At 42.2% G+C, this 144,179-nt stretch overlaps 2 protein-coding genes across 10 annotated transcripts in view; both read right to left on the minus strand.

The window, feature by feature from the left end:
* Window positions 1-4,415: 4,415 nt before the first annotated feature.
* On the minus strand, window positions 4,416-118,610 carry LOC147029520 (uncharacterized). Of its 9 annotated transcripts, XM_085872604.1 has the most exons (22): window positions 117,836-117,868; window positions 117,527-117,694; window positions 105,254-105,463; window positions 98,756-98,869; window positions 97,946-98,045; window positions 84,249-84,316; window positions 77,835-77,905; window positions 76,965-77,044; window positions 73,298-73,406; window positions 72,579-72,719; window positions 71,975-72,075; window positions 66,696-66,771; window positions 66,201-66,380; window positions 62,447-62,597; window positions 53,974-54,017; window positions 52,259-52,394; window positions 49,971-50,111; window positions 24,945-25,193; window positions 19,990-20,226; window positions 15,092-16,142; window positions 10,971-11,124; window positions 4,416-7,500 (listed from the first exon to the last, which is right to left on the minus strand). In XM_085872604.1, the coding sequence occupies exons 3-20, from the start codon at window positions 105,429-105,431 to the stop codon at window positions 15,154-15,156; spliced, it is 3,165 nt and encodes a 1,054-aa protein (XP_085728730.1). In that variant the 5' UTR covers window positions 105,432-105,463; window positions 117,527-117,694; window positions 117,836-117,868; the 3' UTR covers window positions 4,416-7,500; window positions 10,971-11,124; window positions 15,092-15,153. The 9 variants fall into 9 exon arrangements, with proteins under 9 accessions (XP_085728730.1, XP_085728733.1, XP_085728734.1 ...); XM_085872607.1 differs by lacking the exons at window positions 117,527-117,694; window positions 117,836-117,868 and adding an exon at window positions 118,482-118,610; XM_085872608.1 differs by lacking the exon at window positions 117,527-117,694 and having other exon boundaries at window positions 117,836-117,926.
* A 4,483-nt stretch (window positions 118,611-123,093) lies between these two features.
* DNAJB11 (DnaJ heat shock protein family (Hsp40) member B11) overlaps window positions 123,094-144,179 on the minus strand; it is a 30,257-nt gene continuing 9,171 nt past the window's right edge. Inside the window, exons 4-10 of the mRNA XM_085872617.1 lie at window positions 143,527-143,659; window positions 142,738-142,880; window positions 134,044-134,126; window positions 133,103-133,160; window positions 130,084-130,195; window positions 129,053-129,212; window positions 123,094-123,819 (exon numbers count right to left, since the gene is read on the minus strand). Coding sequence (XP_085728743.1) covers window positions 123,755-123,819; window positions 129,053-129,212; window positions 130,084-130,195; window positions 133,103-133,160; window positions 134,044-134,126; window positions 142,738-142,880; window positions 143,527-143,659 — 754 coding nt within the window. The 3' untranslated portion in view covers window positions 123,094-123,754. The remainder of the gene's footprint in view (window positions 123,820-129,052; window positions 129,213-130,083; window positions 130,196-133,102; window positions 133,161-134,043; window positions 134,127-142,737; window positions 142,881-143,526; window positions 143,660-144,179) is intronic.

A 144,179-nucleotide genomic window follows, 5' to 3' on the forward strand; every position in this document is an offset into this window, starting at 1 on the left:
TATGGCGTCCCCTCTCTCCACCTCCACTCAGCCCCTCAACTCAACTGGTTAACAACGACCTTCTTGTACGACTCTCTTCCAACCATTCTCTACAACAACTCCCCTCGGCGTCAACCCGCGCTTCCTTTTTATAGCCACGGAGCCTCGCTCATCCCTTCCCGGCGCATGGGGGAAAATTCCAGCAGAGCTCGGCTAGGCTCAGTTGTTGCCCCCAAGGGGAGGGGTCGCAATGGGCTCTTTCCACCCAAAATGAGCGCCCTCCCCTACTTCACCTTTGAACCTCGGCTCGATCCGCCCCTCCTCCCTCCCAGTGCGCGGGGGGGGGGGAATGGGGAGGGGAAATCCCAGGCATTATCTGGATTTCTCTCTTCGGATCACCTTGTTGTTTTAACCGTTGGTTGGCGTGGTGTTATTCGTTGGGGAGGCCGTTGTGGTTGTTGAATTAGTGGTGTGGTTGGCGTTGTGGTGGGGATGGCGTGGTTGTTGAAGTAGTGGTTGTTCCAAAATAAAGATAGCAAAAGAATAATGGCTGACTCAAAGATCACAGCCCGGGTACACGAATAAATCCCTAAGAACATCGGTGGGGAAATCTAGTCTGAACACTCACTTATCGGCATAACTCATCTCTGGGAAGCCTGAATGGTGTTCTGTGAATTTCCACAACCGTAACAATATATATATATATATATATATATATATATATATATATATATATATATATATATATATATATATATATATATATATATATATATATATATATATATATATATATATACACACACACAGTGAGGAGAACAAGTATTTGATACACTGCCGATTTTGCAGGTTTTCCCACTTACAAAGCACGTAGAGGTCTGTAATTTTTTATCAGAGGTACACTTCAACTGTGAAAGACGGAATCTAAAACAAAAATTCTGAAAATCACATTGTATGATTTTTAAATAATTAATTTTCATTTTATTGCATGAAATAAGTATTTGATCACCTACCAACCAGTAAGAATTCCGGCTCTCACAGACCTGTTAGTTTTGTCTTTAAGAAGCCCTCCCATTCTCCACTCATTACCTGCATTAACTGCACCAGTTTGAACTCGTTATCTGCATAAAAGACAGCTGTCCGTACTCAATCAGACTCCAACCTCTCCACAATGGGCAAGACCAGAGAGCTGTCTAAGGACATCAGGGATAAAATTGTAGACTTGCACAAGGCTGGGATGGGCTACAGGACAATAGGCAAGCAGCTTCGTGAGAAGGCAACAACTGTTGGCGCAATTATTAGAAAATGAAAGAAGTTCAAGATAACAGTCAATCTCCCTCGGTCTGGGGCTCCATGCAAGATCTCACCTCGTGGAGCCTCAATGATCATGAGAGGTGAGGGATCAGCCCAGAACTACATGGCAGGACCTGGTCAATGACCTGAAGAGAGCTGGGACCACAGTATCAAAGAAAACCATAATTAACGCACGACGCCGTCATGGATTAAAATCCTGCAGCGCACGCAAGGTCCCTCTGCTCAAGCCAGCGCATGTCCAGGCCTGTCTGAAGTTTGCCAATGACCATCTGGATGATCCAGAGGAGGAATGGGAGAAGGTCATGCGGTCTGATGAGACCAAAATAGAGCTTTTTGGTTTAAACTCCACTCGCCGTGTTTGGAGGATGAAGAAGGATGAGTACAACCCCAAGAACACCATCCCAACCGTGAAGCATGGTGGTGGAAGTATCATTCTTTGGGGATGCTTTTCTGCAAAGGGGACAGGATGACTGCACCGTATTGAGGGGAGGATGGATGGGGCCATGTATCGCGAGATCTTGGCCAACAACCTCCTTCCCTCAACAAGAGCATTGAAGATGGGGCGTGGCTGGGTCTTCCAGCATGACAACGACCCGAAACACACAGCCAGGGCAACTAAGGAGTGGCTCCGTAAGAAGCATCTCAAGGTCCTGGAGTGGCCGAGCCACTCTCCAGACCTGAACCCAATGGAAAATCTTTGGAGGGAGCTGAAAGTCTGTGTTGCCCAGCGACAGCCCCGAAACCTGAAGGATCTGGAGAAGATCTGTATGGAAGAGTGGGCCAAAATCCCTGCTGCAGTCTGTGCAAACGTGGTTATGAACTACAGGAAACGTCTGATCTCTGTAATTGCAAACAAAGGTTTCTGTACCAAATATTAAGTTCTGTTTTTCTGATGTATCAAATACTTATTTCATGCAATAAAATGCAAATTAATTATTTAAAAATCATACAATGTGATTTTCAGGATTTTTGTTTTAGATTCCGTCTTTCACAGTTGAAGTGTACCTATGATGAAAACTACAGACCTCTACGTGCTTTGTAAGTGGGAAAACCTGCAAAATCGGCAGTGTATCAAATACTTGTTCTCCCCACTGTATATATATATACACACACACACACACACACACACACACACACACACACACACACACACACACACACACACACACACACACACACACACACACACACACACACACACACACACACACACACACACACACACACACACACACACACACTAGGTGAATGCACCCGGCGTTGCCCGGGTTATTTTTGAATGAATTTAATCTTCTGTATGTAGGTGTGACACAAGCCCAGTATCAGTTCCCTCTTGGGCCATGACATCCATAGCCTAAGAAGGTTGGTGATGGGGGAAAGACCCCCACCCCCCCCCCCCCCCCCGTGGACGAGGGGCCCCACCACCGAGCCAATAACTTTCCCGGGGGCCGTCCTGACATTTCTTGTTACAGAAGTTTCCTCATATCTTTCACCGTTCAGGAGATTAGCACGTGCAGACAAACAAACAAAGAAAAACTTTAAATTATATATTAGATATGTCTCTGTCTCTATCTCTGTCTCTGTCTCACACTCAAAGGACCATACCACAAATCCTCCCATCTCCTTTCTCAACATGAAACAAGTCCAGTCACTGAAACTCTTGGGTCTCACTGTCAGCCATGATCTTTTTTCAGCAAGCCACATTTCAAAGTTAGCCTGCAAAGCCAGTTGCTGACTGGGCATCCTCCGTCTTACAAAGTCCTTCCTTGGCCCACCTGAACTGCGATCCACCGACAAGGTTTTCATCCACAGTTTGATGGAATACTGCTCTCCCCTTTGGGCTGGCACTCATGCCTCACATCTTGCTCAGCTTGATGCCAAGGAAACTAAGACATTCAAGGTCATTGGAACTCCTGTGATGAAGCTGAGTATGTGGGCCCATCACTTCACTTGCGCTCACAGGTCAGTGGTCTCTCTGTCTTCTTCCACCTCCTTTATGGTCTTGCACCCTCTGCCCTCTCCGCATTTTCTCCCCCCCCCCCACCCCCAAGTATCTACAGGGTGCAATCCATCCACCAGCAATCCTATTCTAGTAAAACTCCCAAAATCCAGAATTACTGCTCACCTCCACTCATATATTCCTCATTTTCCTGCCCGTGTAACCAACTTCCAAATTGTCTTCAATCTATTTTTCCCCCCAGGTCTTCAAGACAGCTGATCACAACCATCTCAGATCAATCACCATCCAAAATCATGATCTTTTCTGCACCCATTGAACTACACCCCCTCCTCATCCCCAATTTTACCTCTGTTTCCATATTATCCACACTTGCATTTTCCCCAAGCCCTAGCCCCAGGCAAGGGTCATATTGGTCGCTCGCTCTCCATATGTTCAACTTTTGAACACATCATGAGCGAGTCGCAAGGGCAGGCAGTGGCTCTCGTCACATATCCAAACTGTCCACCAAGTGTTGTCTGAATATGTCCATAACATTTTGAAAGAACATGCTGTATATTGTCGTGGATCCAGGGTTCGAGGCTTGCCACAAGGGGAAGCAATTGGGTCCCTCCCGAACGTCCGGTCCTGAGGCCCCCAGGCACAGATACTCTGCGTGCTAAGTGGGTTGCTGGGTGACCATAAACGCCGATTGGTACTGCCAATCCTAAAGGGTTACACTACCTCACGTGATACCTTTCATGTAGACGGCCGCAGCAAAAAGGGGGGGGGGGCGGATCTCGTGCCCTTGATGCATACTCTAATGACTCACCGGATGAGGTGCAGCTGAGCGGAGCTGTGAGTGCGCACCAGCTTATAAGAGCAACTTTGTGGGGCAGATCTTCCTGGATAACCGGTGTGCGGACTGTGCTGGATCAATAGGGAAACGACAGAACGAGCTGGGTGATTCCGGCGATACCTCACCTACTCTTCACAAAGTACACCGTGGGATATTTACCCTCCACATACTCGTGCCAGCAGATGTAACGTCCATTTAACATTCATCCGAGGGATAGCACACATTTATGAATCACTTTGCCTGCTTAACATCAGGATGACAGTTTATAGCTGAGCTGAGACTAATGAAATGTCAATAATCTTACTTCATATGACAAGGAGAGTCATGGAATACATAATCACTCTGTTTTTATCCAAGGTACAACAGCAAGAAGTTACAAACTTCACACAAAAGAAAAAATTCTGTCTTACCATGCTGTTTAACCCCCCGGGAATCTTTGCCTGGCTGAGGGTTAACAATTAGCCATCACCGCCGCGCCTTAGCACAAAGTCTCATTTCCTGTGTGTTTTGTTTTTTAACGGCGATGGACCCGCTTCACACAGGAGAGACAAAGGCTTCATTGGCTTTTACTACTTAATCGAGCCTGCTGTTTTAAATCAAGTTGATGCCGCCAAAATATTGGGGGAGGGGTGGATGTGGAGGAATCAAGTGATTTGAACAAATGAATTGGACCGATGCACAAACTGTGTGTATTGTGATGGACATCGCCTCTCGATAACTCCGAGAGGATGGCATGTTTTTAAGAGACCACAATCACCAATCACCCCATAGCTTCCTGCGGGATCCCACGCCCAGAGTCATGTTACCATACGCAAAATACCGAGTGCGAGCGGGTACAGTGAGGCGGTCACGCAACAAATCCGAGTCAGTCGGCTGAGCGGACCCAACATTGCATAAACGCATCTAAGATCTAACTGCGATTACAAACTGGAGAGTTCATAGAACACAATACTCTGCGGAGTATTATCATTTTGTTTGCAGCCTGTAGGTACGAGATGCATCATTGCGGGGAACATGGTTGTGCTGTCTTATGCCGCCATGAGAGCAAAGCCCGTTGTTGGCTTTGTGGTTGAGGTGGCTGGCTTGAGATCTTAAGGTCCTGAGTTGGAGCTCCATTGGCCACTGAATTAACACCAGGTGGGGTTGATTCAGCTTGTCATCCTTCAGAGGTCGGTCGGCAAAATTAGTACCAGTGTACTGTTGCAGGGGAACAGCATCAGCGGCATCGTCATGCCCCACAAAACGATAGCTGCCACACGCAGGAAGATGAAAAAGAAGAAGAAGGAGAGGCATAGACAGAACTGGAAGTGCACTCGGCAGAGTGAATACCTCCGCCACGCAATACCTCATCCAGTAAAACATAGCGTACACAATGTATATTTGAAATATCAGGCAATATATATCATCTTAAAGTGAAGAATCACTTTCAAAATTAAAAATTCTCCTATCGGGATCCAGATCCGAATCTTCACAAAAACCTCATCCATTTGTCCTCGTCACACACCAAACCTGCCGCCAAATTTCATCCAAATCTGTTCACAACGTTTTGAGATATCTTGCATACAAACAGACAGACAGGGGTGAAAACATAACCTCCTGCCACCTTTGGTGGTGGAGGAAATAAGTCAGGACAGTTTTTTGAGGTTATGGCTGTTAGTCACAGAAATCGAAATGCAAGTATTTACAAGGAGAGCAAACAATGAAATGACATTTGTGTAAAACAATGAATCACAGCATGTACACTTGCACGGAGAAGTAGAAGGAGAAGTATAAGTATAAGAAGAAGTAGAAGAAGAAGAATATATCATGATGAAGAAAAATGTGGTGTGTTTGTGCTGAAGAAATGAGGGAATTAAAGCATGTTAATACATTTCCAAAGCTTTTAAAGGAAGAAGCGTTTTCTTCAATGAAATACTGTTTTGAGAAAATGATAGAGGAAAAAGAGGTGCATAGGAAGTCCAAGTAGAAGGCAGAATAAGATTGTGTTTTAGAGTGAAAGAGTTTTTTGGGTTTTATGATAGCATTGAAAAGGCAGAAAGGCCAAAATTTTGTCGGGGTGGGGGGGGGGAGAAACAAGAAACAAAACAACCTCAAAACCAAGGGGATTTGTTCCTGGTTATCCGAGTCAGCGGAGGCAAAATGAAAACACGATTTTAAACAATATCAAAAACAAGGTATGACAAGTCTGAAGACGACAATGGTTCACGAGCGGTATTTGACGATGTAGATTGTTTCAGAAGTCAAGGATGAGACAATGTGATAATGTTTGACCAAGTTATAAAAATGATCAACATGATGTGGTACGAGTGACAGGTTATTCGCTGCAAAATGTCGAAAACCCGGTTTCGTTCAACAACTTAAAAAATTTGACCTTCGCATAACCTTAAAAGGTCACAAAACAATGTTGTGGATATTAAAATAAGGAAACAGAATACGTGCTGGAGCTTATTGGAGTTAGTTCGTCGAAGAAGGTCGAAAACCTGGTTCGATTCCCACAACTTTGAAAATTTGACTATTGTGAACTTTAAAGGTCAAAGGTCAAGGATTATGACCTTTGGTGCAAAATTTCCTCTGGAACATTCCAGGAACAATGTAATGTCATATAGGCTATATGGCATTCCGCACTCCTCGGATTATCCATACTTTGATGAAATCAGCGTAAAAACAAATTTGAAGGGGGCGCCACGGGCAAGGTGTTCGAGATAGAACAAAATGGTTTGAAGACTTTAGGTGGGAAATGACCTCCAGATTATGCATAAAAAATATTGTCATCCTAGCTCTCAAAGTTTGGGCGGTCGTATGATTTTTATGTCAAAATTCGCACTTTTCTTAGTTCGTGACCTTGTGACCTTGACCTTGGGACGAAAATGAAAAATCGAGCTCCGTGGGGCTATGCAGGTGCCATTGGGCTAACCAAATACTGAAAACCCCTGCCAGATTCGACAAACCCCTCGGAGAAGATGCAAATTGAAATCGGCTACCCCCTAAAAACACGTTTTTTGGGCGTGGCTCCGCCCATAATGGGCGCACCACGCCCATTCTCAGGAAAACACAACTAGATCATGATATAAACCTCCCACAAAAATTTTATCAGGATCAGATCAAAACCCACGGAGCTATGCTCAGGACAGACAGACAGACAGACACACAACAATAACGAATATAGTGGTCACTTATTTTTTTCATGAACCAATATATATCATGAAATTTTTTTGAAGAAAACACAAACATCACACAGGGACTAAAACATAACAGAAAAACACGATGGGTCCGGTTCGGAAAACTTAACTTTGATTCAGGTGGAAGGAGTAGATCTGATCTGCACGTGAAGCAACCCCGAACCAGAAGATTGATGTTTGCAGATTGAATCAGTCCCATGTAGTCACAGAAGTCCTTTGCTGAAGTGACATGTCTGGTGGGAGAGGTACCAACACGCATCCAATTGGCATGGTGACAATTGAAAGCGCCACATATGATAAGGAAGAGAGTTGGGATGGGTGCTTAAAAGTTGGTCCATGTTGGCTGAGAGAGATGATGATCAAGTCGTCACTGTTTGGAGGATGGTACAACACACAGATAAACAAGAAGAGGAGGCGGAGCGGAAGTCACAGCCAAAGGTACTCCTGGGGGTTGCGAGGTGAAAGATCAGTACATGGACAGTGAGAAATTGAGTTATTGATGCGAAGTGCAATTCCGCCGCCAAGGCGGGGTTCAGGCCAATCAAATTGGAGGAGGCAGCAGCCAGCGAGAGACACTAAGAAGTCATGGACTACCTGTGGGAGGAAGGATTCCATCAAACAGATGGATGTCCATCCAGTTTATCAGCAGTGGCCTGAATTGAGAGATGTCAGGTTGGAGTGAAGGTTGTTATTTTAGGTCCAGACAGTTAGGAACAGGGAAGGAGGCATTAAGAGAGTGCAAGATGGGGAGGTTGGTGGGTTTTAGGATGGGGGGCAGGGTGGGGAGAGTGCAGGATGAGGAGGGAAGCTGGGAGAGCTTGGGTGGAGTGAGGGGGAAGCATTAATTTTATATTAATTTAAGACAATAGCTTGTCATGAATTGGAGATGATATTTCATTTCTTTGTTTTATGCAATTGGTGTGCCACACTCCTTATTTTCCTCCAAGATCTCTGCTGCATGGAAAGAAAATTTGGATGTTTTTGCTGGTAGTGGGGTTGGAGGAGTGGTTGGGATTTTTGGCTGCATGATGGTCTTCCTCCATATTGAATTTAATGCTTGTATGAAATCTAGCAAACCAGAATTTCGAAATGTTAATGCAATATCGATCAATGTATGTATTTTGAAACATTCCTGTCATTACTCACCGGAATGTGATTTGGATTTTATGCAACTCGAATCTCATTAAAAAGGGGTAAATGGTTGGTTTGGGAATTGTGGCCTGAATGCCCAACATAATTACGACATTGAAGTTTTCAAAAATGGAAGGTATCTGTGTCTTTTATGTACAGGACTCTGATACGATATTTCTGCAGACATACAAGATCTCTGCAGACGATGATAGAACCAGAAGCTGGTGCAACACTTGGAATATGTCTTACAACCTTGGCAAATCTCACACTCTCACTCAGTTTCTGTGAAAGGTTCATCTGATGAACCCTCCAATTGACTTCCTTGACAAACCACTTGAAGTTCAGTCTCTCAACCCTTCCAGCCTCGTCACCAACCAGAAAAAGTCGACAAATCCACACAGAACTATGGTTTGATATAATGGAACAATCATGAGCTTGTTCCTTTTGAGATGAAGGCCAACAGGGTCAACAACACCGCATCAAAATTTCAAACAGGTAGCGGAGGCATAATTAATGCATCACTGAAAAGCAGTAATCATTCATTGCAATTGTTCAATCCTCAGAAACAGATCCTGAATGAGCCTCAAAAGGAAGGCCTTGAATCCCTCAAAAGTAACAACCACAAGAGCAAGAATAGCTTTGCAATACATATCCCCTACCAATCCCAATGAATGTTCAGGATGTAAATATTTCTTTGCACAGGAACCAAAATGAAGAAGAGGGTCGATTGAATAAAATAAAAGGAAAAACCATTTTCATTTCTTGATATCTTTTGTGGATAAGATATTAATAAAGACAACTAGGACAAGAAACCGGAGATAGAAATTAATTTGCTTGAACGCACACTCAAGCAGATATCGGACACAAAATGAATAAGAAGAAACTCTTTCACCCACTGTGTTTCATTTGTTTTGAAGCTTTGCCTATTTCATGTTATAAAAAATAGGAGCACTGGACCTGTGGCTTATCTGGGCCCTGGCCTTATGTTGTAACCCAAATTTAGCAGCATTCTGATTGTTGGGTCTGGAGGCAGATTCAATCACGCAGCAGCATTCTATCATGGCATTAAGGCAATTTTCCCAAAAGTTGACCAAGTCGGCCATTCTGACACACTTCTGGTCAAGTGATTGGCATGACCACCAAAATTTAACATCAGGACCCTGTCATAATGTTGCAACCGAAATTTGGGAGCATTCTGACAGGTGGGTGTGGAGAAGAGGATATTTGAAGAAATTTACGAAGTCCGCCATTTTGACGTACTTAAAGTTACATACCGGAATGAGCTTTGCAATCCCCGTTACCAGTCAAGAGCAGAACATTGCTGCCAATTTTCAGCCGGATCGCCCAGCAGTTTGGTCAGAGAAGTCGAAATGGGAGACGGACGGACGGACAGATGGATGGATGGACAGTGCTCCATGACAATGCCTTCTCTGGAATTCCAATTCCAGATAAGCTAAAAACCCGATGTACATACATGAAGCAAAAACATGCACACGACTTGTGTGCATAGTATATAATACATTGTGGTGATATACCTGGGATCATTCCAATTGCACTAGGCCATTGAGTGACACACGGAAGTGAGGCCTGAGGCATGCTAATCTGTGCTACTTCATAACCTGATGTGCATAACATGAAGTAAAAACATGTGTACAGATTATAGGCATATTTAATACATTGTGGTTATATACCTGGGATCATTGCAATTGCACTGGGCCATGGACTAACACCCAGGCATTAGGCCTGCCGATCTGTGCTGCTTCATGCAATGGTGGCACATGATTTTATTGGGGTGGAGTTAGGCCAGCTGTCCAAGCAATGGGTGTAACACAGTTGGGTGGAAGCAACTGAACACTGACCCGTGTACAATATGTGATTTTTTCTCAGTCTAAAAAAGCATTAACTGTGAAAAATACTTGAAACGTCCTGAAACTTGAACAAATTCTGTAACTTATCATAATAAAGGCACATACCAAGTTTCAGTGGAATATATTAAAGGGTATGAGAAAAAAGTCGGAAAAATCTCAGGTGGGATGGACAGTCGGACAGACGGACGGATGGACAGATGGAGAGCAAATCTATAGCCCCCTCCAGTGAAACCGGTTGGGGACGAAAAGTATTTCATTGACATTCAAATCTGTTTACATTCCAACTGAAACAAAAATGGTCAAAATATCAGTAAGCTATATCAATAAACAGCTGCTTACAGAAGTGAATTCTTTCAGGAAGCACGGCCCCTGCACCTTCCAAAATAAATAAATAAATAAATAAATAAAAAGAAGCCAAATTCTGCGTCTGAGTGGTGACCCTTTCGGGGATTGTAACCCCAGCCAATAATAAAGTGCTTCAGCAGTAACAATGCTCTGCATAGAGCATGTTACATGATGAATTAATAACCTTTTCCAATCAAGTGTAATATCCATTACCTCTGAAAAGCTATCTGAATTAACGTCAAACAATTCCCGTTGATCTTGTAAAGGATGCACTCCTTTTTCTGCAGTCTTTTATGTATTTTACAGACACCATCTGCAACCTGCAATTCGTCACATTCTAATGCTGCAAAATCACTGACCTCTTTGCTCTTGGTTCCATCTTTTTTGCGACACTCATCCTATTTATGCTTTTCTGGTCCTTGTTTCTCTTGATTTTCATTCTCCATTCGGTGTTCCATATTTTTTCCACTTCTCTCTTCTCTTCTCTTCTTGAATGTTAAGAGGGACTTTTGACTTGAAGAAGAAATGCTCAAATTAGCCAAAGCAATTATCAGCATTTCATAGAAAATAAGAACAGTACTCGGTCGAGCTGCCAAATCGCATACCTAAACTTAACACTGTTTCATCCGATTCCATAACTTTTTGAAAATTAAGTAATTAATCAATCAATAGATGAATCAACAAATTAAATATGCTGTTTATAGCCAAATCACTTGATGACTGTCCTGGCCAAATATCAGCTTCCTAGCTCAAAAGGTGCTTGAGAAATTGCCAGGATGAGAAAAAAATAAAGTAATTAATAAATCGAAAATAATTGAGTAATTAATCAATTAATTGATGAATCAAAAAATAAAAATAACGATTTTGGAGAAGCACATCTTCACTTTTGCCCCCAAATTTCAGCTTCCTCGCTCAAAGGATGGCCGAGATATCGCCCGGACAAACAAACAAGAATAATTTTTCTGGTGTGGATACACCCTGCCATAATAAATAATGACTGGGTGTGGGTACCTCTCTCACCGACCATGACACTTCAGCAAAATACTTCTGCGACTCATTTGGACTGATACAATCTGTAAACTTCCCGACCTGGATCTCAACCAACGTTACTCCATCCCCCCATCGGCTGTTGAATTAATACCAGGTGGGGTTGACTCTGCCTCTCATCCTTCCGAGGTCGGCAAAATGAGTTCCAGCTTGCTGGTATCCTGTGTCGGAGTGCAACCCATCCAGGAATGTACCCAAATAGTCAAGGAGACTGCTTCGGCAGCACCAACGCTCTCCACAGAGTATGGTCCCAATAGATGGATGGGTGGTATTCCATCTCTTCTGGATCTGATTTTGAACAATTTCCCTGAAAATATCTGCTGTTCTCCTCTGCCCCAATCGGTTCATCTGACGGTGTGGCATACTGCCCTGCTCAGAAAACTCTCTTCCTATGATAACCAAGGCCATGCTTGTCAAAGTAGTCATCTCTGGCTGTTATTACAGAACCACCTCAACGCCGTTGAGTCTGGCATTTCACTCAGGCCGACTGGCAGGGACTTCAAGCAGCCATCAAACTTCGAGACTGGTCTTCCATCAACTCATCCTGGGAATTCTTTCAAAGAAACTTGCTCTCTCTCATGCACAGATTTATCCCATCTCATCTTCAGTTGGCCTCTCCTTCCTCTCACCCATGGTACACTGAAGCTTGTGGTGAGGCAGTTGTCCTGAAACAACTTGCCTTTGCCTCCAGTTGGATTAGCCTTCCATGAGGCGATCTCAATTCCTTCCACAAAGATTGGAACAAGTGTGTGTCTCCCCTTAGGAGAGACAGAAAACAACATATTTATAATCTCAAGTCTGAACACTTAAACCGGTCTCCCTCCTCAAAATCCTGCTGGCATCTAGTTAAGTCTGTTTCTGGTGGATATTCCCCCTCCACCCCCTCCCTTACCTCAAATAGCCACACAGCTGACACTGCAAGTGAAAAGGCTGAATGCCTAAACTCCATGTTTGCTTCTAAATATTGTGTCCCAAACTCATCGCTTTCTGTACCCACCTCAGGCAATCGCACCCAGTTGTTCCTGGACTCCGTGTCCTTTTCTCCTCACAAGGTGGAGAGCTTGCTGTCAAACCTCGACTCAGATTCTGCAACCGGTCCAGACGGCATCAGCCGACATGTCCGAAAAATCTGCTCTGATGCTCGTGCTCACCCTCTCTCTGCTTTATTCACCCTCTCATTTGCTCAAGGTCATCTGCCGTCTGCTTGGAAATCAGCAAACATGACCTCTCCGAATAAAAAATGTGCAAAAACAGATCCCTGGACCTCTGTACCAATCAGCCTTCTCCCAATCCTCAGCAATGTTGTGGAATCCATCATCGCTTCAGCCATTACATCCTTTGTCTTCTCCAATGGCTTGATTTCCGATCATCAATTTGGTTTCAGACCAGGTCACTCGACCCTGATTATGCTGCTTCTGATCTCCCAACAATGAATGGAGGTCCCCAATGCCAGACATGTAATCAGAGTCCTCTCCCTGGACAAATCACGTGCTTTTAATACGGTCTGGCACACTGCCCTGCTCAGCAAACTCTCTTCCGATGGTAACCAAGGCCATCTGCACTCAAGGCTCGCAGACTTCCTTGTCTGTCGCAGCCAACGTGTGGCCCTTAATGGAGTTCTTTCATCCCCTTTTCCTGTCCAGGCTGGAGTTCCTCAAGGCAGCATTCTGGACCCTGTTCTTCTTCTGGTTTTTATGAATGATCTCTGACAATGGAAAATCATCTTTATCTCTTTGCTGATGACTACACCCTCTATCATACCATCTGTCATTCCTCAGATCGGCAAGCAGCAGCCTCTTCACTCTCTGCAGATCTGGATAAAATCACAGGCTTGTCAAACACGTGGAACATGTCTTTCAATCCTGACAAATCTCACACTCTCACTTGGTCTCTCCAAAAGGAGCATCTGGAAAACTTCCCCTTCTACTTTCTCAACAATCCTCTTGAAGAAGTCCTTTCATTCAAGCTTTTGGGTCTCACAATCTGCCATGATCGTTCCTGGGAAAGTCACATTTCAAAACTGGCCTCCAAAGCCAGTCGCCGATTGGGCATCCTCCGTCATGCAAAGTCCTTCTTTGGCACACCTAAGCACCTGACCACGTACAAATCTTTTTTTCACAGCCTGATGGAGTACTACTCTCCCCTCTGAGCTGGTGCTCCCACCTCTCACCATTCTCAGCTTCACGCTGTGGAAACCAAGGCATTTCGGATCATTGGAATTTCCCATGATGAGGCTGAGTCTTTGGGTCTCTCACTCTCTCACCGCAAGCAGGTCAGTGGTCTTTCTGTCTTCTACCATCTCCTCTCTGGCCTCACCCCCTCCTCTGTCTGCGATATGTCCCACCATATTTACGCAGGGTGCTCAAGGTCCAACAGTAACACCCTTCTGGTAAAACTACCAATATCAAGAATCACTGCTCACCTCCACTCTTTCATTCCTCTTTTTTCCCCAACTTTGTAACAAACTGCCACACTCTCTTCAATCCCACTCTTCCCTCCAGGTCTTCAAAACAGCTGTTCACCACCATCTCTTATCTTCCCCCCTCCAAAACCACAATCTCTTCTACCCCCATTAATCCACCCCAAAGCCACCTCCTTCAAATTCCCTGCCTTCCTTCCCAAAAGTTCCCTGTCGTATGAGGATCTGAAAGTCCCTGTGTACCATCACCCCATCCCTCTCCCTTCCACAGATCTCCTCATGTCTCTGTTCCCCATTGTTTTGTCCTTCCCTCTCCAACCCCTCTTATTTCCTGCTCCCCTTGTACGTTCTGTGTGTTTGCTTTCAATAAGAGCCGCGACATTGAATGCAAAAAAAAGAAGAAAACAAACAAGAAAACAAACAAACGGAGTGAAAACTGAGTACTCCTTTCTTTCGGGGTCTGGCGATGACGTCATGCATTGCCTGCATATGGCATTGGGAAGGAGCGGTGTACAATAGGATGGGATCACATCTGGATTAACAATTTTCAAAACTTCTGACGTTTGTTCGATACCATGCAGAATGGCAAATTTCCCTTCCATCACACAGACTTGGTTTTGGAAAAACAACAAACATCTGGTCCATCAACAATATTTTATATTGCCTTTTCACAATCATAATGTTCAGAGCATATGAGCTGTATTACTCGCCTTACCTCATTCTCTGAGAGCTGCCATTCGCCATGTTTTGGGAAACTTTTGGAAAATCAGTTACCATGTTGAAAATACTTCCAAAATATTTATGAATGCAAACATAAATCCAATTCCTTCAAACATTACTCCAATGAAAAAAAGAAAATGATTTGACATGTGATACAAATCGATGCTCAAAGTTGACCTATTTTATGACACGTACACTTTGAACATGCGTATCACAAAGAAAATCCCTAAAAAGGAAAGATAATCAGTGTTAACCCTCCAATAGTCCATCATTATTACAAGCAACCTTATGTACCTTGGAATCCTTGAGGTTCCCAGCAATCATGGAGATGTGTGCTCTTCTGCGCATCTTCTCTCTTACTTTGGAATGAGGACATGCCTTATGGATAGCAATTGTTTTAAGAAAGTCTCTGCAATCTGCAAACAATCTTTTGTTGAATGCAGATAAACTTTTTCTGAACAAATGATGTGAGCAGTGATGGAATTTTCTTCAAACCTCTCATTAATAGCTTGCTGTATTTCAGCATTTTGAAGGAACTGTATGACTTCACTTGTCAGTGAGATTTTCTTTTGGGTGAATGTACGTATCGACTTTTTCACCTTGTTTCGCACACCTTTAAAATATTTCTTCATTCCTTCAAATGAGAGGCTATTCGTTTCACCCCGAAGTTCCAAAACTACAAAAGGGAAATCTTTTTTCATGTTCACCTCGACTTTTAACTTCTTCAGAAGTTCAAACTCTGAAAATTTCAGAGTTATGATTTTGTTGATGAAACGAGGATCAGCATTAATGTCTTTGTGAGCTTTTGCAACTGCCTTTTCTATTGTCTTGCCGGTAATCTTTAAATCCTTCACTTCAGCAAACAAATGTATGTTCAATGAAGAATTATCAAAATTGATAATTCTTGCATTCGTCGTAAGCTGTGTCATTTCATTCTGCACTCTTTTCCACACCTCAGGATGAGTGACAGCAAATGTTTTTCCACCAAAGTTGTTCATTGTTTCTTCAAACATTTTATGGACAGCAATCTTCCAATGCTGAGCCAGATTTAAAGAGGACATTGCTTCAATCTTAAATCTTGGTATCACCACAACTGATGATGTGGACTGGTGAAATTGCAACTCTGCAGAAATGCTTTTAAATTTACTTTGAATGTACTTTGTAAAGAAAGGGTTCTTTACAATCAACTTCAAGATGTTGTGGTCAATGTGGCATGTCACTTTCTTTGGCATCTCTGCTGCAACTGTATGTCCCCGAACTACAATGTCGTCTTCTTTGTTGTATTCAAACATCTGTGTGGATGTCTGCTGAAGGCAACGTTGCTTTGCCAAAACTTGTTTTGCCACTGCAAGGTAAATATAAATCAGGGTCAGTGATAAATATTGCAAGTTACACAAGTGGAGAGCAGAACAAATGCAAACTTTTAAAAGACTGTAGTGCAAACCATTATCGACATATTTCCACACACTGAAAAAAAAAATTAACTTGCTTTCATGCCTTTTGAAATGAATTTTATCGTTCATGTTATGAACAAAGTCACATGGCCTTGTCCATTTGACTGTGTGCTCGTGTCTGAGCGATCCTGCCCTTGGTCAATTTATCCAAGAATAAGACGCAAAACTGCTTGTTGTTTTGTACGCAGCCTGTGGTTGCGTACAAAACTGTACGAATACAGAATGGGATTGCATCATTTTCTGGTTGTGCGGCTGTGCCGCTGATGCAGTAACCCTGTTATTAGGAAGCTGGTACTCATTTTGCTGATCACAGAAGGATGACAGGCTAAGTCAACCACCTGGTGTTATTTCAACAGAATTACAGAGGCTCAAACTCAGGACCCAAAGATCTTCAGCCAGCCACCTTATTCATGAAGCCAACACCAGGCTTTGTGAAACTGCTGTTGGTTACGGTGTTAGTTTGAGCACCAAATTATCAAGCCTGACATTCTTTGGTAAAATGTTAAGCTGGCTATCTCATGTACAATGACGATGATAAAGATACCACGATAACTTTTGGGATATGCACCCAAAGCAACTTTCAAATTTGCTGTCAGGATAATGTGGATCTTCTTCTCCTCCAACTCTTCCCTTTATCAGGGTTGAGGTCCGATGGCCCCAAGCGTCTGCCCTGCCTTGACGACAATACTCCTCCACCTCCATCTGTCCTCAATCAACTCTCTCCACTCTCCAACCACCCATACCTTACAGATATCGCTCCTCACACAAACCTCCCATGTCAACCACGGTCAACCACTTTTCCTCCAACCTTTATCCCCCAACCCATCTGCTCTGATTGCCATTGTCTCTTCCCCCATCCGCACCACGTGTTCAGCCCATTTCAGCCGGCATTTCATCGAACTCCCTGTCAAACTCATCCAAACACCAATCTCCTTCCTCAGTTCTTTCATCCTCCTTCCATCCACCCTCTTCACTCCTGCAATCCTCCTGACCCAGTTCTCGCAAACCTGCAGCCCCTGTTGTCTCTATGTCAGTGCCAACGTCTCCAGACCGTAAAGGTTGACCGGCGTTACACATGACGATATCAGAACCTTCCCTTTCAATTTTCTTGATATCTTTCTGTCTGCCATTACTCCCTCCACCCTCCTCCATGCATTCACCCCCACCTGAATCCTCCTCAGCACCTCTGCCTCGGACTTACCATCCCCGGTCAATGTTCCTCTAAAATACTCAAAACGTATTTCCCCGTCTGATCTCCTTCCCCTCCAGCCTGATATTCATTCTTTTTTTCTCTGCTGACTGACCCACATCACCTCAGTCTTCTTCATGCTCATCTTCAGTCCATGCTTCGCAAATGCCTCCTTCCACTCCCCCAGTACTTCCTGCATCTCCTGTCCACTCTCCACCACAAGTCAGATTGTCCACATGCAGCATCCTCCCCATACTACCCTCTCAAGCTCACCATCCAGCTTTCCAGCTACATCACTATGATAAACATGAGTGGGCTGAAATGAAATGTTCTCTGCCTCAAACTAATGTTCATGCTGAACTTCTCAGACATCCCAGGACCAACCAAGACTCTTCCCTTCATTCCCTTGTACATTCCCTCCACCACCCTAACTTCTGCTTCTGGCGCTCCCATCCACCTCAGTGTCACCATGACCATCTCTCTCGGGACAGTGTCACAGGTCTTCTCCGGGTCCACAAATCACAATGCCATCTCACCTTGCACCTCCAACCTATTCTCCACCAGCTGTCTCAGTGTGAACATCCCATCTGTCATCCTCCACCCTTTCTAAACCCTTGCTGCTCTTCTCCAATCTCCATTTCCACACTCTTCCTTATCCTCCCATCCAGAATCCTCTCCAGCATCTTCATGACATGACTTAGGAGCATAACGCCACTGTACTTCCCCAGATCTTGAACATCACCCTTCCCCTTCCATATCGGCACAATTAACCCTGTTCTCCAATCCAATGGAATTTAACCCTCTCTCATGCAGACATATGTTCAACAGCCTCTTTGTCCAAATGACTCCGACTCCTTCCGCTGCAATTATCATCTCTGTACACAACTCATCAATGCCTGGCCATCTTCCCTTCTTCATCCTCTTCAATATCGTCCACACTTCCTCCTCTGTGAGCTCTACCAACTCCACTTTCCCCTCGACAGAACACATTAGCTCCAGCTTGTCACTGCTTCCTTTCCGGTTCAACAGCTGTTTAACATATCCTTCGCATATCTTTGATGCAACTCCACTTTAATCGGACACCTGACCCTGACCCACGCCGTTTATTATTATTATTATTCCATTGAATTCAGAATGGGATTTAAATCAATTCAATTCAGATCAGATGGAAGACCAAATAGGTCCAGTCCTGCAATGGAGTCATCAGAAGGAACCCAAACAAGCAAAAAGAAAAGATGAAGTCATCAGGAGGAACCTGGATAGGATTCACATTTCAGCTGTTACTCCTCTCCCCTCAAACTCATCCAGACACAGCTAATTGAGCCTTGTGAATAAATAAATAAAAACACATCAAAGAAAAAATAATAATTCTATCTGCCAGACTGTGTGTCCGATCAAGTTGAATTTTAAAACAAGTATTCCCATCACTACTGGATCACAATTGTAAAGTTTCATGACAATTGCCAAAGTGGTTTCAGAGGAAACATTAAATAACATTTTTCTTAAATCTAATATCACTGCTAAGCCATGTAACATCAATTATTCCTTAACAACAATGTACATGCATACCTTGGGGAACATTCATTTGAAGTTTCGCCTTGAGCTGTTCAGCCATTTCAGAGAAGATTTTTGAAAGTTTTTTTTTTAAACAAAATGGCTGCCAAATCACATGACCAATGACAATCAAAAAAAAAAAATTGTGCACTATTTTATTCCGAGATGACCCTCAAAAATGTTCATACTGATCGGATGTAGCGTTCTACATATGCAATTCTGATGTCACAACAAAGGCACCGATGACGTCATGCAAAAAAAAAAAAAAAATCGCACTCATTCGCCACGAGGAGTACTTGCGATGTACCAAGTTTCAATTTTTCCCTTGGTACGGTTTCAGAGGTACAGAAGTCAAAACATTTTCCATTTTTCCAATATGGCTGCCACACCACGTGACCAATGACATCATAATCATCATTAAAGCATTCTACATAGGTAGTTGCACCAATGGTGAAAATTTCCTCTGAATCCCAAAAGAAGTTGCAGAGAAAAACATGAAAGTTCTGTGTGGACAAACAGACAGACAAACAAACGGACCCAAATGCAATACCCTCTCCTTTGGCAAGGGTAATAAAGCCAAGAAGATGATTACAAAGATTAAAAGGAGGAGGAGGAGATTGGGACCATACTCTGGGCAGAGCGTTGGTGCTGCCAAAGCAGTCCCCTTGACTTAGTGGCCACAATTCTGGATGGGTCGCCACTCTGACACAGGATACCAGCAAGCTGGCACTCATTTTGCTGACCTCGGAAGGATGACAGGCCGAGTTAACCCCACCTGGTATTAATTCAACAGCTGAGTGGGATTTGAACTCAGGACACTCGGATCCAAATCCCGCCACCCTAACCATGAAGCCAACACCAGGCATAAAGATTGAAAGCAAAACACTTTCCAAAACAACAAAATGTTTCTTTCATTGAGTTTTGTGGAAGTTTTCAATTCACGTTTGAACATCTACTGAACAAAATATTAATAACATTCTGAGATTTCAATTTACCTTCAGAGCTGTCAAATTGCAGATATGCCATTTGTTTGTGCTCTTCCATTGACATCCTGTTTATATTCCCACCACAGATTTCTGCTTCCTTTTGAAAATATTGATGGAGAGTGAACATGTTGGTGCTGCTTGGAAATCCTTCCACACAAAGCCACTTTGTCATTTGTAGTGGAGTCGCCAATATAGCTCGACCATAGAGCTTACAAATTGAGCAGGTCTTTTGAAAAACTTTCCATGCTGAGAAGACAAGCACAAGTACGGATGAACAAAACATCAATTCTCCATCAGAATGCCAATCATCTTCACAGGAAATGTTACTCAAACAGGCAATCTCGTGTCTCAAATGTGTGAACCAATTATTATAGTTGCTTTCATCTTCCCCCTGCCCCCTCAAATAAAGTTATTCTTCAACTTTTGTCACCTCACATCACTCCACCCCAGTCCATTATAAATGAAATATAATATTTTATTGAATACAATGGAAGAGGCTCATGAAAGAGGTAACACTGGCGAGAGGGTCGACAAACTAGGAACGGGGAGGAGGGAAGCGAGTAGATAAAGGACAGACAAACAGGAGAGGGACCTGATGAGGCACCACAAAGACCAGGGGCATGGTTAGTGAGAATGAAAAGCTCGTGGATCGTGTTTCGGACCAGTCTATACTTTTTTATAAGATTTAATTGTGATTGGTTAAGGTTACATTTTCTCTCAAGTTTCCGGACTCCGACAAAGGGAGTCACGCCAACAACAATAACAACAGTGGAAAAACAACATTTTGGAAAGGGAAAAAGGGAGGAAAGGACAACGGAGAGCAACAAGGCATAAGGGTGTGTTCCTTTGGGACTTATCTTAAGCAGCTACGCTTTGTTTCCAGTGGTGCATTCCATTTAATTCCGACTTCCACAGTAAAGAAGAGATAAGAGATTTTGGTTGTGCAAACCTGTTAATGTTTAATGACTCATCGATTCCTTTGCTACAACGACTCAACTTTAACCCACTGTGTAAAGTCCATGAAGGAGATTCAACTCATCTTCCTACATCTACCCTTTTGAGGTATTCTTCTTCGGTGAACTCCCTCGACTATTCATTGGATCTGCCTGTCGGAAATTGCATTTCTGTTATCTCGGCAACGACATCATCGCTGCTCCTTGTGTTACCTCGGTGGCACCATTTTGGTGATTCACGCCCCGTTTCGAGAAGGTTATCGGCGTGTTATCCGGTGCTTAATTTTAGACCTTATTGTCCATCAAACCTCTCCTGTTGTTCAATCAAATCGTCTTTTTCAGCTTGGAGTTTCCTTCATTATCTGTGGTGCAGCTGGATTTACTGAATCGGGATCTCCTCGATGCTTCGACGATTCAGGAATACACCCTCGAAGGACTTATTGAATGTGACTGCCTGTGTCAGCTTCACCATTTGTGGGCACCCTCCGCACTTTGACCAAAACAACGGGGCTTGCCACCCGACGTTTCACCCATTTCTGGCCCTCTGGGTTTAATGTGTGAACTGCTTGATTAAGCTGAGTTTGTACATCGAGAGAAGTGAGTTAACATTTAGCTGAATTGCTGTAACGTTTGTACTTACGACCTCTGCCACCGAAGGTGGAAGGAGGTTGTTTTCACCCCTATCTGTCTGTCTGCAGGATATTTAGAAAAATATCTAAATATTAGAAATTAGATATTAGAAAAAAAATAAAAATAAAAAATAAAGACAGAAAAAATATGGATGGATTCGGACAAATTTTTGTGGACAGGTTGGGTGTGTGACAAGGACGAATGGGTTCGATTTTGGTGAAGATCTGGATCTGGACCGGTGCACTAACTCACAATGCCCTGAGGTCAACATGTAACAATAGGTGTGGGAGAAATGGCAATTGGCTGCAATCTTGAAGGAAAGGAGTTAAAAGTACCAATTGATACACAGGTGCACAGTTCCACATGAGAGAAAACGGGACAAGAGTATCAATTTTATATGAGCATGCAGGGAAACAACAAATTAGTTGCAAGATGAAAGTGTGTGATTTGACAGGGTGAAAGGAACATTCTCTTCAATCGTAAGTCCAAACCAGATCAAGCTAACCACTGTGGGATATCATCTCAATGTGCTGAATTTGAAAGTGATGCATGTAAAGGCATGAAGAGAAGTACAACAAAGAAAAATGAGAGGTAAGGGGAAGGAGTAGGAAGCAACACACAAAAACTTGGCTTTTCTGTAATATCAGTTGATGAGATCTCTTTCAATTGTCGTATTGTCATTCACAGCACAATATGAGGCAATTTTTACCTTGTTGGCGGTTTCATTTAAAAATGTGAAGCCAGTGTTTCAAATGAACCAGGCCCAGCTTGTAATACACCAAAATAAAATCTATGGATTTTTATTTATTTATTTTTCTTTGAAAGACCAAAAATAATGTACAAAGCCATGGTGACATCTTAACTCATGACAGTGGGTAGTTGGTTGATTCCTTAAGAACCTGGAGTTGGCTTAGCAGCTCGGGTGGCTGGCTTGGGGTCTTAGGGTCCTGAGTCCGCGCAATTGAGGCTGAATTAACACGAGGTGGGGTTGATTCAGCCAATCATCCTTCCCAAGTCGGTGAAATGAGTACCAATGTACTGGTGTCAGGGCACAGCATCAGCAGCACAGCTGCGCCCCAACAAAATGAAAGCTCCTGGCAGCCAAGCTGCCATACACGAGAAGAAAAAGAAGGGTAATTCGCTGTTCTTGCTTCAGTACATATGCCCATGGAATTACCTTATTTCTAGTACATACTTATCGTGTCCACAAAAACAGCAGTTACAGTACACATGGCTAGATGTGGTTCAGCCAAAGCTGAGCACATTGCTGACCCTAAAAATTAAACTCTGCCAAATCCGATGTTGTGCAGGGCTGTTCCAGCAGGGGGAATGTCAGGAGATGCTGCATGGTTTGTGGTTCAGTGCCACAGTTACACACAGCATCCCTGTCATTTAAGTATCCCCATTTGGAGAGAGTGACTTTTGTTCGTCCAACACCAGATGTTAGTCTGTTCAGGCATTTCCACATTGCATAGCTTGAATCTGCTCCAGGGGGGAGTGCCTTACTCACATTTAGCTCCATTGTTGTTGTTAATGTAAGGTTGCTCAGTCTTTCTTCCCATTGAATAACTCTTTCCCTGCTTATGCTTGATGTTTCAAGGGGATGACATACCTTAGGAAGCTCTTTCTAGACTTCAGACGGCTTTGGGCTGGCATATGGCCAAAGAGAGGATGTCTTTCATCTGTCACCTGTTGTTGACGCTCTTTCTTACTTGCTGCACTTCGTCGTATCTCTGGTGGGGCTATGCCTGCCAGGATATACAGACGATCCGTAGGTGTTGGTTTAAGGCAGCCTGTAATGAGGCAGCAGCTAACATTGAGAACGGGATCTAGCTTATTTGCATGTGTAGCTCGTTCCCATACAGGGCAGGCATATTCGGCCGTTGAGTAGCAAAGAGCTAGTGCAGTTGACTTCAATGTCTGTGGGCTCGCACCCCAAGTTGAACCAGTGAGCTTACTGATGATGTTGTTCCTCGCACTCACTTTGCACTTGGTCTTCTCAATATGAGTCTTAAAAGAGAGACATCTATCTCGGGTTACCCCTAGGTAGATTGGGTATTCACAGTGTTCAAGAGAGATTCCTGACCAGTCGACCTGCAGTTGGCGCTTGGCTTCGCGATTTCGCAGGTGGAAGGCACACACCTGTTTCTTGGATGGATTTGCACGGAGGTGGTTCTCTTCATAGTAGGGTGTTAGAGCGTTGGAAAGTCTCTCTTCAACAACTTTGAAATCGGCATCTTGTGCACCTATGCCAAGGTCGTCTGCATAGATGAAACGGCTGGTGTCTACACTGTTTGGTTGGTCGTTGGTGTAGATGTTAAAGAGGAGTGGTGCGAGCACACTCCCCTGTGGGAGGCCATTCTTGAGTCCTCACCATCTGCTTTTCTTACCTCCTAGTTCAACAAAGAAGTGTCTGTTCTTGAGCATGCTTTCAATCAACTCTGTCAGGCGAGTGTCTTTTGTGGTCTTCAGGATCTTGTGAAGAAGACGTCTGTGGTTGACTGTGTCATAGGCAGCTGAGAGGTCGACGAACACTACACCGGTTACCATCCCTTCCTCATAACCATCTTCGATGTACTGGGTAAGGTTGAGTACTTGGCTAGTTGTGGACTTTCCGGGACGGGAACCTGCTTGTTCAGTGATGAGGTGTCCATCGACAGCAGGACCAATTTTGTTAAGGATCAGGCGTTCGAAAAGCTTAAAGGTGTGACTCAGGAGTGAGATTGGTCGGAAATTCTTAGGAGCGGATGGGTCTTTCCCAGGTTTCAGCAGTGCATAATGTGGGCTTTCTTCCAGATCTTAGGGAGCTTGTGTGTTACTAATCATTCATTAAAGAGCTGTTGAAGCCACTTCTTTGCCTCATGACCAAAGTTCTTAATCTGCTCAGTTGCAATCTTATCCAGCCCTGTTGCCTTTCCCGGTTTGAGGGTAGAGATTCCTGCTTCCAGCTCTCCCATAGTAAGACTTAGAAACCATATTGTCACACCACACATGTCCCAGGAAGTTTTTATGATTGGATTTTCCCTTCTTCACCAAATCCCAGATTTTTCTTGGTTATACTCAATCAAAAATTTCCATTTCATTATTAGAGTGACTGTGTGTTGAAAAGTTTCACCCATTGTGGCCCAATGTCTATCAGAAGACACAATGAAAAGAAAACAGTTGGAAACTGTCATTCCCCCCAAAAACTTGCAAAGCTAGCTGAAGGAACACGTTGTCATCTCTTTGCATTTGCATTTCAGTAAACTGTGCCAATAAGTTTTAAAAATAATGAAATAAGGAAAGGAACAGTGAAGCATTTCATCAGTTTCAAAACAAACATCACATGCCAAGTATGTTGCAAAGTTTAAACAAAGCATTGTGTTGTTCAATAGTTCTTACCAATAGGTTTACAAAAAGTAACGATAGCTTCTCTCCCATCTATTGCGTAATCCACATCAAAGTCGAGGTGACGGCGTCCACTGTTCAGTTCTATGAACAATGAAACCAATTTGAATGGTGTGTTTTCATCCAGTCCTTCCAGCTTCATATGATAGGCATCAACCTCAAAGCTGGACTCATTCCAAGCCTCAACGTGAAGCTCTTTTCCATCAATCTTGAACTCGCCAGTTGCGAGAATTCTGTCAACTTCTGAAACAAAGTCAATAAAATGGGAAATAAAACAAGAATATACAACACTATCTTAAAGGTGTTCGAGTTTTTCATCATTTAAAAAGCCCGAATGATACTCCTATTCAAAGATCAGTGAACCTGCTGTATTGTGAATGGTAAAGTACGGTGTTGGATCAATAATAGTTTCTGGATATTTTAGCAGTCACTATGTTGGGAAAATACACTTTAAAGAGGATCATATGAATGCTCCTATACTTCAGGATATTTTGCAGGAACACATGCTTCCTTCAGGAAAACGATTGTGGATAGAGCGTCCACTCTGAGTCTGAAAGGTTGGTGGTTAGATTTCGACCCTGACTGAGTCAAACCAAAGACTTTAACGAGAAAACAGAATTTGACACGGATGCATTGATATGAATGCCTCCACCCACGTTAGATGTCAACATCAACTCACTGTAACGTTTGATCTCAATTGTCACATGACGAGAGAGGGAGAGAAAGACAGAGCACAAGGAGTCTCTCCCATCCTGTCTCTGCTTCCCCCTCGCCCCACCCCTACTCAGTCTCTGCCTCTTCCCGCCCCCTCTCAATTCTCCTATTCCCCTCCTCCTCCTGGCTTCACCTCACTCCCTCACTCCTTCGTATCTCTCCTTGGCTATTGTCTTCTCTGGTTTGATTGACCTGAACCTTCCCAAACAAAAATGATTTCGTTATAACAATAGTATATGAGAGTTGTACTCTCATTCCCCTCCATCTTAATTAGAGATTAGTGACTGTAAGGTGGTGGCAGGGGAGAGTGTAGCTCGACAGCATCGATTGGTAGTTTGTAGGATGACTTTAGAGGTGAGGTTGAGGAAGAGAGTGAGGGCTGAACCAAGGACCAGATGGTGGAAGCTGAAGGAGGAAGACTGCTGCGTGAAATTTAGGGAGGAGGTGAGACAGGCGTTGGATGGTGGTAAAGATGGGTGGGATGATTGGGCAACGACAGCAGAAGTTGTGAGGGAGATAGCTAGGAAGGTACTTGGTGTGACATCTGGACAGAGGAAGGAAGATAAGGAGACTTGGTGGTGGAATGAGGAAGTACAGGAAAATATAAGGAAGAAGGGGTTGGCGAAAAAGAAGTGGGATAGTCAGAGAGATGAAGAAAGTAGGAAGGAGTACAAGGAGTGGCGGCGAAAGGCAAAAAGAGAGGTGGCAAAGGCCAAGGAAAAGGCATATGACGAGCTGTATGAGAAGTTGGATACAAAAGAAGGGGAAAAGGATTTATACCGATTGGCAAGACAGAGGGACCGAGTTGGGAAGGATGTGCTGCAGGTTAGGGTGATAAAGGACGCAAATGGGAATGTGCTGACAAGCAAGGAGAGTGTGTTGAGAAGGTGGATGGAGTACTTTGAGGAGCTGATGAAAGAAGAAAATGAGAGAGAGAGAAGGTTGGAAGAGGTGGAGATAGTGAATCTGGAAGTGGGGTGGATCAGTAAGGATGAAGTGAGGACTGCTATGAAGAGGATGAAAAGTGGAAAGGCGGTTGGCCCAGATGGTATACCAGTGGAGGCATGGAAGTGCTTAGGAGAGATGGCAGTGGGGTTGTTAACCAGATTGTTTAATAAAGTCTTGGAAAGTGAGAGGATGCTGGAGGAGTGGAGATTAAGTATACTGGTTGCGATTTTCAAGAATAAGGGTGATGTGCAGAGCTGTGGAAGTTACAGAGGGATAAAGTTGTTAAGCCACACCATGAAGTTGTGGGAAAGAGTAGTGGAAGCTAGGTTGAGAGGACAGGTGACGATCTGTGAGCAGCAATATGGGTTTATGCCAGGAAAGAGCACCACTGATACAATGTTTGCTTTGAGAATGTTGATGGAGAAGTATAGGGAAGGCCAGAAGGAGTTACATTGTGTGTTTGTGGATTTAGAGAAAGCTTATGATAGGGTGCCAAGAGAGGAGTTATGGCATTGTATGAGGAAGTCGGGAGTGGTGGAGAAGTATGTGAGGATCGTGCAGGATATGTATGAGGACAGTGTGACAGCGGTGAGGTGTGCGGTAGGAATGACGGACCGGTTTAAGGTAAAAGTGGGATTGCACCAAGGATCGACTCTGAGCCCTTTCCTGTTTGCAATGGTGATGGACAGGTTGACAGACGAGATCAGACTGGAGTCCCCATGGACTATGATGTTCGCGGTGACATCATGATCTGTAGGGAGAAGAGGGAGCAGGCTGAAGCGAGCCTCGAGTGGTGGAGGTACGCACTGGAGAGAAGGGGAATGATAGTCAGTCGGAGTAAGACGGAGTACATGTGCGTAAATGAGAGGGAGGGTGGTGGTATGGTGCGGTTGCAAGGAGTTGAGGTGGGAAGGTGGATTGGTTTAAATACTTGGGATCAACTGTCCAAAGTAACGGAGAGTGTGGGAGAGAAGTGAAAAAGAGAGTGCAGGCAGGATGGAGTGGGTGGAGAAGAGTTGCAGGAGTGATTTGTGACAGAAGGGTAGCTGCAAGAGTGAAGGGGAAAGTATATAAGACGGTAGTGAGACCAGCTGTGTTGTATGGTTTGGAGGCGGTGGCACTAACAAAAAGACAGGAAGCCTAGCTGGAGGTGGCAGAGTTAAAGATGCTGCGATTCTCGTTGGGAGTGACGAGGATGGATAGGATAATAAATGAGTATATTAGAGGGACAGCGCAGGTAGGACGGTTTGGAGACAAAGTGAGAGAGGCGAGATTGAGATAGTTTGGACATGTGCACAGGAGGGAAGCGGAGTATATCGGGAGAAGGATGTTGAAGATGGAGCCGCCAGGCAGGAGGAGAAGAGGAAGGCCAAATAAGAGGTTCATGGATACGGTGAGGGCGGACATGCGGGTGGTTGGAGTGTAAATGTAAGATGTGGAGGATAGAGTGAAATGGAGACGGTTGATCCGCTGTGGTGACCCCTAACGGGAGCAAGCCGAAAGAGGAAGAAGATATGAGAGTTGTACTCTCATATATGATAGTTGGTAACAGTCCTACTGCAGTTGTCTGCAGACAAGTAGTACAGAAAAGGAATGCTATTTTTGCCAGGGGTGCATGAATTTGCAGAGGTTAACATCTCTCAGGCCAGCAAGTCTGGCAGTTCACTCAGGCAAACTGTCAAGGACTGCGAGCAACCATCACACTTCAGGTCTCGTCTTCTTTATCTTCCACCCCTGCTATTGTTACGAATCTGGAAACCAATGCGCACTCAACATTCAGGTCCCAAAGTTAGTTAAGTTGATAAGTATGTGTACAGTTAGAATCCATCCCCTTCTGTCTAATGGGAATTACATGTGCGCTACGGGTTATTTTTTTGTGAGGTTTTTCTAATACATCCACAACAATTACAACAAGATCGATAACAACACCAACACCATTGCCCACGTGTGTTCGACTACGTATGTGGGCGGAGATTTTCATCGCCTCAGCTCCGGCTCCACCCCTTGTCCAATCGCGCACGGGGGGCGACTTTCCCATGACACCCCAGCCAATCGAGTGATGCGAGCGAGGTTGCCGTCCTTCGACCAATGGGACTCCTCCACTGTGTGAGGGGCGGTCCGCGTGATGTCACCACGCCTCCCGGAACAATCAACGGACTCGGCACCCGTTTTGGCCAGTAAAAAGGCGACGAGCGCATTTGCGTACCAAACCGTCCAGTGAGGGAGAGCGGGTTGGAGGAGGCGGCTCCTCCCCTCTGGAGAAGGAGGGGATAATTGTCGGCATGATCGGACGAGAGTAAAAGTGTCGGAGCTGGTGTCGGGGCTCGTGTTGGTGGTGCTCGTGGTTGGTCGAAGTGTCGGAGTTCGTGGTTCCTGAGGTGGTGGTCGTGTTGTTGGTAGACCACCCGCTCCCCGGTGTTCTGGCCTGCTGGGCACTCCTTGGTGGTCGCCGGTCTTCGCCCCTGGTCTTTTCCTCGGCGCTTGGTGTGAAGCTGAACTTGGGTTCGGGTCCCACCACGTGGTTCACAAAGGAGCTCACAGGCCCTTCAACGACCCGAGCTCTGAAAGTGCGATAGACCAACCACGCGCTCGCGGCCAGGTAGCCAACCATTCTGACTCCCAGCCGAACTATCCTCTGCTGGAGAGCCGAATGAAGACCCGGCGGGTCCATTTCTTTTTTGGGTGTGCATGTCTGTGTGTGGGCCTGTCTTGTCAAGTAGAATCGTGTAAGTACTTTTCATTGTACATTACATTTCTTATTCGGATAACTCTGCTCTGTGTCCCCCTCCCCGATTATTGTTAATAAACATCCCTTTTGTTGAATGTACCAGCTCGTTCTTTGTCATTTCTGCTATTGGTTTACCACGGTGTGAATTGGGGATTAGGAAGGCCGTTGTTGCCGTAATCATGCAATTGGCTGGCAGGGTTCTGGTACTCTCCGCTCGGGGAATGACTCGGTAACGGCCCGGATCGCGCAGATCCTGCCGAGGGTGAATTTACCTGGTAGTTTGGACGACGTGGGTATTTAGGTATATTGAAATTGGCAATTGACCCTATCTCACATGGTCGAACTATTGGCGATCTTCGGTCTGATAACAGACCCGTAACCTTTTGGATTTATCTGAAAGGTACGACCTAAATTCCGGTGTGTTCAGTGGAGCCGACTCTACTGCTTCCCCTAGTGGTCGTGCTCGCCACCGAGACCCGGCCCCACAACACTATTACCTCAGCTTGGGAATTCTTCCACAAAACCTGCTCTCCCTTTTGCACAGACTGATTCATCCAATCTCGTATTCAGTTATCGTCACCCATCCTCCCGCCCATGGTACACTGAATCCTGTGGTGAGGCAGATGCCTTGAAAGAAATTGAATTTTCTTCCTGGACGGCAAATCCGACTCAAGGCAATGCCACATCATTCCACGAAGCCCCCAACGAGTGTGTGTCCACTCTCAAGAGAGTCAGAAAACATCTGTCCCACCTCAACATTGAACTTTCAAAGTTGTCTCCCGTCTATAAAACCTGGTGGTACCTTGTTAAGTCTATCTCTGATGTATGTTCTCCTTCCATCCCTTCCCTCTACTCAAATGGCATGACAGCCGACTCTGCTCATGAGATGGCTGAATGCCTCAATTCTGTTTGCTTCAAAATTTTGTGTCCCCAACCTGTGTCTGTCTGTCTGTCTCTGTCTGTCTCTGTCTGTCTCTCTACGCACCCCCTTTCCAGTCGCACCCAACTGCTCTTAGACTCTGTGTCTTTTGCATCTGAGAAGGTGGAGAAGGTTTTAACAACCCTCAACTCCGATTCTGAAATTGTACTGGATGGCATCAGCTCATTTGTCATGAAAACCTGCTCTTGCCCTTCCTCTCTTTGCCCTTTTCACAACGGAAGCAGTTGCAAGCATTACTTTGTGTTGCCACAAAACAATGAGCCCAATTAATCCACAACAGTAGGGAAAGAATACTGGTTCTGGCTCACTTTTCCCCATGTAAATGAATGGGGGATTTTCAGCCATGAAATTTTTCTTTTTTTTCCCCTAAAAAATAAATCCCCTTTTTAGCCCAAGGTATATTTATTTGTCTCCCCTTTTAACCTGGAGCCTGGTGTTGGCTTAGTTGTTAGGGTGGCGGCTTGGGATCCCAGGGTCCTGAGTTCAAATCCCGTTGGCTGCTGAATTAACACCAGGGGGTTGACTCAGCCTGCCATCCTTCCGAGGTCGGCGAAATGAGTGCCAGTGTACTGGTCCCGGTGTATGCCCCGGTTAGAATAGGTGTACCATATCCCTGTGTGTCGTAAGAGGCGACCAGGGTTGGTGTCAGGAAGGGCATCCGGCCATAAAACATTGCCTCAAGAAAAGCCAAACCCCTGCACAGCAGGGAAAAATGGCTGTAAAAACGGTCATTTTTTTATTTCCCCTTTTAACCTAGGGGCTCTCTATTCAAATAACCCATACAACAAGATAAAGATTTGTTAAAGGTGATTCGAAAGAAATATCTGAAACGCCTAAGCCCCGGGACACTCTTTATCAAATAACCAATGCATATTGTTTAGCTCACTCATTGAACCTATAAACATTTGTTCATTCTCAAATTCCTTCAATAGTTTAATTTTCTTTGCACAATAATCCCCATCTAAAATATTGAAAAACAAAACATTTGAATCTTTATATTTTTTAAGATACCCCTTTTGTGCCATTACGAAATGATAAACTTCTCTTAATGATCTCATCTGGCCACCGCCCGAGTTGCAAATCATTTTTGTACATAAACCATGCCAGAAAAAAGTTTTGTTTCAAATGTTTTCAGTTCATGCCGTGAAAATGAGGAAGTGTTTTTTTGACACGGCCGTGCTGTGTGAATGAGGAAGTGGTTTTGGACTGTCATGCTGTGAAAAAATAGGAACTATTCTGTGAGACAAGGTCTCGTGTTTATATTTTATCTCAGAACACGAACTGAAAACATTTGAATCAAAACTTTTATGGCGTGGTTTATGTCCAAAAACGATTTGCAACTCGGGCGGTGGCCAGATGAGATCATTAAGAGAAGCTTGTCATTTCCTGTGCCCACACCCAATGATTAAGCAATTTCCTCATCGTTGCTTTATAAGCGGTTCGCCAGACAAAGTTTCTGCCAGACGGGATTTTCATTTTTACAACTGAGGCATGGACGATATTTCTTCCGATGAAGCCAACAGCCCACTACAGAGTTGGTAAGTTTGTGTATGCTTTTCTCTTTGAACGATGAAGCAAATGATTATTAATTAAATCATGATAATTCTGATATATATATATTTTTTCCCTGACAGGGCATTGGAAGAAATTGAGTTCACATATCACGACGTGGTTCATGAAATTAATACTCTTATTGAAGAGATCAATGATTTTAGAAGAGAATTGAAAGACATTTTCAATGAGTGGCATGAAGTCTTATCACGTCCTCTCATCTCGAAGGAATTAAACCAATGGTGAGACACGTGTGTGTGCCTCTCTCTCTGTCTGTCTTTCTACCTACCTCTCTCTGCTCTTATTGAAGAGGCCAATGATTTATAATGACTGGTCTCTGATCTCGAATGAATTAAACCAATGGTGAGGCACGTGTGTGTGTGTCTATGTGTGTGTGTATGTGTGTGTGTGTGCGTGTGTGTGTGTGTGTTGCTTTCCCTGTCTGTCTCTTCATCTATACCCTTGACTTATTTTTTTTTTTTTCAGCACTATCGCACAACATCAGCTGTTGAAGCAATCTTGTACAACACATGATTTTCTGGAGGTAAATATTTCTGAATTATTATTAATATCACTCGTACAACACATGATTTTCTGGAGGTAAATATTTCTGAATTATTATTAATATCACTCTCTCTTTAGAATGTCGCCTTATGTTGGTTGCATCATTAGTTTGGACGTGGTTTTGTCAGTACACTGGAATTCATTTTATTGACCTTGAAAGGATGACAGGCTCCTGGTGTGTTAATTCAGTGGTCAATGAGGCTTATTCATATTACCATGTAATTATCTTTATAGAACCTAATTATTATCCACTTTTTGTTTCAAAACAGAATATGGTGTCTGAGTTTCGAAATCACAAGGCATCTGAAGAAGATTGCTGGGAAAGATTGTACATTCTCGCAAATGAATATTTAATATTTTCAATATTAATAAATTATATTTGTTTTGTTTACAATTACTTGATTCTGAATTACAAGAAAAGAATAAAAGAGATGTAAAGGGGGGGTTGGGGGGAGGGGGGTAGGTGCGCTCCCCCAATGACCCATCACCCCCTCATCCCATCCCTCCCCTCCCTATGTGTGTGTGTGGGGAAGGGTGGGGGTGGGATGAGGGAGGTGGTGGGTCAAAGGTGGGGGCGCACAGGGGGATGAGGGGGTGGGGCTTGTGTGGGCGGGGCTTGTGTGGGCGGGGCTTCGGTGGGGGCTTGTGTGGGTGGGGTGTGTGTGGGAGGGGCTTGTGTGGGCGGGGTGTGTGTGTGGGTGGGGCTTGTGTGGGTGGGGCTTGTGTGGGCGGGGGTTTATGTGGGTGGAGCTTGTGTGGGAGGGGTTTATGTGTGTAGAGTTTTTGTGTGGAGCTTGTGTAGGCAGGGCTTATGTGGGAGGGGTTTATGTGGGCAGGGTTTATATGGGCAGGGGTTTATGTGGGTGGAGCTTGTGTGGGAGGGGTGAATGTGGATGAGGCTTCTGTGGATGAGGTTTGTGTGGATAAATGGATGGGTGGAGAGATGGGGGGATGGGTGGATGAGTGGAGCTTGTGTGGATGGGTGGATAATTTTTTAATTAAATAAACATGTTGTGTGTGTGGGGAACTAATTAACTAATCACTAATTATGTGAATATGATGAATATGGGTGGAGCTTGTGTGGGGTTTGTGTGTGTGGAGCTTGTGTGGAGTTTTTGTGTGGAGGTTGTGTGGAGCTTGTGTGGGGTTTGTGTGGGGTTTGTGTGGGCGGGGCTTCGGTGGGAGGGGCGTGTGTGGGCGGAGTCAAAAAGGGCGGAGTCAAAAATTTCAATTTATTGGAGCTTGTGGGGGTGTGTGGTGGGGTTTGTGTGGGGTTTGTGTGGGCGGGGCTTGTGTGGGCGGGGGCTTGTGTGGGTGGAGCCAAAAAGGGGCGGAGTCAAAAATTTCAATTTATCTTTGTCTTTTGTAATTCCTGTGAATAAAATGAACCTAAAATCTCTTCCCCTTCCAAATCATATATCTTATAAGTCCAAGGAACCGTATCTATTACATCAACAATTTTAAAAAGCTCGTTGGTCCATCTTTTCGTATAACCTTTTTCAAAATGAGATTTCCACCTATATATTCTTACGATATCACCAACTTTGAACTTAGGTTTTCTGACATTAATCTCTTTTTCATATTTTAATTTTGTAAATGTTTCTGATGGCTTCATATTTGTTGACGTGTGAATCGTGTCATTGTACTTATCCACAATATCTTGAATAAAAGATGACCATTGTTGTGAACCGAGTTGTGTGAATTTTTTATATAGTCTCTCTTTTAAGGTACGATTAAAACGTTCAACAACAACTGCCTTCCCTTCATTAAAGGTACTGTATAATGTAATACTGTTATTTTTTAGAAAATTCATAAATGTCTTGTTATAAAACTCCCTACCCTCATCAGTCCACAATTTTTTAGGTTTTCTCTTACTTTTATTAAATATCTGTTGGAAGGCTAACATAAGAGTATTACCTGTTTTGTTTTTTAATGGTACAACCCACGCATATCTACTCCTCAAATCAATAACGGTTAAAGCATACTTGTACCCCTTATCATTATTGAGTTCAATCAAATCAGCAGACCAGATATAATCTACTTCCTTGGAATAAACTTTCCTTCTCTGAAACTTTGTGAATATTGGTTTATGTAATTCATCAGCTAATTGCTCTTCAGTCTTAATGGCATCATTAGAGCCTATAAGTTTTTGAATTTCCAAGTCCAAGTTTCAATTTAGCACTGATCATCTTCTTCACAATGAACCGATCAACTTTTTCTCTCAAGGTTGGATTTTGTATCAGAGACAAATTATACAACATTTCTCTATCGGCTTCATGCTTTTCTTCCAACGTTGTGGTATTCCCATAATCAATATCGTGTCTCATGCACACTTCATCAACTCTATTGATAGGCCGACTCCAGGATTTAGGATTGTCTGCCTCATCTAATCTTTTATCCAAGTTTGTGCCTGGGCCACAGAAAGAATACCCTGGAAGATGTAATTCCCCTGGTATTCCAGTAGTTGTAAATTTACTTCCTGATAAAAACTTTTGGATATCTCCTCCTAGTTTGTGTTGGGAGATAAATTGATTTTTTTGAACCACACACCGAACATATACCTTTTTGTATAACCCTGTTATTTTTACTTTTAATATATGAAATATTTTTAGTATTAGTTTTCTTTTTACATTTGAGACAATAACTCATTTATTTATGAGAAAAATTCCTGCAGAGTGCAAAAACCTTTTTAGTTTCCAACATGCACATTTGAATCTTGATTTTTAAAACATAAAGAATCCTTAGAAATGCCTTCACTCTCTCCCCCATTTATTTAAGAAAAAAAAATGAAAAACTTGAATTAAAATCCATATCTTGTCGATGTCAATAGTCTTGTCGAAAGTATTGCAAATAGACTTACCAATTCTTTGTTTTCCTCCTCGGTGGGTTGAGTTATTTTCTGTAATACCCTTAATCTTTTTTTTAATCTCACTGGTTTCCATATTTTGATATTTATTTTGTCTCGCTCTTTCCTCCCTCTCCTCCTTCTCTCTCTTCTCTTTTTCCTCCTTCTCTTTCTTCTCCCTCTCCTCCCTCTCCTTCTCTTTCTTCTCCCTCTCCTCCCTCTCTCTCTCTCTCTCTCTCTCTCTCTCTCTCTCTCTCTTTCCTCCCTCTCCTCCTTCTCTCTCTTCTCTTTTTCCTCCTTCTCTTTCTTCTCCCTCTTCTCCTTTTCCTCCTCTTCCCTCTCTTCTTCAACTCCTTCCTCATCCTTTACTATCCTTGAATCGCTTACACCCCATAGAATATTATACATATATTCATCAGGATTTCTTGTTATTCCTGTATCCAAAATAATTTTTTTTACAACAGGAAACCAATAAAATTTCTTTTGAATTTCTAAAAGAGCCTTACCTTTTCTTAACTTTATAATTTTTTCATTCTTTAACATTCTAATTAAATCTAAAGTTGTCGGTTTATCAACATCAGCATAATGCCAATCTTTTATTGAAAATACCTCATTCTTATGTTGTAGAACATATTTATTAAAATACCGAATACCCTTTTCTTGAAGGTATGCTTGGACACAGAAATGATAATTTTCTTGAAGCCTTCTTGCTGTCATTTATGTATTAGAAATATATGTTAGAATAATATTATGGCACGAAACACCTCCCCATCTTCCCATAGTTAAATCATTTTGTATTTCCTTACTTATTATATATAATCCTGTTTTTTCTGTTTTCATGAGATAAACAAGGGCAAAACCATTATTATATTTACCCTTATTAAATTCTTTTTATTTGTTGTTTACTAATCGTAGCCCCACAAAACTCATGCTCGATACCAAGTGGATAATATTCTTCCTTACGAGACTGATTTAATTGTTCCAGGTCTTCGAGGTTAATTTTAAATGACCAATTATACCCTAAATCATTCATATCATATCCCCATTGTTCTATTCTCATACAAACGATACGCCCTTCTTTATAAAAATTTATTTTAATTCGAACTGTGAATTCTGTATGACCTGGAGATAATATCAACACTTCTGTATCTTTGGAATACACAGCCGTTTTATTTAAGGATATATATTGTGATAAATCGCTTAATCTCACCAAGTCATTCGCGTCAGTCGGGCTTGGATAATTTTTTAATTTATAAGCATTTTTCATGTTAATATTTTTGGTTATATTATATTTATGTCGTTCAGCCTGTGCCTTTGTGTAATAATTTGAGAAATCAATATCCAGTTCTTGAGATAAACCAAAGATAGAACCATCTTTACCAACATAAGTCATTTATATTAGATTAAAAATAATATCATAAATTTTTTTATTTTTGTTGAGTTGAAATAACACATATAGGCATAATTGGCCACAACACTTGGAATTTAATTCTTGGACTTGAAATGTTTGATAAACACCATTCTGTAAGAATTTTATGACTTCAACAGGTGGTGGAAGACCAAAACTATCAAAATAATATTTGTCTTGACTATTAAAAATACAAACCCAATGAGAACCGTTCCCATTATTATCTTCTAAGTTCATAATAATATTCTTTGTATGTTTCGGCACATTTGTTAATTCATCTCTCATACAAATAACCACATTATGAATTTTTAATTTCTTACAATATTTGACAAGTTGTAAATTTGATGTTGTATTCTTTCCAAATTTTTTCAACCACTCATCAATGCTCATTTATTTATTAGAAAGATATAATCCATTACCTCTTTTCGTTAATTTTACACCTGCTTGTGCTATAGAAGAAAGCATATCTCCAACTAACAATCTCGCTTTATCAGGCAGACCTTCAAGTTTTTCAGCAAAATCTACAATTACACCACTTCCACTAATTTGTTTCTCCAACTCTTTGTTATGTCTTTCCAATTCTTTTTGAGCCTGGAGTTGAGCCTTCCTTTCGTTGGCAGTTTTCACCGCTGTTGAAATACCACCCGTCAATGCTCCAACCGCACTTAAACCAGCAAATAAAGGAATTAGAAATGGGAGAAATCCTCCACTCGTCTCTCTTATTGAATATTTTTTCAACATTGGTTTTGTCATTTTAATTTTAAGTGAGCCAGTGTCATTCAAGATTTTAACCTGTTCTCTTGTGAGAAAAACATCAATTCTTACTGCTCCTTTTCTCTGAATTGTATTAACGTTAATCGTACAAGGCTTTTGATTTTGAACACAAGATGATAGTTTATGAAGATTGATTTGATTAACATATACCCCAGTTGGTACTTTGCCACTCATTTATTTAACAAAAAATTATGTGAGACTAATCATCACACCATTATCTGTATTAATCTGCAATTCTGTTTCTTCCAAAAGCAAACAATATGTATCAACTTCTTCACTCTCTCCTCTTTCAATGTATAGGGAAGTATCCACTCGATTAGACTTTATAGTTTCCTTTTGAGCGCTCAGGTCAAATGCATAGATTGTATACAAACTTTTAAATGCTGTCATATCCAAAATAGGTTCTTTATTTCCATTACTTTCACACACCTTTTGGTAAGACTTGTATGCTTCAGCAAAATCATTTTTTTCCCAATTAATTTCCAATCTATCTCGTGGGTAAAATGTTCCATCTAGAGAAACGCGAAGTTGTTTCACCTTAGCATTATCACTCAATGCATTATTCTTATCAGTCGCAGTATCACCATCTGGCTTTTTAAAAATGATCCACAGATATCGTGGCTTTCCTTCCAGAACACCCAAATTCCACGTGTAAGTTGTTTGATTGAGTTTAACGTGTTGACATCTTCTTTTGAGGTATGATACACTGAGTGGTTTCTTTGAGTTAAGTCTTCGATTCAACATCTCTTCTGTTTTAAGATTAGGAGTATATTCACTGATATACCAACTCATTTCCTCAATTACAAATTTATTCTGATCACCAAAAGCACTACCAACACCAAAAAGCAATCGATTTTCATTATCATTCCTTTGTAGTTGAAATCTAATTTTAAGGCCATACAGAACTTTATCATGATCACAAAATCCAAATATACCTTTAAGAGGAACTGCCACAGTAAAACTATTTTCTGCTTTTGTATCATCATTATACATTCCTTTCCTTTGAGTATACCCAGGGTCTGTGTTTGTTCCCGTTGACATATCAGGAATAAAACCTTCGACAGACCCCTTTCCCATTCTATCACTGAATGTATAGAGTGTAAATTTTATCATTTCAGATACAGCAGAGACATAATCAACCGCTTCAACTTCTTGTGTTCCAATATACAAACGCACACTATCAAACATTTTCCAGAAGAAATCATTTACAAGTGTAGCGTTTGTGTTATTCCCAGCCTTAGTGAATTTAAATTTACACAACAAGAAACTTTCGGAGAGATTCAAATAGGTTTGTTGATTATTTATTTCAAAACTTTTTGTACCATTCGTATTCCAGTCTGTTCCAGTTATTGCATTTACCTTGAAGTAATCTTCTTTTTTAGTGGCGTTTGAGATAATAATAGTATCATCCAAATCATAAATACTCTCAATTGCTTCCATACTTGTATTTATTTAGGAAAAAAAGATGTTAAAACTTTTGAAACCCTGATCCAAGTCTTTGAATTATTTTCTGTCGTTCTTGGGGGGACAACTGAGTTTTGCCTTTCTTAATTTCTTTTATTGCTTGTAATTTATGAGATTCCTTCTGAGCATCTTTTATACTCTTTACGGCACCTGCTACATTTCCCACAGCAGAAGCAGTTGAACCAATTAGATCTTTATGTTTAAGAATAGTTGAACCAATACCCATGAGAGTATCAATTATCCCATCTCCTCTAAATTGATGTCCAACACCCCTTTGTCTCTTAGGTTTATAGTATCCTCTACCAAGATACATACCTTCACCCTTGTAGTATGGGGAAAGGAACATCCCATCCCCTGTAATTATTTTATATTTTCCCAACTCGTGTTTCCTCAAAATAACCATCGTATTTATTTATTGGAAAACTTCACGTAGGTGAATTCTGATGGATATAACTTCTCCATTAAAAGAAATCACACGATTATCTTGGTCGGTTATCCTAAAATTTACTCTGTGTATGGTTTTTCCTGACACAGGTAGATAAACCAAATTTTTGGGTTCCATATTGAATTTATAACCAATTGGGGTTGAGTATGCGCTGAATGAAAATATTGTATTTGTTTTTTTCCCATCATTATAAGCACCATCAATCAAATCACAGTGAATTAACACCGAATTTATTCCTGAGGATATTTGAATGACATTATCACTGTAAAACGTCCCATTAGTTTCAATCTTTTTGAGGAGAAACCCAATAACTCTCTAAATGAATTATCAATTGTGAAATCAACCTTGTAGTTATTTTTAACTTTAATCGTTGATTTTGAAGTATGTTTTTGAATGTTTATAACAATATTTTTTGGTTCATCACCCTGTTCTTTCATAAGACGAGCAATTTCGGAAGATATTTGAGAAATCTCATATGCTCCGGGTGAGACTGTTATCGTTTTGTATCCACTTCCTGGATTATAACTAAACTTGTCATTTTTCTCGGTTATATTAAATAAGGTATTATAAGTTTCCATGGACAATAAAGATGCCTCATATTCTTTTGTTGTGTCAAGTTGTAGTGGGTATGGGAATGAAGATGTGTGGTCGCTTGTTGTGAAATTGAAACTAAGGATTGTGCTTCTCATCTTATTTAATATGAGATAAAATGTCTTTATATTGATATTTATTAATTATTTTCATGTTCATCAACTGGTCTAAAATGGCTGATGCTTCATTAAAACAATTGTTATTTCCAGCCTTCTTACTGCCTAACAACAATAACAGTCTATTAACTAATTGCGATGGGTCATTTGGAAGAAAACTAACACCTGAACCAAGGATACTTAAAGCCTGAATAATGTGTTTCTCCTTCTCATTCTTCCTACTTTTACCAGAAAGAATAACCTTATAATTTAGAGTGTTCAGCAGATCAATATATACTCTATCATCATTATTTTCCATATCCAATGGTTTATCAATATACTTTGATTCATCCCTCACAGTTGAACCTTGTCTTCCATCTTTTGTGAGAAGAAACATTAATCTCGGAGTTAGTTTAACAGGGGGTTGAGCAGAACCCAAGAACCTTAATTCATCATTAAATATCAATACCTTTTCTTGAACAAGATGAAATATTGCTGATTGTTCTGTTGGAATGAGTCCTGCTTTGGTTTTTGAATCCGCTGAATATTCATTGTTTTGAAGAGCATTCACAATATAATCAGGGGGTCGATTAATCTCTTCCAGTTGTTGAAATAAACCTTCATCATCATATTCTAATTCTCCTAAATGCTCTAATTCTTCCTCCGTCATTTGACTGAAATCTTTTAACATTTGAAATATTTTAGGAGTATATTCTACCGTGGGAACTGTGGAAACATCTTTCATTTTTCCTTGGGAAGTTTTTAAAAGTGGTTTAAAAAATTTCTCTTGTTTTCTTTCAAATGCTTCTTCGCCCGTTAGTTTCTGTCTGCGTTTCTTCTTTATGTCTTCCTGCTGTTTTACAACTTTTGAAACCAACTCTTGATGTTCCCTAAATCTTCTTGCTCTTTCTTTCGCATCCATTTATTTATTGAAAAATATCATTTAATATCTCATCTTGTTTCACAACAATATATTTATATTTTTCAGTCGTGTGTTTCATGTAATCCCCAAATTCCTTTTTACTACATAATGTAGAACAATTGTCTCTCCAAAAATTGTTTATATCTATTGAATTTAACTTGAATAAAATAAAAGTATTAGCATTGTTTCTGATGGAACGACGAGGAAGCTGAAAGTACGATTGACTAAGATAAATACAATTACAAGAAGAATGTCTCCCTCTTGTGTAGTAGCTGTCCATTACCGTTTGGTTTCTCTCATTAACACAATCATCAAAGATAACGAGGTTCTTTTTGGATTTATCCAAATCTTGGGGAGACGGTATATCATCCGTATTATCACTCAGAATACAAGTTATCGGTTTTGATTTCTTTTTACATCTCTGTGTATCACAAAATAGTTGTATTATATCTTCAATGTTAAAATCATTTAGGTTTTTTTGAAGTTTAAATAAACCGATTATATCTTCTTTTTGAAGACCAGCATTAAAACCTTGTGAGAGTAGTTGATACTCTGGTTGAAAACTCGACTTTGTGAAAATTATTAAATTATCATAATCTAAAAAGTTGGGAGTGAGGAGCATCTTTAAAAGTAAGCAGGTTTTTCCACATCCACTTGAACCAACTATGAGGCATCTTAATGAATTTGGGAGATTTTTATGGTTGTCAAATTTTATCTTATTTTCCCAAATAGGTAAAAAATCATTCATTTATATATTTGGAAAACAGGTTATTTAATTTATTCTTGGCTTTTTTCGAAATTCTATATTTTATCCTAAGTTCAGGTTTAATTTCAAGATAATCCATTATTTTATTTATGCAATATCTTGTGTTGATATTTCCCTGAAAATCACATCCATGAATAAGATATAACAACAATCCTTTGAACATTTCTCTAATACGTTCAGTTTCTTCCCTTGTAAGGAAAGGTGTGTTCTCACCCTCGTTCTTTACATTCATTTCTCGAATCAATCTTGTAAAGTAATTCATTTTTGGTGTAAATCTAAAAGAATTATTTTCCTTTTTATATTTTTGATTATCATTAATTAGAAGATAATCACAGAATATACATTGTTTATAGGCTTTTGACTCTGTCTTTAAGTCCCGTCTTTCACACGCAGGACAATTCTCAAATTTGTCATATGGAGAATCATGGAATTCAAGAGGCTCAAAATCGAGTAAACTATTCATATTTATAAAGTAAAACTTTACTTAAACTGAAATTCATCTTCGATATCATCTTCGATACTTTCAGAATCATCTATACTTTCATAACTATCATTTGAACACAAACTCTCGGTGCCATAACTATCGTTTGAATGCAAACTCTCGGTATCATAATCACTCTCATAATCTTCAAAATCTTCAGTTGAATATTGGCTCATTTAATTAGTAGAAAAAACATTACCATCGATATCGATATACATTTTTTCATTAACAGATTCAACTGCTACATTTTTTATATTAAAGGTAATTTTAAAATGATCCTTAACTACAATTGAACGAAATGTCATTTCACCTGATATATTAACATCCTTTATTTCATCAGGATTTATATCTTTAGGGTTGTTGAAAAAAATACAAATTTCTCCTTGCATATTACAGATGGTCTTATCTTTTCTTTCTAAAGCTTCATCCATAAGGTTTTTATTTTTTGATACCTTTTCTTGTTTCATTGCTTTTTCTAGTTTTGAATATATTGCCAGAAGGAGAGGAGAAACTTTTGTTAGAGATACCTTAATTGATGTTCTTCCAGGTATACTAAAAGCCCTTCCACTGAAGTAAATTGAAGAACTCATCATATCCACCATAATTGTTTTTATCCAATAGTTGTTATATTTATCTTTGTTCAATTTTACATCCTTGACATATTTCTCAGCATCTTTAACAAATGAAGAGATTGATTGAAACTTGTCTTTTGTGTCTTGAAACATTGTATTTATTAAGTGAAAAAGTTGGAGGATAAAATGGTTTTAAGCACAGATTCACCTGTAAAATAAACGAAATTTTCATCAAGAAAATTTTAGTTTAAGCACAGATTCACCTGTAAAATAAACGAAATTTTCATCAAGAAAATTTTAGTTTAAGCACAGATTCACCTGTAAAATAAACGAAAATTTCACCAAGAAAATTTTAGTTTAAGCACAGATTCACCTGGAAAATAAACGAAATTTTCATCAAGAAAATTTTAGTTTAAGCACAGACACACCTGTAAAATAAACGAAATTTTCATCAAGGAAATTTTAGTTTAAGCAAAGTTTTATTATATAAATATGGTGAATACAACATACTGCGATGTTTGTAATCACGAATATAAACATTATAGAAAACACCTCCGAACCAACAAACACACATTTAATCTATTTCACAAAATATCCCCTCTTGAGTTGGAAAGAAAACATTGTGATACCTGCTCAAAGGATGTTTTGAAGAGTAGTTATAATAGGCATCTTCAATCACAAAAACACAAGAAAAATGAGTTTAAAGTAAAGGGAGACTATTATATTGAAAACACTGATGGGGCATTTAAAGGGCATATAAAAATAAGGATTTTTCAATTTGGAGAACCCGGTCCATCATCAATAGCTGAATCAATTGAAATAGTGAAACCCGATGTTGAAAAATTTATTAAAAAGACATTAAAAGAAATGAAAACTTTAAAGTTTTATATGGGAGTGAAAATGAATATGAAAAGACAAGATGAAGAACAAACTCCTTATATGAGGACAGATCTTCATTTTATAACATCATTTCAAGATTTTTTGAATAGTGGGGTTTATGAAGAACTATCAAGACAAGAGGAGGATGTTGATAATACAGTGGTAGGAAGTGGATTCAATATTAAAAAATCATCTTTTTAGATATACACATTCTAAAATCAAACCCTCTTAAAGCTTCTTCTTATATTGAATTACCAAAAGAAATAAAACGAAAGAAGGCAGTTGTTAATATTAAGAATAATGATAATAAATGTTTTCTCTGGTCTGTTCTTGCTCACTTACATCCACCAAAATGTAATTCAGAAAGAGTAAAACAATATATGAAATATGAGAATACCTTGGACATTAAAGATTTTAATTTCCCAATGCCACTAACAGATATTCCTAAATTTGAGAAAAAGAATAATCTTTCTATTAATGTATATGGATTAACGGATACAAACAAAGTTCAAATATTAAAAATTTCAAACAACTATAAAAATGAAGAAACACACATTGATCTTTTATATTTTAGTGTTGGAAAGAATTCACATTACACATACATCAATAATTTATCAAGATTAATCTCTTCTCAGGTATTCAGAACAGCAAACAAAATATATCCTTGTAAGCGATGTCTTAATTCATTTCATACAAAAGAACGATTAGAACAACATTCAAAATATTGTAGTAATCATAAATCAGCTGTAATTACAATGCCTAAACCTGGTGAAAAGATTTCTTTTGAAGATTATAATAAATCTATCATGCACCCATTTGTGATATACGCTGATTTTGAATGTATCCTTAAAAAGATAAATACTGCTTCTCCTAATCCAAAAGAACCATATACAAATAAATATCAAAAACATATTCCTTGTGGTTTCTGTTATTATATCAAATCATCTGTTGGAGAAAAGTATAATAAACTTGAACAGTATAGTGGAAAAAATGCTTCACAAGAGTTTGTAAAACGATTAGAAAAGGATTGTATAAGACTAACTAAATTAATGAAAGAAACAAATGAACCGATGAAATTAACCATAGAAGAAAAATTAGAATTTAGAAAGAACAATATCTGTCATATTTGTGAGGAGGAAATTGAGGAGTCTAAAGTTAGGGATCATTGTCATCTTACTGGTAAATATAGAGGTCCCGCTCATTCCTGTTGTAATCTTAATTATAAATTACCTTCTTTTATTCCAGTCTTTCTTCACAACAGCGCCAACTATGATACACATCTATTTATAAATGAACTTTCAAAAACACCAGGGAATATTTCTGCCATAACAAACACAAGTCAAAAGTATATTTCATTTACAAAAATGATATTCACAAAACCTTTAACTCGTATTAGGTTTCTAGATTCTTACAAGTTTATGGGAACACCACTAGCCTACCTCGCATCAACTCTAAGCTCCACGGGCTCTTTTCCAAATCTTAATTCATTCTTTCCAAAAGAGGAAATTCTAACTAAAGAGGAAATTCAGATTAAAGAGAGAATTCAAAGTAAAGAGGAAATTCTAATTAATGAGGAAATGAATGAAGAAATTCTAACTGAAGATGAAATTCTAATTATACAGAAAATTCGAACAAAGAATGAAATTCTAACTAAAGAGGAAATTCTGATTATAGATGAAATTCTGATTAAAGAGGGAATTCTAACTAGAGAGGAAATTGAAACAAGGAATGAAATTCAAAGTAAAGAGAAAATTCTTACAAGTAAGGGAATTTATCCTTATGGTTATATGGATTCATTTATGAGATTTAAAGAAACACAACTTCCTTCAAAAGAAAGTTTCTATAATAACCTTTATGAAGAAGAGATAAGTGATAAGGAATATAAACACGCACAAGAAATTTGGAAATTATTTAAGATAAAGAACCTTGGAGAATATCATGATTTGTATCTAAAAACAGATGTTTTATTGTTAGCTGATGTGTTTGAAGCTTTTAGATCACTCTGTCATAATAAAAATTGTTATGGATTAGATCCTGCCCACTATTTCACAGCTCCTGGTTTAGCTTGGAGTGCAATGTTGAAAATGACAAAACAAGATATAGATTTAGTCAGTGATGTAGATATGCTTTTGATGATTGAGAAGTCTAAGAGAGGTGGAATATCACAAGTATGTTCAAAAAGATATGCTAAAGCAAATAATAAATATCTTCCAAATTATGAGAGTGAAAAAGATAGTAATTATTTGATGTACTTTGATGCTAATAATTTGTATGGATGGGCAATGTCTCAATCCCTGCCTTATGGTAAATTAGAGTGGGTGGAAGAAAAGGATTATGAAAAGGCTTTGATGAATATTGTTATTTCTTCTCAAGAGAAATTGAATGACAAAGAAGAAGGTTATTATTTTGAAGTTGATTTGAAGTACCCGAGTGATCTTCATAATAAGCATAAAGACCTTCCTTTTGCATGTGAGAAAGAAACCCCAAAGAAAGAATGGTTCAGTGATTATCATAAAAGTTTTAATATTAAAGGCAAATCAACAGAAAAGTTATTAACAACATTCTATGATAAAGAGGGATATGTTTTGCATCAAAGGAACTTGAGACAATATTTATCTGCTGGGTTGAGAGTAGCTAAAATTCATAGAGTTTTAAAATTTAAACAAAGTCCTTGGATGAAAAAGTATATTAAATTCAATACAGATATGAGAACAAATACAAAAGTAAAATTTGAAGGGGAATTCTATAAATTGATGAATAATGCTGTCTTTGGAAAGACAATGGAGAATGTTAGAAACAGGCAAAACATTAGATTTGCAACATCTTGGAAAGAAGCTTCTCGATTGATAAATAAACCAAGTTTTGAGAGAGAAGAGGTTTTTTCAGAGAACTTTTCTGCGATTCATATGAAAAAGGAAAGTATTGTCATGGATAAACCAATTTATATTGGAACAGCAGTTCTTGATTTATCAAAGATATTGATGTATGATTATTTGTATAATGATTTAAAGAAAGAGTATGGTGAAAATGCTTCATTGTTGTATATGGACACTGATAGTTTTATTCTAGATATAAAAACTGACGATGTTTATAAAGATATGAAGAAAAACATTGGGGTATATGATACAAGTAATTTTAGTAAGAAGAGTGAGTTATTTTCAAAAAAGAATGAAAAGGTTATTGGCAAGTTTAAGGATGAGTTGGGTGGAAAAGTAATGAGTGAGTTTATTGGATTGAGAGCAAAGGCATATGCTTATAAGTATGGTGATCAGATTGATAAAAGGTTAAAGGGAATAAAGAAATATGTAATAAAGAAATCAATAACTTTTAGAAATTATTATAATTGTTTGATGAATAAGAAAGAAGAATATAGGAAAATGAATACAATAAGAAGTTATAAACATAAGATATATAGTGAAGAAGTAAATAAAAAGGCATTAGGAGCCTTTGATGATAAGAGATTTATTTTAGATAATGGAATAGATTGTGTTCCATATGGATATTGTATGATAGAGTGTATAAAATAGATTGTGTTCCATATGGGTATTGTATGATAGAGTGAATAGAATAGATTGTGTTCCATATGGACACAAGTTTTAACGATGGGAAGATGGGTTAGGGTTTTTAAGGGCTACCGCCGCGTTTTTCACAATATATAAATGGTCGAACCAAGTATTAGTCAAACTAAAGAGTGGAGAAAATCTCAGTCTTGGTATATAAATGGAAAACATAATGAATGTGAAAAATATCAAATAAGTCTTATTGAAAAAAATATCTAAAACAAAGGTAAATAAAACAAATATGCGAATCAATTTAAAAACCAATAAGTTAGAGGATGTAAAGAAAATAATAAATATGTTTGAATGGACTGAAAAATTTGATGGTTATCAATTGAATAATGGAAAAATAATTTACTACAATATCAAAATGATATGCAACTCAGGAGGTGGTCAGATGAGATCATTAAGAGAAGTTTATCATTTCGTAATGGCACAAAAGGGGTATCTTAAAAAATATAAAGATTCAAATGTTTTGTTTTTCAATATTTTAGATGGGGATTATTGTGCAAAGAAAATTAAACTATTGAAGGAATTTGAGAATGAACAAATGTTTATAGGTTCAATGAGTGAGCTAAACAATATGCATTGGTTATTTGATAAAGAGTGCCCCGAGGCTTCGACGTTTCAGATATTTCTTTCGAATCACCTTTAACAAATCTTTATCTTGTTGTATGGGTTATTTGAATAGAGAGTGCCCCGGGGCTTAGGCGTTTCAGATATTTCTTTCGAATCACCTTTAACAAATCTTTATCTTGTTGTATGGGCTATTTGAATAGAGAGCCCCTAGGTTAAAAGGGGAAATAAAAAAATGACCGTTTTTACAGCCATTTTTCCCTGCTGTGCAGGGGTTTGGCTTTTTCTTGAGGCAATGTTTTATGGCCGGATGCCCTTCCTGACACCAACCCTGGTCGCCTCTTACGACACACAGGGATATGGTACACCTATTCTAACCGGGGCATACACCGGGACCAGTACACTGGCACTCATTTCGCCGACCTCGGAAGGATGGCAGGCTGAGTCAACCCCCTGGTGTTAATTCAGCAGCCAACGGGATTTGAACTCAGGACCCTGGGATCCCAAGCCGCCACCCTAACAACTAAGCCAACACCAGGCTCCAGGTTAAAAGGGGAGACAAATAAATATACCTTGGGCTAAAAAGGGGATTTATTTTTTAGGGGAAAAAAAAGAAAAATTTCATGGCTGAAAATCCCCCATTCATTTACATGGGGAAAAGTGAGCCAGAACCAGTATTCTTACCCTACTCACAACCAATAAATGACATCGTGTTTCACAAAATTAGTCGAGTCGTTCAGAGATATTCGATGAATTTGTAATTTTGGATGGATCTATCCAGGCCAATGCAAAACATATTTAAGTCTGACACTTACACCTGCTCCCATCCCTCTCCCAACTATTTCCCTTTGGCCAAACCACTTCTGAGGGGGCCTGGTGACACCCTCACAAAATTTTCTCATATAATCTGATAATAGTTTCATCAGATTGCCATCAAATCTCAAAATAAACGGGAATGGCACTTGGTATCATGCGAAACTCCACCAGGCCGAAGAGTTTGTTTTGTATCCCACTGATAGGCTGGATCTGCATCTGGACCTTCACCAAAATCGAATCGCCTTGTTCGTGGTACTTTCCCAACCAACTCATCCACCAAGTTTTATCAGAACCCATCCACAACTTTTGGAAACATTTTGCTGTATATTGTTTTTGGCCCCATCTCTCAATAGTGAAGAATCACTTCAATAATCAAAAAGTTCTCGTATCCGCATCTGGATCTTCACCAAAATCAAATCAATTTGTCCTTGTCAAACACCCAACCTCTCCAAATAAATTTCGTCCAAATCCGTCCACAACAATGAGATGGCCTGCTCACAGATAGACAAACAGGGGTGAGGTGGCCAAGGTCATCAAAAATAATTTTTTATTGATGCACACAGGTGTCATGTCATCATGCACTGGAATGTTTGGGGGAATTGAGAAAGCTTTGGTTGGACTCTTATTCCAAGCAAAAGAAGGCAAATAATTTTGGACAGCTGATAATTAAAAATGATGCTTGATAACAACTGCTTGCTTTGCAAATTATTACTTCTGTAGTTTGGAGAACATGTTAAAACTGCCTTATTTGCATCTTGGGTGTGGAGACAAAATGGCGCAGAGGCAGCGCACATACATTTGAGCTGTCTATCCTGGGTTGGTATGCCACCTGATTATAAAATGATGGATCTGATACTTTGCAGGCATAGAATTGCATCAAAAAGTGCGCCGTCCCTTAAATGGACGTTGAGCTGGGGATCTGTCTGCTTGAATTAGTTGGTGAATGATAAACATCCGACGTCTTTCGGCAACGAGTTATCGCCTGTACCCTGGCCAAAATGGAATTCCTGCACTGACCTCTATGGGGCATCAGTGGCAGAACCACAGAAATGAGAGAATGGTTTACATCTGCACACCAAACTCATCACCCACTCAAGGTTCAATATGCGTCGGAATTAACAAATTAGTCACAAGTGTTTTGCTGATGTTTATCATTTACAATGAATGTACAAAAGTTTTAAAAAACGTTATCAGGGGACATTTATGCACATTAAGGTTGAAACATAAAATGCCAAATTTAGACAAAAATGTTTCAGATATAAATCATTAAGAATACAGCTGCCGTTGTTTTCTTTTGAGCAGTATTTTATAGTACTTACAAATTAAAATTTACAAAATATTTCAAAAAACATTTGACAAAACCTATTTGGGGTGGAACACCTACCTTCAGCACTCTGGCAAGTCAGTAACATAGTGTTCCGTTTGAGGGTAAACAACTCGACACTATGCTGCAAAATACCCTCAAAGAGGAGTTTCTGCTTTTCTCCATCAATGCCATCACAATGAATCACAATATCATTTGCATCTGTGAATGAAGACAATATAAATTTACCAAAAATAATCTCCTTGATTTGACACACAATCTTGGTCATAAGCAGAGTGAAGCATCATGTGCATTATACTATCTTTGGGATGGAGGAAAGTGAAAAACATTTGTTAGAAAGCAAAACATTTCTGGGTGGAAAGAAATAAGCAGTTGAAAGCACATCTTCGTTAAAATCGTCAAAATTACTATCCTGCAAACCCAAGACTAAACTCTTGTAACACTAATATGATAAGTTATAAGGTTATGTGCAGCGTCACATCATTTGCACAGTGCAGCAAATATAGAACTAGAAAGCATTTCCAAGCCCTCGTCTGCTTTGTACTAAAACTAAACTTGACGAAAACGACAGTAAAAATAAATTGTACATCCCATTAATTTGTGTTCTCCATATTCTCATCGTAAAGGTTTGTTGAAGATTTGATGACAAAAGCTCAATTGGTAAAAATGTTATGGTCTGGACAGACACACGAAGCTGAATGGTAAATACGGAAAGAAACATGGAAGCAATTACAAAAACTGGCCGTCTTGTGCTTGATGTGCAGCGGTGGGAATAGTAAGGCCTATTTATCGTCCCTTTGACTTTGCTCTTTCAGATTTTAACCCAATTATTCACTATTTTCTCCATATTGTCATCATAAAGGTTTGTTGAAAATTTGATGACAAAAGCTCAAATGGTAAAGTTATGGCTTGGAAAAACACACACACACACACACACACACACACACACACACACACACACACACACACACACACACACACACACACACACACACACCAGTCTCCCGCTGCACAGGGGGATGGACGATAATTGTTAAATGTACCAAGATGTACAGGAGTCAGACAGGGATGCATGCTGTCTCCGCTACTATTTATACTTGTGTTGGACTGTGTATTAAGGACGACAACACAGCATGCCAGATATGGCAAAGATTGGGCTCAATGTGACCATATGGAGGAGCTCCTGGTCCCTGTCGCTGAAACTCATCCCTATAGCATGATGCTGCCACCACCATACTACACGGTCAGGATGGTGTTGGATGGGTGATGAGCTCTGCTTGGTTTCCGCCAGACGTAGCACTTTGCATTCAAGCCAGCGAGTTCAATTTTCATCTCATCAGACGACAGAATCATTTGCCTCATGCTCAGTCTTTCACGTGCCTTTTTGCAAACTTCAGGTGTGCTGTCAAGTGCTTTTTGGAAACTTCAGGTGTGCTGTCATGTGCCTTTTTGCAAACTTCAGGTGTGCTGTCATGTGCCTTTTTGCAAACTTCAGGTGTGCTGTCATGTGCCTTTTTCTCAGAAGTGGCTTCCACCTGGCCACTCTGCCATAAACTGTAGATTTGTGAAGTGCTGCAGAGATTGTTGTCCTTCCGGCAGGTTCTCCCATCTCAGCCAAGGAACTCTAGTTCTGTCAGAGTAGTCAATGGGTATTGGTCACCTCCCTGACCAATGTCCTTCTTTCCAGTTTGCTCAGTTTGGTCAGATGGCCAGCTCTAGGAAGAGTCTGGGTAGTTCCATATTATATCCATTTCCTAACGATGGAGTTCACGGTACTTTTGAGACCTTTTAACACTCTAGAAATTGTTTTATACCCTTCCCCAGATCGATGCCTCCTCATAATTTTATCTCGGAGTTCTATGGACAGTTCCTTGGTTGTCGTGGTGGAGTTTCTGCTCTGACATGCACTGTCAACTGTGGGACCTCATATAGAAAGGTGTGTTTCTAAGTCATATCCAGTTCATTGAATTGGCCACAGATGGACTCCAATCAAGTTGTTGAGGAATCTCAAGGATAATCAAAGGAAATTGGATGTACCTCAGCTCAATTTGGAGTGTCATTGCAAAGGAGCTGAATACTTATTGACTCAACACATTTCAGCTTTGCATTTCAAATTAGTTTGTAAAAGTTTCTCAAAACATGTTTTCACTTTGTCATTATGGGGTCGGTTGTGTAGATCAGTGACACAAAAGTAAATTTCATTCAATTAAAATTCAGGCTGCAACACAACAAAATGTGACAAAAGTCGAAGGGTGTGAATCCTTTCTGAAGGCACGAAACACATTGTGTTGTTCACTTATGAGTTTGAGAGAATGAATGAGGGTGAAGTGATGGGAAGAATAGCTTACCTTTTGTTGCAGAGGGCTCGTCTTGCTCTTCAAGCCTCGGATCATATCCCGCAATTATTTTTTCCCTTTCTAAGTCGTGTGCTTGAAAATCCTTCACTAAAGCTGACATTGCAATATTCTCACTCTTCTCCAGCTTCTGCAAAGAAAGCATTTTCTCAATGATTATGTCACTTTTCAAATGGGATAAAATGCATTTCATTATGAACAAGTTCGTTAATTAAAAAAATTATAAACAAAGTCCCACAAGTATGAAGTTGGCAGTTCATAGCATGTGAAAGATTGGCCCGGGTCTTTCACTAAGCAGCTGTTCAGGGCAAACGTTAAAATGGACCTGCTCAGAGCATACATTTCAAATTTCACCAGGGTCTCATTCTGATGTGTCGCATGACCAGGAAAATCTTTGTGGTGCCATGTTAGTGTTTTCTTTGGACAAATTGATGTGACAGTGACCCTCTCATCTCTGGACCAGTTATGGCAACATTTTGGAATTGTGATCAAGGTGCTGGCACCAATCACCCCCTCATGATTAAAAGTCCCCATGGAATATTTAAATGCTGGTATGGCTTCAGTTGGTGCTTCATTTATCAAACATGGTGCTTCGCTTCGTGCACGACCTCACTTGGTGCTTCACTTGGAGTGAAATCCCAACACTTCCCTTTGTGAATCTTTCAATGAAAGAGATGCAGTTAAAAAAGGAACTAGCCGACAATTTTCCCAGTGTGACATGCGATTATGAACAAGGTTTGGTGTCTCGGCCATGCTTATGAGCAGACAAGCAAGACAAATGCATCTGACTTTCACATTTTCAAGATGAATGCAAACAATTCTTGCTTAAAAATGAGCCAAAGTCATCGATTTGGATGTATGACTATTGATTGAAGGAATTTGTCTTTTTGTGTTCAAACCAAAATCATGCATTTTGTGCCTTTGGCGGGAAGAAAATATGGAGGGAAGGAAGAACGAATAATTATGAAAGTTTTGGAAATGAAAACATGAAACGTGTTTAAATTTAAATTTATGTGCAATTAAATTTACACAGTGTGGTGATAATTGCCTTCCAAGTGCAAGGGATATCAGTGTTTAAAAGCCCTTTGGGGATTGGAGGATTTTGAAGAACAAGGTGCCAAACAATGATGGATAGAGTCAACAGAATGTTGATCAACGGATGCTCACCGCCACGAGAAGCAAGCAGAAGCTGATGCTTGGAGCATTAACCCTTCGTTGGAGCAAAACAATCCTTTTGTGAGTGTTCCATCAACCCTTTTCGGTCCTTTTGCTCCGACGAAGAGTTATCATCCGAAATGTCAGCTTCTCCTTGCTTCCAATGGTGGTTAGCAAAGCACAATCAACGTTATGTTGACACCATCCATTTCTCTTCCTGTTCACTGATAGATTAACACGAGCATCAATAAGCAAGACTAGTTCTTCATTCTATGTAGAGTGATACCCTGCACTGCTTATGTACATGTCCGAAAGAATCTCAACCTGAAGGCATATGAAAGCCTCTACTCCAATGGGACAAAATGGACACCACCTAAGAGATCCTTGTACAGCACTCCTGTTGATTGTGGAAAAAAAAAAAACACAATTCCATCAAGTAAGTGTGAGGAAGAACAAGTATGTAGGGAATAAGACAATGAGAACAGCTACACAAAACTATAGTAACTATTAATTATAAGTTAAAACAGTCCAGTGCATAGATGCATATGACAAACCTCATTGACAGCTGTGGCCTTTGAGAGAGGTTGCAGCAAGGGATCTGAAAAAGAATAAAGCATGTGAAAAAACACAGAAGAATATGAAGCACTAAAGAAACACAAGCGGCAAAAGTCTGATTCTTGTTTGAAAATGCCACCACACACAAACAAGCACAAGTCAACAATGGCTTCAGATAAATTATAAATAAGGAGACAAAGTTGGATTTTTTAGGGAAATGAAGTTGTCGTGGTGTGTAATTACTCTGTCAATGATGCTCAGCCTCGGTCAGTAATTTTTCATTTGCCATGTTAACTTTCTTTCAAAATGCCAAAAAATGTCATGGTCTGTGACATGACTGTGACATCAGTCAGAATTTAAAGTCTGTTATCTTTAACGAAGTGTTTGTGGTTTTATGTTCTTCCGAGGGGAAGACTACAAGAATGGCAGCTCCGGCCGGACACCCCATTGTCTAATGGAGACTAGAACACTGCCTTGAGGCACTCCAGCCTTGACAGGGAGAGGAGGTGAAAGGAATCCATTTAGAGCCACACATTGGCTGTAAGAATGGAGGAAGTCAGAAACCCAAGAGTGGATTTGGCTTTTGACGTTTTAGGCAAAGAGTTTGGAGAGCAAGACAGGATGCCAGAATGTATCAAAAGCTCGAGATATATCTATAGAGACAGCCCTGATCTCATGTCTGACATTGAGAGCCTCCATCCATCATTGGGAGAGTTGAAGCAACATGTTCATGTTAGAGTGACCTGGTCAGAATCCAAATTGATAATCTGAGATGATGCAGTTGGAGAAAAGGAAGGATGTCAAAAGCAATGATGGATTCCATGACCTTGTTGATGATTGGAAACAAGCTGATAGGTCTATCATTAAGAAGATCAGTTTTTTCTCTGGGCAAATGTAATGCATGATGTTCGCTGATTTCCAAGTAGATGGAAGATGACCTGAAGCAATTAATAGGGTGAAAAGAGCAGAGAGAGGATGTGAAATAGCAACAGAACAGGTTTTTAGGGCATGTGAGCTGATGCCATCCAGTCCAGTGACAGAATCAGAATTGAGGTCAGGTCAGGTCAGGTATGGGAGCATGTGCCAGAACAGCGCGTCGCTGCGTCCACTTTCCGCTGGTACTCCAGGGGCCTCCGTCTGGCCTTCCCCCAGGTAGATGCCAGGCCCATCCCCATCTCCTTGAGATGGTGGTCAACCTGCTGCAACCACAAGGCACGTGGTCGGCCGATTGGCCTCCTCCACTCACGAGACTCCCTCGCTGAGAGAATCTGGTAAGCAGGATCAGCGTCAGGAAAATGAGCCACATGTCCATACAGCCGCAACTGATGCTCACTGACTATGCAGGTAACAAATTTCATCTGAGTCTCTCTCAGCAACCGCTCGTTGGACAGAAAATCTGACCAGCGAGAGCCAAGGATTCTCCAAAGAGACCTGGTACCAAAGGAATTAAGTCTCCATCTCAGATCCTTGGTCAGAGTCCAAGTCTCGCATCCATAGAGCAAGAGTGGAAGCACCAAGGACCTGAAGACTCGGACTTTCGTTATCCTGCACAGGTACCGGCAGCGCCACACCCCATGATCCAGTGAATCCATGACTCCCCAGGTCCGACCCAGACGTCTATTGACCTCTGACTCACAGCCAGCAGAGACATGAATATCACTGCCAAGGTAAGTGAATCTCTCCATGACCTCAACATCCTCACCATAAACAGACACAGACAGGACAGCAGCATCCAAGATGTCATTGAAAGCCTGGATCTTAGTTTTGACACAAGAAACCTGTAATCCCAGGGGCTCCGACTCCTCATTCAGCACCTCGAGGGCCCCCAAAAGGATATGTAAAGTCTCCGCAAAGATGACTGCATCATCTGCGAAATCAAGGTCCGAGATCTTGACATTCCCAGACGACGCACTGCAGCTTGATCTTTCTGACATCCTCCCTAAAATCCAGTCCATACAAGTGCTGAATAGTGTGGGGGCCAGTACACACCCCTGACGAACTCCAGTAACAACTGGAAATAATTCAGAGATGGTACCACCACACTTCACAGCACTCTCAGTGCAAGAGGAGAGTTCAGACATCAGATCAATCAGTTTTGGTGGCACCCCACGAAGACCAAGAATCCTCCAGAGGGCATCCCAATTCACTGAATCAAACGCTTTACAGAGATCAACATAGGCTGCAAGCAGCCCCTGCTGAAACTCTCGTCTGCGTTCGGTGAGGACCCGAAGAGCAAGGATACGGTCAATCGTTGACCTATTTGGTGTAAAGCCTGACTGCTCTGGAAGCTGGTGCTCAAGCAGATGGTGGCGAACCCTATCAAGAATTATCCGAGCAAATACCTTGCCTGGCACTGAGAGCAGCGTTACCCCTCTGTAGTTGTTACAGTCTTGGCGATCACCCTTCCCTTTCCAGAGAGGGACAACAAGGCCCCTCTTGCAGTCAGTTGGGATGATGCCTGCATTCCAGGCAGAGCACAAAACTGCATGCGATGACACGAGTACAGCATTCCCACCAGCTTTGAGAAGTTCAGCATGGATGCCACAGATCCTTGGAGCTTTACCCCATTTCAACCGGTTCACCACAGCTCGTGTTTCCACAAGCGAAGGTGGACCACAGTTGATTGGAGGGTCAGCAACAGGGATTGTAACACCCTTGACGTCCAACTCGACAGCTGGGGGATCGGCCTGGAACAACCGGTCAAAGTAACCAGCCCAGCGGGCCTTCACTTCAGACTCCTCTGTCAAGAGCGTACCACTCTCTGCTCTAACTGCAGTGCTCCGAGGGATGGGCTTGGATGAAAGCAATGCGCGAATTCCCCTCTAAGCGGGACGACAATCACCTGTCCACAAGTGATGCTCTACCCCCTCACAGATTCCTCGCCCATAGGCCTCCTTGTCCACCCTAAGTGCACGTACAGTTTTACGCCTCAGCTCCCTGAACAGCTCAGCTCTGCCATTCAGCCTGGCCCTGCGACTCTGGTCAATGGTATCCAGTGTCCCTTGAGAGACAAAATTCTTCTTTGCCCTGCGGTGAGTTCCAAGACATCCACCGGCAACATCAAGGACGGTGGTCTGGAAGGCACTCCACAACTCTTCAGGACCCCCCAAAGCACCCAGACACCCCAAATGTCCACTCAGCCAGTTTGCAAACTCCTCAGCTACTCTCTCATTCTTGAGCTTGCCAACATCCAGCCTAGGCTGGGATGGTACCATTCTCCAGGATTTAAGGTGCAGCTTTAGAGTTGCTACAACAAGCCGGTGGTCAGTATTGAGGAACTGAGCACTCCGGTAGACCTTGCAGTTCTGGATCATCCTCCAGCGACCGTCAACGAGGACATAGTCAATCTCCTTTGCCACACCGCCAGCGTTGGAATACCAAGTAAAGCGATGAGCTTGTGGGCACTGAAACCATGAACCAGCCACCCTAAGTCCATGACTTCTTGCAAAGTCAAGGAACTTAGTGCGATTCTGGTTCATAGTTCCTGACCCATGGGGACCAACACATGTGTCATAACCAACCCTATCAGTTCCAGTCAATGCATTGAAATCCCCCAAGACTAGAAGTGTATCTCGTCTGGGGCACTGATCAACCACAGACTCGAGCGTGGCGTAGAATGTGTCCTTCACGGTGAGGTCACTCGCCTCAGTCGGAGCATAGACAGAGACCAGGGAAATGACACCTAAGGAGTGACAAATGCTCAGTATCATAATACGCTCGTTGACCGATGTTACCTCAATTATCATTGGGGTCAGCTTATTGGACACAGCTACAACTCCTTGAGTATGGTAACCATCAGAGCGACCAGACCAATAGTAGGTGTAACCACCGACCATTATCTCTCCGCAATCCGGTCTCCGAACCTCAGAGAGTGCTGCAATACCGATAGCCAAACGCTTGAGCTCAGATGATAACAGAGATAGGTGATCATCCTCTCTTAAGGCCCGGTCACACCTTGACGTTTTAGCCAACGTATGCCGATTTTTGATTTTTTTTTCTAAAACGCTGGCACACGTTGAATACGTTATGGGTAAGTTTTGATAACATTGAGAGCACGCTGAAAAACACTGCCATACGTCGTTGTACGCTGGCTTTAAACGTTGTACTTTTCGGTTGTCAAATTTTTTCATGCTTGAAATTTCACGATGTATGCCGGCGTATGACTCACACGTTCCGCTACGCTGGCCACAAGTTGTATGCACGGTCTGCGATCGTTGGCAGACGTCAACACATGCTACTTGTAAGTTAATCATAAGTTGAGACACGCCGAGGTAATGTTTAGCGTACCCGAAACTTATTTCTAACCTATGATTAACGTGTTGTTGGCACGTTACGCGATCGTTGCCACACATCGACAGACGTTACTTTTAAGTTACTCATAGGCTGAAAGACGTTGGTATAATGGATCATCCTTGTGTCAGCGTCCACGGCCACGGCCAGGACACTTATTTGCAGCATTCTTCAAACTTTTCTTCGGCATGACGAGGATGTTCACACTTCGATGTCTAGCTTGGCTATGATTCCAATTGTCCATCGGCAGCGTCTATTTAAAATAGTCGAGTTTGAGCGTTTTAACACGTTTAGAAGAAACGCTTCAAATTTCCAAACTCCAGCGTCAAAAAACAAAGGCGAGTGACAGCAATTTAAATCGTTCATTGTAAACAATGAAAATAGTTGAGTGGTACCGTTTAAAAGTCGTTGAGTGTAAAAAAAAAAATCCAATTGTTGAGCGCAAGTGTCTACTTTCAATAGTGGAGATGCAGCCATTTAAATCGTTGAGTGGCAGCCTATGAACCTACCCGTGGACACGCGGACGCAAGGAGGATCCATCATAACCCACACCCTCCCCCTCACACTCACCTACTACTGCCAACATTAACAAACTACTACTAATACTAATACTAATACTGTTACTGCTGACATGGACATCGACTCAAAAAGGACTCGAAAACACTGTTCGGTTCCCCTTTTATGAGCAGCATTTTTATATACCAATTCCCAAAACCGCTGGGAACACGTCTTGATATGGCAGTTGTAACCTAGAAACACGTTCATTTTTTTTTTTTTTTGTCGACCGGAAGAGGTCATTGGAATACGTCTACATACGTCGATGTGTGTTGGGACTACGTAAATAATTGGTTCAAAGCACGTCAAACATAAGTTAGAAATAAGTTTCGCGTAAAAAAGACATTACCGCGACGTGTTTCGACTTATGAGTAGCTTATAAGTAGCCTTTGTGGACGTGTGTAAGCGTCCACATATCGTGTGTAAAACTTATCCCCATCGCATGCGGAACGTGTGTCATACGCAGAGTACGTCGTAAAATTTTGAACATGTTTAAAATTTCTTGACGTACTCTACTTACTACGACATATGATAGCGTACTTTAGCGTTCTACTCACGTATACCAAACTTACTCATACCGTATTTGACGTGCCCCAACGTTTTAGACACATTTTTCTTAGGTCGGCATACGCTGGCAAGATCGCCAAGGTGTGACCGCAATGTTGACACTTCCATTTCTACGGCAGTTATGATTCGAATCGTTGTGCGTCAGCCTTTTAATAGGCTACGTCACGACATCGTCGGCGATGCGTGCAACGCGCTATGCCTAAGTTAGACTATTGTTGGGCATCGGTTGTGTAGGCCGACAACAGGTTCAGCATTCGTTGGTATAAGTTATCTATAACACAACGAAACGTTCTGTGTCCATTACTAATGTGTTATGCATACGACCAACTCGTTATGAATACGTCCGAATCTTAAAAAAAAAACATCAAAAGTTCAACGTCAGCCAGCGTTTTACATACATTTTAATACGTTGCCATCGCTGGCTAAAACGTCAAGGTGTGACCGGGCCTTTAGGGATAGGACATTCCAGGCACCCACCCGAAGGGACCGCCTCAGGTTAACCCAAGGAGACCGCCGTCTGGTGGACGACACCTCAGCACCACTCCGCCACACTCTCCCGCAATCTGACCCAGGGATGTTACCCCGTGGTTTCCCTCCTCTCATCAAAGATTGGGGGTCCCGAAGGCTTTGCCCCAATCCCGTCATCCGGTGAGCTGCCCTGCGAAGGGAAGCTGCACAGGAGGTACTCCCACGGAGTGGGTTTTCAGATTTTTTTGCGTTTTTGTGTTTTGCGGAATGAAGGGTTTAACGGTGGCCGGAGTGCAAATCCTGCCACCAACCTCCTAATAAAAAGTAACCCAACTGCATGAGGACATCCGCAGACAAAGTTTGGCACTAGATATGGATGGCCGTTGGCTCACAAGGAGCTCCTCCGCCCTTTGACAGGTTTTGTTTTTAATCCTGCTGGGTGTCCATATCCAAACATCCTCCTCACCAGAAAACCTGGTGGGGGAGACGGTTTAGTCGCCGACAACCCGACCATGGAACAGGTTAGTACAGGTTTACATGGTACCTGTAGCAGGTCACAGATCTAACCTGACCTGACAAAAGGTCAAACCTAACCTGACCTGACACTTGGAAGGCAACCTGACAATTCTACCTCAACTCGGTAGAATTGAGGGATGCCAGAAAATCTCCACCTTTTCAGGTGCAAAAGATGCAGAGTCTAGGACCAGTAGGGTGTGACTGGGTTGGGAGAGTACAAATATACCCATCAGCGATGGGGAATCCCCCGCCATTGAAACATTTTTTTCAAGATGGCCGCCCCAGTCGGCCATCTTGGATCCGGCCAAGCCCAAAATCAATAGGGTTCTTCCTTTTCAGATGGTACATGTGTGACCCAAATTTCAAATCGATATGGCGAACAGTTTATCAGTTATCGCACTCACAGCTATAAATGTTGACGCCCAGCCAACCGGCCGGACTGACGGACGACCCGGGTGATAACAATATCCCCCTTCCGCCACGCGGCGGGGATTAAAAAGTAATGGGCCGAGCACACAGTATTTGGAAGCAAACACAGAATTGAAGAATTCATTCCTCTCATCGTGGAGTTGACTGTGGTGCCATTTGAAGTCAGGGCAGGAATAGAGGGGGAGCATCCACCAGAGACAGATTTAGCAATGTTTCACCTGGTTTTAGAGAGCCTGGCATTGGCTTAGTGGTTAGAGTGGTGGCTTCGGATCCTAGGGTCCTGAGTTTGAGCCCCGTTGTCTGCTGAATTAACACCAGGGGGTTGATCTCAGCCTGTCATCCTTCTGAGGTTGGCGAAATGAGCACCAGTGTGCACTGTTCATCGGGGCACTGCATAAGTGGCACAGCCATGCCCCTAACCAATGATGCAACCAGCAGCCAAAAAGGCTGCACACGAAGGGACCTGATTTTAGAGGAGGGAGACAAGTTTGAAAGTTTAGTTTTGAGGTCAGACAGATGCAGTTTTCTGGCTCTCCTGAGAGTGGATCTGAAGTTGCCTTTGGTCGGATTTGCCTTTCAGGAAGAGAAGGCATGTTGTTCAAGGTCAAGGTAACTGCCTCACAACAGAATTCAGTGTACCATGGTTGGGAGGAAGGGTATGATAACTGAAGACAAGATTGGATGAATCTATGCAGAAGGGAGAGCAGGTTTCTGTGGAAGAATTCCTCAGCTGAGTTAATATCAGCGATGGTAGATACAGAACAGTACTGAAGTGCAAATGGCTGTTTGCAGTCCCTGCCGGTTTGCTTGAGTGAACTCCAAGACTCACCGGTGCTGAGGATGTTCTATGAGAATAGCTCAATAGATGTTGACCTTCACAAACACATGATCAGATAAACCAATTGGAGTAGAGGAAGAGCAGGAGACATTTGCGGGGAAGTTTGTCACGACCAAGTCCAGAAGGGAGGATTTGCCACTGTGAGAAATCCGGGTGGGAAAGTTTTCTGATTGAGTCACAGAAGTCTATTGCTGAAGTGCCATGGCTGGTGCGAGAGGTAACAACACCGAGCCAAGCTGGCATGGTGACAACTGAAATCACCACATACGAGGATGAGAGAGTTGGTATCAGAGGTTAAAACTTAGTCCATGTCATTTGAGAGATAGAGATATAGATGGAGTTAGCACGATTTGGAGGATGGCAGAACATACAGAAAATAAGATGCGGGAACAGAGGCGAAGTTGCCAATATTTTTGCAACTTCCCAATGCAATCATTTTTCACGACTTCACGTCGGAAGTCACAATCAAGGGAGATTTGTCAAGTGAAAAACCTTTCCCAAAACTTTGAAGGACATTTAATGCATTTAAAGCACATTTAACAATTGGTGTATTTGCTGAGCATGATTGGTGCAAAGCCCAAACCTTGTGTGTATGTCACATTCAATGGAAGATCTCCCACAAACACATCACAAATCAGATGGCATGCTCAAATCATAAAAACATTCTTCATGCAATTTATTTTCTTGCCTTCACCAACACAGCCACCAGAATTGTAAAGCAATGACTTAGAAAGTCCACAGAATCCTGTGACCTGCCTGCAGCAATATGAACGAGAGTTCTTGAAAACTCACTCATCAATAGGATTCACCTTTCAAATACACAGTAATTCGGGGAATTTTGCACATGGTATGGCAAAGGTAGGTGTCCTTAAAAACCACGAGCAGACGGGTCGTGTCCGAAGTGGCGATCATCTGTCCCACGTCTTCAATGCTCTTTCCCTTAGTATTTATTCCATTGACCTGAAAGACAACAGGAGAATAAAAGTGTGAAAGAAGTTCAAAGACATATTTGAAAGCAAAATACAAAATTATGAGCTGTCAGACATGTCATTTTGTGTATGGTAGAGACATAGTGTCAGGTCAGGTATGGGAGCATGTGCCAGAACAGTGCGTCGCTGCGTCCACTTTCCACCGGTACTCCAGGGGCCTCCTTCTGGCCATCCCCCAGGCAGATGTCAGGCCCATCCCCATCTCCTTGAGATGCTGATCAACCTGCTGCAACCACGAGGCACGTGGTCGGCTCATTGGCCTCCTCCACTCACGAGCATCGCTCGCTCAGAGAATCTGGTGAGCAGGATCAGCGTCAGGAAAACGAGCCACATGTCCAAACAGCCGCAACTGACGCTCACGGACTATGCAGATAACAAATCTCATCCGAGTCTCTCTCAGCAACCGCTCGTTGGACACAAAATCCGACCAGCGATAGCCAAGGATTCTCCGAAGAGACCTGGTACCAAAGGAATTAAGTCTCCGCCTCAGATCCTTGGTCAGAGTCCAAGTTTCGCATCCATAGAGCAAGACTGGAAGCACCAAGAACCTGACGACTCAGACTTTCGTCCCCCGCACAGGTACCGGCAGTGCCACACCCCATGATCCAGTGAATCCATGACTCCCCAGGCCCGACCCAGATGTCTATTGATCTCTGACTCACAGCCAGCAGAGACATGAATATCACTGCCAAGGTAAGTGAATCTCTCCACGACCTCAACATCCTCACCACAAACAGACACAGACAGGACAGCAGCATCCAAGATGTCATTGATAGCCTGCATCTTAGTTTTGACCCAAGAAACCAGTAATCCCAGTGTCTCAGACTCCTCATTCAGCAATTTGAGGGCCCCCAAAAGGATATCTAAAGTTTCTGCAAAGATGACTGCATCATCTGCGAAATCAAGGACCGAGATCTTGACATTACCAAACGATGCACCGCAGCTTGATCTCTCTGACATCCTCCCAAGAATTCAGTCCATATAAGTGCTGAAAAGTGTGGGGGGCAGTTCACACCCCTAACGAACTCCAGTAACAACTGGAAATAAGTCAGAGATAGTACCACCACATTTCACCGCACTCTCAGTACCAGAGTAGAGTTCAAACATCAGATCGATCAGTTTTGGTGGCACCCCACGAAGACCAAGAATCCTCCAGAGGGCAGCGCGATTCACTGAATCGAACACTTTACAGAGATCAACATAGGCTGCAAGCAGCCCCTGCTGAAACTCTTGTCTGCGTTCGGTGAGGACACGAAGAGCAAGGATACGGTCAATCATTGACCTCTTTGGTGTAAAGCCTGACTGCTCTTGACGCTGGTGCTCAAGCAGATGGTGGCGAACCCTATCAAGAATTATCTGAGCAAAGACCTTGCCCGGCACTGAGAGCAGCGTCACCCCTCGGTTGTTGTTGCAGTCTTGGCGATCACCCTTCCCTTTCCAGAGAGGAACAACAAGGCCCCTCTTCCAATCAGTTGGGATGATGCCTGTGTTTCAGGCAGAGCACAAAACTGCATGCAACGACCTGAGTGCAGCATTTCCACCAGCCTTGAGAAGTTCAGCATGGATGCCAAAGATCCCTGGAGCTTAACCACGTTTCAACCGGTTCACCGCAGCCCGTGTTTCCACAAGCAAAGGTAGATCAGAGTTGATTGGAGGGTCAGCAACAGGGATTGTAACACCCTTGACGTCCAACTGGACAGCTGGGGGATCAGCCTGGTACAATGGCTCAAAGTAACCGGCCCAGCGGACCTTCACTTCAGACTCCTCTGTCAAGAGCCTACCACTCTCTGCTCTAACTGCAGTGCTCCAAGGGATGGGCTTGGATGAAGGCAATGCGCGAATTCTCCTGTAAGCGGGACGAGAATCACCTGTCCACAGGTGATGCTCTACCCCCTCACAGATTGCTCGCACATAGGCCTCCTTGTACCCCCTTAGTGCACATACAGTTTTACGCCTCAGCTCCCTGAACAGCTCAGCTCTGCCATTCAGCCTGGCCCTGCTACTCTGGTCAATGGTATCCAGTGTCCCTTGAGAGACAAAATTCTTCTTTGCCCTGCGGTGAGTTCTAAGACATCCACCGGCAACATCAAGGACGGTGGTCTTGAAGGCACTCCACAACTCTTCAGGACCCCCCCCCCAAAGCACCCAGACCCCCCAAATGTCCACTCAGCCTGTTTGCAAACTCCTCAGCTACCCTCTCGTCCTTGAGCTTGCCAACATCCAGCCTCGGCTGGGATGGTACCGTTCTCCCGAATTTAAGGTGCAGCTTTAGAGTTGCGACAACAAGCTGGTGGTCAGTATTGAGGAACTGAGCACTCCTGTAGACCTTGCAGTTCTGGATCATCCTCCAGCAACCATCAACGAGGACATGGTCAATCTCCTTTGTTACACCGCCAGCGTTGGAATACCAAGTCCAGCGATGAGCTTGTGGGCACTGAAACCATGAACCAGCCACCCTAAGTCCATGACTTCTTGCAAAGTCAAGGAACTTTGTGCTATTCTGGTTCATAGTTCCTGACCCATGGGGACCAACACATGTGTCATAACCAACCCTATCAGTTCCAATCGATGCATTGAAATCCCCCAAGACTAGAAGTGTATCTCGTCTTGGGCACTGATCAACCACAGACTGGAGCGTGGCGTAGAATGCATCCTTCACGGTGAGATCACTCACCTCAGTTGGAGCATAAACAGAGACCAGGGAAATGACACCTAAGGAGTGACGAATCCTTCGTCTCATAATACGCTCGTTGACCGGTGTTACCTCAATTATCATTGGCGTTAGCTTATTGGACACAGCTACAGCAACTCCTTGAGTATGGTAACCATCAGAGTGACCAGACCAATAGTACGTGTAACCACCCACCATTATCTCGCCGCAATCCGGTCTCCGAACCTCAAAGAGTGCTGCAATACCGATGTCTAAACGCTTGAGCTCAGATGATAACAGAGACAGGTGATCATCCTCTCTTAGGGATAGGACATTCCACGCACCCACCCGAAGAGACCACCTCAGGTTCACCCAAGGAGACCGCCGTCTGGTGGACAACACCTCAGCACCACTCCGACACACTCTCCCGCAATCTGACCCAGGAATGTCACCCCGTGGTTTCCCTCCTATCATCAAAGATTGGGGGTCCTGAAGGTGTGGTACCCGTGGTGGACAATGCAAAGTTGCGCTTGGCTCTTATTGCAGGTCAACATATTACATGAATCAACAAGGAATGTGTGGGGCAAAGGTGGCTCACAATTAACTCATTAATGGCTCAAGACCAGTCAGGTCATCATTTCAATATCAGACCACAATTAGTTCACAATTAAATCGAACGCAAATGTCATGCCATGTTTTCTTGGTGGACATTAAAGATCCCATGGTGTCCTTCATGAAGAACACTGAAAGGTTCAACCTGTCATCCGAATGAAAAAACTATGTAAAGCCACCATCACAGTACCAGTCAATCCTGATTAAGGTAATTAAAAAAACATAGATCAATCGGCTTCATTGACAACAGTTTCATTGCACAATAAAATGTCACAACATAATAAGTAAATCATGCTGTCGTGAGCATTTCACCTCCATTATGTAAGCTCCATTCCACAAGCCAGCCTTTTCAGCCGGCAGTCCTTTCTTCACCTTAATTACATAAAGTCCTGGTTTGTCTCGATTTTTGCACAAGGTGAAGCCGTAGCCTTTAGGTCCTTTAGTCAAGCAGCAAAGATATTGATGGCAGGTTGGAGGAGACCATTGATATACCTGATTGAGGGGAAAAAAGGAAAAGCATCCATGACATGAAAAAGAATGTGCTCAATCTCTTTTTAATGCAAAGGTCGATGTTCTCAAATCTCCGGTAAATCAAAATCACAAAGAGAATCCCTCTTTGCTTCGGCAGGTTACTCTGCTGTTTCTCATGTTTTTGTTTCAAACTCAACAGCTTGGTTAGTTCTTTTGGATGCATTAAATTGTGAACTTAGAAACCATATAGCACGAAACAGTATGGTGGAAAACATGAAAAGAAAATCAAGAAAGTCAAAGTATTGGAATGAAAGCACATTGGAATAAAGAATTTACCTTGTGGGACACATTGCTCTCAGAGGATGCGACTTCCATGAGCCGAAAAATTTTCAGATTTGAAGATTTGTGACACCTTTGAAAAAACACATGGAAAAAAACACGTGAAAAAAAAACAAAACACACACACACACACAGTTTTAGACCATGCTTTAAGGCCCGGTCACACCTTGACGTTTTAGCCAACGTATGCCGATTTTTGAATTTTTTTTCTAAAACGCTGGCTGAATATTTCTGAATACGTTATGGGTAAGTTTTGATAACATTGAGAGCACGCTGGCATACGTCGTAGTACGTTGCCATACGTCGTTGTACGTTGGCTTTAAACGTTGTACTTTTCGGTTGTCCTCAAATTTTTTCATGCTTGAAATTTCACGACGTATGCCGGCGTATGACTCACACGTTCCGCTACGCTGGCCACAAGTTGTAGGCACGGTCTGCGATCGTTGAGAGACGTCAACACATGCTACTTGTAAGTTAATCATAAGTTGAGACACGCCGAGGTAATGTTTAGAGTACCCGAAACTTATTTCCTACCTATGATTAACGTGTTGTTGGCACGTTACGCGATCGTTGCCACACGTCGACAGACGTTACTTTTAAGTTACTCATAGGCTGAAAGACGTCGGTATAATGGATCGTCCTTGCTTCAGCGTCCACGGCCACGGCCAGGACACTTATTTGCAGCATTCTTCAAACTTTTCTTCGGCATGACGAGGATGTTCACACTTCGATGTCTAGCTTGGCTATGATTCCAATTGTCCATCGGCAGCATCTATTTAAAATAGTCGAGTTTGAGCGTTTTAACACGTTCAGAAGAAACGTTTCAAATTTCCAAACCCCAGCGTCAAAAAAACAAACAAAAAAAAAAAAAACAAAGGCGAGTGACAGCAATTTAAATCGTTCATTGTAAACAATGAAACTAGCTGAGTGGTACCGTTTAAAAGTCGTTGAGTGTAAAAAAAATCCAATTGTTGAGCGCAAGCGTCTACTTTCAATAGTGGAGATGCAGCCATTTAAATCGTTGAGTGGCAGCCTATGAACCTACCCGTGGACACGCGGACGCAAGGACGATCCATCATAACCCACACCCTCCCCCTCACACCCACCTACTACTGCCAACATGAACAAACTACGACTAATACTAATACTAATACTAATACTGATACTAATACTAATACTGATACTGATACTGATACTGTTACTGTTACTGCTGACATGGACATCGACTCAAAAAGGACTCGAAAACACTGTTGGGTTCCCCTTTTATGAACACCATTTTTATATACCAATTCCCAAAACCGCTGGGAACACGTCTTTATATGGCAGTTGTAAGCGAGAAACACATTCATTTTTTTTTTTTTTTTTGTCGACCGGAAGACGTCATTGGAATACGTCTACATACGTCGATGTGTGTTGGGACTACATAAAGAATTGGTTCAAAGCACGTCAAACATAAGTTAGAAATAAGTTTCGCGTAAAAAAGACATTACCGCGACGTGTTTCGACTTATGAGTAGCTTATAAGTAGCCTTTGTGGACGTGTGTAAGCGTCCACACTTCGTGTGTAAAACCTATCCCCATCGCATGCAGAACGTGTGTCATACGCCAAGTACGTCGTAAAATTTTGAACATGTTCAAAATTTCTTGACGTACTCTACTTACTACGACTTATGATAGCGTATTTAGCGTTCTACTCGCGCATACCAAACTTACCCATACCGTTTTCGACGTGCCCCAACGTTTTAGACACACTTTTTGTTACGTCGGCATACGCTGGCAAGATCGCCAAGGTGTGACCGTGATTTTGACCCTTCCATTTCTACGGCAGCTATGATTTGAATCATTGTGTGTCAGCCTTTTAATAGGCTACGTCACGACATCGTCGGCGATGCGTGCAACGCGCTATGCCTGAGTTAGACTATCGTTGGGCATCGGTTGTGTAGGCCGACAACAGGTTCAGCATTCGTTGGTATAAGTTATCTATAACACAACGAAATGTTCTGTGTAGTTACCAATGGGTTATACATAAGACCAAGTCGCTATGAATATGTCCGAATCTTTAAAAAAAACATCAAAAGTTCAACGTAAGCCAGGGTTTTACATAAATTTTAACACGTTGCCATCGCTGGCTAAAACGTCAAGGTGTGACCGGGCCTTTAATTCAACCTCACAACTTGTGAGCCAGGTTTTGACAATGTCAGTAATGAAGCATTGCAAAAAATAATCATTTCAATAAACTACAATGAGAGTGCATTTCCATTGTTGAAAGTGAAATGTTAAAATGATGGATTTTCATCTGCCCAACTGACCTTCAACATACTCAAAGACCTTTCCATATATTTGTATCACCTTAGCAGAAATACAGCCATTAATTACAACAGCAAATGTGAAAACAGATCCTCGCAACAAAAGTCGAGTGAGCTTGTTTCAAATCCAAGCAAAATCATGAATTCCAATGTTTCTTCCTCTTTTCAAAAAGCCTCCTCTCTGCCCATCAATTTGGATTTCATTCTGGTCAGTCAAGCAATGAGTCTGGCATCTTGCACTGCTTGTCAAGCTCAGTGCCTGTGGCACATAGAGTTACCTTCCTACCTTGCTTTCTTACTTCCTTCACTTGCACAGTCTATGCCATGCTATCAATAGAACACTCTCGATCCCTCACCTCTCCCAATGGTATGGAGGCTGGAATTCCTGAAGGTGTGTGTTGGGCCCAGTCTTGTTCCTCATCACAATAAATGACCCCCCTGATGCTCTTGGAAAACCTGTCTGCCTCTTTGCAAATGACTAACGACATTTGTGTTGGACAATAACTCATCCCACTGTTGTCGTCATCATCATTTCATATGAAGCCTGTGGCTGCTGGTTGCATCATTTTTCTGAAAGCGCCACTGTGCTGCTGACGCAGTGCCACTGTCAACAGTAAACTGGTACTTATTTTGCCGACCTCGGAAGGATGACAGGCTTAATTTTGCCATGGTGCCACGATAACTCGCCTACTTTTGGGATCTACAATATCCACCAACTTGTTTATAGTGCAGAAGCTGCTCTTCAGACAATAACCACACTCAAAGATAACAAGTAGTCTAACCTGGTGTCAACTGTCAAAGAATCTTCAAGAAGAGCAGACCACTTGCTACCCCCATTCCAGGAAGCAATTTGTAATTTGTTCGGTTTTCAGGTGATAACTCACCTACTCTTCAGGAGGAATACCATGGGGGTATTTAAACAGGAACCCAAACACAATTAATTTTTCTTTTTCTTTAAACCATTGAAAATCAAAAATCATGGTCTAATTTGAAGAGAATAATTTTTTTTATTTTTTGTCAATGACAAAGTGCCGAAAAAAGGCCCTTCATCATCGATTTTCAATTTTCACCAGTGACGTCACACTTAGAATCCACCTTGATCGAAATGGCTGCTTCCATAGAGAAACAGTGCATTTTTAATTCGGATTCAGATATTGATTCCACCATCATTAGCAACTCTGAAGGTTCTCAGAAGGTTGAACCTGATCAGTGGAATTTACTTCCATTGCTACAGAGCAGCTGCAGTTGCTAACCAATTACATGTTCCCTGAAAAGGGCCTTTCTTAGGGAAAAATAAACTATTGGAGACAAAATTAGTGATGGAAATGCTTTCGGGGGAATTATGGAGCCGTATCATTTTGAGCCTGATATGAGCGATTCAGACGTAGATGGCGACAATGGAGGTGTTCGTGAAGATGAAAGCGTCGGTCGCATGTTCACTTCAGATTGGAAGATTGTGTTTACCGTTTAATACACGATTTAAAAGAGATTTTCTATTTTTTGATAAATCAGTTATATTACTCCAGCAGAAACACGGCATGAACACAACACGGACACGGCACGGGCACAACATGACATCGCCTGGGCACACTCGAACACCGCCGACAAAATGGTCGATGAATGCTTTCTCCCACCGCCGCAGGTTGACCAGGTGGGAAGGTTCACATAATCATGGGAATGGTATCCTCTCTCAATCGTGGCAGATAAACACAAGATCTAGCCAACAATGTTGTTTCATAACAGTGCTCTGTGAAATGTTTCAAGCACCAAAGCGAACATTTTCGAGGCCTGATCCACACTCGGATATTTTTGACAAACTTAGGGTCTTTCGGCCATTGGTGAAGCCTGAAAGCATGTCGGTTTTAATGACTGCAACCGCCAAGGACGCATAGACTGGGCATACGTGGAAAATCGAAAACTATTCCCCATTTGAGTGAAATAATACCATGATGTAACCTGTAGACATAGACAGTACTAATATGGTGGTTGACTCCGGATGTGTCACAGCTCAGCTTGAAAAAGAAGAAGGTTCCGACTTTTAATTGCAAAATTAATGACTTTATAAATCTCAAATCAGAAAAACACATCATATCGACATTGTCGGGTCTCAAGGGATACATTAGCATTGAGGAAGTCTGAGTGTTTGGGTTCCCCTTTAATCTCCACAAGCAACATATGGTGGATGGGACACCCAGTTTGATGCCTGGTGTTGGTTTAATGACTAGAGTGGTGAGCTTGGAATCCTGGGGTCATGAGGTCAAATCCCACTTGGTTGTTGAATTAATACCAGGTGGGGTTGACTCAGCCTGTCATCCTTCAGAGATCAGCAAAATCAATACCAGCTTGCTAGTATCCTGCGTTGGAGTGGAGACTCGTCCAGGATTGTGCCCAATAGCCAAGAAGACTGCTGAGGTAGCACCAACACTCTGCATAGAGCATGGTGCCGATGGATGGATGGATGGATGGACACCCAGTTTAGTTTCCATCCGAATTACATCACAAACATTGATGAATCACCCTGAACGTGAAACACCGGGATGACAGTTTATAGCTGGGTCAGGATACAAACCTTGGCGAGAGCTTGGAGGTGAATGTGTGTCCCTCCAAGCCATCCTGCCATTTCACAGCACATGAATACGTACTACTACAAAAACATGTACACAGAGATGAGGGAAGTCAAAACGTTTATCCTTTTCCAAACGTTTCAGTCAGAAAACATTGTTCCAATTGCATCAGGAAACTCATCCACCACTGAGAATATTGCATCACACTGCCTGGAAAAGACATGAAAAAGGATGAACATGTGTGCCAAGTCTTGCTGGTGCAAGACCAATACCGTTTGGTTAAAGTGGTGGGGAGGACGTGAAAGGGGGAGGGAACCTTCTGCCTCCACCTCATCTCAAACAGCAAATCTAAAATAAAAAAATTAAGGTATCCTGTCTGTCTAGCAAAGCAAGTGTTGAGAGCATACCTGATGTAAAACAGTATGTAGGCCTTTTGTCTTAGTACAGCCCACAAAAGTGTTTCATTTACCACTTCATTTTTCTTCTTGTACCAGTACGTATCACCTGCCTGCAAGAGTCATGGCAATGCGAATGAGTATGAAGGAAACAGTCAAAGAGCAATCGGCATTAAAGGCAAATAAGACTTTGTTAAAAAGGTTTAATACATATTGATCTCTCAGGTTAGAATCCAGTCATGAGATTTTCTGGATCAGAATACAGAAAATGCCAAGAGTGTTTCAATATCGATCTCTTGCAAGAAGGCACTTAGGGTGCACAAGCTGTCAATAATCTCAGTGTTAGAGATGCTCCAGTGCAAAGGCATATCAAAATAGGGCAGCAAAATTCACCCATCGTGGAAATAAACTTGTTTCATGGATATCAAAATTACATCACATATTTAATTAAGCACACAATTATTATAATGCATGCATGTAGACATGTATTGCGCATTTAAGCACCTTGCTCTTCCATGAGCCAAGCCTTTGGGAACAAAAACAAATAAATCAATCAATAAATAAATAATGGGAAAGAAGCATGTGATCTACCCATCAACGTAAACATGACAGCTACCTTGACATAACAGTGGTAACTGCCTTTATCGCAGTCTTCGCCAGTGTGAACAATAATGGCGTAAAGGTTGTACATCAGGTTGCCCTTGTAGGGGTGAGTGAGGAATGGTTTCAGATTCAGCATTCTGGGGAACTTCACTTTCTGAAAGGGAAAGAAAAGCAGGAACAATTTCGGAAATTATCTCATGCCATATATGCATTTGCCTTCCAAAAATAACTGAATCTTCTGCTTTGAAAAATATAACTGTCTCCTGGATCCCAAAACTTAAACTATGTATTCAAAACATACTGTTGCTACTAAATGTATATTTTTCAATTCAGAGGGGATTTTTGCACAGTGCTGCTTTCCCATAGTTTGCATTTCACTGCCCTCTCAGTTGCCTTGAGAGAATAAGACAATCATAGTGAGGGCAAGTAAATGTACACCAGACGAGAGGTAGAAGTAAAATTACCCCCTCTCTGAAAGTGAAAAATGGGTCAGCTTGGTTTTTATTGACGGCCCATTGTTGACAGTGTAACTCTCATGAAACTTGCTTTGCTTACAGAAACTTAAAACCTAAATCACAAAAATCTCCTGTGATTTCTCATAGGATCTGATATCATCATCAAATTCTTTTGAGGTTTCTTAAGAAATGCATCTGTGTTTTTAGAAGCATAGTCTGTGTGTATTCTATTCCACCTAACTTTCACAACTTCCATAACAGCCATCATATAATTAACCTTCTCAATCTTCTCTTGGCAGGACTCGTCAAATCGATTCAGTACCAAAATCAAAACATTCGGAGGATCGTGGATGGAGTGAGTTTTATAATACAACGTTCTGAAGCACCTGCGAAAGAAAAATAGCTCAATGTTGTCAACAAGAAAAAGATTCACAAGAATTCACAAGAACACAAGACCACAAGAATTCACAAAGATTCATATCAATATCAGTCACAAGAATTAAGGTTTATGGTCAGAGTGAATACATCAGAACAAACTATAACAACAATATCCCCCTTCCGCCACGTGGCGGAGGATAAAAACAAAAGCTTAAAAAAACGAGAGAGCATCTGAAAATGCAAAGCCCATCCGTTTTGTATCAGAGTTCTTCTCCTTCCATATGCGAAACTGTACCTTTGACTTTTTGATCAAATTATTAATTTGTCTTCTCCATAATCTCGAATTAAAGCTTCGTTGAAAATTTAATGACAAAAGCTCAAATGGTAGTAAAAAAGTTATGGCCCGGACAGACACACAGACACACAGAAGTGATTGCAAAACCCCGTCCTCTGCTTAGTGGAGGGTGGGTTAATTACAAGATTGCCTATGAGCCTGAGATCACAATTGCAGAAAAAAAACTTCAGCTGTTCATTTTACAGTTTAAATTGTAAAACCTCAGCACAGCTATAAACTGTCATCCTGTTGTTTCATCGGCAGGGTGATTCACCAAATGTGTGTGCAGTCTCTCGGATGGATGTTAAACTGGCGTCCCGTCTGCTCACATTCGTTGGTGGACATTAAAGATGCCATAATGTACTTCGCGAAGAATAGGCGAGAAAGCTCCTGCACAGTGGCAAAAAAAATTCCAAAGCGATTATCGCTTTCGTTCACCATGCTTCTCCCATTTAAAACATAAAAACTAATTTTAGGCCTTTCTCACATCCAAAAAAACCCCACATTTATTATCATAAAGATAAAACATATAGCCATCCACACATCTGCTCCATTACAAACAGAAACACATCTCGATGTGATAACTCAGTCTTCTATATATGAAAGTAGCGACAGTTTTCTGGCTGCTTGTCTGTCTGTCTGTCTGTCTGTCTGTCTGTCTGTCTGTCTGTCTGTCTGTCTGTCTGTCTGTCAAACAACATCATTACTGGGACACCAACATCTGGGACATCACGTCGGTGAAGGATGGCTGACCCAAACATCCAGCATTTATATTTTCATGCAGTTTAAGACCAACACATCGTCAAACCTGTCATATTCACAATCACCATGCCCTACCTTTGCTTTTTCCATTCAGTGTGGAACAGACACAAAGCGATTGTTAAAATGATCATCAAATATCGAAAGGATAGGAGTCATGGGCCTTCCAATGACAGCACGTATAGGCCTTAGGCTTCATTTCTAACCTTTAGGCCTCACGTTCAGGCCGCTTCATGTGTTTTTGTTTTTTCTGCAGCGATTGATGCAGTGTTCTGGACTTCCTGCCAGGGTTATTTTATTCCCATGCTGCAGGCTGCAGGCCGACTTACCCGCAACATTGTGAATAGTGAGATCGTGTAAACTCAGGGACAGATCCAGAGTGTCATTTGGAGGGTTGAGAGTGATATCCAGAGTGACAAAAACGTCGGGGTAATAATCATTATATGGACTAATTTGGCTCAGTAAACAAAATCTTTTAAAGTTCATTCCAACAACAATAGGGTATACATACATACATACATAAAAAACATAATTACCAGGGGGTCCCCCCCCCCCCGATCTGTCACTGAAATAAAACCTTTTTCTCTTTTTATCCCTCAGGTCGAATTGGCTAAGGGGTATTGTCGTCATAGGCGTTGTCCGGGCGTCCGTCCAGGCGGGCGGGCGTCCGTCTGTCAACTTTTGGTTTCCGTCAATTTCGAGAATGCCTTGTCTGATTAAATCCATTTTTGCAGGGTGTGTTGGGGTTGAGTAGAGGAAGGTTCCTTTCGAAAATGGGCGCGCTGCGATTTTCAATGTGGCCTCCATGGCAGCCATCTTGAAATTTGTTTCCGTCGATTTTGAGAACGCCTTGTCCGATTAAATCCATTTTGTAGTGTGTGTTGGGGCTGGGTAGAGGAAGGTTCCTTTCGATAATCAGTGCGATGCGATATCCAATATGGCGGCTAGGGCAGCCATCTTGAATTTGGTTTCCGGACAATAACTTGAGAACGGCTTGACTTATTGATTTCATTTTTGTGTGATATAATGGGGGTGTTTAGAGGAAGGTTCCTTTCAATATTCAGCGCAATCCGATATCCAATATGGCGGCGAGAGCAGCCATCTTGAATTTGGTTTCGGGACAATAACTTGAGAACAGCTTCACACATTGATTTTATTCTGGCGAGGTATAATGGGGTTGAGTAGAGGAAGGTTCCTTTCGAAAATGGGCGCGCTGCGATTTTCAATGTGGTCTACATGGCAGCCATCTTGAAATTGGTTTCCGTCGATTTTGAGGAGAACGCCTTGTCCTATTAAATTCATTTTTGCTGGGTGTGTCGGGGTTGAGTAGAGGAAGGATCCTTTCGAAAATGGGCATGCTACGATTTTCAATATGGCCACCATCTTGAAATTGGTTTGCGTCAAGGGGCTGAGGGGTTACGCCTGCTTTGCGGAGCTATTTTTTTTTACTGATTACCACTATCGTTCGCTATAATAAAGCACAAATAATGCCAATGTAAACAAAGGCGATGTCCCGAGAATGCTAATTCACAAGATTTGTTTCAGTGAGATGTATAAAACAACACTATGTTCCTTATCGTCACTTTCATTCATCCTCAGAGACAATTTAATTTTGCAATTTATCATTTATTTTCACTTCAACATCTAATCTTTGGGAACAGAACACAAATTCATATTATTTTTAAGCAACAAGTGTGTGGATGACTAACATTTACGCTGGGTTGTGAGCAGTAAACAGAAACTTCCAAGAGCATGTGAGGCAGCGCTTTGTTGCCCATACACCGCCCAAATAAAGGGATGTTTTTCAGTTCCGTGTGTCCCAACTAATATTCCTTAGGCCTAAGTCACATTTGCCACGGCGGCCGTGGGGTCTCCAAAATCTACGGCCACTAGCAATTATACGGCGGCCGCAGTATTTCCACGGTCACACAATGTAGCAGTCACATATGTTTTTATTTTTCAGGTAGCCGCACGGCGTATTTAGAAATTGTGGAGACCGAAAACTTGGGGTTGCCGTACGGTCTTTGATTTGATGTCGCACGGTGACCTTAAGGAGGCCCTGCGGCGGCCATATAATTTTCAAAGCAGATGCAAGGTAGCCTCAAGGTGCCCGCAAGGCGACCGCAGGGGGGCCCTAAGGCAAACGTGCGGCTAGACGGACAGTAACGAATGGGTTAATTTTAATTTTTTTTTTACCAGTTTTTTTTTTTTTTTCGGCTTGTCGAATTGCTACGGCGAACGTAGAAATGAAAAAAGTTATAACTCCGCGTTATAATTCCACGGCGACCCCTACGGCCTGTAAAAGATAGCCAAACAGCGTAGAGCCACCCTGAGGCCACCGCAGAAACTCTGCGGCCGCCGCACGTTTCTGTCAATTCAGAGGGCGTACGGCCGCCGTATCCTCACCGTAGAGCAAATGTGACTTAGGCCTTAATGCAGGGATTCCTAAAGATAGAAATGTGAAACTTCCCACCTTTTGCACTCCATATTCGACTGAGCCTCAGCCTCACGGGAAAAGAACTGCTGCAATGCAGACTTCACATTCTTCACATCCTGTGGGTAAAGAACGCAATAGTGAGAAAGTATGAAAAACTTACATTCCAAATAATAAACAGGCATGAATCATCGTGGGCAAGTACTTAAAGTACTGGCCAAATGAAATTCACATGAGGGAGATCAATTAAGTTAATCAAAACATGGATGAATCACCCTGCCTGTGAAACACCAGGATGACAGTTTATAGCTCGGTCGGGATTCAAATCCAGGTTCCACAACTTGGAGGTGAGTGTATGCGCCTCGAGGCCATCCTGTCATCCCGTTGGATTTCTTACTTCTATTCATCATTTCCAGTTATTGTTATTATTAATTTTTATATTGTTTCATCTCAGTGCAGGGATTCTTTCTTGTTTTCCATTCGCTGGAAAATTAGGTAGTGTGAGCTTTCGCTGGGTGCAAAACCATTGACAGGACCTTCCTGCCCTGCAGTCCCTTTCGCTGATCATCTTTCAGCTGTTCGGGGAGAGGGCACAGCGCCACCCTCTTCCAATGTGTGCAGGGTGGTCATGCCTCGACATCTTGGATGTCACTGTATATGATTGATACACTGACAGTGTGGTCCTAAATCGTCAAAACAAAATTCCAATGTATACTTCATCAAGAGAATTGGGGTCAAAATATCTGGCATATTTGAGTATGTGAGATAAATAGATGGCTCCTCATCACAGCTCTGTCATGAGAAGTAAGAGGAGATTTGTGACAGGCCGATGTATGTTATAAAACTGGAAGTAATTCAAAAAAAAAGATTTTGGGGGTTGCAGATCTAATTTTAACAGTCTTTACATACCTTTATGTCCAACACGATCTCGTAGAAATATTCATAGAGATGCGCCACCTTTTTACAACACAGGCAAACCGCTGCAAAATTGGCAAGAAAAAACAAATTCCAAGCATGAAGCATAACTCAAGAAAAGAACAATGCAGGCAATTTACTGAAACAGTTGGACAATAACATAAGTATATAAAGTACACAAACATTTTATAATGCACGTGATATGATGACTCGGTCGAAGAAACACTGACTCTTCACTGCTATTTTGCACAACAAGGATTACTTTTATCTGCTCGTTTCCAGATATTTACACTCAATCACAGGACTTCATTCAGTTTTATATTTAGCTCTGGTAATGTGCATGTTACAAGGAATGAATATTAATGGTTTGCAAAAGTTTCAAACACCTTTGGAAGGAATTCAAGTCTTGATAAAGACTATTTACAGACTGCAGCCATTGGAGAAGACAAGCAGATGTTCTCATCCAGATGTTTTTCCAAATAGGAATTGAGAAAGTGCAAGTTTACTGCCGTGAGAAACAAGATGAGGCTGATGTTTCAGGTGTTACTCAATGTCTGAGCAAAAACAAAAGGTCAGCAAAAACACAACACCCAAAACATCAGCCTCACTTTGTTTTATACAGCAGCAAACTTACATTCTCTCAAAGCTTCTTTGGGAAATCCGTTGTGCCAAACATTTTAGCCTCGGAGCAAACGTCCCATGAAACCAGACTGCTCTGCAGTTTTCATGACAACTACAATGTAAGACCAATCGCTTCGCTGATGGGAATACCAATCTTTGCGTAATTGCAAAGGAGATAGGTTTTGGGCGAGTACATGTCGAACATTTCAGAAACGGTTAATTACGAATATCTCTAAGAGAAAGAGTCTGATTTTGATGAAACTTGGGTGAAATGTGTACAATGTGGCTAGCATGTACACAAAAATGAAGGGCTGCTATGCAACAGCTAAAGTACTTTATCGTACATCGTACACTTATTGTGGACTGTACAAAAAAAATCAATACCTCCGAAACTGGACCTCCGGGGGACCTGTTTTTTTGTGCCCAAGGAGAATGTCTTACAGCATCATATAAAAAAATAAAATCTTAAGCGAATAGATAAATGGAATTTCCAGGGCTGCCATTTGTTAGAGTCACTTTGGAAACATGCCTGAAATTTCACAAGGCGGGTTTCTGGGCGCAAACTAAGAGGGCTGTGATAATCATATTTATTGTGCTAAATTGATTGATAGCATGTACATGAATATCGGCTAGTCGCGTCGGCCAGCTTTCCATTGAGAGTGAGCAGCCATGTCACCTACCAGCTTGTATGTATTGTTTCGGCTGTGGAAATTCGCAGAACACCATATAGGTCCTCAGTTCAGTTATGCCGATAAGTCCGTGTTCAGTTAGATTTCCCCACCGTTGTTTTATGGGATTTATCTGTGTGGACAGGGCTGTGATCTTTGAGTTCACCGTTTTTCTTTCGCTATCGTTATTTTCGACCAACCACTTCACAACAACCACGATCAACACCACCACCTTCACCTCAACCACCAACCACGATCGCCTCAACCACCAACCACAACAACCACGCCGCCTCAACCACCACTGTGTTTTCTACCTCGGCACACGGTTGCCAGAGGCCTGGCCTGAACGAATGGCATCTCCACGGTGGATTTCACCCTGCGAGGGACAAAGACCAATACTGCGGCGGCGCGCGTCCCTCATTTGGCAGGAAAACGCTTCCTTCTGGAAGTTTCCCGCATGTTCTGGAAGGAAGGGTGGGAGTTGAGAAGGGGCGGGGCATGGGTATAAGCAGAGGAACGCGAGCGCGGAAAAGAAGAGTGGGAGAGTCGTCACCAGGAACGAGAGCGCTGAGGAGAATTGCGCTCGCTCGCGCTCTCTCTCTCTCTCTCTCTCTCTCTCTCTCTCTCTCTCTCTCTCTCTCTCTCTCTCTCTCTCTCTCTCTCTCTCTCTCTCTCTCTCTCTCTCTCTCTCTCTCTCTCTCTCTCTCTCTCTCTCTCTCTCTCTCTCTCGCTATCTCTCAGGATCGTGAGCAAGGTGGTGTTCCAGACCGAGGGCTCTCTGGGTCGGTCGGGACGAGAATGGGCGAAGGAGGACGGAGCCCCAGGAAATCACCACACGGTCATGTTTTCCTTCCTTCTTTTTCTTTTTGGGGATTTCGTATGAGAGATGTGGCGCCGTGTCCTTAAGTAAACCTGTTTAAGTAATTGTACATAATAAATAGACAATGGTTGTAGTTCTTCTTGTCATGCTTTTGTTGATTGCATTGCTTTTCTTTCCCTTGCATAAGTGCATGCGTGTTTCACCTTTTCCATTGCATTAATGTGTACGTGTGTAAATAATAAATGTCCTTGTGTGAATGATAACACGTTCGTTGTGTCCTCTTTCCCCAATTGAACCACTGTATTGCTCTCGGAATTTAGCGGGCTTTAAAATAGCCGATAATATTATTGGGTCCAGCGAGGTCTCGCGATAATACACCGCTCGGTTATCCCAGAATGGAACGAACCGCTTAAGGGGTTCGTGTCCAAGCAGACCTCGCTGAGGTACGGTCATTCGGTAGTCTGCCCGTGCGAATACTTAGGTATATCGATAATTCGGCGATTGACCCTGTTGCGAGCAGGTAGAATGTTGACTAGGCCGTGGTGTGCGCTTGGAGCACACCCGTGACTGGTTTCCGGCGTTGTTCCGGAAGGTCGCGACTGAATTGTCCGTCTGGTGGGCGAGACGGCCGACATTGGCTAAAGCGGCTGTCCACACGCTGGGCGGGTGGCAAATTCTTAACAGTATGTTTGCGTGTTTGTTTGTAATGGACAGCTCTGGAGGCCAGAGGAGTCAACCGATTTTGATGAAACTTGACAGGTAGTTTCATACCACGATCTAGTTCTATGCGTTTGAGTACCGTTGCTATGGACACCACCGTTGCCTTGCAAAGGGACTTTGAAATGTTTGAAAAATCCTAAAAAATTACTTTTTTCGAAAATCAAAAATCGGGTTCCAGGCTTTTATGCGCACTATAATCAACCTCTTTGTTAAAAGTTTTCAGCCCGATCCGTCAAAAGCTGTATGACTAGAATGCAATTATGTAGCGACCACCCATGTCGCCTACCAGCTTGTTGGGTGGTCGCAACAGTACCCTTATTGGCTGCTCGCGAGAGTATTGGCTGCTCGTGAGAGTACCCTTATTCTGGATGTTTCCATCTGTCTGTCTGTCCGCAAACTTTGGTCAAGCCTAGGGGCTAAACCACTCAACTGATTCCAATGAAATTTGGTAGGTAGGACCAATATTTCTGGGAATCGTGTGCTTTCGAATATGGGACCCCGGGCCCTAGCAACGGCATAGCAACGGCTCTTTAAAGTGGTCAAAAAAATCGAAAAAAAAATCGAAAAATCGAAGCTTAGAGTTCTGTGCGCAATCTATCTAGCTCCCTTCATGCCAATTTGCAGCCCTAACAAAAAAATATTTGTAGGAGGAGATAGGTTTTGGGCGAGTACATGTCGAACATTTCAGAAACGGTTAATTGCGAATATCTCTAAGAGAAAGAGTCTGATTTTGATGAAACTTGGGTGAAATGTGTACAATGTGGCGAGCATGTACACAAAAATGAATGGTTGCTATGCACAACCTGTTTGTGGAACCTCCATTGCTTAGCAACAGCTAAAATACTTTATGCCTGAAATTCCAATGGTATGCCCGAAATTTGGTAAGTGGGACCAATATTTCTGGGAATCGTGTGCTTTCGAATATGGGACCCCGGGCCCTAACAAATGGCAGCCCTGGTAATTCCATTTATCTATTCGCTAAAGATTATATTCTTTTATATGATGCTGTAAGACATTTTCCTTGGGCACAAAAAAACGGGTCCCTCGGAGGTCCAGTTTCGGAGGTATTGATGTTTTTGTACAGTCCACAATAAGTGTACGATGTACGAAAAAGTACTTTAGCTGTTGCTAAGCAACGGAGGTGTGCATAGCAACCATTCATTTTTGTGTACATGCTAGCCACATTGTACACATTTCACCCAAGTTTCATCAAAATCAGACTCTTTCGCTTAGAGATATTCGCAATTAACCGTTTCTGAAATGTTCGACATTAACTCGCCCAAAACCTATCTCCTCCTACAAATATTTTTTGTTCGGGCTGCAAATTGGAATGAAGGGAGCTAGATAGATTGTGCACAGAACCCTAAGCTTCGATTTTTCGATTTATTTATTTTTTGATTTTTATCGATTTTTTTTACCACTTTAAAGGGCCATTGCTATGCCGTTGCTAGGGCCCGGGGTCCCATATTCGAAAGCACACCATTCCCAGAAATATTGGTCCTACCTACCAAATTTCATTGGAATGCATTGAGTGGTTCAGCCCCGAGGCTTGATTTTGGGTTGGGGGGATTTTAACAGACGACCGTCACCTTTTTTACTGGTGTATAATTGATAGAACCAAGCAATAACCAAACCAAAGAGTGGAGAAAATCACAGCCTTGGTATTTAAATGGAAAACATAATGAATGCGGTAAATATCAAAAAGGTCTGATCGAAGAGATAACCAAGACAAGCGTAAATAAAGTATGTACTGACTGAGGGGCTTAAAAAGATTTAATGGATGTCAAAAAAATCAATGGAAAAATAATTTACTGCAATCTCAAAATGATATGTGGCTCCGGAGGATCTGAGAACAGAATGGTGAAGGAGGTTTATCATTTCATCTCCGCTCAACAAAGATATTCAAACTGAGAACCAAGTTCTGACATATTATTTATCAACATTCTTGATGGTGATGAGTATCATAAAAAAAAATCAAGCTCTTCCCTAAAATAGAACATAAACAGATATTTATCGGTTCTCCCTTTGAGTTCAATGTAAAGATGTCAGTGTGATACAGAGGTTTGAGTATGATGAGTGTCTCCTCTTTCATGCACACACAAATATTCATTGGTTCTCTCTTTGAATTTAAAGACCAAATATGTCAATGATTGAGGGGGTGTAAGGATTTAATATTTGTTTAAAGGTAACATCTTTACTCCTAACCTGAAAGTGGTAGAAGTGGGTTTGGTTTTTTTTTTGTTGGGGTCAAATCGTTTTTTCCCGTTTTTCCCATTCACTTACATGTAAAATGAGGTCCGTCTCAGAACCATCATTGTTATACTACTGATGTCTCATGACGAATTGGCTTGCTATCGCTTGCCAAGCCAGCCATTCCTTAATCAACAATTTCGTTGGAGTGCTTGCTTGAGTGGTGAGGCCACTCGACGAGCACCAGACAGTAGGAGGAGGAGAGCGGCTTTACGCACAGAGGTCGTGTCCTGATCTGTAGGTAAATTTCCTCCAAGTCTAAGCACTAAGAGGTACGTAGACAGCACACACGGACGTGGTATAAATGGGTAGCTTTGGATTTCTAAAGGGACTCTTTGCAGATGTGTGTGTGTGTGTGTGTGTGCGTGTGCGTGTGTGTGTGTGTGTGTGTGTGTGTGTGTGTGTGTGTGTGTGTGTGTGTGTGTGTGTGTGTGTGTGTGTGTGTGTGTGTGTGTGTGTGTGTGTGTGTGTGTGTGTGTTGTTCATAAAGCATAACATATTCACTATGGTTATCTCCAGATGTATCCAGATTGTGGTTATGTCCAGATGGTGGTCATTTCTGGATGGACCCTCCCCTCACACGTCCTTCCCTTCCCCTCCCCTCACGCTGCTTTCCCTACCCCAACCCCTCCTTCCTCCCTCCCACATCCTCCTCAGTCTCCTTCCATCCTCGCTCCATGTCTCTCTGCTCCCCTCCCCCCACCCTCCCACCCTCTCTCCTCTTTTTGTCCCTGCCCCTTCAGTATTCCTGTCAGCGGAGCAACGGATGGTATTTGCAAATATCAAAGAACCAAACAGGCATGCAAAGACTCAGCGATGAGCACACAATACCAAGAAGAAACGAAATAAACAGTGAGTGGACAACAGCAATAAAAACAAATCAGCAATGGTTTACTTTACTTTGGAAGCAGGTCATCTGGAGGCAAGAGAAAAGGTTGCCAAACCGAGAAAAAGGATGCCAGAAGTGAACTGGTAATCCATTTGGAAAATTAAAACGATACTGAAGGCCGATTTGCTCTCATCGGAGCAAAATATCTCGGAAGGATCTTGAATATCATAGCTCCTCCAACACTTCAGCAACATAAATGAACTTGCTTTACAAACAGCCTTTATCCAGGAAGCAACTTAACAGCTAATATATTTAAGGTCTCAAGACCAATCTTGGCATCCAACCCAGGCAGAAGGTATCCCAACGTACCCAGACACAAGGCAGGCGTAAAGACCCAATGACAATAACTGAGACAATGTGAGGATCACTGAACCTCAATGGCAGTAAGACCATTAGTGGAAAAGAAAAACACCGACGATGGAAATCCCCAATCAACTTACATTGGACGAACATATTTCCGCCAAATGTCTCGCTTATTATCGTTGATTTCACACCAGGTTCATCGTCCCTGAAGGATATTTGAGAAAAGAACATCAAATCAGTGTGAAGCAGTAAATATAGTTACAAAGAGATCACTGCATCCAGTTATTATCTATCAATGAAAACGGATGTTTATTCACAAACCTCATCAAAAAATAAGCTCACACAGTACATCAAAATAAATGGCAGTTTCCCATATTTACAGCATTCAGAACTTATTGGCATCGGTTCAAAAATTCAAAGTTATCGATGTGATCGAGAATTGTGTTCTTGAAGAGCATTTTCCCTCAATTTAAGTGGGAAACACATTTATTTATTCATTCATTCTTTTCACATGACGAGGTGTAAAATGTGTATATTAAAGTGGAGGCAGTTTTCTCTCTGTCACACGAAGGAAGTCATTGCAGCAAAGCACGGCTGATTCCAACATCCACCATTGATATTTTCATAGAGTTCAAGCCTAACACATCGTCAAAACTGTCATATTCACAATCGACGTTCACTACATTTGCATTTTTCATTTAGCGTGTAACACAAACAAAGCAAATGTTGAAATGATCATTACATATCGAAAGGATAGGCGTCACAGACCTTCAAGCGAAACAGTACGTATCGGCCTGAGGCTTCATGCATTCGGCCACACCTTCAGGTTTGTTTTCTTTGTGAGCGATGTTCTTCTTCTTCTTTGTCCTCTTCTTTTTTTGAATTTTAATGGTGCTTTCAGAGCCGGTAAGCTCTATACACGCCACGCAACTGAACGTGATCGAAATTGTTTGTAAGCCCATCGAGTGGAAAGAAATTTAAATGGATTTCCCACACTCCTTCAAGAATTTTAGTGCCAGCTTGCAGAGTTGAGGGTGCTTCTGGTTCATCAGCCTCAACGCTCCAGGTATGTCCAACACCTTGATCCCCATTACTCCCACATTCTGCACAAGATGCCTTCGTGCTGGAGTCCCACTGAAATTGCCATTTTTTGTTGATCTGGTCCTTGGCCAGACGAATAATTTCCGATGGTCCCAGGGGGATTTGGGTGATATATTCCAGTTGAAGGAGATGCTTAGCTGCTAGATCACAGGCCTCATTTCCACCAATGCCAACATGAGCAGGGATCCAGCACAGGTCGACCACCAGACCCCTCCACTTCGCAATATTAACCACATGCTAAACTTCCAGCACCAAGTCATTCCTACAACCATCCTGTAAGGATTCCAACACCTTTAATGCAGAAAGTGAATCAGAGAAGATAACCGCACTGAGGGGATTAAACTCAATTATCCATTCTTGGGCCAGAACTATGGCAAATAGTTCAGCCGAGAAGACCGAGAGATTATTCGTTAGCAGAAATGCCCTGACCACCCTGAAATCAGGGATGCATATTGCAGCAGCTGTCCTTCCAAGAGAAGATTCTTTGGAGCCATCTGTATATACGTGCAATGACTGACTCCAATTTGAATTGATAAACTCAATATCCTGATTGCATGTGACCGCAGGATTAACCGTGTCCGATTTTCCCCAGAGATCCACATGGAGGAGAGGGGATTCAAGGGTCCAGGGGGCCCAAATATAAATTTTATGATGGGGGCTGACTGGAAGGAAATCCATGGTTTGAGGGAAGTACCATTAACTACCATCACTATGTCCTCAATCCTTTTCTTGTGGGAAAATATGATGAACTTGGACTTGTTGCCTGATAGCTTAAATCCCCAGTCTACGGCCCATAGATCCACATGGCAATATCATCAGTGGATCCACATGGCAATATCATCAGTGGATCCACATGGCAATATCATCAGCGAACAGAAATATCTTGCTGTGGAGCTTGGAATGGGAAGCTACCTCATTAATCATAACATTAGAGTTGGGCTTAGGCTGCTACCCTGGGGAATGCCCCTATCTGCATGAAAAAATGGAACAGAGGTTCTGACCGACCCTCACCTGAAAGGATCTATCAGATAAAAAGTCCCTAATCCACTCAAACATTCTTCCATTGATCCCGAGGTAGATTATCTCATTGAGGAAGCCATCTTTCAAAACTGAATCATATGCCTTACAGATATCAAGGAACACTCCTCGGAGAGACTCCTGATTATTTAGGGATTTCCGAGCCTCATTTGCCAGTGCTGCAATGTGGTCCATAACAGACTGTTCCTTTCTGAACCCGCTCTGGAATTTAAGCAGGAGGTTGTTCTTTTCCGGCAAGAAAACCAAGCGATTGTTCACCATCTTCTCCATTAATTTACAGACAACTGAAATAAGAGAAATTGGACGATATGAAGATGGAGCTGAACTATCTTTCCCATCTTTAAATATAGGGATTACAATTGAGTGTTTCCAATCAAAGGGAAGTTTCCCTCAAGCCCAAACCTTATTGAAGAATCCAAGGATCACACCCAACACCCTATCATCTAAGTGCTTGAACAGGAGAAATGATAACCGATCAGGGCCCGGGAACTTAGAGGCTGAACTGCGTTGGTGGTCACCAGGAATTGATTTGCCAATTGGGGAGTACGAGCTTCCAACTCATCATACTTTATGATACCGGCCCCACTTCCAGAAAAGAATTGGCCCAGGGCCTCTGCCTTGTCTATATTTGAACAAAAGGTTTTGTTCTGGAAAATAATAGCCGGAATAGACTTCCATCCAGATTTAACACCCTGCATACTTTTTACTCTTTTCCATATGGTTTTAAGTGGGGTGTCTGGATTAATCAAAGAACAGAATAATTTCCAAGAGGCAGTCTTTGCTTGTTTAATAGTCGTTTAAGGGGTCTAAAATATCGAAATTGGTCTAAAGGGTCCCAATAGGTATAAAGGATCTGCTGGTCCAAATGGTGTAAAGGTCTAAAGGGTCAAAATGGGTCCAAATGGTCGATCGGGGTTTAAAGATTGAAAGGGTCGAAAGATCTAAACTCTAAAGGATGCATTCCAATAGTAGTGGGGCAAGTTTGCTAAATATAGCATAACAATTGTGTATTTTGTGAGGAAAGCACCAAATTTGGCACACTAGTAGCCAAATTTGGTGCTTTCCTCACAAAATGCACAATTGTTATGCTAAGTTGCCCCACTATAGTAGTTTGCATGTAAGGGGTTTTGGGGGGAAATTATATTAAAATATTCTAAATTGTAACAAATGGGGTTTTAGAAATTTAAATTTTATGCTACAAGTCGAATTAGCTGTCCTTTTTAGCCAAGAGTCTTTTGCCCTAAATGTTGATAAAATGTCTTGTTCTGGAGCAGTGTGAACTGGGATGATAACAGCATAGTCCTGGCCCTGGCATAGAACCCCATATACATTTCTGACCGCATAGACTTTGACAGTTGATTTGAGTATGGAATACCTCACGCTTCAAGAATCTACGAGGTGGAATTCTGAAATTTGTAGCAAAATCCGGAAAACAGCCATTTTGCCATCAGGCCAGCGCCAAAAAAGAAATGCATATAACTTCTGATAGGAACGTAGTAGAAGGACGATTTTGGTGTCTATTATCGGGTTTTTAGGTATGCCCAACACAGTGATCGCGTCAAAAAGCATTTTAGACGTTGCCCATTTACCGAAATCAAAGATGGCCGCTACCCAAAATCGATAAAACATGAAAATCTGTATAACTTTTAATAGGAATGCAGTAGAAGCACGGTTGTGGTGTCAATCCTGGGGTTTTCAGGTATGCCCGACACAATGGTGGCGTCAAAAAGCATTTTAGAAGTTGCCCAGTTACCGAAATCCAAGATGGCCGACACCCAAAATCCGTAAAGCATGAAAATGTGTATAACTTTTGAATGGAATGTAGTAGAAGGACAATTTTGGTGTCTATTATGTGGCTTACAAGTATGCCCGACACAGTGGTGGTGTCAAAAAGCACTTTAGACGTTGCCCAGTTACCGAAATCCAAAGTAGGCCTACTGTTACCGAAATCATGGGAATGTATATACCTTTTGATATAATTGTAACCTTTTTCGTCTTTTTTTTGTTTAGGAGTTTGGAGACAAAGCTCTCAGCCCCAATTTTTAATATCGACGATCAATAACTTAGTGGAGAAATAAGGAAACATTTTTCAAACAAGCTCCATAACCTCATCACCAAACAGTTGGCAGATGATGAAGTGGCAGTGCGGCTGCTTTAGGTGCAACAGAACGGAGATCGACTGGTCAAAGAATTTCGGAAAGAGCGGTTCCTAGAGAAGACAAAAAAATTATCGGTCACCATATCAAAAAGAAACCTGCCGCAAATGGACTACAAACCACCCTCTGCAACGACTACAGCTCCTGTAACTGTGTCACCCAAGATGATAGCGGCAGCTCAGCGTGACATTGAGATCGTGAAAGAGCGGGGCATGACACTCGACTCTATCTATGGCCATGATATCATCCCCATTTCGACAATATTTGAAGGTGACCTCCCCTCCAAACCTGACAAGAGTGCACCGATTGCTGATCTGGAGAAGTATTTAACGGTTGAAGACTTGTATTTTCCTGGGGGGGGGGGGACATATCCGTTATCTTAGACTTCATGTCTAAAATTCGGTCATTTCCAAACTTGGCATCCTTTGGAACATTCGATCGCGCAATTAGCTGCGTCCTATCTGCGGGCTGCTCAATTTGCTCCAGGGCCAGCCTCCACGTCGTATTTGACAACTACCTGGAGTCATCCGTTAAAGCTGGAGAAAGGTTCCGTTGTGCTGGCGGAATGGGGTCTGTTGATCTCATTGAGCTCACTGCAGATGTCCCAATACCACAGCAACTTGAGAAGTTCTGGACATCGCCGTCCAATAAAACCAAGTTGCAGCAGCTTGCCCGCCAGCTGGCATCAACTCCTCTGTTAGTCAAGCTGCCCGTCATGCCCAGCGGATGCATCACAGGTGAGGAAGTTGTGCCAGCACAGTTGCTGTGCGCAGGCAGATCGTCAACCCCACCATCTGCCGAAACCTGTGAATCTATCGAGGCTTTGACATGTCATGTGGAAGAAGCTGATGATCGCTTAGTTCTTCACTGTGCATGGGAGGTGGATCGCGGGAGTAGTCGGCTGCTCGTGATCTCTAATGATACTGACACAATAGTGTATTTACTTCGCTTTATCTCTCAAATGCGAGAGAGGGGTCTTCAAGAGTTGTGGGTAGAGTTTGGCTCCGGTGAGCATAAGCGTTATATACTACTGCATGTTCTCGCAGATAAGTTGGGAGTGGGACTGTGCAGGATCATAGTGAAGGCGCATGTCCTCACTGGCGATGATTCGCTTAGTAAGATTGGCACAAAACACACATCTCTCTCATGTGAACCACAGAAGTTCCTTGCCGATTTTGCAGAGTCAAATCAGTTAACTGAAGAGGTCGTGCAGAAGGCTGAGGAGTATCTCGTTCATGTGTGGGCTGGTGCAAAGTCCAAGCCAAAATCTCGGACCTTCGACCAGCTTCGAGTGGAGTGCCATATTCAAGCTACGACGCCGAAGCCCTTGGAAGCCTTACCCCCCACATCAAGTGTCATTTGTGGCCATATCCAGAGAGCTTTTTTTGTTGTGCGTAATGTCCTGTGCCTTCTTGGTGACCCCCATTCAGCTCCAGATCCGACGAATTACGGCTGGGTAATGGATAATGACATCCTCTTGCCTGCCAAATGTCTCAATCCATTACCCTATGGGAAGCTTGTTATCTGTAAATGCATGGTCAAGTGTAACACAAAGCACTGCACATGCAAAAAGGCTGGGCAAAACTGTGTGATCTTTTGTCACAAACAACAAGAATCAGCATGTCAAAATAACTAATAAGTAGTCAGTCAATTAGGTCAGTGACATCTTGGGTAGCGCAGATAGGTCAGTACATAGTGGGGCGGCTTAGCCCAAATATTCAAAAGAATTGTGCATTTTGTGATACAAGCACCAAATTTGGCACAAATGTACATTAATATGTTGCGAACATTTTCAGATATTGAGCCACTTGAAATTCTCTCTTTATGTCCGCCATATTGGATTTTAAAATGGCCGCCACTTGAAATCTACATTTGCTATTATCTCTGGACGTAATGCAGCTATTGACTTGATTCTGGTATCTAAATGTATGTTTTTGGGGGCAAGGAATCCAATGGTACCATTTTCAACTTAATATTATCTATCACAGTCTGTTATATAATTTTATTTGGAAATTATCTAGGCAAATATTGGATTCAACACAATACTTTGAAAAGAATGTCTTAGTTCTGTAAATATAAATAAAATAAAAAAAACTATACTAAATCACTAGTAACAACTCAGTTACAACATCAAACACCCAGATGTAGCCAGGAAATTCAGGGAAAGCCACTTCACCGTTCAGAAAACACAGAGGGTGTTCTCTTCAATCCCGATTGACCAGGCACATGAGCAGAATAATACCTGCATCAAAGGAGACGGTGGAGCAGTTGGACTCACTGACAACCCTAGTGCCCGACGTCGCTGGATGGTTGGGGACCAGAAGTTGCCAGGGTGACCGAATAATTCCAGGATGGGAACCAACACTGGAGACGGCAAACAGCAGACACACGTCATCATGATCAGATGCCAAGTGTACAGGCCTCATTTGTGAAAGATGTTCGCTCTCTCGTCGGTGTCATAGAGGAGATGGGCAACCCATTCGAGGAGGAGAGTCAGGATGTAGTCAAACTGGATACAAACGAGATCGCAGATCCTGCTGCTGTGGAGACCGTGATAAATGCCAAGAGGATTGGCCAAGAGCAGTTCGAGGCTTTCACCAGAGAGTGTCTGTTGGACAGAACAAAGGCAGTGGACGCACCCATTCCTCGTAACAAGCTGAAGGTGTTCAGCACTTCCACTCCAAGAAGCCAGAGCATAGGTCAGCAACAGCTCGCCTCCATCAAGAATGACCGTGAACTCTTCGCACGCCTGTACATTGACTGCCAGACGAGGGATGGAAACCTTGAGGAGTTCTTTTGTCACGAGAATCAGGCATGTCCTCCTGCATTGTCTGATGGTGGAAGCCTCTGCACTGGTACCAAGAGTGATCTCCTCACATGCTTGGAAGAAGTCTCCGACACAAAGACAGAGACTCCTGTCACGACCTGTATTGTGCTTGATGGAGCAGCCATCGTCCAGATGCTGAAGCCGGCTGCATCAAAGACCTTTGAAGAGTATGCACAGCAGATCTTCATCCCTTATATGTCCACGAAGCTGCAAACAGTGTCACGCCTGGATCTGGTCTGGGATACTTACCTTGCTGATTCACTGAAAGGTAGTACACGTGCAAAGCGGGGACAAGGTGTGCGGAGACGTGTGGTGGCTGCCGCAGCCATACCAGGAAGCTGCCAGAACTTCCTACGAGTGGACAGCAACAAGACCGAGCTGTTTAGGTTCTTCTCAGCAGCTCTCATAGAATGGTTTGACCAGGAGGACAAGCAACTCTTCATTACTGATGGAGAGGCAGTGCTCAGCAAGCCACTACTGCCAGATCTGACCTCACTCGCCCCATGTAACCATGAAGAAGCTGAACAGTCGGATGTTGCTGCATGCATCTCACGCAGTCCAGCATGGACACCAGGCAATACTCATCCGGACTGCAGACACCGGTGTTGTGGTGCTGGCAGTGTCCCTGGCACAGGAGTTGCAACCAGAAGACAAACTGTGGCTGGCATTCGGAACAGGCCAGAGTTTCCGATACCTAGCAGCACACGAAATAGCAGCTGGATTGGGACGAGAGAAGGCTCGTGCACTGCCAATGTTCCACGCTCTAACTGGATGCGACACTGTGTCTAGTTTTTATAGACATGGCAAGAAGACTGCGTGGGCAGTCTGGACGGTACTACCAGAACTCACTGAGGCGCTGCTGCTGCTGTCCTCTGCACCTCATGACATACCAGACGATGCAATGCGCATCATCGAGAGATTCGGGATCCTGTTGTATGATCGAACCAGCAAATGCACAAACATTGACAAGGCCAGGAGGAAACTCTTCGCAAGGAAGAACAATGTGCAGCTCATCCCTCCAACGAAGGCAGCTCTGGAGGAACATGTCAAGAGGGCAGTGTATCAAGGTGGACATGTGTGGGGTCAGATACTGCTGCCAGCACAAGAGCTCCCTCCACCAACCAACTGGGGTTGGTCAAGGACTGGAGAAGGACAGTACACACCTTACTGGACCAGGCTAACTGAGGCAGCTCACAGCTGCATCGAGCTGGTTTCTTGCAAGTGCAAGAAAGGGTGTGTGAGGCGCTGCAAGTGCAAAAAGGCTGCCCTTCAGTGCACAGCCCTCTTTGTGTGTGAAGGGGACTGCACATGACGATGAGTCAACAACATACATGTACTTGTGGCAATGCTGAACTTGTTAACATGACACTGTTTATGTACACGTATCTTCAGTACCGGTATATACCTCGCCTCAGATACCAGTACACCTAGCCTCAAATACTAGACCATGCAGCATGTCAGTATTATACCTAAGACATTTACAAAACTAAGACATTCTTTTCAAAGTATTGTGTTGAATCCAATAATTGCCTAGATAATTTCCAAATAAAATTATACAACAGACTGTGATAGATAATATTAAGTTGAAAATGGTACCATTGGATTCCTTGTCCCCAAAAACATACATTTAGATACCAGAATCAAGTCAATAGCTGCATTACGTCCACAGATAATAGCAAATGTAGATTTCAAGTGGCGGCCATTTTGAAATCCAATTTGGCGGACATAAAGAGAGAATTTCAAGTGGCCCAATATCTGAAAATGTTCACAACATATTAATGTATATTTGTGCCAAATTTAGTGCTTGTATCACAAAATGCACAACAACAGGTTTGCTACACTAACACTAAATATTGCCTGTTCATCCAACGTCAGGATGGGACGTAAGAACTTATTGGTTTATCAATATCATAACTTGCCACTCTCTGTGCTTGAACTCATATTCATACCACAACAGGCAATGAATGGAATGTGGAATATTATTCTGCAATGTTTTTTCTCTCAGTATTGTTATTAAATATTAAGAATCTGTACTAGCCCTCAATAAATGTTTGTCATACTTCTATAAAACTTTGTGTGTATCTTATTTAACTGATTTGATTGTTTGCCATACTTGATTGGCGGTCATGCTGGATTTTGGCAAACTAGATAATGTTAAATATAATATTGTTACCTCGGACTGTCAAGATGGCCACACCAGACACCATTTCTGTTAAAAGTTATGCACGTTTTCATCTTTGAAGAATTTAGTTTGGCGGCCATCTTGATGTTCGGGAACTGAGAAACATCAAAAATGTTTTTTTGGTGGCAAGACTGTGTCGAAAAACCTAAAACTCCATAATAGACACCAAAATCGTCCTTCTACTACGTTCCCATCAAAATCAAAAGTTATACACATTTTCATGTTTGATGGATTTTGGGTGGTGGCTATCTTGGATTTCGGTAACTGGGCAACGTCTAAAATGCCTTTGGACCCCACCACTGTGTCGGGCATACCTGAAAACCCCATAATAGACACGACATTCATCCTTCTACTACATTCCTATCAAAAGTTATACACATTTTCACGTTTGATGGATTTTGGGTGGTGGCCATCTTGGATTTTGGCAACTGGGCAATGTCTAAAATGCTATTTGACGCCACCACTTTGTCGGGCATACCTAAAAACCATATAATAGACACCAAAATCGTCCTTCTACTGTGTTCTTATCAGAAGTTATATGCATTTCTTTTTTGGCACTGACCTGGTGGCGGCCATTTTGGAAAATGGCTGTTTTCCGGATTTTGCTACAAATTTAAGAATTCCACCTTGTAGATTCTTGAAGCTAGAGGTATTCCATGCTCAAATCAACTGTCAAAGTCTATGCGGTCAGAAATGTATACGGGGTTCTATGCCAGGGCCTGGACTAGCAAACCTTTGCCTTGAAATGTACGTCGTGTACTTCTCGCCTAGAAGACACGTATGCAGTTTGAATTGGCAGCCCCCACCACTCTCCCATGAAAGTATAAAATGCTTTGAAATGTAAAATTGTTTTAGTGCAAGCACGTGAGGATGTATGGCATCTCAGTGGCTTGTACTCCTTGGGACTGACCAAGTACCAAGTAATAATAAAACTCTCTGATGTCATGTACTTAAGCTATGGAAAGTGAATTAATCGGGTTGGTTTTATGGTTAACTAAAAAGTAAGATAAATAAAATAGAACCAAATAATATTGCAACAAATGGGGGTTCTGTTTGTTCATTGAATGAAGTGTACGAGGGATACATTTAAAACCGAATCGGCGAGACGTTAAGCCCTGAAGTTAGATAGGATTCCACAATAAAACAGGAAGAATCCTTCAACGATCACAACGGGGTGGGTGAAAAATCCACAACAGGGTCCAAAGAGTCAAATGGGTTAAAATTGTCAAACGAGAGTCAACATCTAAAGGGGTCAAATGGGTTGAAAGGATGCAAATTATTAAAGTTGTCTCAAGTGTCTGAAAAGGTCTAAATAGTCAAATGGTCCAAAAAGGGTCAAAAGGTTTTCAAAGGTATGTTCTAATAGTACGTAATTAAAAAAACAGTCATGGTGCAACTGATGTTCAAACAGCACTAAACCATGACAGCACTCGGTGGAGCCTGCACCTCCACCAGGCTGAACAGTTTATGTTTTGTATCCCACTGATAGGTCGGATGTGAATCCGGACCTTAACCAAAATCTAATCGGCTTCTTGTTGTCACCTCACCAACTCTTCCACCTCGTTTTGTCACAAGTCGTCTACAACTTTTGGAGATATCATGCTATACATAGTTTTTGGCCCCATCTCTCAACGGGGAGGAATCACTTTAAAAAAATTCTCGTATCTGCATCCGGATTCGAATCTACACCAAAATTGAAACAATTCGTCCTTTTCACACACCCAACCTGTCCACAAAGTTTCTGCAAAATCCATCTTTAACGTTTTGAGGTATTGTGCTATAAATCGTTTTTGGCCCTATTTCTCAATGGTGAAGAATCACTTGAAAAAGTCTTGAATCCGGATTCAGATCTTCAGCAAAACCGAAGCAATTAGTCCTTGTCACACACTCAACCTGTCCACCAAGTTTCATCCAAATCCATCCACCACTTGTTGAGATATCATGCAATATCATTTTTAGCCCCACCTCTCAATGGTGAAGAATCAGTAAAAATTTGAATAATTCTCACATCCAAATCTGGATTCGGATCTTCACTAAAATTGAATTAATTCTTCCTCGTGGCAATTCCAACGTGTCCACCATGTTTCGTGTGAATCCATCCGTAACGTTTTGAGGTATTGTGCTGTATTGTTACGAATCTGGCAGCCATGAGCACTCAACATTCAGGTTCTTTTTGAACAGTTATATCGGTAAGTGTATGTTTATAGTTAGGGTCCCCTACCTGTGTCTAACGGGAATTACATGTGTGCGCTGCGGAGTTTCTTTTAAAACAAATCTCCTTCACTTCACTTCGCACACTGACGCCATTGCCCACGTGCGTTCGACCACATACGTGGGCGGAGATTTTCATCGCCTCAGCTCTGACTCCACCCTTTGTCCAATCATGCACAGAGGGCGACTTTCCCACGACACCCCAGCTAATCGGGTGATGCGAGCGAGGTTGCCGTCCTTCGACCAATTGGGCTCCTCCACTGTGTGAGGGGCGGTCCACATGATGTCACCACACCTCCTAGACCAATCAACGGACTTGACGCCCGTTTTGGCCAGTGACAGAGGAGACGAGCGCATTTGCGCGCCAAAACCGTCCAGTGAGGGGGAGCGAGTCGCGAGGAGGCAGCTCCTCCCCTCCGGAGGAGGAGAAAATTGTCGGCGCGATCGGGGGACGAGAAAGAAGTGTCGGAGCTGGTGTCGGGGCTCGTGTTGGTGGTGCTTGGGGTTGGTCGAAGTACCGGAGTACGTGGTTCCTGAGGTGGTGGTCGTGTTGTTGGTCGACCACCTGCTCCCTGGTGTTCTGGCCTGCTGGGCACTCCTTGGTGGTCACCGGTCTTTGACCCTGGTCTTCTCCTCGGCGCTTGGCGCGAAGCTGACCATGTGGGTTCGGGTCCCTCCACGTGGTTCCCAAAGGAGCTCACAGGCCCTTCGACGACCCGAGCTCCGAAAGTGCAATCGACCAGCCGCACGCTCGCGGCCAGGTAGCCAGCCGTTCTGACTACCAGCTGAACTATCCTCCTCAGCTGGAAAGCCGAATAAAGACCCACGAGGTCGTGTGTGTGTGTGTGTGTGTGTGTGTGTGTGTGTGTGTGTGTGTGTGTGTGTGTGTGTGTGTGTGTGTGTGTGTGTGTGTGTGTGTGTGTGTGTGTGTGTGTGTCGGTGTCCTGCAAGTAGATTTGGGTTAGTGCTTTTTCTTTGCTCATTGTACATTGCCTGCCTTTTATTTGTGATAACTCTGCTCTGTGTCTCCTTGCCGATTGTAAAATAAATACCCCTATTGTTGAATGTCCCAGCTCGTTTATGTGTTTCTTTTATTGGCTTAGCACGGTGCATATTGAGAAATTGGAAGACAGTAAATTGTGCATTTGGACCGACGGGCCTTGGTAACCATCCGCTCGGGTTATGCATGGTTCGAGCACGGTAACGGCTTGTCCCGCTCGAGCTCCGTCGAGGGTGTGAAATCCCCGGTAGCTTGCCGCGTGGGTATTTAGGTATATTAAAGTTTGGCAATTAACCCTATCCCATACGATCGAATTATTGCCGATTCACGGTCCTGTAAGGGACCCGTGCCTTTCGGACTTATCAGAGGGTAACGATCTGAATTCCGGGTGTTCGGTGGAGCCGACTCTACTGCTTCCACTGGCGGTCGTGCTCGCCACCGAGACCCAGCCCCAGGACAGTATATCGTTTTTAGCCCAATCTCTCAATGGTGAAAAATCACTTTTAAAATTCTCAGATCCGGATCTGGATTCAGATCTTCACCAAAATTAAGCCTTGTTGTCCTTGGCCGGTCAGCTACACACACAAAAAACTTTCAGAACGATTTCTTGAAAACTGTGGCCAAAAATCGTGTGACAAACAGACAGACAGACAAACGCAACAGACCAACATACTTGGCAAAAAAAATGTTCACATAGTGACAAAGACAAATAAATGGATCGAAATGCAATACCCTCTCCTTCAGCGAGGGTAAAAATATAACGGGGACAATTGAAATACATACAAATTCAATTGAAATGCAGCAAATTGCCTTTCTTTAGCCTCATCCCACATATTTATGACATCACTGGTACTCATTGTGCTCTACGAAGTGACATCACTTCCCCAATTTTTAGCGGCCATGTTTTTTTTTCAAGTCAAATCTGGTGTTGTCTCATGTATCTGTGTGCATGTGTGGGTGATTTTTGTTGCAGCACCTTCATGACCCTCGAACCTACAATAAAAATGGTACAAGAAGACACTGCACCACAACCTCATGTCATCCCCGATCCTGCTGCCATTTATTATCCCGATTAACCCTTCCTAAGCCAACCCACTTAGTTGCTGATATCAGTGTCCCCCATCCTCCTTCTTCCCCCCCATCTCTCTCTCTTCTTTTCTTGTTTGTTATTTCCTTGCCGGTTGTGGCCAATTGTTTCCCCACTGTCAATTTCAATCAATCCAATTCAATCCAACAAAGCAAGCAATCAAACATATTTAAAGAGACCCCCACCCCCCTGCCCCCTCCCCCACACACACACAGATACCCAAAGGCCTTACTTTTGTCCATGAAGGCAAGAATTGTGAAGTCCCTCCAAAAGGAACAGCAGTACCAGGTAGATATCTTGTTCTTCAAATAAGTTGAAAGCGTTTTCGATTTCTGCATAAAAATAAAACATACAGAAAGTGAAAGAAAAGAAAGATTTAGCAGCCAGCAATCATAATGTTGTCTGTCAAGAGTTGGCTTGCAACAAAAGTGGAATTTTATGTGAGGGAGAGAAGAATGTTGGATGTCAAGAAAAGTTTTGAGAGCAAGATGGAGAGAAATGTGGCAAAATTTTATCGGATCAAAACAGAATGGGCCCATAATGTTGGGTTGAATGTTTCCAATGATGTCAGATCTCAGAAAATAAACTGACTCAAGTTAAGTTTGTACTTGAATGAGAAACTACATATACTGAAACTACATATGCTGAAACTACATATACTGCAAAATGCTTCCAAAATAAGATGCACCTTTATTGGCAAAGCTGTACCCCCACCCTTTGAGCCACAATTTCCAAAATATTTGGGTGCGACAATATTGAGATTTTGTAAGAAAGTTGCCACATTAACACGACCCAAATATGCAATTTGAGGAAATTCAGGTGGGGATGATTAGTCAATTTCCCTGTAAGCTTCACACCTGTGAAATAAAATCCCAGGAACCCCCACCCTAACCCCTCCAACCCATCAAACCCACCCCCCAACCACCCGACCCATCAAAAAAAAAATCAAACAACAAGCAGCACAAGCAAATTCAATTTCCTCATGAAATTCAAATTTACAAAGCAGGATGTCCTTGCCAACAATGAAAAAAGTTCAACTTACCGCACATATTATTGATCATAAACCTGGGACAGACGGCTCTGCGACCAAATTCGAACAAGTCGCAAACAAGCTTCTCCATGGAACACATCAAGCAGGTACGATGATTTTTTTCACCTGAAAAAGGAGAAACCAGATGTGATACAAAATGGATCATTTGAACACGACGTATATTGTCAGCTTTTGACTCAAATTTCACAACTCTCAGAAACCCCCCTCTACCTCACTTCCAAACATCACAAATGTCTCCCTAATTTCCTCTGCACCACCACTGAAACGATTTGTATGTCGATAATCAAGTTTGTGATGGCCTTGTTCCATCAGGAAAATGCAAGTAATGCAGAAGAGAGGCAGGAATGATGATGGACGATGGAGGAAGCCAGCTTGGAAACGTGACTTTCCCAGGAAAGTTCATGGCAGACAGTGAGGCCCAAAAGTTTGAATGACAGGACTTCTTCAAGAGGATTATTCAGAAAGTATATGGGGGAGGGAGGGTGGGGGAGGTTCCAGACGGTCCTTTTGGAGAGAAATAATGAGTGTGAGATTTGTCAGGATTAAAAGACATGTTCCAGTTGTTTGACCAGCTTGTGATTTTATCGAGGACTGCAGAGAGTGAAGAGGCTGCTGCCTGATGATCAGAGGGATGCATGACGGTATAGCAGAGGGTGGAGTCATCAGCAATGGGCTGGGTGGTGATGGGATGAGACACAGTGGGGAGTAATAAGAGAGGGAGCAGAGGGAAGTAGAAGATTGGAGGAGGTGTACGAATGAGTTCAAACAGAAGGGGTGGGGGAAGGAGATGAGCGGTGGCAACTTTGAGAAGAGGTAGTGAGGAGCAAGATTTGAAGGGGAGGCGTGAAGGGGGAGATTTGAGGGAGAAGGGTGAGGGGGGAGAATTGAGGGAGAAAGGTGTGGAGAACTTTTGAGAAAGGTGAGGAGAGGCTTGGAGAGGGAAGAAAGTGAAATTTGCTTTGAAGAGTGAGGAGGTGGCTGATTTTAGAGTGAGAGGGAAGCTTTGAGAGAGAGGGGAGACAATGAGAGCAGGCACAGCCATAGGGGAGGAGAGGAAGGACGAGACTGGGTTGTGGTTTGGTGAAGATGGGATCGAGCAGGGGAAAGAACAATATTTGATGGGGTGGGAAGAGGGGGAGGTGTGATGAGAGGAAAGGAACAGCATGTTTGAGATGTTGAGGAGTGTACCGATTGAGAGAGTGAGATTTCTGTTATATTGGAACAAAGCTCATAGATGTTTGAACACCACACAGTTTGAGACACCAGAGGACGAGCTGTTATTAAAGCAGAGGACAGTGGAGAGGTGCAAAGAGAGGAGGCAGGAATAGGGGCAAGATGGGAGGATAAGGAGGGCGTATAACAGGTGAGGAGTGAGGAGGAGGTCGATTTAAGGAGGTGGGGTGAATTAGCACTGAGGTTGCAAAAAAAGAACGATTGATGGAAAACGAACATGCATTGCAAAATGGGTTTTTTATTTTAAATTCAGCGATAACATTAAAGGCATGAGAAGGATGCAATAAAGGTGAGTTAAAAGACTGGAGAAAGGAAACGTTGTAACAGTTGGACTTTCAAGACGTGGGATCTATGAAAGGTTGAATTTAACTCAGTCTTTTGAAGAAGAAGACGAGTAGACTCTGATGAAAGAAGAGAGAGGACGACATGGAAGAAAGAGGAAATTGAAACATTTGAAAACCGTTTTTTAATGTTAGTTAAGAGGGGGGTTGAGTGAGGAAGAGGTTGAAGAAAAGATCGTGATGTGTATAATGAATACCTTCACGATCAAGGTGGGATTGGAAAGGTAGATCGGAAAGAGGGAGGAGGAAGAAGAGGAGGAGGAGGAAGAGGAGGAGGACTAAGTCACGTGGTTACGAGAGGTGTAAGTTAAGAAGGGTAAAAGGGAATATAGATATATACAGTGGGGAGAACAAGTATTTGATACACTGCCGATTTTGCAGGTTTTCCCACTTACAAAGCACGTAGAGGTCTGTAATTTTTATCACAGGTACACTTCAACTGTGAAAGACGGAATCTAAAACAAAAATCCTGAAAATCACATTGCATGATTTTTAAATAATTAATTTGCATTTTATTGCATGAAATAATTATTTGATACATCAGAAAAACAGAACTTAATATTTGGTACAGAAACCTTTGTTTGCAATTACAGAGATCAGACATTTCCTGTAGTTCTTAACCAGGTTTGCACAGACTGCAGCAGGGATTTTGGCCCACTCCTCCATACAGATCTTCTCCAGATCCTTCAGGTTTCGGGGCTGTCGCTGGGCAACACAGACTTTCAGCTCCCTCCAAAGATTTTCAATTGGGTTCAGGTCTGGTGACTGGCTAGGCCACTCCAGGACCTTGAGATGCTTCTTACGGAGCCACTCCTTAGTTGCCCTGGCTGTGTGTTTCAGGTCATTGTCATGCTGGAAGACCCAGCCACGCCCCATCTTCAATGCTCTTGTTGAGGGAAGGAGGTTGTTGGCCAAGATCTCGCGATACATGGCCCCATCCATCCTCCCCTCAATACGGTGCAGTCATCCTGTCCCCTTTGCAGAAAAGCATCCCCAAAGAATGATGTTTCCACCTCCATGCTTCACGGTTGGGATGGTGTTCTTGGGGTTGTACTCATCCTTCTTCATCCTCCAAACACGGCGAGTGGAGTTTAAACCAAAAAGCTCTATTTTGGTCTCATCAGACCACAAGATCTTCTCCCATTCCTCCTCTGGATCATCCAGATGGTCATTGGCAAACTTCAGACGGGCCTGGACATGCGCTGGTTTGAGCAAAGGGACCTTGCGTGCACTGCAGGATTTTAATCCATGACGGCGTAGTGTGTTACTTATGGTTTTCTTTGATACTGTGGTCCCAGCTCTCTTCAGGTCATTGACCAGGTCCTGCCATGTAGTTCTGGGCTGACCCCTCACCTTTCTCATGATCATTGAGGCTCCACGAGGTGAGATCTTGCATGGAGCCCCAGACCGAGGGAGATTGACTGTTACCTTGAACTTCCATTTTCTAATAATTGCACCAACAGTTGTTGCCTTCTCACCAAGCTGCTTGCCTATTGTCCTGTAGCCCATCCCAGCCTTGTGCAAGTCTACAATTTTGTCCCTGATGTCCTTAGACAGCTCTCTGGTCTTGCCAATTGTGGAGAGGTTGGAGTCCGATTGATTGAGTGTGGACAGCTGTCTTTTATGCAGATAACGAGTTCAAACAGGTGCAGTTAATACAGGTAATGAGTGGAGAATGGGAGGGCTTCTTAAAGACAAAACTAACAGGTCTGTGAGAGCCAGAATTCTTACTGGTTGGTCGGTGATCAAATACTTATTTCATGCAATAAAATGCAAATTAATTATTTAAAAATCATACAATGTGATTTTCAGGTTTTTTTGTTTTCGATTCCGTCTTTCACAGTTGAAGTGTACCTATGATAAAATTACAGACCTCTATGTGCTTTGTAAGTGGGAAAACCTGCAAAATCGGCAGTGTATCAAATACTTGTTCTCCCCACTCTATGTGTGTGTGTGTGTGTGTGTGTGTGTGTGTGTGTGTGTGTGTGTGTGTGTGTGTGTGTGTGTGTGTGTGTGTGTGTGTGTGTGTGTGTGTATATATATATATATATATATATATATATATATATATATATATATATATATATATATATATATATGTATATATATATATATATATATATATATATATATATATATATATATATATATATATATATATATATATATATATATATATCAACACACATTACATGTATTTTAAGGCATTAAACAGAGGATATATTTGGGAGCAATTGAAAGAGTGGAAAAGGGATTGTGGTGGAAAATAAAAAAAACTGAACGTAATAAAGAGAAAACACAATAAACACGATTGCACACACAAGCAAAGAAAATGGAAGGTTGGCCTCAAGGAACCCGATGTGAAAAGTCCGATGAATACTCACAAACTGGTTCAAATTTTGAAACAAAACCAAATTAAAAACACACAGTAAACACACAGAGAACAAATTAACACTAAAAACACGATAAACTAGAGGGGGAGCACTCGGTAGAGTGCAAAACCTCCGCCGCCAATACTGCTAGGTCACTCAAGTGAACCTGATATCCCATTCATTCAATATGACGTCAACAGTGCTCACAGAGTTATAGTTTGCAACTTTCCCTTTTACTTTTAACTTTTACATACTCAATTAATTCGTCATAACTAGATTCCTTGAGACAGAAATTGATTTTACGTGGGTATATCCACCTGAAGTTCCAAAATCAGCCGCAATTATAATTTTGGCATGTTTTTTGTTGGAAATCACTCATAACATGTAGAAATGCAAAAAAAAAAAATTCAAATATTTTTTTAAAATGGCCGCCATAGCGGCCATATTGGATTTTGGACCATGTCCAAAATCTAATGGCATGATCTTTGGACCATACCTAATCCCCCCACCAAGTTTTGTCGAAATCCGTCGAGGAGTTTTTCCGTAATACTGTTCACAAACAAACAAACAAACAAACAGAAAGGGGTGAAAACAGTAACCTCCGATCTTCGATGGCGGAGGTTAAAAATGACTGGGAAAACTTATCTTTGAGAAAGTCAGCAGAAACCATGCAGAACATCACCGAAGCTCAAGAACTGGAAACCGGAAGTTCCAATTTCACCAATGCTTCAAAAACCTTTGTACATGATAAATTGAATATGTGGATTAACTATGGAATACAACATTTGCTTGGAAGGAATTTTTTATTTGTTTCGTGAAGTTTTAATTTGTAAAGCATCCAGACGTTCTGACGTTGCTTTCTTTAAATATAAAAATTTCCAAATTGTGTTTCCAATGTAAAGGTTGATTTTAAGGAATTTTTCATTTGGAAAGCAAAGTGTATTCCATGCTTTCAAGTTTAAAAATTAACAACAGAAGTCAAGACGTTCCGGTTCCGTGTACACTCTTCAGTTCTGTGTTGTTCTTCTGACGTATATACTTTCTGACATTCTGACGTAGGTTTCTTTAGATAGAAAAATTGCCTGGTTGTGTTCTCTGCAATACGCAAAGGTTGGTTGCTTTCATGAAATGGTCTGGGTATCCCTCCCCCTCTCCTCTCCTCCCCTTTTAGACCGGGAGCCCGGGGCCCTGAGCTCAAATGAACGAGGTACTAATATCTGAGCACAGGGGCATCAATGGAGTATCAAAAGACACATAGAAAGTTATTTCTGCCGGGTACCACCCTCTGCGTAAGGACCCTGGTTACCCTCCAAAGGGGTCCTTAAAATTGGCTTGATCAAACATTGGAAGTACCAGTTGGAATCACTTCCATATGATGCATCTAACCAACCTTACAACAAAACCATATGTGACAGACATGCCTACGACTGCAAAAGACCCCCCAGAAGCCCCAACAAGGGCCCCCAAAAAAGGGGCCAGCTCAAACATTGGAGGTACTAGATAAAAACCAGTTTTAAAATCATATATACATCCCACCGAGTGTAAAATGTCCATAACCAGACAAATTGTCTGCTGCATTGGCCCTACCAGAACCGCCAAAAGTGAGCTCTAAAAAGGGCAGAACATTACAGTAGACCAAAAATACACAATTGGCATAATTTTGCACATTATGCCGGCACACCATTACCATAGGAAACATTTATGTTTAACAATTTAACAAAAGAACTACAAAATACTAATAAGCCTACTGGTATCACACTATGAACCAGTAAACTCGGAAAAACTACAGGATCATATTGTACTGAAACACTCGGAAATATACGAAGACATAAATAGTTGTAATGTTTCCTAACTTCTCCGAACATTCTTTTCCGAGTTCGGAGATGTTATATTCGGAGAGGTCAAGGGAACATTAGAACTGTTATTACTTCCAAAGATTTCCGAGTTCGGAGACATTGGGAGTTAGGAGTGCCGGCATAATGTGCAAAATTATGCCAATTGTGTATTTTTGGTCGACTGTAATGTTTTGCCCTTTTTAGAGCTCACTTTTGGCGGTTCTGCTCGGGCCAATGCAGCAGACAATTTGTCTGGTAATGGACATTTTACAGTCTGTGGGATGTATATATGATTTTAAAACTGGTTTTATCTCGTACCTCCAAGGTTTGAGCTAGCCCCTTTTTGGGGGCCCTTGTTGGGGCTTCTGGGGGGCCTTTTGCAGTAGTAGGCATGTCTGTCACATGTGTTTTTGTTGTAAGGTTGGTCATATGCATCATATGGAAGTGATACCAACTGGTACTTCCAATGTTTGATCTAGCCAATTTTAAGGACCCCTTTGGAGGGTCACCAGGGTCCTTATGCAGAGGGTGGTACCCGGCAGAAATAACTTTCTATATGTTTTTTGATACTCCATTCATGCCCCTGTGCTCAGATATTAGTACCTCGTTCAATTGAGCTCAGGGCCCCGGGCTCCCAGTCTATTTGAATTGCTGCCGCAGACGGGTTAAAGCAATCAACACAAGTCTGGGAATAGAGATGGTACTCACAATCTTTGGAATGTTCTCGAGCAAAGAAGAAAACTGTAAGAGGTGGAGTGTGGCATAAACATTGAAAAACAGCACTGAAGTAGCTGTTGTGTGCTTTCTCAAGCATCTGAGGTATTCCACCTCCACGGCCGACATCTTTCTTCCACTTCAGTTGTATCTCATGTGCAGGAAAAGCCATCTTCTGTGGAACTTCAAATAGATCCTGCTAATCTGCATGTCAAACGAAAACACCATGTTCAAACAACATAAGAATTCCACTTTCCACGATAATGTGGTGATGGACAAACAATTGCAACAACAACATATGCTTCACTCCATTGGATCTATTACATTACACTGGGACAATATGCCAAATGGTGCAGTGCTGATGGTGCAGGAACTCATTTGGCCCAATATGCCTGGGCTACACCAAAATCAGAGACCATCACATATCCACGTACAAGCTGTCAATATCCCTGCACCCCAATGCATATCGATACCTATCAAATTCCAATTTAAACCTATCTACTCTTTCTGCCGTCACGGCCTTTTCAGGGAAACCATTTTATGCATTAACAGGAGTTCACAGAACATGATACCCCACACATTATTCAAGTGTGCACTTCAATTTTCATAACAGAATGATTTTAAACATCGTTTTAAAAGTCGGAAGTTAAGCATGACTGAAGCAGTCTTATACATCACCTTATAACTATAGGATGATGTTAAGTCACAGTTTAGGAGATGGAGGCTTTATTGATACCCTCTCACATGCCACAACTTCTCATGCTATGTATCAATATCTACTGTATCATGGTTCTTGGAAGTATTGTGAAGGCAATTTATGTTCTCCAGTGTTCAAGTATATAATTCAATTTCAATAAAGGTTTCAAGACGTTTCAAAACGTATAAATAAATTATTTACAGGTTTTACCACCGTTTCATCCAGTGTCTATAACGTCACCTTTTCGAACACATTAGATTAGTTATTTGTGCCTGTTGTTTGTGTCCTTTATAACGTCCTTAAAATCAGTGTGTTTCCTGTTTGGAATGATTTTCAATTTTGTTTGAGTGTCAGGCAGGCAGACAGAGTAAAAATATTATCTTACTCCTCTCTGCGCACATGTATTTGGGACGAATTCAGAGCCAAAGTACGGTAAAATGGCAGACTTGTCGTCCTATTCATGTTCAGATTCATGTTCAAAATACAACATTCAATTTAAACAAGTTGTTCCTCGATCATAAACTGATAAGACAGACATGACTTACGAACCATTCCCTCCCTCTGGAATCCATACCCACCCCTTACCCTCCCTCCGGAGGGGATATAAACATGAATATATTTATGCATATATAAACATAAATTTTTATATATATATATATATATATATATATATATATATATATATATATATATATATATATATATATATATATATATATATCGATACACAGATGAGCAAGCAAGGAGGGGGAGTGAGGAGAGGTAGGAGGGAGAGAGGAGTTAGGGGGGAGCAAGGAGGGAGGATAGGTGGGGGGGCTATGAGGATTCAGGAAGGGGGAGAGCGAGGTAGGGGGAGTGGGGAGACAAATTCCTCACCAGACGTCACTATATGCTCCAGGTGGGGGGAGTGGGGAGAGGGAGGAGGGAGAGAGGAGTTATGGGGGAGCAAGGAGGGAGGATGGGTGAAGGGGGCTATGAGGGGTGAGGAAGAGGGGGAGAGTGAGGAAGGGGGAGCGGGGAGACAAATGCCTCACCAAACGTCACTATACTCTCCGGGTGGAAGGTGGGGTGGGGGGGTGGGAGTGAGGAGAAGAGGGGGAGTGGGGAGTGGGAGGGGGGTTTGGGAGGAGGTAAGTGTAAGCATGAGTGGAGCGGTTCTCCATTTGTGTTTGGCAGTGGGAGTTGTGGAGAGAGGGGGGTGGATAATACACGATTGAACGAAATGGGGTACGTCAAAGCATCACATTAATACAGCATGCGGAGACCACCAGGAGATGTCCATGGAGGTGGAAAGAGGAGGGAATTGAGAGTAGGAGAGCGTGAGGGTGAGGGGAGAGGAAGGGAAGGGAAGAGAATGCAGCAATAGGTGAGGGGAAGGGAATGCAGTAATAGGTGTGGGGAAGGGAATGCAGTATTAGGTCAGGGGAAAGGAATGCAGCGAGAGTGGAGGGAATGGGGGGGCAGCGGGTGTGGAAGGAAGGGAAAGCAGTGAAAGGAGAGGAGAGGGGAAGACAGTGTGAAGGAAGGGGAAGGCAGCATGGGATGGGGTGGGGCGGGGGGGGTAGCGTGAGGGAAAATTGAGGCAGCGTGAGAGGTGGGGAACACAGTGTGAATGGAAGGGAAGGCAGCATGAGGGGAGGGAATGGGAAGGTAGCATGGGAGGAGGGGAAGGCAGTGTGAGTGGAGGGTAAGTAGTGCCAGGGGAGGGTAAGCAGTGTCAGGGGAGGGGAAGGTAGCATAAGAGGAATGGAAGGCAACGTGAGGGCAAGGGAAGGAAGCATGAGGGGAGGGGAGGGAAGGCAGCATAAGGGGAAGGAGGCCAGCATTAGGGCAAGGGAAGGAAGCATAGGGGGAAGACAGGTAGCATACCAAGGCATTATCAGGATGATAATATGCCCCTCAACAGCAACGTTTTATTTTTAACCACCGTGTTCTCTGTAAAACCAGGCAGAACATCTCCACCTCCTTCATCTTCTTCTTCATTTTAATAATGTGAGTCTTATTCAGTCCTGTTTCTCATATTGATGACTATACACCGCCCTTTAAAGTTTAAAGCATCACAAAGCGGGTCGCTCTACTTGCAACACAGGTGAGAAAAGGATACGAAAAAGCAAGTGATGCTTTGGAAATTTATTTGCACGATTTTTTGTGAAAAAACACCTCACCGCCACATAACCGTCATATTATGAAGAACACCTCACCTCCACCTCATTCAAAAGAACTCCCACTGTGCAACTCAAAACACCTCACCACACGTCGCGATAGAGACAGGCTTGTTTTCACTGAGGATAAGAACGTGAGTTACCGTGATGTCATGATTTACACCAAGCAGAATTCAAACATTAATTTCGCAAATTTAATTGTAATATTCGTGAAAATACATTTTTGAAGATTTAATTTGAAAAAAAAGTTTCAAAGAAACACCCACTTGACATAGAGATGGGAGAGCGAGGTGCAGCCCAGAAGTTTGGCACAATTTCACAAAAGTTTGAGGGAATAGTTCAGTGATGACACGTGACAGACATTGCACAAATACCGATCTTTAAGATCAGTCAGTGAATCAGTCACGGCCAGTCAGTGGTTGGAAAGAGCTTTATATATTAGATGTGTATATATATATATATATATATATATATATATATATATATATATATATATATATATATATATATATATATATATATATATATATATATATATATATATATAGAAGAAGAAGAAGAAAAAGAAGGATATACAATATATACGTATATATCTTCTTCTTCTTCTTCTTCTTCTTCTTCTTTCGGCTGCTCCCGTTAGGGGTTGCCACAGCGGATCATCCGTATGATCCGCATAGTGATTTGGCACATGTTTTACGCCAGATGCCCTTCCTGACGCAACCCTGGTCGCTTCTTACGACACAGGGATATGGTACACCTATTTTAACCGGGGTATACACCGGCCCAGTATACTGGTACTCACTTTGCCAACCTCGGAAGGATGACAGGCTGAGTCAACCCCCTGGTGTATTAATTCAGTGGCCAAGCGGGGCTTGAACTCAGGACCTTTTGGATCCCAAGCCACTGCCCTAACCACTGCGCCAACACCAGGATCCGTGTATATATATATATATATATATATATATATATATATATATATATATATATATATATATATATATATATATATATATATATATATATATATATATATATATATTGATAGATATATATTGATAGATATATATATATATATATATATATATATATATATATATATATATAGATATATATATATATATGTATATGTATATATATATACAAATACATATATATATATATATATATATATATATATATATATATATATATATATATATATATATATATATATATATATATACAAATACATACACAGATAGATATATACAAATACATACATAGATAGATACATACATAGATAGATATATACAAATACATACATAGATAGATATATACAAATACTTACAGTCGTGGTCAAAAATATTGGCACCTTTGCACTTTTTTCAAATTACTCACAATTTTCTCCAAAAAGAATTTTGAATTGACAGAAGTATTTTGTCTCCACAATTCTTTTTGTCACTCTAAATATTACAAAACCTTTGTTTTTGATTCAGAAGTTAATATATCCTTTTAAACCAGAAAACAAGCCGGTCGGCGACATGGCTGCTCGCTCTAGATGGAAAGCTGGCCGACGCGACTAGCCAATATTCATGTACATGCTATCAATCAATTTAGCACAATAAATATGATTATCACAGCCCTCTTAGTTTGTTCCCAGAAACCCGCATTGTGAAATTTCAGGCATGTTTCCAAAGAGACTCTAACAAATGGCAGCCCTGGTAATTCGATTTATCTATTCGCTAAAGATTTTATTTTTTTATATGATGCTGTGAGACATTCTCCTTGGGCACAAAAAAACCAGGTCCCCCGGAGGTCCAGTTTCGGAGGTATTGATTTTTTTTTTTGTACAGTCCACAATAAGTGTACGATGTACGATAAAGTACTTTAGCTGTTGCTAAGCAATGGAGGTCTGCATAGCAACCATTCATTTTTGTGTACATGCTAGCCACATTGTACACATTTCACCCAAGTTTCATTAAAATCAGATTCTTTCTCTTTGAGATATTCACAATTAACCGTTTCTGAAATGTTCGCCATGTACTCGCCCAAAACCTATCTCCTCCTACAAATATTTTTTGTTAGGGCTGCAAATTGGCATGAAGGGAGCTAGACAGATTGCGCACAGAACTCTAAGCTTCGATTTTTCGATTTTTTTTTTCATTTTTTTACCACTTTAAAGGGCCGTTGCTAGGGCCCGGGGTCCCATATTCGAAAGCACACGATTCCCAGAAATATTGGTCCTACCTACCAAATTTCATTGGAATCGATTGAGTGGTTTAGCCTTTAGGCTTGACCAAAGTTTCGCGGACAAACAGACAGATGGAAATGTCCAGAATAAGGGTGCTCTAAGAGCAGCCAATAAAAAGAAATGGCCTTGACAAAATTATTGACACACTCAACTTAATATTTGGTAACACAGCCTTTGGATAAAATAACTCAAGTCAAGAGCTTCCTATCGCCATGAATGAGCTTCCTGCACCACTCCACTGGCAGTTTGGCCCACTCTTCTTGTGCAAACTGCTCCAGTTCTCCCAGATTTGAAGGGTGCCTTCTCCAAACTGCTGTTTTCAGATATCCCCACAGGTGTTCAATGGGATTTGGATCTGGACTCATTGCTAGAACAGTCCATTGTTTTGTCTTGAACCATTCCTGGGAGCTTTTTGAAGTGTGTTTGGGGTCATTGTCCTGCTGCAAGACCCATGACCTTTGAGGGAGACCCAGATTTCTGGCACTGGGTTTAACATTGCGCTCCAAAATGCCTTGGTCATCTCCTGATTTCATGATGCCATGCACACATTCAAGGCACCCAGTACCAGAGGCAGCACGGCAACCCTAAAACATCATTGAACCTCCTATATGTTTGACTGAAGGGAAGGTGTTCATTTCTTTGAAGGCTTCATTTTGTCTTCTGTAAACATGGAGATGATCTGCTTCACCAAAAAGCTGTAATTTGGTCTTATCTGTCCACAGGATGCTCTCCCAGAAGGATTTTGGCTTGTTCAGGTGTGTTTTGGCAACTCAATTCGGGCTTTCTTATGTCTCACTCAGCAGTGGGGTCCTCCTTGGTGTCCAACCAAAGAGCCCCGTTTCATTGAGCTGGCGACAGATGGTGCAAGTCAAAACTGCCGTAACTTGTGTCTGAAGGTCAGCTTGAATCTGTATGACAGTTGATCGAGGTGCTTTCTCCACCATGCGAACAATCCTTTGCTGCAATCTTTGATCAGGTTTTCTCTTGCGGCCACGTCCAGGGAGGCTGGCTACTGTGCCATGGGCCTTAAACTTCCTGATAACATTATGTATGATGGACACAGGAACATCAAGGTCTCTGGAGATGGACTTGTAGCCTTGATATTATCTACACTTGGTTACAATCTTGTGTCTGACCTCCTCACACAATTCTCTGGTGTTATTTCTTTTCTCTATGCTCATTACGGTCCACAAAGTGACATAAAACAACAGAATGACTCCTTTTCTCTCTTCAAACTGGTTGAATGAGTAATTGTTATATTGCAGGCACCTACATCTCACCACAGATGAGTTCAATTCCAAAGCAAAGGAGAATCACCTGTTTGAAATCTGATTATTTCTGACAACTTTTGAAGGGTGCCAATAATATTGTCTGGGCTATTTTAGGATTTCTTTGTGGAATAAGCAAAGATTTAGTAATTTTTTCAGCTTTTCTTGTTTTGTTCCACTGCAATCCAAACAAATACATTTGTGGACACCAAAAGATTTTGTAATTTCAACAATTTTCTGGAAGAAATTGTTCATGATTTGAAAAAGTGTCAGGGTGCCAATATTTTTGGCCATGAATATATTTCCTCGCGCGGTATGCTTACACCTTCTGTAAGCATACAAACCATGCTTCCCCATTGTCTCGGGTTGTTCACCTGCATTTGATTTTTCATTTATTATTTTAATTTGTTAAGATTTCATTTACGGATGCTGTGCGACGATTCCGTGATTTTTTTCCCGTTGTACCGGCTTTCATGTTCATCGGCGCACAAAATTTCAACTTTCTTCGTCACTCGGAAAGTACCGATCTTTCATATCAGTCAATGAGTCAGTCAGTCAGAAATAGGGGTGTGGTGTGGTGTGGTGTGGTGTGGTGTGGTGTGTATACATATATATATTAGTCATTGGCACAGCATTGGTGGTGAGTGGTGAGGTCTGAAACTCACTCGGGGCAGCATGAACTATCTGCCACTCAAGCACATTGTCTTTCCTTGCCAGACCCCATCAGGAAGTGTTGGAGTCAGATCTTGATGTTGTTGAGGTGGTTTTAAAGGCATGTCGTGATTCTTAAACACCGTGATGTCTTTCTTTCGTTCTGAGCTAACAACGCATTCCACTCTGCCCCAAAGCCTGGTGTTGGCTTCGTGGTTGGGGTGGCTGGCTTGGGATCCTGGGGTCCTGGGGTCCTGAGTTCGTGCTCTGTTGGCTGTGAGGAGTGTGATTAAATGGCCACATTTGAGCCATAGTCAATATATATATATATTAGCTAGATGGAGGGATTCGAACCAATTTTTCTTGTATCCTTCAAAATGTATTTTAAAAACTCTTTATAAATTTATTGCATGGTCTAGCCTACCACATGTTCTTTACTGGTAATGCTAGTCCTTAAACCTTGGCTTTCCCAAGCATTCCACTCTGTGACACTGTTGTTTTAGTTTGAAATGCATTTAAACATCTTCATAGCCTTCAGTCACACAGTTTCCACCAGTTAGCTCATTCTGGTGACCTAACACAGCCCACGCTTGGGAAACTACAAGGGTTTTTGCTTTTACAGTGATAACAAGCCCAGATAATTGCCTAAGAGAAATTCCTGGGCCCTAAGATAAGTGGCTTGACTGTTCCACCCTCCCTTGTGGGAGGAAGGAAAAACTCTGCAGCACATATTTGGGTATTCACACAGAGCTCTTGTCACACCAACCAGGGTTAGAGTATAACCAGAGATAGATTGGAATTAGAGATAGAATATATATAAGGGAGAGTTTTGCATGTAAAACTCAGTGTGGTTTGGTCACTCTCCACTGTGCTGGTTGAGCTGCCACATAACCTCCGCATGCGTGTGGTCCTTCAATAAACTGCATTTTGGTGAATCCTCCTCGACTGACTCTCTTCATGCCGGGCCGGAGAACAGAGTCTTCACAAATGGCCACTGAATTAACACCAAGTGTGGTCGACTCAGCCCGTCATCCTTCCGAGGTCGGCGAAATGAGTACCATTGTGTACTGGTAGAGGGGCACAGCCAAGGCCGGATTTACCATGTGGGGGCCGTGGGCACAATGATTGTGGGGGGCCCCCAAATTTGGAGATTAATCAACAACTTAAATTATAACTGCTTTTTCATCAACAACAACTTATATCTTTAGATTTGGCAGATCCTGATCAGGAATGATTTGGCATACATGTTCACAAATTACAATTGAATCTGACAATATGACAAGATGGACGGATTGTTATTGATATGGCTGGTGACTTATCTCTGAGCTATTTCTAAAATCAAATCACAAAAATGCTGTTGCTGCAAGAGTAAGAATAGAGATGGACTAATATAAGAAAATAACAAACGACGCGGTCATTAATCATACTACGAACTTCGACTAAAAATCTTCTAACCTTTAAAAACCCTCTGGGCAAGAGAAATCCGAAATGGTGATTAATAGCCGACTTCCAGCGACCGCAAATATACGGCAGTGTCATCCACATCAATGAACATACACACGGTGCCTTAACCAATGGACAAGCTTCCTGCGCGACTTCGCGGCAGCGAACTTGGATGTGATACTGTCAACCTGCATGGAATTGAGCACATCAGATTCGGTTGAAATGATGGTCAGATTGACCAGTCTCTGCTGCCCCATCATGGAGCGAAGATGGTTCTTGATAAGCTTGAGTTTCAAAAATGAGCGCTCCCCAGAACAGTTCGACATCATCAGTGAGAGGTAAATCCGAAGCAGCACTTCCACGTTTGGGAAAGTATCGGTGAGTTTTCGCTCGATGAGAAAACTGTACATCTCGAGTTCAGTACGGCCCGAGTCTGGCTCTGACTCCTTCATCATGACTTGGAACTGAATCATTTCTTCTGTGAGGTCAGGTGATAGATCTTCCCGATACAGCTCGACGAGCTTCGAGCATGACTCTCGAATCTGCTCCACTTCAAGTTGAACAAGAGCATGCAGGAATCCAAATCTGTCGCTCATCTCGCTGTAAGCGTTTGTACGCTTTTCCAACTGCGACAGCAGTACGTCGATCACTGCAATGTATCCACTGATGCGAAAGGACTCCATGGTGTCTAGTTCTACTTCTGGAGTGTGTCCGTAGTCCAAGGGACCGAGGCGGACATTACGCTTTCGTCTATGCGATCTGCGAGTGAATTCCTCCGTACCTGAGCGCTCCACTCCGTCAACAACGAATGTATCAAATTGATCGCGTAATGACTGCACGAAGCTCGCCAGTGACTTGAGGAGCGTCACGGCTGTGTTGAGATCGGGAGCTTGTGACTGAAGGGTTTTACTCGTACGATCAAATCTACCAAGGACAGTAGACCAGAAACCAGCATAGAACCCTATCTCGAGCGTGCACATCGTTTGGTGAAGTGTCTCAGCGGTGTTTCTTGTTTCACTATTCAGTTGTTCATCGTTTGCGATTTCATCGAGGACATCCGTGATTTCGCTGTAACCATCTACAAGAGCTCGGGTTGCGTCAGAATGAGCCGACCAGCGAGTGTTGCTGAGGCGCTTTGGTATTGCAGACCTTTGGCTTTCAGGGCGTTAAATAATCTGACGTAGCGCGACGTGGAAGCTGTAAAAAATACATACACTTGTTCCATGAATTCAAGGAATGCTGCTGCAGGTCTACAGCATCCCACGGCCGACTGACCGACTAAGTTCAGTGAGTGCGTCACGCATGGCACAAATATTGCGAGGGTTCTCCTGTTTGATCATTCCCTGCATCCCATTGTATCGGCCACTCATTTAGATGCGTTATCGTAAGATTGTCCTTGGCAGTTAGCGATGTCCAATGCGGTGGCTTTCAAAAAATCCAGCAATGCCGTCGCTTGCTGGAGTCCAGTGTGTCCTGTGTTGCTCAGAAAGGTCATGAAACGCTGCACTGGAGTTTCGTTCTCGATGTATCGTAGAATAACTGTGAGCTGGTCGATGTGGCTTATGTCAGGAGTAGAATCGACTGACACAGAGAAGTATTTTGCCTCTTTCACATGAGCGACGATGTTACCCAGAACCGATTTTCCGATGATGGAGACTAACACTTCACATGTCATAGATGATAAGTAGTTGGTGTGGCCACTACCTTGGTTGGCATATTTCTGAATGTGCTGCACCAAAAATGGATCGTATTCCGCAAGTAATTCCATTAAACCAAGGTAGTTACCATTCGTCCGTGACCCAACAATTTCATCCGATCCACGGAACGCCAGACCACGCTCAGCGAGAAACGATATCACGCTCACATTTCGTTTCAGCACCTCCCTCCAATAGGACGCAATCTCACTCACCTGTTTGATGACTTGTGTCCACATGACCTGCGGATGTTGCTCTGTCTGACAAGCGGATGATGTTCGCACAATGTACATGCGAACGCTCATGCACCTCGATAGAACGACTGGCATGCTTCCAGTCATTGAATCCTTCCCTGCCCAGGGCAGTAGCGCCTCCAAAGAGCTTGCAAGCGATGCAGTACAGTTTTCCGGTTGTTGTGGAGAAGCAAAGCCAGGACCTTTTCACGGACTCTCCGTTTTGTAGTCTACGGTAAAAAAGATTCTTGGAGCAGCAGCGTTTCCTACCTTCAACGAACTGTATGGATGAATCAAAGGGACCAGTCGAATTCTGCAGGGGCTCCAAATCTCGTGATGCCCAGTAGTCGATCATCTCTGACGACGGTCGCTCAGGAGGCCAACATCCAATGCAATTGGCAAAGCCAGGTCCACGATCAGTCAATATATCTCGCGCTTCTTCATCTGATGCATGTTCTTCATCGGTGGAACCTTCCGAGATGTTGGGCGAATCTTGACGCGGGGGTTGCGTTGCCAAATCCGCTTGTTCTGTCTCTGTTGGTGTTCCAGCCTCTGTCATGGACGAATCGCCTGTTTGTGCAGGAGTGAAAAACTCTGAGATTTTCTGGATCTTGTCGACGACGGCCTTGTGTCTTTCATCTTTTTCCTTGGAACGTTTCCGCTTTTAAGCACCACTGTCATATTTCGATGGAACCCTGGATTTGTGCCTGTCGTCACTGAAGCTGCTCATTGTGGTTTCTGCAGCTGGTAGGTACCGAGTAACCGAGATATCGTCAGAATGCACGTGGAACGTACCAGAATCACGAACAAGTATGTTTCACACACCTGGAACATAGAAAGTCACACCGTGTGACTGTGCTGTGCCAGTAAGCAGGGTACTGACGGCGTTCCCTACCAGCTGCAGTTTCAGTGTGTACAATACTACCCCTGCCGGCCATGTGCTGTGCTGGCCTGGCCTAGTTTCACCACGTCGACTTTCACCTTTTCACCCCTCCTCTGACCGGACCTCTGTATTCCGTCTGTGCTTGCTGGGCTCTGGCGGGCAGTGCCGTAGTTAGTTGGTCACGCTCAACCATCAGAAGCATCGATGATCGATCCAAAAAAGATCCAAATGCGGGTCCCCAATGCCCGAGGCTTGCCCCGGGAATTTTTGACCACGTTGGATCCATTCTGTGGGCCGTGGAAGAAACGGCTTGAAAAAGCCAAAGCTTGAAAAGGACCCTCACGATGACGGACAATATTGAAAAGATATCCTTACAAAGACTTTACAATCTTCATTCACTGACAATAAAACTTTAGAAGCACATTTTCAAGGGATTTTCAAAATGTCATCGAAATTGTGGGGGGCCCCGGGCCCATGGCCCCACCTGGCCACCCCTAAATCCGGTAGTGGGCACAGTATCAGCGACACAGTCGCGCTTCCAAGAAATGATAGCTACCCCCAGCAGCCAAGCTCCCATTCGCAAGATCAGAAACACGTGCCGTGTTTAAAATAAAACCTGATTCCTAAATGCGGATTCGTTACCGAACTCATTTCATCTGGATGGGGCGAGAGGAACACTTCTGTTCTCATTTACGTCATTACGTCATTACGTCATTACGTCATTACGTCATTACGTCATTACGTCATCACGTCATTACCACGATTATCATCGAGTTTATTTTACGAGGGACGGTGTGACCGTCCATGGCCATGGCGTGCCGGAGAATCTCCCTGAGTGGCATGGAGGGAGACACACAATCAAGCTGCACTCTCCACATCTCATGATCGTCACAAACAATCAGGGGATAAAACAAGAGATTGAAGGAATAATTACGGCCGTCGATTATGTCCGGGGTCCCAGGGTCGTTACCCCTCGTGACCCCCAAACGCTTCTCAGTGTTCCTGCCTGAAAATGTGTAATGGCGTCGGATGGGTCGAACACCCAGGTGGACGTGTCGACCAAGTTTCCGCTTCTCGATCGCACCTCTCGTTTATCTCGTGTTTCTTGATCCGCACCAGCCTCGTCGATGCACCGTCTCATTCACACAGCACGCGGCAATGTGTCCACATGAACCTTGCACTCCGCGAAGACCGTTGCGAATGACGTCACAACACGTCAACACGTCAACATCTGTGACACATCTGTGAGAAATATTAACAACGTAAATCGAAGATCATAAAGAGGGGAAGGAGGTCGAAAAATGATCAAGCTCACGGAAATAAATGTACGAAGAGATCTGTAATCGTATCTTCATGAAAGTTCCCTGGGGCGACTGAGGATCCACCCGCTAAAAATTACCATGGCAACGGAACGTGTTTTCTGTGGTTCGGTGCCACCGACCGTCTATTTATTACGTACACAAAATCGACTGAATTTTTTTTTCTTGTTTTCCTCTCACGACCCGCTCAGTGGGCCTCCCAAGATGGCGTTTGGTGGCGACAAATTCGCACCACACGTAATCTTTCCAGTCTCATCGACAGTTCACTGCCCACTGTACACCCTGATACTGCAAAAAATACTTACTGTACCGACGAGAACTTGACCTCTACAATTTTATCCCACATGGCCAGAACATCCTTTGTAGTTTATGATAATACGAGTTCTCATGAACACAAGGAACTTCGACGCAGCAGGACATGAGGCCTAGCAAAGCCTGCACCATTATTACCAACATCTTGAGGAACATTACATCGCGTGTTCAAATGCCAAACGACAGAAAAATCAGGCACATTCAAAATATCTCGTGTGCCTTTCTGAACAACTCGTGTTCTGAGGAGGAACCAAGTAATGCTCCAGAAAAGTTCACAGCTCTTCCATGAGCCTCGACTCTGTGTAAAAAAAACTGAAGCCCCACATTTACCTTCACACAAAGCAATCCATTGAATTGCAGAATCTGTTCTGTTGTATATTCAGATGTATTCGTCCCCGACCGGTTTCAACAAAGGAGGCTGTTGGTTTGTTCTCCGTCCCTCGTCCCACCTGTGGGTTTTCAGACTTCCCCCCCAAACCCTCCAACATATTCAATTGAAACTTGGCACATGGCTGTGTTATGATAAGTTTGAGAACAAGTTCAAGATTCAGGGTGTATCGTCAATTTTTCACTTCTGCCATTTTTAGATCCTCGTGGAGGATCTCTAAGTCTTACTCATGTTGTTGTTCTTCATCTTCTTCTTGTGGACTTTTTTTCACAGCCTACAGTTTTCATTGAAACTTCCTGAAACTTGGCATATGTATGTAAAAATACCCGACCGAAAAATACTAAAAAACCATCTCCGATTTTGAAAATTCCTCCAAGAAAAAAAAGTTATGACGTCAAAATATCTCCGCTCATGGAAATCGCCTACACCATTATCTCCGAAACTAGGCAAGCTGTTTGAAATTTGTTTGCAGGAATCAAGCCGGGCATTAGCACAAATAATTTATCGCAAACCTGATACATCACAATGACGTCATATTCGTTTTTATGACGTCATCATTAAGAGGACGAGGATCTTAGCTCATTCGAGTTTGTTTAAGCAGTGAAGCCACTGTTTTGGTATTTCTACGAAAACCCTTTCGTCTACTTTTTACCCTTTAGTCTAACGAGACCCCCTTTGACCTTTGAAGACCCTTTAACACCCCAAGCCCCTCAAGACCGTGTAGGTCCCAAAAGACGAGGACCCAGATGACCCAAAACTCCCCAAGGACCAAAATACCCCATGGATCCAAAAGACCCAAAAGTATCTGAGGATCAAAAAGATCCAAAAATCCCTAAGGCCACAAAACATCCTCAAGACCATGTAGACCATTTAAGACGACTAAAAATGAATGAGTTGTGGGTGTCATGGTTTGTGTGGAGTTCTACTGGAGCATTCTCATGTGGAATGTGACACACCAAAATTATCATCATGATCTCCTGAGTTGATGAGGCTAATTAACTACAAATAACCCAGAAGAATTCCCATGTATTAAACGCATGCCATGTCAAAGTGTATGAGGTCCGTCTAAAAAGTAACGGGACTGACCACATAATTTTCTTCCAAAAAATATATTGAAATCACAGCTTGTCCCCTTCAAAATAGGTTCCCTCCAGTCTCACACACTTGTCCATCCTCTTCTTCCACGCTTCGATGTACCCCCGGAAGGCTTCTTATGGAATCCTCTGGATCTTCGTCGTCACGGCCCTTTTGATGGCCTCCACATCAGGAAATCGGGTCCCCTTGAGCTTGGGGAATAGGAAAAAATCACAAGGGGCAAAGTCTGGCGAACATGGGGGTTGCTTCAGAGCAGAGCTGGCACTTTCCTCTAAACCAGAAACTGTGAGATGCTCAGGACACTGTGAGCAGGAGCATTGTCATGGTGGAGCACCCAGGCGTTGTTCTCCCACAGATCCCTCCTCTTGTCCCGGACTGATCTCATGAGGTGCTGGAGGATCTCCTTGTACACGTATTGATTCACTGTTTGACCCTGTGGTAGAAACTCGAATTGAACGATGCCTTTGATGTCAAAAAAACGCGACAGAGAACCATGACAGAGACAGAGGGGTTGGGGGGGGGGGATCAGGGAGTAATCAGAGAGAATATGTTATGCTTTGTGAACAACACGCACACACACACACACACACACTTGGCCGCTATCAGCAATTTTTCAGGAATCGGCAGGTTGGAGTCAGTACTGTATACAACCCAGAAATCTTTACTCGCTTTCACCAAAAAACGACGTTACATTTATTTCGACGTTTCAGGCAGATGTTCACAAACATTATTCTTTAAAAACAGCTGCGTGTAACGGGTGGAAAAAAATTGGATCGGTACGGCTTGGAAATCAGGCGTTATCAAATATATTTTGTTTTGAAACTCACAAAGAGAAACCATATAACCTTTGTAAAGCAAATCCGATAACCAAATGCTTTAGAAACAGGTGTGAAGACAAAGGAAAAACTGATAGAACCTTCATAAGATACGGGATGAAACTTTGCCACCACAGCACCCGGAACAGGCATGGCATGTCCACACACCCGCGGAGAGTCCATACAGATCCAAATCTACCCATTTGTACCACATCCGTGTGTGCTGTAAACGTACCTCTACCTTGGAGTAACTGCTGAATGTATATTTCTCGATCAGGGCACGAACTGCACTACACAGCTCAGTAAGTGCCCTAAGCACTCAATCAAGCAATCCAACGGAACACCTGGCTTGACAAGCGATTACCATATGCCGTCGATCCACCTACGCACCCGGAAACATCTGTGCAATGTCCGAATTGGACAAATCAACACTTTTTTTGGAGTCGGAACTGCTGATACTTTCAAATCTGAAGCTTACATTTTGTAATAATGCTTAGTTTAAGAGATTCTCTCGGTTATTCATAAAAGCAAATTAAATAAAGCCACGGACGCTGGCTTCTCCAGGCATTCATAATCATTGCAATATACTTCACGATTTGTAGCTATGATGAACAGGCATTCGATAATATGATCGAGGAAAGTGAAAAAAAAAAACTTTCTTGGTAAGAAATCTTTGGGGCATGGCGGCTTCAGACTCCAGCAAGGTTACCCAGGAAACCAGACCCCAGACAGCGAGGTGACCGAGGATCGCCTGATGGACATAATTAAATAATGCCGGTAATCATCTTCAAAAGGGGTGTATAAATTAACCTAAACATCAAATTTTCACTATTGCATTTCCTTAGTGTGTTCTTAGTATGCATACAAAGTTTCAGACTGATCGGTTTTATAGTTGTGGAGAAGACACACTAAATGGTGTTTACCCAGAAATCTTGCATTAATACATTGAAAAGGTGTGCATATTGACTCGCCACCATACAAACGTCTAATGCTGCAGCCAAGATAAGTTATCAATAGCAGGTTTTTAACCGCACACAGGCAAAGCGAAAACCAGGGTTAAGCAATTGGTTCACTGTCTGTCTGTCTGTCTGTCTAGACGTCAGTTTATGATTGAGGAACAACTTAATTTGAATTGAATTTTATAGTTTGAATCCTGTAGAACACAAATATGCAGTTTAGCAGGACTTTGGCTCTGAAATTGGCAAAATGTATGGAATCTCATCCCAATCGCACATGTGCAGATAAGCAAAGTATTTTTATCTTGCCAAAACGAAGTTTTTGCAAGATATGTTAGTCAGCTTGTATGTTTTTTTTTTGTTTGTTTGTCTGTAATCACGTATAAAAAATTCTGCAGAGCACAGTTATCATTGGAAATTTTTGTAACTTCGCATATCAGAGGCCAAAAGAGGTCCCTTTCAGTGCACAAAATTTTGAAGGTCAAGGTCAAAGGTCAAGGTCACTTTGTCGCAAATCAGGGGAGTCGACGAAACCCTTATTTTTTGAGTAATTTTGATCGGATAGTCTTCAAACTTCATGGGAATATAGTTCATGGTCTGGCGCTCAGCTGATTATTTTTTTGGTGGCGATTGGCCTTAACCTTCATGGTTAGCGCCTGAGGTCAAACATATTTGACCCCAAGGTCATATTTTCAAGTTTTAGGAACCATATCGTGAAATACCTCAAATTGAACACATCGATGAGTGCTTTCTAGATATGTCAAGCTTGAGACATTATGACGTCATTTGGTGACGTTATGAGGCAAACCCATATTTTTCATGGTTACTCTAGAACGATTCTCATCGGAATCTCTCGTAGGCAGAAATTCCTCAAAGAGTCGCTCCTGGTGGATAGCAGCTCTGTTCACCTTAGTGTGACCTTAAAGAAGTCACACGTGGTCACCTTTTGGCAAGATACGGGTCTTTTTATTTTTATTATTATTTTGTCTGCCTGTCTTGCATTCAAGCAAAATTGAGTCATTCCAAACAGGAAACTTACTGTTTTTAGTGACATCATAAAGCCACGAAGAACTAATGTAATGTGTTAAATAAGGTGGTGAAATAGACGTATAAATGGCAGTAAAGTTGAGAGAAAAAAAAAAAAGAGAGAGACAGAAAAGAGAGGTGGGTCAGGATTCAATCGCAGGCGAGACAGCTTCGAGGCGAGCATGCATACCTCTCGGCCATCCTGTCAGCCTACTTGAACACTGTAGAACACAAATTGCCTTCTTGGTACTTTCAAAAACATTCCGTTTGGTGGTCCATTGAAAAATATTTTCACGGTATCATATTCTAAGGGCAGAGTAACTGTTAGATTCAGCATTCAGACAAATATGGTGGTGTCTTGCGCTGTTTGTTTAGTGCAAAATGCAAAGCAAAAGTTGACAAGACCCTTCTCATGTTCTTTTTCTCAAGACTGTATGGGGCAAGGTGTTCTATGAACTCCCTAATTTTTCCTGTGCCGCGCTTCTGTCTCTTCTTTTCTACCTGCGGTGGAGTCTCCCTTCCATTATCGGTATCCCTGTACAACCTTTTTGATCGAGGCAAATTTTTTAAATTAAATTTGTTTTCACACAATTGCTTGCAAAGGACCATAAACAAGAAGACAATTATCTCAGAGTGAACAAGTTAAGTAATATTACACTGCATGGAAAAAAAAAACATTTATTAATAATAATGATACAACCCAATTTCAATTGTGTACAAGACCAATTTGCTATTCACCGTTTTAAACAAGGATTCTGGACCTGAGGTCTGACTGGAGTCATTGCAAAAACAAACAACAACAACAACTTCCAAGGTCGTTCAGTCGCAGGATCAAACAAAGTATATATTGAACGTTAAATAAACAATTTGCAGGAACAAGAAAAATCCAGTTGGACTGTTCATTTATTGGCATCAATATTCACAACGTGTTGTCTCAGCTCAAGTAGAGATTGAAGGGGGGTGGGGGGGGGGGCAAAAAAAAGTTATTTCAACAAATGTCACAAAGGTACAGGAAAGTCCCAAGTCTCCAAAAAATTACCCTGAGGGTAGAATTCATTCTCAAGCATTGCTTGCCAATGGCAATAAAAAACAACCATACAATATTTACTCCTCTTTTAGTCCAGATCTGCTCTCTTGCGTCGGAAGTTTAGGCCTATCGAGACCATACTTCATATGCCCTTAAAGTGTTGAAGAGACACCATAGGGCCTGTCCCCCAAAAAACTTTCAGGAAAACCGTAGATGCTGCCTGCAAGGTACTCTCCAGGAAAGCAGGTAGTTCTACCCATCCCGAGTCAACAACCAGTCCATTAGGTCAGTGTAACCTAGTAGCCCTGAAGGCCATTGTAGACTTTCCAAGTCGGCTCTTGCTTCAGCACTCGCTGCAGCTCTAAAAAGAGAATTTATACCAAGTTAAGCACGTAGAAAAAGGAAAGTTGCCATAATTGTAAATTGGAAAAGGTCAGTACTGTGTCTATTACAAACAAGGTAAAAAACACCACAAACAAAAATAAAGGGGTTAAAATATTGCATATGGTTACAAGAAAATGGATTACAACCGTATTGGGACAGTGAATTCAAACTGAAAATCAACAGATACCTGCATTGCATAAAAATAAAAATAAAAAGATTACAAAGGCGATGCAACTGCTGTGCTGCTGCTCAGGACACATGTTTAACAGAAGCGTTCTTCTTACAGGATGTCTATCATTTCTACGTGTTCCGATTGCAATTCTCAGTTTCATTTTTACAGGCTTATACCTACTCCCGGAGGTGACGTTGCTATCTTTGCGAAATCCCCATAACCCTCTGGAGTACCTTTGGCTGTGCACATTCTTTCCCCAACTACTTACCCTTTGTCTGTATGGTGTAGCGTCTACCTCATCGTGATTATACATACGCATCGATTTCTTCAAACATCGAGCAGTGCATAACCATCTAACCCAACTCTGTTCCTCATCTGCAGTGATTTCAACTGCCACTATGCCACCTGGCTGGGTGTTAACTCTGCATAAAGTTTCGGGTTATGCCATCTACCATCATCTCCATGGTGTTACAAAAACAAATTTATTTAAATGGTTAATGTCCAATCAGAACGTGGGTGTCGTCCAAAGTTGCGTTTATTTTAAAATAAAGCACAGTCGATATGAGAAGAACACTGGCACGGCACTGTGCAGCATGGCCATGCACAGAGCAACTGACGGGGTGAGCGAGTGTGTGAAATATCTTCTTCTTCTTCCTCTTTCGGCTTGCTCCCGTTAGGGGTCGCCACAGCGGACCAACTGTCTCCATTTCGCTCTATCCTCCACATCTTCCATTGACACTCCAACCACCCGCATGTCCGCCCTCACCGCATCCATGAACCTCTTCTTTGGCCTTCCTCTTCTCCTCCTGCCTGGCGGCTCCATCTTCAACATCCTTCTCCCGATATACTCCGTTTCCCTCCTGTGCACATGTCCACCTTTCTTCTCTCCATCATATCAGCCAACTCTCGCCCTTTGCCAGTCATCGTCCCAACATTCAGAGTTCCAACTCTCACCTCCACACTTCTACCCTTCCCCCTCTCCCACTGCCTCCGGACTCGCCTTCCCCGTCTCCTTCTCCTCCTTCGCCCAGCAGTAGCACAATTTCCACTTGTACCCTGCTGACCACCGGTACCGGTGGCGGTCGTTGGTAACCCGGGCCTCGACCGATCCGGTATGGAAATTCGTTTTGTTGTCCGCATAATGATTTGGCATAGGTTTTTACGCCGGATGCCCTTCCTGACGCAACCCTGGTCGCCTCTTACGACACACAGGGATATGGTACACCTATTCTAACCGGGGCATACACCGGGCCCAGTACAACTGGTGCTCATTTCGCCGACCTCGGAAGGATGGCAGGCTGAGTCAACCCCCTGGTGTTTTCGACTTGGTTTATATATATTTATATATATATATATATATATATATATATATATATATATATATATATATATATATATATATATATATATATATATATATATATATATACATACATATATTAATTCAGTGTCCCAACGGGGCTTGAACTCAGGACCTCTTGGGTCCCAAGCCACTGCCCTTACCACTGCGCCAACACCAGGCTTTGGTGAAATATAGTGAAATATATATATATATATATATATATATATATATATATAGATATATATATATATATATATATATATATATATATATATATAATCTGATATTTGGCATTTACTAGCACATTATGTGTAGGGCGATATTGAGTCACCCCCCCCCCCCCTACAGTGATACACACCCTCCTCCCACTCATAAAAGCAAACAGGCATTTTTTCGTTGAGGTATGGACGCAGATTTGGCCTATCGGGGGTCAACAAAACGGAAACTGTTTAGCTTGGTGGAGATATGCGCTCCAAGTGCCATCCCAGTTACTAAATGGTTCTGTAACCAAGGGCTGACTGGATGGCCAAGAGGTACGAACACTCGCTTCTAAGCTGTCTAGCCTGGGTTTGAATCTCAGCACAGCTATAAAAACACTGTCATTCCACTGTTTCACAGGCAGGGTGATTCATCAATGCGTGTGCCATCCATTGCATGGACGTTTATCTGGGTGTCCCATCTGCTGCCAATAGTTGGTGGACGTTAACCCCATGGCATCCTTCATGAAGAGTAGGCAAGCTATCGCTGACACCCTGACCAAATTCCAGCCATAACTACTGTGAGGAAAGCAATGGCAAACCACCCAGCATAACCCTTGCCAAGAAAGTGCTTCGGCAGCACAGACGCTCTGCAACAGAGTATGGTACATCAGATCAGATCTGTAACCACAAGCCACAAGAAATTGCTCATTCACACAAGACAGTTCAATGTCTAGAAGTAAGCAGAAATTTCCTGAACTCTCACAATCTTTCCATACACCTTAAAGTTTACCTACAATATTAGAGGTTGTCACCTTTCAGAATAAACATCTCACCTCAACAAACACACCGAGTCATATATAATAAGCAATTCATTCCATAATGAATCTTAAAAGCATACAAGCGTTAACATCGTAATGAAACAATACACAGCCTAATTGTCACTTGTTAATAATTTGTGACAATTGCGTCTGACCCAGTCTGCAGGTATCCCAAAATGCATCTCTGCATTGCAACAGGATGTCTTCCCTCATCGACCTAATGATGACAAAAAAATATTTAATCTAACCTTTTCCTTTCTTCCTCTCTGAGCTCCTCTGACGATATTTTTATCAAAAATCACATCTCTAAATACTTTTTGGGGAGTAACCTCAACACCACAAATTCTAGCTATTTCACAGGCCAACTGACAGAGAATGCAATCTGGCCTCTCACAAAAGGATCGAGCTGTCATCCTCACAACATCTGATATATTGTTGCGGGCCGGCGGGGTCAGGTGAGAAGACCACTATGTGGGGAAGCTACGTCAATTCTCAACAGACTCCCCTGAATTGTAGGCCGTCGCTCACGGATAATTAATTCCGTGACGCGGCGGGTCGCTTAACCGACCGTGGATGCCAATAACTCAACCGCGTGACCAAGGGTCCTCCTGTCTAGAATCGGGTTACCAAATTAACCACGCGGTTTAACCACCGGGGAACCACGCCCTCGGTACTCCTTGTCTGAACCGGATCACTCCACCAACTACAGATAACCTTTCCGGATCGGATGCAGCCGAGCGGCACTACCAAGGACGTACCGGCTAGAAGGAATGGATTGTTGGGAATAAAGACCCGGCTAAACTTAGATCCGAACCATGTTGGACCAAAGGAGGAAAAGACAAAGGCGAGCTGGGAACATTTCTACAATTATTATTTATTTACAATAAGCGAGGAAAAGCATGTGGCACAACAAAAGGTTTATTGGGGATATAATTGAGGGAAAGATGAGAGAGGTGTAGGGTGCGACAATTATACAAGCAACTTACAAAAGCAGACACAGTGCAGACTTGACACGAGATTAATAAAAGCAACAATCACAACAATAAAAGATCTTATACAGGCTTATCTAACGGACAGGCGCCAACACACTCAGACAAAATAAACCCAATGAAAGGCAAAGGACTTTTGCAGGCAGGGAGGGAGGGAGTTGAGGTCACAGTTTTTGGTACCTGAGCGTTTCGGGGGAAGGGATGCTTCGTGGTGCGGCACCCAACAAAAGCTGTGAAGTTCGGTCCACAACCGCACATGTGGTAATCGTGTCTGCAGCAGGAGCTGGAATGGAGGAGAGCGGAGTCCAAAATGGCGAGACTTGAGCAGTAGCAAGACCAGACGAGGTTTGGTTGAGGTCGTGTCGGTGGGGACCAGTAGGCTGGCCGTCGAGGTGAGACGTAAGCAGAGTCAAGAAGCCGGAACACCTTCGCAACAACTCCTTCAATTCCCTTTCGCACTTCTTCCAACGGTGCCCCATAACAACCAACTTCCCATCCAACGACAACCTTCCCATTCAACTCAATACCTTCACACCCAACAACTCCGACCGAATTCTTCCTTTCCATCCACCCCAACTTCGCCCCAACTCTGAGGATTGCTCCGTACTTTATAGATCACGGAGCTCGGGGAGAATCTGCCGTTTGGAGAGGTTCTGGGCTGAAAGGATCGAAACCTCGAGGAACGGTGTCCAGCTGATCCATGCGGTCCGGAAACCATTCAATTGTTCACAGGTTAAGGTTCTTACTTCAGGTAAGGAACTGTTTTGAGATTTACAATTTAAATGAAGTTGAATACAAGATGTTGTGAAATTAACATCATTTAGAGCAATCCTTTAGATTACATTATATCTCAGGAATAGCCAATACTGTACAAGTGTGTGTGTGTGTGTGTGTGTGTGTGTGTGTGTGTGTGTGTGTGTGTGTGTGTGTGTGTGTGTGTGTGTGTGTGTGTGTGTGTGTGTGTGTGTGTGTGTGTGTAACAGAAAATGAAAAAAAAAACGAGATGTGTGTGTGTGTGTGTGTGTCATATTTTGTGGAGATCGACTGGACTTGATTAGGCTAATTAACGACAAAGACCAAAACAATAAAATTCCCATGTTTTTAACAAAAACCATGTTAAGGTGTATAGAGCAGCTTAATAGGTCCTTCCACGGCATGGCATTCTATTTACAAAATAAACAAAAACAATAACATTGTAATTAAGCATATATTAATTAATACTTCTAATATCAACAACAATAATAATAGTACAATTTGGCAATAATAATAACGAATGTATAATCCCTACCCCCCAACCTGGCCCAAGCATATGTGGGCTTGGTGAAAAGGCAAGCTAATGTTCAAGCAGTACAGCAGGCAGGTTATGCTACAAGGACGAGAAGGCCAATGAATATTTGGTCCAACGGACCAACGGGCCCACTAGTCAGCAGTCTTATTTATCTAAAGTCAAGTCCGGCGTTGTCTCGTGTATGCGTGTGCTTTGTGTTGCAGCTCCTCCACGAGCCTTAGACCCTGTCAAGGTAACATATAACAACAATATCCCCCTTCCGCCACACGGCGGGGGATAAAAACTGTGCATTTTGTCTTTTCATTTTCATCCAAGGATTCTATATTATTCAGATGACTACATTGTCCAACATACTCAGAAATGTGTAAAACTGATGCTCACCAAATACAAATGCAACTCACCTGTTTTCTGTTCAGCTGTCAGTTCTCCTTTTGGAAACTCAACGTCAAATGTGATGACAAGAGCCCCACGCTCATTGTTGTTTTCAAAGTTGGACAGTCCCTCGCCTTTCTTGCGCATTTTGGCACCTGGCCACGTGACTTTGTCTCTTACAATGTGCACCTGCCATTTCCCACATGTCAGAACAAAAGTAAATTAAAAAAAATAAATTACAATCCCACATGCTTGCAATCTAGAGCAAACAAATATCTTTAATTTTAACATTCAATCCTAACAGCAATTTAAGTAAATTGAGAAACAGATCACCTGCTTACAAAAAAATCCTTTGTTGCAAGATAAGATTCATGATATAAAAGACGAAGGTGGATAGGAGAGGGTTATGGTTACGAGATTGGTACGAGAGCAAATGCAGCCAATTCCAGACATGAAAACAAATCGGATTTTTGTGAAAACATGCAGACTCTTAACACTACGTGACTCATGAACTATCTTAATGCAAAGACGAAGAAACTTGGAGAGAGATAAAAAAAAGTCTATATAAAGGTCAAAGCCAAAGTTCTGTTACCTCACACCTACGTAAAGAGCTTGGGTATCGATCGATCGATAGCTGACGTGACTTGTTCCCCCCACTTTTTGGAGGAATGGGGAACAGAATATTGAACCTCCGCCCCCACGCTAAAATGTATATACTCCAAAGGATTACGAAGCAGTTTACCTTGCAATTGATTTCAAACATTTTACGAAAAATTTGAATGAACGATTAATTACTTAGTGAGTGAAATAGCAATAGATTCCATGCTGTTGGGAACAGCGTTTACATCAATGCCACACGACACAAACATATTAATTATATCCCGCCACAACCGCTCCGTATCATATAGCCATAGCACGCGCAGACCAGCACTTGAGAGCGCAAGTTGACAACACTTGAGGACTTGTTTAACGACATCATAATCATACTAAAATGCACAATAATATGAAACATGAGTCACTATATCCATTGTTTTGTTTTATGTAAAATGCATACTCATACCTTGTGTTGATCAAGATGAGCAATTTCTCTCTCAAAACCCAAAAGAGCATCCAACAGGGAAATAGTCACATTTGTATAAAGGTCATCCCCTCGGCGCTCAAACACAGGGTGCCTAGGGGATAAACAGACATAATCATTTTTTAAAAAAAACAAAGCAATTGCAGCAAAAATTTTTATTTTTAAATGATTAACACATTAAAACCCTTAATTGGCCAGACAATAATTATCCAGAAAATTGTCTTCGCCATGAGAGCTTTGGGAAGACAAAAATCTTCTTCAGGTATAAAAGTGACAAAAATTGATACATCGATACAGAAACATCCAGGTCATCAACTCACTGGTGAGTATTCAACAAGTATGGGGGATTATCGTACAAAGAATAGCAACCGTGCTGAGAGATGTGTCGTCAATGACGAATTGGCACTTTAGGACAATGAAGACTGTAATGTCGTGGTAAAGGTGCTCCAAGGCAGACACGAGCGGGGGACCAGCACAACCCTGCTTTATTACCACAAGCGAGAGCTTGAGCGTACGTTACCCGTAACTCCACTTTATTGTGTCCTCGATGCACTCTACAAGCCACACGACTTACAGGCTCTGCAGGCCACAACGGCCACAGCAACTACAACCACGCCTCAGGCGGCGCGCACTCCTATATCCCGTGCAAGCAGGTGACCACTCTAAAACCACTCCTCCACCACGCTCCCCACATCATGCCCTGCCCCCGCAGGCCCACTACACCACAAAGACCAGCAATAACTAGAGAGTTCATAGAACACCTTATTCCAAGCAGTCTTGAGAAAAGAAAGAAAAGAAAAAAAAAGACTTTTTTTTTTCCTCAAGACTGCTCAGCTGTGGGTGGCAAATTTGATTTGTCGTGATGATGTAAAATGACGTAATATTTTGTCCAAGTACTGCGAAACGGAGGGTTTTGAAAGTGCCAAGAAGACGATTTGTGTTCTCCGGTGTTAGAGTATATAATTCAATTGAAATTAAAGAAAGATTTTTTTGAGGCTGTATAAATTTTTTTCCGTACGTTTACCACCGTTGCTAACATAGGTCATGTTGATAGGTCATGGGGGGCGGGGGGAGGGTTGAGATCGGTCATGGGGTGTTTGGAAGACTTCCCTGTAGGAAAGCACAGTGAAACCAAGTCCCCAGGCACGTCACATGCTCAATTCATTATGGAGCTGAAAGGATGGTTGAACAAATCATGTGAAACAGAACAGTAAACACCCAATTACAAAATAGGATGTGTATATTACAACTACTAATGGGGTTGTGGCACACTGCAAGCAAATGCTCGGGTGCATCCTCAGTGCGGATATAATAAATACAAGCTTGTGATGATGTGGATTGTGTTTGCACCGATGTGATATTTTCTAAATCCAAAAAGGGCAAAACACTGACAAATTGATAAACAACCTGAAACTCGAACTTGCCATAATAAAGTCACAATCAGGGCTACACACTATTTTTCTTTTTTTTTTTTAAAATAGCTTCTTCAATGAGTACAAGCAGAAAAGGTTTGGTACTCACGATCAAAAATTGTCAGCTTTGAGCACTTTCTGTCAGTATGCTTCCCAATTGCCACTCCGATTTTAATGTTCCTCTCAGCTTTGTATGCATCTTACTCCTCCGTAAGTGGTCCCTCAGAACGTTCGCTCCAGATGAGACACGCGCAAACTGCTCTTTTTTTCGTCCTGGACGCTCCTGCGCCTCCTCTTCGCTGGCGTTCTTCTTTGATCTATCTTTTTTTAATCTTTAAAGTTATAAACTTACAATATAGCTTATGGATTATATTGTTATAATATATAAACTTAATTTTGTACACTGAAATTTTGAAATCACAGCATATCAGAATTATCACAGAAGAATCTGGTCTACATCAGATGAGAAAACCTTCTATCAAAAGCCTCTGTTGTGCTCGTATGCGTTTGAGCTTTCTGAGTATCTTTGAAGTATATATTGTTCTTTTATTTACCACACATGAGTACCTGAGTACCAGTTATGTGAACCACTGGTCATGTACCAAGTTTCAGTTGAATATGTTAAAGGGTATGAGGAGGGAGGGGGGAAGGTCTGATAAATCACAGGTGGGACGGACAGAAAGATGGAGAGCAAACCTATAGTCCTCTCTGGTGAAACTGGTAGGGGACCAATAACAACAGAACCAAGGCATAACATTAAGTTATAATAATAACATGAGTTCCCTTAAAAGGAACTGCAAAGCAGGAAGCAATTAGGCCCATCAAAGGCTATGCTGGTATTGGTAACATATGGTTCTTTGTCAGTTATCTATCCTTTTCAATGCTGAATGTCCCAGCAAGGAAGCAGCTCAGTGTCAAGTTAGCAATCAGGAGGCAGCTCAATGTCAGACATGAGATCAGAGCCATCTCCCGAGACAAATCTCGAGCTTTCGATATATTTTGGCATCCTGCCTTGCTCTCCAAAATCTCTGCCTATGGCATCCAAGGCTAACTTCTCACATGGCTTACTGACTGCCTCGACTCTTATAGCAAACTTGTGGCTCTCAACGGAATCCTTTAATCTCCCCTCCATGTTAAAGCTGGAGTGCCCCAAGACAGTGTTCTCGGCCGAATACTATTTTTCGTCTTCATCAACATCCTCTCTGACCCTCCAGAAAATCCTCTTTAACCATTTGCTGACGACTCCACCTTCTTCCGTCACAGCCTTCATCCTTCAGATAGACAGGCAGTCGTCTCTTAAATCTCTTCAGACCTTGACAAAAATCACAAGATGGAGAAACACTTGGAATATATTTTCCAATCCTGTCAAATCCATCTATATATATATATATATATATATATATATATATATATATATATATATATATATATATATATATATATATATATATATATCTCTATCTCTCTCAAAAGGACAACATGGCAAACCCTTCCATCTACTCTACCAAGAATCAGATTCCAAAGAATTACTGCAAAGGATCATTATTTGGGTGGAATTTTCAAAACGTTACAATCAATGATATACTCACTTGAGAACTTTTATGCGAAAACGTAGGTCCCCCGGCTCTCCATCAATGTGAGGCTCCCCTAAAGAAAGCGGGAATTTTTTTTTTTAGAACAGTGGATTGTCACGAATAAAACTAATAAAGCACGTAAAAACGTTATTATGACAATCATAGTGAAAAAACACAAAGCGATGAGTCCAGGATTTCTTGTTCAGAAGCAATTAGATATGACTGCAGGAGAGACCTATGCAACCGACTGGACACACGCACGACACGGTATACTTTGTATTTGACAGTGCAACATTAAATATGTCACGTCTTCTCATCTTTCGTATGCAGCACATGGCTGTGAGTCGGATCATTTGCTGGAGGCACAGCTGTACCGCTTATACAGTGCCCCCTGTAGGTGAAGGCAGGAATTTGAAATTTGTTCATGGTGTCGGAAATGGCTCACCTACTCTTTGCTAAGGACACCGTGGAATCTTTAACGTCCAAAAATTTATGCTGGGAGACGGGACGCCCACTTATCGGCCATCTGAGGGATGGCAAACACATTGATGAATCACCCTGCCTGTGAAACACCAGGATGGCAGTTTACAGCTGGGATGAGATTCTAACGAGGGCGAGACGGCTTCAAAGCGAGTGTGCATGCCTCTCGGCTATTCTGCCAGGCCGAATATTTCATGTGATAACAAATGCAAACTGCACAAGCCATACAACTAGACAAAGTGTCAGCAGTCAGCACATGGTTTTATTTTCCCTTGAGATGATACTCCAACGCCCCCATCAATAATAATGTGTTGAGGAAGTTTTGCTCAAGTGTTGAAATTTCAAACAATTAAGTCAAAGTTTAACATGGTCCATTGCAGAACAAAATGGTACTAAGAATTAGCGAAAACAAGCTTAATCACCTTTCTTATAAGAAAAATCAAGGAATTTTAAGAAGCAGCCTACCAAAATCATACCTTCACCCATGAAGGGATACTCCATACCATCTTGAACACCTGGTTCTATTTCAACCTCCAAAGTTTTTTCCTCGTTAATCAATCTGCCATGTGCACACATTATTGCAGTTTAGTTGCAATCAATGGAAGCCGTCATATATTGTACATCTAAACATAATAAAGCATTCTACCAAAAGTCCCGAGAGACACAATTTTTATCAACAATCCTTTGCGAGCAGTCATTAAATATTTTGGAGGAACTTCGGATGCCCCAACTACATCCTGGACCAATGTTCGAAATCTCTGTTACCAGATTTTTTTAACGAGCTTGAATGGGAATGGAAACCATTCCTCACAGAGTTTGACCACGAGTTCTTTCTGACTTTGTTCTCGTTGTTGTCGATGCCGAAATTGGTGTTCCAATAAGTCCCACAGACTCTGAATAATACATAGACAGACTTGTTGCGCCAAAAAGACTTTTTTCACATATCAAGGTACCGCAATACCCGTTCATTGAAGAATGCTGCAAATTGACCACAATGAAGAACCAGAGAGTTCACAGAACATGTCACCCTGTGCAGTGATCACATATTGATATATACAGTGAAACCCCGCCATTTGTGGATTCGACATTCGCGGGTCATAAAATGCGACCCACATCTACATTCGCGGTCCTGTGATTCACGCATTTGCAATTTTTAGATCTTCGTGGAGGATCTCTAAGTCTTACTCACGTTGTTCTTCTTCTTCTTGTGGACTTTTTTGTTTCACAGCCCACAGTTTTAATCGAAACTTCCTGAAACTTGGCATATATATGTAAAAATACCCTTCGCAGACAGTAACGATCTCCTATTTTGAAAATTCCTCCTAGAAAAAAAGTTATGACGTCAAAATATCTCCGCTAATGGAAATCGCCGAAAAAATTATCTCTGAAACTAGGCAAACTTTTTGAATTATGTTTGCGGGAATCAAGCCGGGCATTAGCACATAAGTTATCGCAAACCTGATACATCACATTGACGTCATATTCGTTTTTATGACGTCATCATTAAGAGGACGAGGATCTTAGCTCATTTGAGCTTGTTTTAACACTTCAGGACTGGTCTTCTATATCCACTGCCACTGGTATTAATGCAGCCTGGGAATTAATTAATGCAGCCACCTGGTCACTCTACCTTGGACACGCTGCTTCCACTCTCCCAACAATGGTGGAGGCCCTCAATGTCAGACATGAGATCAGGGCCATCTCTCGGGACATATCTCAAGCTTTTGATAAAAAACTATCCCCCTTTTGCCATTTAAATAATGCCTGCCATTTTTCAGGAACGTAGCCCCGCAGATGTCAGGGTCTTCCTGTACTTCAATTTTGAATAAAATAATCATTTTAAAGATCGTTCAAAAAAATTCAAGAAGTTTAGCACTACTGAAGCAGTCTTGTACATCACCCTTACACACCACCTTATGTAACATGTCCAAGTATTGCTAAATCGAAGAATTTTGGAAATGACAAGAAGGCTGTGTGTTATACAGTGTTCAAGTATATAATTCAACTTAAATAAAATAAGTTTATTCCAGAATTTACTGACATTGATGCTGTGTCTATTACACCACCTTGTCGAACATGTTACTTCATTATTCATGCCAGTTGTTTGTGTCCTTTATGACATCCTTAAAAACAGAAAGTTTCCTGTTTGGAATGATTTTCAATTTTGTTTAGACAGAGTAGACTTGTTTAGATTTGCCAGACAGGTAGAAAGAGTAAAAAAACAAACAAACAAAAAAAACAAATCTCACTCCTTGACAGTATGTGCATGTGCGATCAGGACAAATTCTAAGACAAAGTACTGTTAAACAGCAGGTTTGTTTTCCGATTCATGCTCAAACTAGAACAAAAATCTTCGACGTCGCCAGATATGCGTCCGCCAACATTATGACATCATTATACATACTTGTACCAAGTTTGATTTGAATCCCTGAACCCGATTTAAAATATTAAATAATTCTGGCTGCCAGACCATGCGTCCGATCAGGTTGAAATTTAAAACAATAGTACGTGCCCGTAAAGAAAAAAGAAAAAAAATCATAACTAAATGTTCAAACTGCGAGCAACAAACAACAACCACACAGGCCGTTTCTTCGCTCTCGTGTGCCCGTACGTGTGTGGCGCGGAAGTTTGTATATCACAGTTACGATGATTCGCAATTTAGGTTTTAATGGCCAATTATTCAATTTGCGCCAACGTATTTTGCCTTTTCGCAATGTCATCGCAAGGAAAAACAAAAAGAGAAGAGAAGAGAGAAAAAAAATTACTTCCTGGTTCGGAGCATACCAGCACTCTGATGTTACCGAAATTTATGCACCGTCTAATATGAAAACGATCATAACTTGCGGCATTGTGTTTATCTATAAATGCGCATAAGAAATCGAGAAATTATTAGAATACACGAAGTCATCACTCTCCGGAAGCCCGTACGTTGTAACCCGTAATGGGGAACGCGGCTGAGCTTCCCTTCCCCATCGGCCACGCCCACGCAACAACGTGTCTTGTCATTGGTTTAGTAAATAAATGCCATAACTTGGGAAGCACTTGTCCGATTAATATCAAACCTTGAAAAGGCACATCCTCAGGGCCCCAGCAATATACCTGGCAAGTTTCAATTAGATCGGACCAGCGGTTGTCGAGAAACAGCGGTCTCACACACACACACACACACACACACACACACACACACACACACACACACACACACACACACACACACACACACACACACACACACACACACACACACACACACACACACACTTCTGGAATTATAGAAAGATATATTCCACACAGGGGTGCAAATTAACATTTTTAACCACCGGCCAGCAGGGCCGGTGACTAGAAAAAGTTACCGGCAGAGCAGAATTTCTACCGGCCCGATAAAATAAAGACAAAAGTCACAAATTTGATATCAAACACTTTTAATATACTCACATGAGTGAGTTTGGTTGGATGAGTGAGGTTGGTTGGATGAGTGAGTTTAATGGAGGAAGTTTGCAAATTGAGTGAGTTTGATGGAGGAGGTTGGGTGGATGAGTGAGTTGGATGGATGGATGAATGAGTTTGATGAGTGGGATGGGGGTGGGGGGATGATGTAGGGAGGAGGAGGTTGTGGGTGATGGAGGGGGCATTTTTGTGTGGGTGATGGGGGGCAGGGGGGTTGTGAGTAGTGCTGGGGGAGGGCATTTTTGTGGGTGATGGGGTGGTTGTGGCTGATGGACGATGGGGGGGGGGTTGTGGGTGATGGACGATGGGGTGGAGGGGGGTGGGTTGTGGGTGATGGACAATGGTGGGGGTACTACTCGTCCACCCAACATCACATATAAACTCACTCATCCACCTCACCTCACCCAAACTCACTCATTCACCCAACCTCACCCATCAAACTCACTCATTCACCTAACCTCACTCATTAACCCAAAAGCCTCATCAAACTCACTCATTCACCTAACCTCACCCATGGAACTCACTAATTCACCCAAATTCACTCATTTAACTAACCTGGGCAAGAGAAAATGCGTCCAAACCACGCCAAACCGTCAAATCTCGCATGATTTGGAACGAGATGAAAACAGACAAAATGGCCGCCGCAGAATTACCGGTGATTTCTACGGATTTCTGCGGACAAAAACAGTAGTTCTAGTTGAGAAAACTAGTAGAGAAGCTAGTACAATTTGTACAAAATAACAGGAATCACCGGTGATTCGCCAGCCGGGCAGGTAAGGCAGTATTGTGTACCCGCCCAGCACAAAAGTTAGGCGCCATTGGCGACCGTTAATTTGCACCCCTGCCACATGACTACTACATTAAAACTGTGACGTTTCACGTCGATTGATGAGGTGGTTCAAGAGAATAATTTTCACGATTTTTGTTCAAACCAATATGGCTGCCAGACCATGTGACCTATTAAATATTCGTGACCACCTTGGTATCCCCAAGGCTTGGGGAACCATGTGACCTATTAAATATTCGTGACCACCCTGGTATCCCCAAGGCTTGGGGAACATGGAAGTGAAGCTTCCTCTCGATCTGTCAAGCCATTCTGGAGAAGATTTTAAAATTTTATTCTTCAAAAAAAAAAACAAAAACAATCATAGCTACCAAACCATGTGACATATTAAATCATTGGTGGAGAACTTTTTGTTTCTCATGGATCGGCAATCATATCTGTAAAGTTTCGCCTCGATCTGTTCAGCCATTACAGAGAAGATTTTTGAATGTTTTATGTTGAAATCAATATGGCTTTTATTTTATTTCTTTTGTAGATCTTGTTGAGGCTCGTGTGAGAGCGAAGACACAACGCACAGCAAGGGGGGCATGAGACAAGAGGGGCGGGAGTGGGAAGGACAAAACAGTGGGGAGCAGAGACATTCGGAGATCTGTGGAAGGGAGAGGGATGGGGCGGAGAACATGGGGAATACAAAATGGACATCACAGACTTTCAGGAAGGAAAGCAGGGAATTTCAAGGAGGTGGGCTTGGGTGGATTATCAGGGGTAGAAAAAGATCGAGGATTTGTATGGGGGATGATAAGAGGTGGCGGTGAACAGCTGTTTTGAAGGTCTGGAGGGAAGAATGGGATTGAATAGAGTGAGGGAGTTTCTTCCAAAGGCGGGGAAAAAGAGGAATGAAAGAGTGAAGGTGAGCAGCGATTCGTGATTTTGGTAGTTTTACCAGAACGAGGTTTTTGGCGGACCTCGAGCGCCCTGCGGAAATGTGGTGAGGGCATATCGCAGAGAGAGCGGGGGGGGGGGGGGTGGGCGAGGCTGAAGAGGAGATGGTAGAAGACAGAAAGACCACTGACCAGCCTGCGGTGAGGGAGAGAGAGGCCCAAAGACTCAGCCTCATCGTGGGAGATGCTGCCGAATTATGTGACTGATGTCATAAAAATTTTTTTCCAGTTACAATTTAGCCCTGGATGACCCTCAATTTTTCATACTGATTGGATAAAGCATTTGACATGTGCAATTATGACATCATAACGAACCCACGTATGACATAAAAAAATCACACATTTCCCGTGGGGAATACTTCACATGTGCCAAGTTTCAATTTTTTTCCATGAAGCGGTTTCGGAGATTATAGAGGTCCAAAGTTTTTACTTTTTTCCAACATGGCTGCCACAGCACCTGACATATGACGACATAGTTATCACAAAAACATTCTACATGAGTAGTCGCATCTATGGTGAAAATTTCGTGAAATTTATATGGTGAAAAAAAGCATGCCACCCGCTTCGATACAACCCGGACACCTGACTCACGACATCCTCTTTATCAAATCAAATTCAGAATGAGTGGCCGATCACATCGTTGGAGTTTAGCGTTGATCGGGTAAGGCTTTTTGTCCAACATGGCTGTGAGACCAATATTCCCCATAGAGTCGATCATATGAAAATAAAAAAATTCTCTGAAACCGCTTCGCCTTTCGATGCGAGACTTTGCAGTGATGATCTAATACTGTTGCTGCAAATATATTATTTAAGAATGACCTCATCAGTCACGTATGGCATCTACATTGGTTTAAATGAAGTAATTAAACAATTATTCGTCTGAAACCGTTTCAGCAATCAAAACTAGACTTTGCCGTTATCCACTGCCCTTGCTGCCCACACTTGACTTAAAAATGACATCAATCACGTAGTGTGGCAGCCATTTTGGTTTCAAGGAAAATATTTAAAAATTATATTTCGGAAACCGCTGTCACGATTGATGCGAAACTTTTCAGTTGTGATCCACTGCCCTTGCTCGATGTAACGCAATACGTTTCACATTGATCTGTTGTGGTTTTCAAACTAACATGGCTGCCAAAACATGTGGCTTATGGCTTTGAAAACTTTGGCTCTGCCCGTGATTTAGTCGAGGATCACGTGTGTAAAGTTTCGTTTTTAATCAGAAAAGGTTCGTTCTTCAAACCAAAATGGCTTCCACACCACATGACGTATGATGCCATCATTTCCACACTGTATACAGCTATAGTGTTAGATGATGCTTGGCAAATTTCGCTTCAATCGGATAAGCTGTTCCAGAGAAAACTAATATTTTTCTTCATCCAATATGGCAGCCAAACCACATGATATCAATTATTCTATGTCATTTTAGTATCCCCAAGGCATGGTGAATAGGTCTGTTAAGTTTCCCCTCAATCTGTAGGGCCATTCTGGAGAAGATTTTTTTGCAGGTTTTCGGGTAAATCCAATATGGCTGCCAGACCGTATGACCTATGACGTCATAGTTATCAAACTTTATTCACAATGGCTCGTCGATCATTTATGTGCAGTTTCACTGCGATCTTTAAAGCTGTTCTGGAGAAGATTTTCCTAAAAAAAAAAGGATTAAAAAAATGAGAAAATAAATCTATATACAGTCATTCACCGCATAACGACGTTTCGGGCAACTACGGATCGCATATACGATGGTGGTCCCATAATCGCATTTACGACGGATCTGCCACCTCCATTATAATGGAGCTGAAAAATTCCTATCGCCGAGTGATGTAGCCGATGTAGCGCTGCCAGTCGTATAAAAATAGCACATACAATTATGTACACTGTACAGTACATAATACTTCATAATGATAAACGACTATGTGGCCCCGTTATAATGCTATCGTTGAGGTCCATAAAATGTCATCGCGAAAAAAGCAGGGTCGTGCTAAATCGGGATTCAAGGAAATCGGCTTTCAAACTGAACCAATGTTTGCACGTTTACTTTCTAGCAAGTAAATTACCTTTGAATTGAAGAATTCCACGAATAAATCCTTGTTGTTACAGTCAAAATTAAAACAAAAATTTATTTTTAGTGAAGCTTTTTATGTTGTTAAAACAATCGCACTGTTCCGAAAACATATCACACAATTGACAGGTGCTCGTTTCTTCATTTGTAAATTATAACATCGATGCAATGATTACGTATTTATAAAATCCAAACGCTATTTATTCACCTATCATCGATGCGAGAGGAGATTGTAAGCTGCTGCTAACAACACCGATGGCCATCATGAACAGGACAAAGGTAAAACTAACGTGTCTTCCATCTCTCTTGGATGTGTGTTACAATTGCCAACAGTATTCAGTACAGCAACATGCTGTATAGGTTTGTATCCGAGGAGCAATAGGCTACACCATACAGCCTAGGTGTCTAGGTTTGTGCTAGTACGATATTCGAAAACAAAAACGAAAATATATATATATATATATATATATATATATATATATATAGACATATATATATATATATATACATATATATATATATATACATATATATATATATACATATATATATATATACATACATACATATATATATATATATATATATATATATACATATATATATATATATACATATATATATATACATATATATATACATATATATATATATACATATATATATACATATATACATATATATATATACATATATACATATACATATATATATATATATATATATATATATATATATATATGATGTTCACACAACGACGATGTCGGTTAACGATGCATTTCTCAGAACGTAACCCCTTCGTTAAGTGGCGCATGACTGTATATAGGGCTGCCAAACCCTATATGTCATAAAACATAGGGACTGATGTCATAAAAACATTTTCTGTCAACCAACCTATCCCAAGATGAACCTCAAATTTTCATACTGTTCGAATGCAGCATTCTTCGTGTCAAATTTTGACAGGGACACCACTTCATCGATGACGTCATAGTCAAATCACAGCTATTCCCCATGCAGAGTATTTGCCAGATGCCAAGTTTCAATTTTTTTTTCCATGGTGCGGTTTCAGAGATAGAGGCCCAAAGTTTTTGCGTTTTTCCAACATGGCTGCCAAATTCTGCGTGAGTAGTTGCATCGATGGTAAAAAAATTTTTGCATCAATCGGATAAGCGGCTGCAGAGAAAACTTGCAAGGATGTAAGTATGGATGGACGGACGGACGGACAACCCGAAAACATTATGCCGCCGGCGACTTCGTCACCAGAGGCATCAATATAACATTTGATTTAAAAAAGTTGTTCCTTGATCATAAATTGACGTTTGTACAGACAGACGGACAGACATGTACCAATTGCTTAACCCCACTTTTCGCTTCGCTTCCACGGGGTAATAACTTGCATACAGGTACCTCACGTTCAATTTGATGCGAGGCTCAATGAAATGTATTTGTAATTGCCTGAAATTTTTATTATGCACCAAAATATGTTCATTCGATATGTTAAAAAGGTGACAAAGTATTGATGTGATGAAAAAGTTACATCTGTTCTGTACTTGAAAATTCTTCACAGAGTTATATTTTCCCTCCGAGATGTTTTTTTTTAATGCTCTATCAAAAATGATGGTCTTACACTGCACGATTAAAATCCCCCATGGCCGATTTGGGATTACAAAGTAGTCGTAAAGGAAGTGCTCACTTCTCGACAGCCAATGAATCTCGGTGGATTTCTGTTAACTCCTTCCTCTGGGACGTAATGTTCAGAAAAATTACACCGTTCTGTGACTGTTCATACCATGTCTAACCATTTGGTTTTGCAAATCAAACAAAAGCATGGCAGATTCTCACAGCTGGAAGTGGTTGGCCCATGACTTTTGATAGGATCATTTACATCAACATCAGCAATCATTCCATTGATAAATGAGCAGGTAGGAAGGCTTACTTTACGTTCGGGCATTCATCGCAAACCGTTTCCTGCGTCATCTGGAACCGACCAGGCCCAAGTTGCATGGTGCGCATCTCCTGCCTGCAGTTGCATCGCCTTTTGCCTGGCGCCTCCTTGGCCACGGGCTTACTTCGCACCACCTAGGTAAATGCCACAAATAAATGAAGAACTGAAGAAAAACCTGGATAGTGGATGATTGGTCAACTACAATGTAGACAAATAACTCTTCAACATGCACACTTCCCTCAAGACAAGTTCTCAATTATGTATACAATCTCCATTCGCCTAAATAGCACCTCCCAATTTGCATGCCTGTATTGGACATCAATAGTAGTTCTGATTCTGATGTACCATACTCTGTTGTAGAACGTCCACACTGTCTGAGCAGTTTATTGGCAAGCATTATACTGGGCAGTTTGCCATCTCTCTCCCAGTAGTAGTTAGGGCAGGTATTTTGAATTTGACCAGGGTGTTGGCGATAACTCGCCTACTCTTCTCAGAGGACACCGTGGGATCTTTAATGTCTGCGAGCAAATGCTGGCACACAGGACATCCAGTTTAACATCAATCCGAGGGATGACACACACGCTGATTAATCACCCTGCTTGCGAAACCTTGGGATGATAGTTTATAGCTGAGTCGGGATTTGAGCTCAGGTGAGGCGACTTAATGGAGAGAGTGTGCATACCTCTAGGCAATCCTGCCGGCATCAATAGCAGTATTGAATTGTTTAACTTCATCAAGCGTACATCCACGACTGACAGCGATCGCACCGTAACTGCTCACCTCCACAAAGTTTCCTGAATACACTTCTTCTAATGTCACCTCCAACTCTATGACCAGGTCACTGCCCCGGGGAATATTTCGGTCCTGCTGCCGGGGCCCACCGAAGAACTCGAAACCAAAATCACCAAAGAAACTGAAATTGGTAAAAAAAGAAAAAAGAAGAAGAAAAAAAAAGTTTGTTAAATAAGTCAATGAGATCCTTAAAAGTTCTGCTTTTATAGATTGGTGTTGTTTGTCTCTTTGTGCCTTGCCCACTTATACCTCTCTAATCTGTTGCCAATAAATCAGCTGCACTTTGTTATCCAGCTGTTCCCTGAGCCTTGACCGAAAATAATAGAAAGGAAAATACGAGTGAACCACACATGCTTTTAACAGGAAGTCAAGCACAGCACCAGATTGTGCCATGGTCTCATCATATGCGTTTGGCCAATCAGTGGTTACTTTTAATATACTGGCATGCAAGCAGCACATGATGCAAAGCTCGGCAGGAACGGGCCCTGTGTTTGAATGATGAGATAAACCAAATATTGGTTTAGAGATAAAAAGGTTCAATGGAAAATAAAATCCCAAGAAAAGCACATTTCAGAGTTTTCAAATTATTAGTTTCCAAACAAAAGGTAAAACAAGTAGTCGTACATACAAAGTACACCGCC

The sequence above is a fragment of the Eptatretus burgeri genome, chromosome 3, assembly GCF_056783735.1.
Source record: "Eptatretus burgeri isolate ZD-2024b chromosome 3, Ebu_testis_v1, whole genome shotgun sequence".
Classification (NCBI taxonomy): domain Eukaryota; kingdom Metazoa; phylum Chordata; class Myxini; order Myxiniformes; family Myxinidae; genus Eptatretus; species Eptatretus burgeri.

Excerpts from the sequence above, each read along its gene's own strand:
- LOC147029520 (XM_085872607.1), bottom strand. The coding sequence starts at position 105,431 with ATGGCTTTTCCTGCACATGAGATACAACTGAAGTGGAAGAAAGATGTC. Across the intron at positions 52,395-53,973 it reads AGGCCACAGCTGTCAATGAG|AAGCTGGAGAAGAGTGAGAA; the intron begins GTTTGTCATATG and ends CTTTCTTTGCAG. Across the intron at positions 25,194-49,970 it reads GACTTGCCAGAGTGCTGAAG|AAGTTGACAGAATTCTCGCA; the intron begins GTAGGTGTTCCA and ends ACTTTGTTTCAG.